General features: G+C 33.0%; 3 protein-coding genes across 4 annotated transcripts in view; 2 read left to right on the forward strand and 1 right to left on the reverse strand.

The window, feature by feature from the left end:
- The window catches only part of igl (IQ calmodulin-binding domain containing protein igloo), a 152,919-nt gene extending 107,686 nt beyond the window's left edge, over window positions 1–45,233 (forward strand). Inside the window, exons 4-6 of the mRNA XM_088271919.1 lie at window positions 9,685–9,791; window positions 43,774–44,991; window positions 45,181–45,233. Coding sequence (XP_088128045.1) covers window positions 9,685–9,791; window positions 43,774–43,881 — 215 coding nt within the window. The 3' untranslated portion in view covers window positions 43,882–44,991; window positions 45,181–45,233. The remainder of the gene's footprint in view (window positions 1–9,684; window positions 9,792–43,773; window positions 44,992–45,180) is intronic.
- A 14,388-nt stretch (window positions 45,234–59,621) lies between these two features.
- Window positions 59,622–63,421, reverse strand: LOC148302249 (zinc finger matrin-type protein 5). Its single transcript, XM_088271918.1, has 3 exons — window positions 63,126–63,421; window positions 61,467–61,604; window positions 59,622–60,166 (listed from the first exon to the last, which is right to left on the reverse strand). The coding sequence occupies exons 1-3, from the start codon at window positions 63,250–63,252 to the stop codon at window positions 59,889–59,891; spliced, it is 543 nt and encodes a 180-aa protein (XP_088128044.1). The 5' UTR covers window positions 63,253–63,421; the 3' UTR covers window positions 59,622–59,888.
- A 1,348-nt stretch (window positions 63,422–64,769) lies between these two features.
- Cbl (E3 ubiquitin-protein ligase CBL) lies at window positions 64,770–121,423 on the forward strand. Of its 2 annotated transcripts, none has more exons than XM_088271926.1 (9): window positions 64,770–65,521; window positions 95,276–95,422; window positions 95,853–95,996; window positions 96,880–97,005; window positions 100,742–100,867; window positions 102,133–102,235; window positions 103,517–103,661; window positions 104,299–104,432; window positions 119,453–121,423. In XM_088271926.1, exons 1-9 carry the CDS (start codon window positions 64,977–64,979, stop codon window positions 121,289–121,291), a joined length of 3,309 nt encoding a protein of 1,102 aa, XP_088128052.1. In that variant the 5' UTR covers window positions 64,770–64,976; the 3' UTR covers window positions 121,292–121,423. The 2 variants fall into 2 exon arrangements, with proteins under 2 accessions (XP_088128052.1, XP_088128053.1); XM_088271927.1 differs by having other exon boundaries at window positions 100,742–100,857; window positions 102,129–102,235.
- Window positions 121,424–121,896: the final 473 nt, after the last annotated feature.

Below are 121,896 nucleotides of genomic sequence, written 5' to 3' on the forward strand. Positions count from 1 at the left end.
AAAGACAAACATTATATGTTGTTTCATTTCGATAAATGTAATATTTTCACCATTAAATTCAACTGAGTACTCTTCAAAGGAAATTTTTACACCCCGATTTATTTTTCAGTAACATAATTTTGACATTTAATTAATGACGTAAAAAGTAATTTTTAAAATATATTGTAATATAAGTAACACATACATTATTTAAAAAAAAAATTTCTTTAAATTTACACATTCAGATATTCAATGGTAAATGACGTTAGGTGACGTTATTCAAGATAGAAGGACATATATATATATATATATATATATATATATATATATATATATATATATATATATATATATATATAGAACATCATAAATAAAAAAAAATTGATTTTTCAGGAGAACGTTTTTAAAGTTTGAAAATGTAACACAATGTATTAAAAATAAATATCAAACCACTTATTAATATTAAAATTTTGACTGTGCAACAGATCTTTTTAGGTAAAGCCAGAAGGTTTTTTCTCCGTTTGAAAAATATTTAATACATTAAAAATATATATATACAATACAATTAATATTAAGTTAGAAATATGCCGCTTTTGCTGAGAAACAGTACATTTTATGGGCATTCCGAAAACATGCACAATTGAAAATTGTCGATTTTTAATTTATGATGTTCTTGAAAGGAGTGAGCGATATAACCTGAGGAAGAGGAGAGCTGACCACAGCAGTCTACAAGGACAATAAGCTGAGATATAGTCAGGAACAAGAAAAATTGAGATATTCATTTTTAATTTATTACTCAATGCAACAATGTATCCTTCTGCATGCATAAAACAAAATAAAGTCATCTTTTCTTATTAAAATTTTATTATAAGACATGTTTCTTTTTCAAGGAATATATCCATTTAATAAAAAATAGAGAAAAATAGTTTTCGGAACGGGATGATGCATTTGCTTCATTTCGATAAATATAATATTCTTCTAACCCTTATCTGCGCCAAATGGTGCTTAGGGCACTGCACCATATAAACGTAGTGTTATCTTGATCTCTAATTCATGAAGGAAAGGTGATCAGTCCTCCGCTTCAGGTACCAGTCCAGTGTAATATTGAATAAATATTATCTTGAAAAAATCCCTTATGCTTATTTGACCCCCCCTCTTGGAATCGAACCCGAGACCTCCAGTACGGTAACATAGCGTGCTAACCGACACATATAATAATTACGATATTAAATGTAACTTAGGATTTACGGTATTAAATGTTCTTCAAAGAAGTATTAAACCTTGAATTAAATTCAGTAACATACATTTTTTTAGGAAAAAATTATGTCTTCAAAATAAATATAATATTTAAAAGTGCCATCCAGTCTCCGATTTCTGAATTATTTTAATTCAAAACCATCCCATATACCGTCCACTTTATACATCTCTCCCCATAAATCTCTACCGATCAAAAAGTACGTTTTTCAGTGGTACTGAAAAGGGCCTAAGCTTCTTTTAAGCTGTTTGTCGTCGTTCAGGGAAAATTTCCATGAAACCTTAATAATTCGTGAAAACCTGAAATTTCTTCTAAATCAGAATTCCTGAAAATCTTTTCAACAAATAGACGCTTTTTGATCCTGGATCTCGCCGGATATGGATAAAAGTGGATTTTTTTCAGAAAATTTCGTCGCACTGCTCAGTTGGAATTTTTGGTATCTAAATTGATATTTAAATTTACCAAAATCTTTTTGTTTAAGGCTAAAACTTTTGAAAATTTAGTGACATTTTAGGGATCTAACAAAAAATGTCTATGATCGAGAAAATTATCGAAAAGGTAAATATTTACATTAAAAAAGTATATATATATATATATATATATATATATATATATATATATATATATATATATATATATATATATATATATATATATATATATATATATATATATATATATATATATATATATATATATATATATATATATATATATATATATATATATATATATATATATATATATATATATATATATATATATATATATATATATATATATATATATATATATATATATATATATATATATATATATATATATATATATATAAATATATATATATATATATATATATATATATATATATATATATATATATATATATATAAATATATATATATATATATATATATATATATATATATATATATATATATATATATATATATATATATATATATATATATATATATATATATATATATATATATATATATATTTATCTTACCACCCCCCGCAGGGGTTTTATATGTCAATCATTCAACAAAATTGTATAGTGTTGACTCTTATAATGTCATTTTTATTACAACAGTGCAGTTTTAAGTGAGTTGGTATAAAAGCTAAAAATATAGGTCCATGAAAAAAGCAGTATTTTTCATGTATTTCATCCAAACGAAGATGCTTGTGTGGGTACAACCCTAAAAATTAATATATCACAAAGCCGCAAAAAAATTCAATCAGTGGTATCATGCAAGTGTTTAATTTTTTATTACATATATGTATGTATGTATATATATATATATATATATATATATATATATATATATATATATATATATATATATAAATATATATATATATAAATTTATATATATATATGTATATATATATATATATATATATGTATATATATATATATAATTGTGACAATTATTGGATAAGTAGCAAATAAATACCTGTGTAAAGTTTATGTTTCCCCATCATTTAATTAGAACAAAACGATCAAACGTGTGAATATTTCGTGACGGCTATGTGTGATTCTTAAGTGCAAGTGTTAGTAAAAGAAAGGAACCTTTATCAACGGTAAAAAACTGTTTTTAAAATACTGTTATTATTACGGACATTAAATTGACAGATAAGTGCTTTCTCTACTTACATACAGAGGTCACTAGTATAAAGTGAAATGTCTATAGTTACGAGGGTTACAGTTAGCTTGGACTAGCCGACTACAGATGGCAGCATTACCGAGTTTGACAGCTAGCATCTTTGTTACTATCTAACCATCACGCCGCTTCACGCAGGAGTAGGCAGAGATAATAGAACGCCGCGCCACTCTGTCTTTGCGAACATTATTCGCCTCTTCTACGTTCATTCATCTCCTCATACATACCCCCCGATTATTTCCACTCTTAACCTAACTGCTTTCAAGTATTTGACATACAATTGTAAATAAGAAATTTAAAAAATATATATATATTCGTAATTAAATAAATAAATACTCGCAAGCAAATTGAAAATTAAAATGCCACCCAAAATTTCTAAATTAAAGATCTCAGAAAAAGGCTCTCCAGCATCCTCAGCTCCCCAGTCTCCGCAGCCATTATCGGCTGAGATAAGCAACGCTATATCTGTCCTCCAATTGGAAGTCCAGAAGATGGCCGAGATGGCGGAGAGAAATAGGGAAGACATTTTAAACAAAATTAATATCTTTCAACAAATGTATATGGATATACTAACGAAGGTAACGGAAGTCAGCGATAGAATCTCAGCCGTCGAGTTTGAAAACCAAGAACTTAAAGCAAGATTGGCCCACGTTGAAGAAAGATGTGACGCCAGATTATCACGTATAGAACGGGATGAGAATCGTCGGGAACAATTTCTGCGTTCTAACAATATAGAAATATCCGGGTTCCCAGAATCAACCAAAGAGGATCCGATGGAAATCGCATTCAAAATATGCGGCGCATTAAATATTGAAGTCAAAGCTTCTGATATTGAGTCTTCACACCGAGTGAGAAAATTCCAACCCTCAAGTAAGCCTAAAAACTTGATCGTTAGAATTAAAGAATCGAAAACGAAATATCAACTGGTCACTTCAAGCCGTAAAAAAAAGGGCCTATCTTACGCCGAACTGGGGCTCCCAGGTTCTGGCAAAATTTATATAAATAATCATCTTACCCTCTTCAATAAACAGTTGTTGAGGAGGTGCAGGGATGCAGCTCAAAAAGCAAATTTTAAGTATATTTGGGAAAAAAATGGTGAAGTATTTGCAAGAAAGAACGACACTTCTCCATTTTTTAAAATATCTTCCGAAGACGAAATTAAAAAAATATTTCGTGATCACTAAATTTCTGTATTTCTTTTTAATAGCTTTTTATTATGTATTACTATTCGCCTCAATTATTGTAATAGCATCGCAAATTCCTATCTATCCTATACACTTCCTTCCCTCTCACACAAGCTTCCCTTTCTTACACCCTGCAACCCATTTACTTTTTATCATTACACTTATTTTAATGTTAATTTGGGTGCTCAGTCTCATTCTTTTCACAACTAAATTTATTTCTGTAAAGTTATTCTGTTTTGATATAGAGTCAAAATGGAATTACTCACCTAATTCATCAATATTTTACATTTCCAGCGTCAAAGATTTCATCGACTTTGCGTATATTATTGTTTTGTATTTACCTTGCTTTTCTTCACAGGCGCGAGTGACCTAAAAATTTACTATCAAAATTCACGCGGGCTTCGAGGGAAAACTCACGAATGCCAACTAAATATTTTGAATAGTGATTATGATGTTATATGTTTCACGGAAACTTGGTTATTGGATGGTATTCATAATAGCGAACTCTTTGATTCAAGATATTGTGTATTTAGAAGAGATCGTGACTACGCTAATCTTAATTGTAAACTTGGTGGTGGTGTTCTAATCGCAACTCACAATAGACTCAACGCAACATCAAACGTTGTCTGGAATTCCGCAGCTGAAGATATTTGGGTTTCATTTGATATTAACTCCAATAAAAAAATCCACATTTGCTGTTCATATCACCCTCAGGGACGTAATTATACCTCAAGTCTTGTAGCGCATCTCAACAGTGTAGAAACTGCACTTTCTGACAAACCTTATGATATTCTTCTTTTGCTAGGTGACTATAACCTACCTAAAATTGACTGGATTTTGGATGAGGGTAGTAATTCACTCTCACCTACAAATTATGATTCGGATACTAGTAGACTACTTGTGGAATTCTTAGCTTTACACGGTTTACTACAATTTAATAATGAACGCAACAGACTTAATAGGATTTTAGATCTCGTTATGACTAATTTTATCCACTGCCTTACATCTCATTGCACGCATCCGATTGTTCCCGAAGACAGCCACCACAAATCTCTAATAATTGACTTTCAACTTTCATTCTTGAATCCCACAAGATGTCTGAAGCCAAACGCAAGAGAAGTCCAGCTATTCCACAAGGCTGATTATTCCAAAATGAAAGAGGACCTCGCTCAAGTAAATTGGGATCTTGAATTCCATGATATGAACGTAAATGATTCTACGGATAAATTCTATAACATTATTTATAATATAATTGAATTACGTGTCCCTAAAAAAATAGTTTTTAGCCCTAATCAATACCCCCCTTGGTACAGCAAAGCCCTAATAAAGATATTGAAAGAAAAATCTAAATTCCATAAAAAATGGAAGAAATTTAAACAAGTTGAAGATTTTCAAACTTTTTCCCTCTTAAGATCTCGTCAAAAAACCGTTCATAAAATATGTTACGAAAAATATATTGAAAGTGTGGAAGAAACCTTGAAAACAAACCCAAAAATTTTGTGGTCATTTTCTAAATACAAAAGATGTAACAACTCTAATCTACCGTCGTCAATGCATTTAAACAATGTATCTTCCTGTGACGGTTTATCCATATCAAATCAATTTAACGATTATTTTAAGTCCGTTTTTGTACCTTCTGGCAGTACATCATGTATGGCGCCTCCTCAAACTAATGATAACGAAACAAGCACTTCATTGAATATAATTGACTTTGATCGACCTACTGTCCTTAAATACCTTAGTAATATTGATGTAAATAAGGGTCCTGGTTCAGACAGTATTCACCCTTTGCTTATTAAACATTGTGCTGTGGAACTTTCCATTCCGCTCTCCAAGTTGTATACACAATCTTTTAGAGAGGGATGTTTTCCCTCCGTGTGGAAGAGAGCACTCATTACTCCTATCCACAAAGGTGGTGACCGATCCGATATCAGTAATTATAGACCGATATCCAAACTTCCACTTTTTGGAAAAACTATGGAAAAAATTGTCACGGATAAAATCAACCCAGTAATAAGAAATGACATTATATTGAACCAACACGGATTCTTAAGAGGCAGATCGATTGAGTCAAATTTGCTTGAGTTCAATCATTTCATACTATCGGCCATGGAAGAGGGCTACCAGGTGGACGCCATATATACTGATTTTGCCAAGGCCTTCGACAAAATAAATCACAATGTCTTGATTCGTAAGATTCGCGAAATGGGTATTCATGGTGATCTTCTTAGATGGCTCATTTCTTATGTTGAAAATAGAAGCCAAGCGGTAGCGGTTCTAGGATTTACTTCTAATTACATTATGATTCCTTCTGGGGTTCCCCAAGGATCCCACCTGGGCCCATTATTATTTTTAATATACACAAACGATATTAACAAATATATCAATCAAAATTTTCTCATGTTTGCTGACGATACCAAGTTATTTATACGAGTCAAGTCTTTAGACGATTGTTCCAGATTGCAAAACGATCTCGATAATCTAGTGTCTTATTGTAATCTTAATCAGCTTTTTCTGAATGTCAATAAATGTTTTAGCATTACGTTCTCAAGAAAAAAAAATAAAATTATATTTGATTATGAAATTAACAATAGTCGGCTGACCAGGAAAACTGAATTAAGAGACCTTGGTGTCATAATGGACGAGAAACTTTTGTTTTCTTCACATATTGAAGCCTGCGTTAATAAGGCCTACAGAAACTTAGGTTTTATTTTTCGAACCACTAAACCATTTAAAAATACATCATCTCTTGTAACTTTATATAACGCTTATGTTCGTAGTCACCTCGAATTCGCCTCAGTCGTTTGGAACCCTCAGTACGCTATATATATAGCTCAACTTGATCGTATTCAAAATAAATTTCTAAAAATGATGGATGGTAAGCTTCATTTAAGTTTCAACTCTTATGAAGAATCTTTAGCCTTCCATAAATTATCTTCACTTAGTAAACGTAGGAATATATCAGATTTATGTTTTTTGTATAAAGTTATAAATAATATGACTGAGAGCCCTTATCTTCTTGCGCAGATACCTTTTCACTGTCCAATTAGAATCAATAGACATAGTCATACCTTTTATAATCCAGCACCAACAAAGAACTATACAAAAAATTCCTTTATTTATCGAAGTTGTGGAAAATTTAATGAATGTTGTACCGACCTTGATATGTTCTACTCCAATCTTTTAAAATTTAAAGCTAAATTGTTCGAAATCTTATAAACCTAAAAAAGTAATTCTATTCCCTGTCCTTTCCTTTTCTTTCCTTCCTATCACTGCCATCTCCTTTTCTCTTTATCCTATCCTTGTCTCATGTCTCTTCCTTTATATAGACCTCTCTTATGTATAGTTGTGAAGAACTATAATTGGTACTCATGATTTTATTTTTTGTATTCTGTATGTATCATATATTGTAACTGTTGTTCTTCCTTCCAATAAAATAAAAAAAAAAAAAAAAAAAAATATATATATATATATATATATATATATATATATATATATGTGTGTATATATATATATATATATATATATATACATATGTATATATATATATATATAAATATATATATATATATATATTTATATATATATATATATATATATATATATATATATATATATATATATATATATATATATATATATATATATATATATATATATATATGTATATATATATATTTATTTTTATATACATATTTATATATATATATATGTATATATATATATATGTATATATATATATATATATATATATATATATATATATATATATATATAAATATATATATATATATAAATTTATATATATATATGTATATATATATATATATACATATATATATATATATATAAATATATATATATATATATATATATATATATATATATATATATATATATATATATATATATATATATATATATATATATGTATATATATATATTTATTTTTATATACATATTTATATATATATATATATGTATATATATATATATGTATATATATATATATGTATATATATATATATATATATATATATATATATATATATATATATATATATATATATATATATATATATATACAATATAAATGTATGTGTATTTATATTCTCATAAATATCATTTGGATTTGAGCATTAATTATGGTTAATAATTCTTCCTGAACTCCGAAGGTAGACTTCCGGTATTGGCAACGAATATTTCCTGTAACCGGAAGCTCTGGAAGGTGGTTGGTGGGGGATTTACGGGGAAGTTCATTAATCTCAGCCTGACTGAAAATATTTCATCCTTAAAAGTGACCAGGTGCGATAGTCACCTAAAAAATGGAGTTGTCGAGAGGTAAAGAAGTATATTATAATGAAAGTAAAAAATTGTAGGTGATTCCAAGACTATTTACTACACAAACACGCTAAAAACCTGACGGAGCACTTTATAAAGATACATTCGTAACGTTGTTAGTAAAAATCTAGACAAATTACAAGCTACTTCTTCTTCTTCTTCTTATAGGCATTGTGGCCTGTTTTTAAGATGGATTAGCCTCCTGCGACGTCGATTCCCAGCTATCGACCCATCTCTTTGGTGGTCTGCCCGGGAGTCGTCTACCATGGGGTTGGCCGTACAGTGCGATGTGGGGGAGTCTGGATGGTTCCATTCTCCTCACATGCGCATACCATAGTCTCCTTCGTTGCCTTCCCCGCCTAACGACATCTTCAATCTCGCATATTTCCCTGATCCTGGCATTTCTGATTCTATCTCGAAGATGCTTGCCTGTTATGCTTCAGAAAATATATTTTAAGAAAATTAAAATCATGTATTTAGGCGTTACCCAGTATGTCAAAATAATTCGGAGTTCGTATCTTGCAACCGAATAAAAGGATCTCTCATACATAAAAGCTTTTCTCAATCCTACATAGATGGTAAACAAAAACTAACATCTACCTCTTTTAGTCAAAAAAACTTTGTGTATATACTGTCATTTATACAACCTGCTTCCATTATCCACAAAGTCATTAAAAATAAACTAAATAAAAAAATTGTTATTCTTTTTCTACAACATTTTGAGTGTGTCCAAATACTTATTCACAAAATCTGGATTATCTCCAATTACAGGAATTAATTTCATATTAGTTTTTGACATCTCATCAAAGATGAAGGAAAATATGGAAGAATCTAATCATCTCACCAATAGATGTCTCTAGTGAAGTTCTAGTGATTCAAGAACAATGTTTCAAAATTGGTTCATGTATATAGAACTTCCAAGAATTTGAATAGTGTGGTTGTCAATAAAAGGTAGAATTGGTGAATGTTACACGTGTGTAAAGTGATCACTTAAACCATAGGCTGGTTGACGGTCGTCAGCCCCGTAAATGCCCAGACTTCCATATTCTTCTTCATCTTTGATGGGATGTTAAAAATAATTTTAAAAAAATACTCCTATAATTGGAGATGATACAGATTTGTGAACAAGTATTTGGACACACTCAATATGTTGTAACTATATTAAGTAAATAAAAATAAAAAATCAAGTTATTTAGTATTACCTTTTCCTCATATTCGGAGTTTTTTATTAATTATTTCTTTCTTTTCTTTTATGCAGAGCTGTGCCATGCTGCGACCAAGATCCAGGCGTCCTTCAGAGGTCACCAGGTCAGAAAGCAAACGGAGAAAGCGGTGGAAAAAGAAGTGGACGAACTGTCGGCAAAGGTAAGAAATATGAAATTTAACGAAATGTTCTCGAAGTTTAAAATATAATCATAAAACACAAGTCGCTCAAAAATCAGAAATCGCAAATTTACTATATACAGCAATGGATGTTTCTAGTGAAATTCTTGTGATTCAAGTACTATGTTTCGAAATCGAACCATGTATATAGAAGCTCCAAGAATTTGAGTAGTATGGTTGTCAATCATGGGTAGGATCGGTGAATGTTACACGTGTGTAAAGTGATCACTTAAACCAGCCTATGACGGTCGTAATCCCCGTAAATGCCCAGATTTCCATATTATTATGCATCTATGTTGAGATGTTAAAAATAATAGGAAAACTTGTTTTGTTAAATTGATTTCAATTGATGAAAAAGTTATTGCTTAAAATATAAATTATACTGTGAAATTTTTAAGTGCAACCAAAACTAAAGTATAAACTGCGAACACATCGCTCACTCCTTTTAACAACGTCATATATCAAAAATCGTCAATTTTCAGTTGTGTATGTGTTCGGAATGCCCAGAAAATGTACTATATCCCAGCAAAAGAGGCATATTTTTAACTTAATATTCACCCGCTACAGGGCAGAAAGAGTGGTTTTTTGCATTTTGAAGAAAAGGTACTGTTTAATTATATTTAAATGTACTAAATATTTTTCAAAAGGACAAAAAACCTTCAGGTTTAACTAAAAAGATATGTTGCACAGTAAAAAGTTCAGTAAGTGGCTTGATATTTATTTTCAATACTGTTTTCACTTGTGACAAATAAATACATGCTCTTGAAATTTTAAGCCTTGTGCCGAAATTTTGAGCAGTAGGTGAATTTCTTAAAAAGATATAAGATTTTGAACAAAGGAACATTTACATGTTTGTATATACAGATTGCTATTGAAGAGTGCGATCTGTAAAAAATATATATAAACAAAACATAACAAAATTGTTTGTTTGTTGTTTCCCAAGTCGTTTTATTTCTCTCTCGACGATATACAGGGTGGCACAAAATTAATACTCTATGAGAAAATGTTATCATTTTTTAATTAGACACTTGTGAACTAAACAACTGCAGTACACAAATTTAGAGTGGCGCAAAATTAATCATACAATTTTATTTTATGTTTGTTTTTTTTTTTAATTAATTAAAAAATTAAAATTATAGTAACGGAAATCTTTATTTGGGCTTTAACAATTTTATTTTGTGGAAAATATGATATGCGTCAAGCGGCTGCCGCCAGTGTTGACACACATATCGCTCACTCCTTTCAACAACGTCATATATTTTTAAAAAAACTGTATTTTTCAGGAGATCGTTTTTAAAGTTTAAAAATATAATAAAATGTATTAAAAATATATATCAAGCACTATTTGAACTTTTTACTGTACAAATTTTTTTACAGGTAAAACCTGAATGTTTTTTCTCCATTTGAAAAATATTTAGTTTATTTTTTAAAAAAATAATTAAACAATACCCTTTCTTCACAATGCAAAAACAACACTTTCTGCCCTGTAGCGGGTAAGTATTAAGTTAAAAATATGCCTCTTTTACTGGGATATAGAACATTTTCTGGACATTACGAAAATATGCACAACTGAAAATTTACGATTTTTGTTTTAGACGTTCTTGAAAGGAGTGAGTGAATATAAATGTGTATTTCAATTTTATAGTTAAAAAGTTTATGTGTTACATGTTAAATCAAACACTGATTTTTTGAGTCTACTAAATTCTATTTTACTTATATTATAAAAAAAAAACACATAAAAATCTATTTTATGACAATTATTCGCCTAGTTATAACATTTTCAAATGAATGTCGATTTAAAATTTTATGGATAAATTAAAATGGAGTTCTACAAATCAAACGCCAAATCTATAAATAGAGTATAAAAAGTTATTTAAAAACAAAGTTGGATGATTAATTTTGGCCAACCAAAATCTGTTTGTAAACTGCAGCTGTCTAATTTACAAATCTCAACGCCGTTTACAAAAAATTAAAACATCTTCCGATAGGGTGAGTCATTTTCTGCCACCCTGTGCAACGTGATATCGGCGAATACATTTATTTATTTATTTATTCGATCTCTCCACACCGTCTAACCCCCTGTAGTTTTTCCGTTTAGACATTTCCGATACATTGTCTAGAAACTAAAGGTTAACTATCAACCCTGTATAAATACGAGGACAGCTGTTATCGCATGATTCCCATTCCCTTTTACTGACTTGTTTTGAATTTTATTGCTACATTCTCAGAAGACAAAGAATACCAGAAAAATCGAAAAATAATTCAATTGTATTCTACAGTATCTCTCAGCACTCGTTGCTGTGGCACAGTCTGGCTAAATAAAAAGAGATAATAGTAAAAGCACAAATTTCTAGCATGTTATTTATTTTTTTATTTAATTTAGTTTCATTTTTAAGTACAACATAATACATTTTCCAAACATATATACATATGGCAAACTTTTAGTTTTAGATTCGATGTGCCTCTCCAAAAAAGAGACTGAGCTCTTGTGCTTGGAGAGGTACTTACACTCATGGTTTAATGTTTTATATAATTAATGCTAAAATAGTCTTTTTATATATTTTTTCAAGATTTATATGTAATGGACATTATTTTTTTTTACTAAGAATTTTTATATCTTCTATTTTTTTAATTTTCTTTAGGAAGTTTATTGAAATATTTAATTCCCAAATATTTGAAGTTTTGTTGAAATTGCCTCGTATTGCATTTTGGAGTTGAAAAATCATTTAAGAATCTCTTTTTTTTAAATTATGTTACTTATTGATTCGGCATTAACATGTTGATTATTTTTTGACAATTTATAAGTTTTATTTATATTTACGACTAGTTTCGAAAACTTGCAGATGTTTTTATCTTCTGGTAAAAATTAAAACTAACGAACAAAAAATATTTAGGGGTATATATAGGTTCATAAATATAGGGAAGGGGGGGTTAAGGAAAATGATTTTTTGTTAAAGGAAACATTGATAATAATGGTGACGTACTTTGAAACAGTATATTATTAATTAACGTTTTATCTGAATTTAAATTTATTTATAAAGAAAACTAATCAACTGGTATTCTCAAGTGTTCGTTTGTTAAAAAATAATGTTTTTTATTGTTTCGTCTTTCGCTTTGTGGTAAGTCAGGATTTAATTACAAATAAAACACTTGCTTTTTTAACAAATTAATTTAATATCACACCGCCTTCCCGCAGGAGTAGGTAGAGAGAATAGAATGCCACACCACTCTGTCTTTGCAAACATTCTTCGTCTGTTCCACGTTCATGCACATATATACCCGCCGATTATTCCAATAATCCTGACTAATTTCAAGCATTTCAAATACTTGATTATACCAAGCTTTCTTCGGTTTTCCTCTGCTTCTGTTGACCACAACGTTCCCCTCATGTGGCACCAGGACTCTTTTGTGTACTGCCAGTTTATTACCAAAAAAACACTTATTGTAAGGTATTGATGATCATTTAATCATCATCGTCACCAGTGCATCAGTATCTTCTTCTTCTTCTGACCTTTATCCGCACTTAATAGTGCATAAGGCACTGCATCGTATTGACGCTGTGTTATCTTGATCGTTACCTAAATGAAGGCAAGGTGATCACTCCTGCGCTTCAGGGACCAGCCCAGGTTAGGTTAGGTTAGGTTAGGTTATTTGATAAATATTTGAGTGTGAAATCACTAATATTTATTTTCACCCCCTCTGGGAATCGAACCCGGAACCTCTAGCACGGTAGCTATACACGCTAACTATTACACCACGAGGTGGACCAGTATCTACCGTTACCTTATACTGAAATTGTTGCACATACAATATACGCTTACGACAGGTTATTTTATTAAAATTTAACACTTGAATAATCCACTTTATCGAGTTTAATTTTTATTTACGACTAGTTTCGAAAACGACAGTTGTTTTCATCTTCTGGTACAAATTAAAACTAACGAATAAAAATATATTTTGCTGTATATATAGGTTAATAAATATAGGGAGGGGGTTAAGGAACAACATTTTTTGTAAAAGGAAACATTGATAATAATGGTGACGTATTTTGAAACAGTATATTATTAAGTATTGTTTTATCTGAATTAAAATTTTTATGTATTTCTAAATTTTCTAAATTATTCATGACTTTACTTTTATTTGTAACAGAGTGTAATAATTTAAGTGTATGAGAGTCAAATGAGTTGTTAGTTTCCATGATATGATTTGCAAATTCCGAAAAATAATTACTTGTTAGTTACTTACGACAGGTATTAAACCTCGGCAAAACCCCGTATAAGTGCTGTAATTTTTTAAGAGCTACTACACTAAGGCTTCTCAGCAGATTACGCAAGACCTCTGACCTTTCAATGCCGCGGAACCAGATTTAATTTACGACATGCAAACTATTGATTGGATTTCTAACTTCTTTTGACCTCTTGTGAATTTTCTTTCAAGACCTTTCCATAGCAATTCCGAGAAGGGTTGGTAAGCCATTAAGGGTGTGTTATGTATGTAAATTTTCATCACTTTTAAATTAAACACGGTTTTCTTTCACGGACTAATTTAAAACCATATAGTAAAAGTTGTTCAAATCGCGAACAAGAAAAACAAACTGTTTTACTGGATAAAAATATTTTTAAAAACATATAATATTGTATTTATAAATTCTTTTTTTCTTAATTTTTTTGTTGTTGAGGGATTATCCTCCTGCTTTGTTGATTCCCAGCTGTCAAACCATCTCTTTGGTGGTCTAAACGGGAGTTGTTTACCTTGGGGATGGTCGTGCAGTGCAATGTGTGGGAGTGTTGATGGTTCCATAAAACCAGTTCCATAAAACCATTCGAGTTCTATAAAAAAGGGATTGAAAAGTTGTCTAATATCTGGAAGAACGTCATAGAAAACAGTGAAAAATATTTTATTCGTAAATGTTTAATACATTTACGGAAATATTATATATTTATATATATATATATATATATATATATATATATATATATATATATATATATATATATATATATATATATATATATATATATATATATTAAAAAAGTTATCTTTAACTAAACACATTGCTTTTAATAACGGATATAAAATTTTATGAATAAAAAATATTTTGAATAGAAAACTTAAAATTGATTTCAATAAAAAATATTTGTATTTTCCAATAACCGCAGACAACAATGAAAGCTGGTGAAGAATTTTGTTTATAAATTCATTTACTTATACCATTTCTCATAATTTACCAAAAAATATTCGTCCAGCTTTTTAAGCAAACAATAATATGGGTAAACTGTTACTAAATTGTTAACATTAAGAAGATAAATTGAATCATCATGCTGTTTATAAATTAAATTGTTCCAATAGTCCAGCCTTTTACATAGGAAAAACATCGTGTAAATTCAATATCACAGTTAAAAACATCTAATGTTCCTTATTAATAATAATTGTTCAGAATTCGCTAATCACCCTATATATGAAGATCATAATTTTAATAAATCAACGGCTACAGAAATTTGACATGTAAATAAAACTGATATTTTATTTATTGATTTATTACAAAAAAGTGGTGTTTATGAAATTTCGTGTGGAGATTGTGATAGAAAATATATTGGCCAAACTGCGAGAAATTTAAAGATTAGAATTAAAGAACATCATAGCGGTCTTGTTAGTAATTATTTTTCGGAATTTGCAAATCATATAATAGAAAATAATCACTCATTTCACTCTCATAAATTAAAATTATTACACCTTGTTCCATATAAAGGCCAAATTATGAATTATCTTGAAAATTTAGAAATACAAAAAAAACTGAATTCTAATAATAATTTATTAAATGATATATTGTTTCAAAATTCTTCGCCATTGCTTTCAATTTTTCCTTTGTTTTCAAACTCCGTTCCTTGACTAACCCCTTCCCCTTACTTTCCCCTCTCCTTATTTATAGTAAAAATTTTATATTTTATATTTTAGTTACTATACAGACTTGAATGATGGAAGTTTAACTTCTGAAACATGTAGTCTATAATAAAACTCAAGTGGTAAAAAACGAAGTGTTTTCTTTAATTATTGTAAATAAAACTGGTCTTTGTTTAGATAATCTAGAAAAATCTAAAAATAAGTAAAGCAATCAATAAAGACTTACCCATAATAAATAACCAACTAAATTTAACTTCGAGTCCTTCTTCTTCTTTTTGATGGCTTTTCACCCATCTTGGGTGTTATAGCCAGTGTCGAGTTATTTTTTATTTACACTTTTTACATTTGACTTATATGTGTTAGTATTCCTGTTAGTGGGGTTAGTTTTATTAGTAATATTAGTTTGTTTAGTGAGTTATAACTTCGAGTCCACTTTTGAAAATATTCCCATTGTGATTCATTTCTCGTCTTTCTCTCTTTCAAAAATTTTATTTTTACACAAATCGCTCATTCCTTTCAAGAACGTCATAAATCAAAAATCGTCAATTTTCACTTGTGCATGTTTTCGAAATGCCCAGAAAATGTACTATATCCCAGCAAAAGCGGCATATTTTTAACTTAATATTTACCCGCTACAGGGCAGAAAGTGTTGTTTTTACATTTTGAAGAAAATGTATTGTTTAATTATTTTTGTAAATATACTAAATATTTTTCAAATGGAGAAAAAACCTTCAGGTTTTACCAAAAAAGATCTGTTGCACAATAAAAAGTTCGATACGTGGATTGATATTTATTTTTGATATATTGTATTATATTTTAAAACTTTAAAAACGTTCTCCTGAGAAATCAAGTTTTTTGATTTATGACGTTCTTGAAAGGAGTGAGCGAAATGTCAAATCGTAATAATTTTATTTTAATAACCTGATGATGGAATAATTTTCCAAAACCGGTAGTCACAAATAAGTGTTTAAAAAGTGGTATTACACAAAGTTAACAATAGATGATAAGGAGAGTGTTTTATTCCATACTACAATCATACTATATCAATGTTTTTTTTAAGAGAATTATTTGTATTTTTATTATTTACACAAATTCTTCAATTTCATACTATTAAGCCTAAGCAACTCATTATTAGAAATAGGTATCAAACTGTGGTAGAGTGGGCTCGAACCGAGAAACTCTGACTCGAGACTCCGCGACACTAACCACGGGACCACAACCTTTTAATAAACATAAAAATTTACAAGTTATTGCACGAAATAAATGTCGGCTAGATTGATACATAAATATCAACTGGGCGTACACTTCAGTTGACACACCTACAGGCTAACTTAAAAACTGTCAAATAAGTAATAATAATAAAATACAGGGTGTCTGATTAATGATTAAAAAAATACAATGATTTCAAATACAGTGTGACGCAAAGGGTATTGACTATTTAAAGGCTATAAAAAATATGTTGATCATTTATTTAAAAAAAACTTGTTCAATACCACGTAATGAGTTTTGTTTCATGAAAAGTAAAACAAACCAGATAAAAAATTACAGGTGAATAGTTTTACTATTCACCTGTAGATGAAAATTTCTGTAATGAAATAAAACTCAACATTTTGGGTGTGTCCAAATACTTGAGATAATCCAAAATTTTGTGAACAAGTATTTGGACACACTCAAATTGTTGTAAATTATCTGGTCAAATTATGAGCTAAAATAATAAACATGAAAATGATATTTTCTGGCGTTTCTCGTGTGTGTGATTATAATCCAGGATTCGGGCGTCACATACTAATAAAAGGTTTTCTGTTCAATAAAAAGCTTCTTTTCATCTCACCAATAGATGTCTCTAGTGAAGTTCTAGTGATTCAAGAACAAGGTTTCTAAATTGGTTCATATATATAGAACTTCCAAGAATTTGAGTAGTGTGGTTGTCAATAATGGGTACAATTGGTGAATGTTACACGTGTGTAAAGTGATCACGTAAACCAGCCTATGACGGTCGTCAGCTCCGTAAACGCCCAGACTTCCATATTCTTCTTCATCTTTGATGAGATGTCAAAAAATAATATGAAATAAAACTTATTATATACATACATAAAAGTGTTTATATTTTTTTTAAATAACCTTTTTTGTGTATAAATCGGTTACATTTACTTATTTTTTATGAAGGTCAAAGTGACAGGAATTTTATTTCTACAACAGATATGTTTGCTGCTCTATTCAGAGTGGATCCAAGCCATCTAATTCTTCCTTGTCATCCTCCTTGGAGCACAGTTCTCTGCATTGACTCTCTGTCACCTTCTTGAGACATTCGTTACACCCAGTGATGGCGTGACGGCTATACCCGTTGAAGCATTCGGTGCAGTGGAGACCATAGATGATGTTTTCCAAAAAGCAGTTTGTGCAGCTAAAATATGATTTGATGGCGTCGTGCGTATTTTGTGATTCCCCATCTCCATCAGTTATTTCTTGACCTAACCTTGTTTTAGGTAATGCGTCAGCCTGTGAAAATAATAATATAATTAAATTACAACATTTTGAGTGTGTACAAATACTTGTTCACAAATCTAGATTATTGTGAACAATGAATTTATGAATTAACCCAAGCTCGTTACTGGTTCAAGCTCGTAACGTAACAAGCTCAAGCTGGTTTAAGTGATCACTCTACACACGTGTAACATTCACAGATTAATTTATTATTAGATTAAAACCAATATTTTTAGCTTTTCCACTTTTTTATTTGACCAGCGACCGGGTTTCGTCGTTACCGACATCATCAGACTGGTCTGACCAGTCTGACCAGTCATCAGACCAGTCTGATGATGTCGGTAACGACGAAACCCGGTCGCTGGTCAAATAAAAAAAGTGGAAAAGCTAAAAATATTGCTTTTAATCTAATAATAAATTAAAAATGCAATTCCATCACGAAGTGTCAGTGGATAATATAAATCTATTCACAGATTATATTTCTAGTGATTCAGCGAAATTAATACCAAATCCATAGCGCATTCTGGATGCTCGGAACTTGATAGAACAAAAATTGTGGTCCTTTCAATAAATAAATAAATTCACTTGGTTTGTGGTTCCGTGGCTAGTGTCGCGGACTCTTGAGTCAGAGCTTCTGGGTTCGAACCCACTCTACCACAATTTCATACCTACATATTTCTAATAATGACCCACTTGATTATTGTGAACAATGAATTTATGTTTTTGATTATTGTGAACAATGATCAATGAATTTATGTTTTTACCCAAGCTCGTAACACGTAGGAACACTGCTGACATTATTTTCCTGTATAAAATTTTAAATAATTATGTAGATTGCCCAGAGCTTTTATCACTCATCAATGTTAGAGTCCGGTAGCACAGACCAGAAACAAAACTTTATTTAAAATCCCTAAAATGCACACCAAGTCCTACCAATTCAATTCATTTTTAAATCGAGTTGAAACCCGGTCGCTGGTCAAATAAAAAAGTGGAAAAGCTAAAAATATTGGTTTTAATCTAATAATAAATTAAAAATGCAATTCCATCACGAAGTGTCAGTGGATAATATAAATCTAATAAAAAATTATAATAATAAAAAATATATATATTAATTTAATCCAGATTTGTGAACAAGTATTTGGACACACTCAAAATGTTGTAAATAAATTCATTCATTCGAACCCTTTTCCGCACCCCAATGGTGCATAGGGCACTGCTTCATATAAACGCAGTGTTATCTTGATCGTTTACACACGAAGGAAAGGTGATCAGGCCTCCGCCTCAGGTACCAGTCCAGGATAATATTGAATAAATATTACAGTGAAAAAATCAGTTATATTTATTTGAATCTGGGAATCAAACCCGGGACCTCCAGAACGGTAGCCAAGCGTGCTGACCATTACACTACGGAGGCGGACAAAAATAATAATTTAATTAAAATACAACATTTTGAGTGTGTCCTAATACTTGTTCACAAATCTGGATTATTGTGAACAAGTATTTGGACACACTCAAAATGTTGTAAATAAATTAATTGGTCAAATTAAAAACTAAAATAATAAAAAGGAAAATTATTTTTTCTGGCGTTTCTCATGTTTGTTATTATAATCCAGGATTCGGACCTCACATACTAATAAAAGAGTTTCAGCTCAATACAACTCAAAACAAAATGAAAATTTGCGGTTTTTGATATATGACGTTGTTGAAATGAGAGAGCGAAATGTCAAGACACCTAGTAGTCGAAACTCTTCTTTAAATATTATTTCAATTCGTTTAATTGTATTCATGTATATATTTTTCATTTGAATTGTATTTAAACTATGAATTACAAAAGGTACCCTTTAGTCAAAATTCATCCCTTAAATATTTGTTATTCCATTAGCTACCTTTTAGGACATTAGGGAGGATCGAGTTTAAATGGAAAAAAATTGTTTAAAATAAACTCGAAAGTGGTGTTTTACGAGTGATTCGTTTTTATATCTTAACCTGTCGAGTATATAATAATGTATATAATAATGAAAAAGTTGTATTTTTATAAATTCATTTTAAATTAAACATAGATTTTGAAAATGCCATACTAGGCAAAACAATTGTCACAGTAGTTTTTAATATTTTTTAATAAAATACAACTTAGTAGAATTTAATTCATAAATTAATAAGGAAGTTTGGACATTTACGGGGCGTACGACCGTCATAAGTTGGTTTAAGTGATCACTTTACACACGTGTAACATTCACAGATTATATTTCTAGTGATTCCGCAAAATTAATACCAAATCCATAGCGCATTCTGGATGCTTGGAACTTGATAGAACAAAAATCGTGGTCCTTTCAATAAATAAATAAGTTCTCTTGGTTTGTGGTTCCGTGGCTAGTGTCGCGGATTCTTGAGTCAGAGTTTCTGGGTTCGAACCCACTCTACCACAATTTCATACCTACATATTTCTAATAATGAGCCACTTAGGCTCACAAAAACAGTACGAAATTTTAAATAAGTAATTTTGTAAATAATAAAAATACTTTTTACTTAATACCAAAACGATAGAAGACAAAACGATCCACTCTAACGCTCATTCTTGATGTTCCGAACTTGATATAAATTCATGAACAAGAACTGTGGTCTCTATATTACATTACACATTTTTTTATTAATATCAAAACGATAGATAACAAAACGATCCACTCTAATGGCCATTCTTGATGCTCCGAACTTGATGTAAATTCATGGACAAGAACTGTGATCTCTATATTACATTATACAAATATTTATCTTTTTTTAATTAATACCAAAACGATATATAACAAAACGATCCACTCTAATAGCCATTCTTGATGCTCCGAACTTGATGTAAATTCATGAACAAGAACTGTGATCTCTATATTACATTATCCAATTTTTTTTTTTTTTTAATTAATACTTAAACGATATATAACAAAACGATCCTCTCTAATGGCCATTCTTGATGCTCCGAACTTGATATAAATTCATGAACAAGAACTGTGGTCCTTTTTGGGGACTCTAAATAAATATTTCGCTATTATGCGGACACGCTGTCATGTGAGGCATCTGAGGAGGGTGTAAAAAGGGTATTATCGGGTGGTTTTTGGCCATTATTTGGCTAGGAAGGGTTGCTTCAACTATACACATGTATTATACATATGTTTGTACCTAGAACACTACCTGTTTGACGGTTTTCCACGTACTATGCACATATAAAGATGAATGTTACATATCGCTCGCTCCTTTCAATAACGTCATAAATCAAAAATACTCCCCAAAGATTTTTTTAAAGGGTGTTGAAAATACGAAAAAAAGTGTTGGTTCAATTAATCTGTTCGATACTCGGCTGTCCAAATTTAAAACACAGTAAGGGACATTTTTTTGTAGAACGTAGAACGTAGAACGTACAAAAAAAATGTCCCTTACTGTGTTTTAAATTTGGACAGCCGTACTGTTTAAACGCCATATGAATTTTGGATATATATATATATATATATAGAATAAGATCCGTAATAATAATGCGAAAGGGAAAACAGAACGTGGACGACCGAAAAAGACTTGACACGATCAGATCAATCAGAACCTAAAATCTGGCGGTGTCAAAAGTCTGCGTAATCGGAGGGCATGTATGACTAAATGTATGGATGTGAAGGAGGCGAGGAGTGTATGTCAGGACAGAAGAGTGTGGCGTTCCATCCTCTCTGCCTACCCCTGCGGGGAAACGGCTTGATGGTAGTATTAGTAGTAGTAGAATAAGATAATAAATGTACATACCAAAACAAATGCATTTAGTACAATTAAAAAACTTAATAAATATATGAAAAATATCTTCATTTTGGTGTTGAATTTTCACATAGACTTTTCAAGCAATGAAATGTTTTAAGTAACAACTTTTATGGTTTGTTTCCCAGTTTTATCGATAACGATTAACAATAGTTTACCAATACCATAAAATATCCATTAATTTTTAATTATGTTTATGGTTTATGTTTATAGTTTATAGTTTATTTTTAATTATGTTTATGTTTATAGCTTTTGTCCGCCTCCGTAATGTAATGGCCAGCACGCTCGGCTACCGTTCTGGAGGCCCCGGGTTCGATTCCCAAGGGGGGTGAAATAAATATAAGTGATTTTTGCACTGTTTTATTTATTTAATATTACCATGGACTGGTACCTGAAGCGGAGGGCTGATCACCTTTCCTTCATGTGTAAAAACGATCAAGATAACACTGCGTTTATATGACGCAGTGCCCTATGCACCATTGGGGTGAAAAAATTACTCATATTTATTCGACCCCCCTGGGAATCGAACCCGGGACCTCCAGAACGGTAGCCGAGCGTGCTGACCATTACACTACGGAGGCGGACAAAAATCCTATAAAGTCCTATAATTGGACAGACTTAAAATCTTGTAAATAAATATGGGAGTCGAACACTGCAATATATCGTTCCAAACATTTTTAACATTTGTAACATGAACCTTAAAAAAACATTTTCACCCCATTTGGGGTAATTTACCCTGAACTCTGCATTAGAGGGTTGAAAATTCAAGGCACAATGACATCAAGTATGTAAAATCCAATTTTCTATTTCGCTTGTAGCTTTTATATTCTGTTTACGCGTATTTTCCTCTTCTTTGGAATGAAAAATTATAAGATGGAAATGATAAATATTGTTCCGTTGGAGAAGAATGGGAAGAAAGAAGGGGGAAGACAGATAATCAAGAAGAGGAAACAAAGGAATGAGGATGGATAAAAAAGTAAACGAAATAACTTAGTTTTTGAGACACTGTTTTCCTTTTATACATTAATTGGAGTGATTTGAAACGGGTAAAGTTTTTTAATAAATTTCCCGAAAACAGTCTCTGCCCTATTGTTCTAACTGTATGACGAATGAGTATATGTTATATTTGAGACATTTCTTCTTCTTCTTCTTCTTCTACTGCTTTTTAAACATTTATTTGTTAACTATAAACATGTATATAAATACATATGCTGTATACATTCATAAAAATAATTATAAACATTTTTATGCAGAGACCCACCAAGCCACTTTGGTGTGTCTTGTCGGTGGAGTTCTTTTTACATACGTTTTTTTATTGTTTTCATCTATTTTAACCTAATATACACACAAAAAATAAAGAAAAAAAGTTAAAAAGTTAAAAATCAACAAAGATACCGCACCTACTTATTAAAATTTTTATTATTTATTGATTCGGCATTAACTTTGATTATTTTTTTTTAATTAAACACTTGAATATACCACTTTAGTTAGTTTGAATTTTTACCAGAAGTTGAAAACATTTCAACTTCTGGTAAAAAGTTTTCGAAACTAGTCGTATATATAAATAAAAGTGGTATATTCAAATGTTTAATTTATAAAAAAATAGTAAAATTTAAATTAAAAATTGAGAGATTTTGCCACAAAGTGACTGCCGAATCAATTTTTTTTTACTCCATATTTTTTGTAATCACCTGTTGTTGAAAACATCTGTAGTTTTAGAAATAAGAAGTGTGAAATGAAATAAAACTCATAAAGTTGTATTATACATGTGTTTAATTTTTAAAATAATCAAGTGTCATTCCACAAAGTTAATGCTGAATCAATAAATAATATATTTAACCGATTTTATAAAGGTATATATCGTTAGCTTTGATTTTCGTATCATTGCTCTGAAAATACTCCTTGTTGATGAAAGGCTTTGATTTCAAATCCTCCTTCAGGGCCTCATTGATGGCGTGAGCCATGACGTAGGTCAGATTGTCGACACTGCACAGTTTAGAGCAGTCTGCAATCGTTCTAGCAACGGGTTGTCTGATACAGCTATCGCATCCTGCATTGCTGGTAGAGTTGATATTGTCATTGTGGAAGGCGACTATGTTCGTATAGGCGTCTATACAATTTCCTTTCGAGTCTCTTTCCTTGAATTGATTTTCCAGGAAGCAGCGACCGGAAATGTAGGCTTCCATGGTCAGATGAAGGGTTGGTCCAGTGACAAAAGGAATTTTCTTTAAAATCATGGCGTCGACAGCTCTGATGTAATTTTCGTCATAATTTAAAATGGGTTGATGCATTCGATGAGTGGCTGGCTATAATAAAAGCATGATTTTTTTTTTTTTTTTAACATCTCATCAAAGATGAAGAAGAATATGGAAGTCTGGGCATTTACGGGGCTGACGTATTTATAATCCAGGATTCGGACCTCACATACTAATATAAGAGTTTCTGCTTAGTAAAAAACTTCTTTACATCCCACCAATAGATGTCTCTAGTGAAGTTCTAGTGATTCAAGAACAAGGTTTCTAAATTGGTTCATATATATAGAACTTCCAAGAATTTGAGTAGTGTGGTTGTCAATAATGGGTAGAATTGGTGAATGTTACACGTGTATAAAGTGATCACTTAAACCAGCCGATGACGATCGTCAGCCCCGTAAATGCCCAGACTTCCATATTCTTCTTCATCTTTGATGAGATGTCAAAAAATAGTACATTTTTGTATTTAAATCAACCTTTTATTCAATAAAGTAAATGCCAAATTAATAAATTATAGGATTTGCTTAAAGTGATCGAATCCAAAAGTCAAATGAAGTTACGTTACGATTTTTTTAAGGGAGCACTTATTTAATTCGGATTTTAATTCGCTCACCCTTGTCAAATATATTGTGATTTTATTCATTCAAGTTATAAATTCATTAAAAAATATATATAATTATTTGGCTATTCATTTGTAGAAATCTATTTAAAAATATATGCTTATTGTTAAATCAAACACAGATTTTGTGAGTCTACTAAGATTTTTTTTGTTTAAAAAACACATAAAAATTAGTATAATGACAATTGTTTCGCCTACTTATGGCATTTTCAAACGAATGTATATCGTTTTAAAATGCCATAACAAGGCGAAACAATTGTCACAATATTAATTTTTATCTGTTTTTTTTTTAACAATGAAATACAACTTAGTAGACTCAAAAAATGTGTGTTTTATTTGACAAATAATACATAAAATAAAAATAATACTAAAAAGATATTTCAAATAATTTAAATTTTATTACCTTTGAAATACCTTGAGATACATGCGAAATAATCAATAATAATTCTGAGAAAAATATTAAATTTTGGACCATATTGGACAAATTAAATAATTTTACAATAATTTTATTAGTTAGTTATATGCCTGCTTATTATTTCTTACTGTTACTGAATTAACTTCGGTTTGAGTTGAGTTTAATAACAATTCTAAACGCGTAGTGTTGTTAATCATTGTATGTCGATAAAACGTAAATGGATCGATTACGTAATGAGTTGAGTTACAAACAGATGTATGTCCAAAAAAAAACAGTTGATTTATTTACAATAAAAATCCCTACAACGTTGAGACAGGTATCGCATTATTAATTAAAGGGTTAATTAATTAAATTTTAATTTTGTGTTTATTACATTTTTTACCAGCGGAAAAGACTGAAATGAGTCATTTCCATCAAAAACAATTTAAACATATTCAGAAGGCAACAGGTTATTGCCGAAACTATTTGGTTTTAGTAAAAATGTGAGTGAATCAAAAAACAAAATCTTTGTATTTCTCAAAAAAATATATTACTATGATCCACAAAGTTAATGGATTCAATATTAAAAATACAATTAACACATTAACCCCCTACAACGTTTATCTTTACCTATGTCAACGTTAAAGGGGGTTTACTGTATTTGATGTTTTGTTATGAAAACAAGTATATCATTAAGCATGGAGTTGGAAAAAGAGGGATGAAAGAAGACTGAATGCAGTTAAAATGCGATCTCTCAGAGCGGCAAAACCATGGATGATAGATAGATGTTTGAATAGTGGTATAAAGAATGAATGCAAGGCTGTGATTCGCATTATGGATAAAACTAAGAGATGTGTGTTGAGATGGTTTGGGCGTGTAAATTGAATAAGTAAAGAAATAACAGTAAAACAAATTTATGAGGTGAATGAAGTTTGAAATAGGAGCAGAAAAAACGATAAAAACTTGGGATGACCAAGTATTTCAAATACTTGGTCATGCCAGAATAACTGTCGGGTATGTATGAGGAAATGCATGAATGTAGAAGTGACAAAGATTGCTTGCAAATACAGATTGGTGTGGCTTTCTATTGTCTCTGCCTACTCTTGTAGTGAAGCGGCGTGATGGTTATAATTATAATTAGTTAATTATAATTTATGCAATAAAGATGGTATAAGTAAAGGAGTTAAAGTTGAAAGACACTTTTTTGTTACTTTAAAAAAAATTGACATATGTAACATTTCACATCAGCCCAATCCAAGAAAAACTTTTAAAGATTTATAAACATTGGCAAAATAGGAAATAGTCGTGTTTTGAAAACTTTGATTAGTAAAATAAATTGTTTATCATAATATATATACATATATTATTTTATGACCTATTGAGTACCTACATACATAGATCGGTATGGAAAGTAAAAAGGGTTTTAATCAGAAGTAACCGTTCTTAAAAATAACCATTTCCTTAAATAACGGTATTCATTTAGTTAAAAACGTTATTTTTATTTTCTTAAAAAAAATGTACTAATACATATAATCATTATCATAAAATTGTTTGATTATTAATGAAATATTTTAAAAAAACAACATAAAGGATTGAAGTACCTTCTGATCTCAGCTCTCCTCGTCCTCAGGTTGTAGGTCCTTCTATCATAGTCAACGTCACCTAGGCCATATCTTCGAATCATGTTTTCTCTCTGCAGCATCTATGAATTCTCTGGTCTTCCTCTAGATGTCATTCGAGAAAGATCACAGCTATTGCCTGGTTTACAATATGATCGGGTTTTCTGCGTCCTATGTGCCCATACCATCTCATTTGCCATTCCTCTACCTTACTATTGATGCCTGTTACAGCCAGGCTTCCTCGAATGCCTGAACTCTTTATTTTGTCTCTAAGGAACACTCCAGCTGAACCATAAAAAGATATGTATATATATATAGATGTGTGTATATATATATATATATATATATATATATATATATATATATATATATATATATATATATATATATATATATATATATATATATATATATATATATATATATATAAATATATATATATTTAAATATATATTTATATATAAAAACTACTAACTAACTAACCATCACGCCGCTTCCCCGCGGAGGTAGGCAGAGAGAATAGAACGCCACACCACTCTGTCTTTGCAAACATTCTTCGCCTCTTCCACGTTCATGCATCTCCTCATACATACCCGCCAATTGGTACGACTCCTAACCTGACCACTTTCAAGTATTTGGCATACCTGATCGTGCCATGTTTATATAAATGTGTGTGAGTGTATACATATATATATATATATATATATATATATATATATATATATATATATATATATATATATATATATATATATATATATATATATATATATATATATATATATATATATATATATATATATATATATATATATATATATATATATATATATATATACATATATATAAATATATATATATATATATATATATATATATATATATATATATATATATATATATATATATATATATATATATATATATATATATATATAAATATATATATATATATATATATATATATATATATATATATATATATATATATATATATATATATATATATATATATATATATATAAATATATATATATATATATATATATATATATATATATATATATATATATATATATAAATATATATATATATATATATATATTTATATATATATAATATATATATATATATATATATATATATATATATATATATATATATATATATATATATATATATATATATATATATATATATATTATATATATATATATATATATATATATATATATATATATATATTTATATATTTATATATGTATATATATATATATATTTATATATATATATATATATATATATATATATATATATATATATATATATATATATATATATATATATATATATATATATATATATAAATATATATAAATATATATATATATATATATATATATATATATATATATATATATATATAAATATATATAAATATATATATATATATATATATATATATATATATATATATATATATATATATATATATATATATATATATATATATATATATATATATATATATATATATTTAACACGTCTAGATTCGAAAACAACAGATGGTCTCATAAATAGGTAAAAATTCAAACCAATTTTTTCAATTTTTGTTTTCATCTGTTTGTAAGAACATTAGTCAAATCAAAAGTGGTCTTGTATTATACAAATGCTTTATTTTTCGTTAAAATTGTTTTTATAATAAAGACATTTTAATAAGACAAGCAAGGTGGCTTGGTGGGTGTCTGAAGAAAAAATGTTCTAAATAAGTATGTAAATTGTGATATAAATAAATGTTTTCAAACAAAAAAATAATATAAATAAATAAAAAATAATAAAAATTCTCTGCGATAGGCCTATAAGAAATGTGCTACAGTGTCTTAAAGGGTTAGATAATATAAACGATCTTCGCGAAATTCCTTTGTGCCATATGCCTGGGGAAAACGTACACAATTAACCCTTTGTTTTCTTTGTTTCAGGTGAGGAAATTGATATCCTAATGCATCGGAATTGGTAAGACCTTTTAAGCTATCAATTAATTTACTCCAACCGGAAACTGCTTCCCGCTAGGTGAGGTACTTCCTGTATTACCGCAATAAATCTTCTAGATACGTGGTCTGACTGCTTTCGTACCCTTAAAATAATAATATCCTCAGAAAATTCGCTAATATACAAATGAAATATTTCAGACACTTATTTTTCACAGCTCCAAAACTGTTACAATGATTAAAGAAATCACTTGTATTTATACCATTTGAGTTTTATTAAAGATTACTAGTTTCGGAAGGTAAGCTTCCATCGTCAGGTTTGAATAATAACTATCACTTATGTCTTACCACAAAGTAAATACCGAAACAATGAATAGAATTCATGAAACGCTTAGATTTGAGAATCGATCTAAATAAAACCACTTTATTTTTAATTAGTATTTTTGTTTTAATTATTTTAAAATGCTTGCTAATTTCTTATCAATGATTTTTAATGAAAAAGAAAACAATCATGAATAATTACAAAGTTTTTTTAAAAATATATAATTGTTTCAGTTTCAACATAAATTTTTGCATTAGCGGTAAAACATGGTTTTAATGGTTTAAAGCCTAAAAAATTACAATTATTATTCCTGAAGTTTTTATGGTATCACTGTTTTCGACACCACCATATATACTCATTTGAAATTATTTCTTGTAATAATAGTCTTTCCTATGGTTGTAGTAGTAGTTAAACCAAAAACAATTTTACACACAATTTTACACTATCAATTTTGAATTTGTCACCTTAATTCCATTCGTCATCTGTATTCAAATTGTCTTCTCTTTTCAATTCGTCGTCTGTATGCAAATCGTCTCCTTTATTCCATTTTTCATATTCATTCCATTTGTCTTATATACCCAAATTGCCTTTTGCATTCAAATTACCACTTCTCTTTAAATAATCTTCTTTATCCATAGTATCATCTCCAAACATGTTATCCATATTCCATTCACCGCCTCTAAGTTTTTTGTTACTCCTTTCTAAGTTTTCACTCTCAATCCATCTTTTATGCCTTTTGTCACGCTTACTCCACGTTTCTGGACCCCAGTTGCCATCACGTCTACCCCAAGGATCATATCCAATATCTCGTATAGCAACAGTGTCAATAGTTTTGCTTTTGTCAATATCAGATCTATTCGGATTGTTTTCAACTTTAGAATCGTCTTGTTTTTTCAAATTGACTTGTCCATTCAATTTATCTTCTTTATTCAAATTAGCTCGTCCATTGAATTCATTTTCTTTATTCAAATTGTCTTGTCCATTAAAATTATCTTCTTTACCCTTCAAATCATCTTCTACATTCGAATTATCATCTCCATTCAATTTGATATCTATATTCCATTCACCACCTCTAATTTTTTTGTCATTCCTTTCTAATTTTTCACTGTTGATCCATCTTTTTTGCCTTTTGTAATGCCTGGTCCACTTTTCTGGACTCCAGTTGCCATCACGACTACCCCAAAGGTCATATCCAACAACTTGTGTAGCAGCAGTGTCAATTGTTTTGCTTTTGTCAGTATCAGATCTATTCGGATTGTTTTCCACTTTAAAATTATCTGGTTTTTTCAAATTGTCTTGTCCATTCAATTTATCTTCTATGTTCAAATTAGCTTTTCCATTAAATTTATATTCTGTATTCAAATTGTCCTGTTTATTCAATTTATCTTCTTTATTCAAATTGCCTTGTCCGTTAAAATTATCTTCTGTACCCCTCAAATCATCTTCTACATTCAATTTATCATCTCCATTCAATTTGTCATCTTTGTTCAAATAAGTTCGTCCATTTAATTTAAATTCTTTATTCAAATTGACTTGTCCATTCAATTTATCTTCTTTTAAATCGTCTTCTCCATTCAAACTATCATCTCTATCCAAGGTGTTGTCTCGATCCCAGTTCTCATCTCCAGTACTTTCACCTTTCCTCTCCAATCGGTCACCTCCGGCCCGTGACATTAGCCATTGGGAGAGCAAATTCCAGCTGTCTGGATTGTCATTTCGACTAGCCCAAGGGTGAAAGTCTGAAACTGGTTTAGCCACAGTTCCGGTACGTTTGCTTTTGTTGTTGCGATACTGAAAAATTTGTTTTTTGTATAAGAACAAAATAATTAGTAAAAATGTTTTAAGTTCGTATATATTATAACTCTTGTCCGCCTCCGTGGTATAATGCATAGCACGCTTGGCAAATAAACATAAGTGATTTTTTCACTTTAATGTTTAATACCCTAGGCTGAACACCTTTGCTTCATGTGTAAACGGTCAAGATAACACTGCATTTATATGATGCAGTGCCCTATGCACCATTAAGTGTGGATTAGGGTTTAAATAATATATATAAATAAATATATTTATATATATATATATATATATATATATATATATATATATATATATATATATATATATATATATATATATATATATATATATATATATATATATATTGCTGATCTCAAAGCACACGTACCTGTTTCGAGTCCATCACGCAAGATGCCATCTGTAAAAACCATTCATATCAGTTAAAACTAGTGTTAAGTTAATGTAAAACAAGTTTATTCATAATATTCTGAGTGAAAATATTGATCTAATGATTCCATGTGTCTGAGTGGGTATACCGAAGCGGGATTCTTCTACATCTTTAACAAGACGCTCAGTCCTTTCGTCAATTTTTAGTTGTGTATGTTTTCGGAATGCCCAGAAAATGTACTATATCCCAGCAAAAGCGGCATATTTTTAACTTATTATTTACCCGCTACAGGACAGAAAGTGTTGTTTTTGCATTTTGAAGAAAAGGTATTGTTTAATTATTTTTTAAATATAGTAAATATTTTCACATGGAGAAATAACATTCAAGTTTTACCTAAAAAGATCTATTGCACAGTAAAAGTTCAATAAGTGGCTTGATATTTATTTTTAATACATTGTATTATATTTTTAAACTTTAAAAACGATCTCCTGAAAAATTAAGTTTTTTATAAATGAAAGGAATAAGTGAAGAGTCTTCATGCTTTCTTTCTGATTTATGTTTTAATTTATTTATTGTAACTGTAGACAGTTAGTGGAATTCCTTATTGAATTGTTGGGTAATATATCCAAAATTAAACACGGTTTTTTTGGTTGAATTCAACATTTGTGTATGTATATTTTAATACGTGACGCATTTCGTCTTATTAGGACATTATCAAACACTCATAGTGACTGATAATGTCCTAAAAAGACGAAACGCGTCACGTATTAAAATACACATAAATAAATGTAGAATTCAATCATATACACCGTGTTTAATTTTGGATATAATATCCAACAATTCATTATGTTTTAATGTATGCGCTTTAATTTTCAGTTTGTAATGTAAATATGAATTATTATTGAATAAATTGAAATTAAAAAATTAAAAATTAAATTGAAAAAGTGTGAGGATTATTTACAAAGACTGATTGGAATGGCGTTCTCTCTGCCTACTCCTGAATTATTAAACCAGCTTTTGACGGTCGTCAGCCCCGTAAAAGCCCAGACTTCCATATCCTTCTTCATCTTTGATGAGATGTCAAAAAATAATATAAAAATAACTCAAATAATTTGAGATAATCCAGATTTGTGGACAAGTATTTAAACACAATCAAAATGCCATAAGTAAATTAACTGGTCAAATTATAAGCTAGAATAATAAAAATGAAAATGATATTTTCTGAGGTTTCTCGGGTATGTGATTATTATTCAGGATCTGGATCTCACATACTGATAAAAGAGTTTCTCCTCAATAAAACGCTTCTTTTCATCTCACCAATAATAGATGTCTCTAGTGAAGTTCAAGTGATTCAAGAACAATGTTTTGAAATTGGTTCAAATATACAGAACTTTTAAAGGTTTTGGTCAAGAATTATCACTCATGAATTACATTACACTCACGAGTAGGCATATGCTATGAAACTTAAAAAAGTTGAAGCCTGAGTAGGGTCATGATAAGCGGTGTTGCATAAACCGTAGCTAGATTTCAGAGTCACTTGAACGTTAGGTAATTCGAAAAAAAAATGAGTAGTGTAGGTGTCAATAATGGGTAGAATTTGTAAATGTTACACGTATGTAAAGTGATCACTCAAACCAGTCTATGACGGTCGTAAGCCCCGTAAATGCCCAGACTTCCATATTCTTCTTCATCTTTGATGAGATGTCAAAAAATAATATGAAAAATTACTCCTTTAATTGGAGATAATCCAGATTTGTGAACAAGTATTTGGACACACTTAAAATGTTGTAAATAAATGTAAACTTAGTTTAATATCTTACCATGAGTCCGACGAAAAGGCAAGTGAGTGATTTCATTACTTTTTATGTAAGGAGTATTCGAAATGTCAAGTAAAATTAATACAATAATTTATTTTTAAACGTCTCGAAGCTTTTATGTAAAATTATTTTTTCATGGTAATTTTCCGGCTGTTAAAATGTAATGTAAACATGTGCGAATGATTAAATTAATATCTGAGATAAAGGCGTTTTATTGCAATCGCATTTATTTAATTATTTCTTTTTTACTAGCTGTATCCGCCATGCGTTGCTATGACTCAGGCTGGTTAAATGAATAAAACAAAGAATAATGGAACGTACACATTTAAAATATGTTTACAACATTTTGAGTGTGTCCAAATACTTGTTCAATAATATAAGAGTTTCTGCTTAGTAAAAAGCTTCTTTACATTTCACCAATAGATGTCTCTAGTGAAGTTCTAGTGATTCAAGAACAAGGTTTCTAAATTGGTTCATACATATAGTAATTCCAAGAATTTGAGAAGTGTGGTTTCAATAATGGGTAGAATTGGTGAATGTTACACGTGTGTAAAGTGACCACTTAAACCAGCCTATGACGGTCGTCAGCCCCGTAAATGCCCAGACTTTCATATTCTTCTTCATCTTTGATGAGATGTCAAAAAATAAGAATTAAAATAAAAAATAAAAATTATAATATAAAATATGTTTAATGTGCTCGCTCGGCTACCGTTCTGGAGGTCCCGGGTTCGATTCCCAGGGGGAGGTCAAATAAATTTAAGTGGTTTTTTCACTCTAATATTTATTTAAAATTACCGATAATGATTTGAATGAAGGAATGAAATGTATACGTACATTTTTTTAAAAAGGAAAAACCTGCAAAGCTTCTATTTTAGATGCTTGTCTGCAGGTAGGATAGTAAGGATAGGGAAGGTAAATGTGAATGTCACAAACAGACCAATTGAAAATAAATAAATGTTTCTTGAATTCACTTTTCGATTGGCGGGAATCGAACCCGAGCGTCTACCCCCGCGGCTGTTAAATAAATATATCGTAGTCATACAGGAGAAAGTGACCAAGTGCATTTTTGATATCTTAATTGCTTAATATTTCCCTGAAAAATTCCTTAAGGATTTTAAACTTGGAAGTATGATATGTTGATTTGTTGAAAATGACTGACCGCATTGATGTTTATTTTCTGGCCAAGCAAAAGTGACTTAAATGGCCCATTATATATATATATATATATATATATATATATATATATATATATATATATATATATATATATATATATATATATATATATATATATATATATATATATATATATATATATATATATATATATATATATATATATATATATATATATATATATATGTATATATATATGTATATATATATATATATATATATATATATATATATATATATATTTATATATATATGTATTTATATATATGTATTTATTTTATATATATATATATATATATATATATATATATATATATATATATATATATATATATATATATATATATATATATATATATATATATATATATTTATATATTTATATGTATTTATATATATGTATATATTATATATATATATATATATATATATATATATATATATATATATATATATATATATATATATATATATACATATATATATATATTTATTTATATATATATATATATATATATATATATATATATATATATATATATATATATATATATATATATATATATATATATATATATGTATTAATACAAATATACCGATTTTTATCAAATTCGGTTAATTTTTTAGGTAAGGACAAAATTTCGCTTCGCGCTCCTTGTAGGTAAGGCTTCCTTGACGTACTACGGGAGGTAGTTCCGTTCATTACGTGATTATATCACGTACAAGACGTGAGGATGTTACAAATAATTCTACGCCGGCCTTGCCTAGCTACTATTCCGGTTTATTACACATAAATGGAAAGCCTGACGTAATTGCAAAATGATGGAAAATGTAATCTAGAAAATGTATGAAATTTGATATAATAATATTTTCAAATACGACATCTTGTGAGGTCATGTTTTGCAATACGACCGACAAGGCGAACCCCGTTTTTTTAACGTGGAGACCTTGAAAAATCATGAATGTTTTTCGCAGATACTTTGTGGAACATTTTATAAACTTTATAAAATAAAACAACTTTGTTTGAAATGCCATAACTAGGCAAAGCAATTGTCACAATATTAATTATTATATGTTTTTGTTTTAATATAATACAACTTAGTAGACTCAAAAAAATCTGTGTTTGATTTAAAAATTAATACATGAATTAAAATGGAGTTCTATAAATTAAACGCCAAATGATGGCAAGGTTCTTGTCGTAACGGGTTGGAGAAAAAATGTAACAGTAAAAAAGTGGTTAAAAACAAAGTTGTTTTATTTATAAAGTTTATAAAATGTGCCGCAAAGTATCTGCGAAAAACATTCAAGAAACTTTTTTATTTTGTATTATATATATATATATATATATATATATATATATATATATATATATATATATATATATATATATATATATATATATATATATATATATATATATATATATATATATATATATATATATATATATATATATATATATATATATATATATTTAAATATATATTACCTTGAAAAAATTGGGTCCATCTTGTCGTATCATATTGTAAACCAGAACCTTACAAGATGTCGTATTTGAAAATGTTATTTCAGTGAAACCTCTATCTTTTGTTCCTAGAATAATCGTTTTCCTGGATGTGTCGTTTATTTCTTCTATCCCGACTTAATTTCGTACTAAACTAAACCGGATCGATCGTTTCTCTATCACCATTTACCGCATTTATCGTTCGAATTAAGCTGCATATTTGATACATTTTGTCTATCTTTTTACATTATTTCCAATTTTCTTACATTTAACGGCAACGTATGGGATAGAAACTATCGAAAGCTTGAGTAACCGATAGCAGGAGATGTCGATATTGATGAAAAGGAGCCGCTGCCTGTACCTGCATTTCCAGAAGCGTGCACACTCTTTAAAAGAAAACTTTATACAACGCACATTCAACAACCGATGCTGAAAAAATATAATTTACAATGCCGAAAATATACTATTGACTTACAAAAATGAAACAGAGTAAAAAACAAAAGTATTTTTTTAAAGTATGCAGATTGGTAGGACGGTATTTTTACTCGGTCGTATCTATTTGCGTATTGAAATCTTAATCCCGCATTCATTGTTTTCCTGCATTCATAGTATTTTTAATAGGTCCCTTTAAAAACGTTAGATAGAGGTTTTACTGTAAATCAAATTTCATGCATTTTACAAAAAATAAAAATGCTTAGGAAGACCCCAAAAGAGATGGTTCAACGACATGCCGCTGTGGGGGGTAGAAACTGGCTGCAAGCAGCAACCGATCGAAGGAAATGTAAAGGGGAAGAAGGCTATATATAGCAGTGGAGAATAGTGGGCTAGAGAAAAAAAAGAAATACGACACACTAGCCAAAAAGAAAGTGAGAGAGAGACTTAGACAAAGCCAAGTGAGATGGTATGGGCACACAGGACGCAGAGAGCCTGGTCATATTGTGAACCAGGCAATCGCCATGTATTTTCCTCGAAAGACGTCTAGAGAGATGTCTTTCGAGGAAAACTCCCTCTGAAGACCAAATAATTCATGGATGCTGCAGAAATATTACACGATTCAAAGGCATCTTTAGAATGTGCCAACTGAGAATATTACAACAAAATCATTAAAACCATACGTCCTATTTGATTGTAAGGTGTCCATTTTGGTTTGTAAAACATTCAATTTGAAATTAATATTGTAGCTATGTGTATAAATAAAAACGTTTTACACAAATACTAGGAAAACATATTTAAATTCTTGTTAACCAATTGATTAAAATGAAAATTTACAGTGGAGAAGAATATTATGGATTGATAAAAAATTATCTAAAAATAATTCAGACACATTCTCCAAAAATTTAAACCTGCCTTTTATACAATGATTTAAGAAAACACTTCGTTTTTTACCACTTGAGTTTTATTATAGACTACATGTTTCAGAAGTTAAACTTCCATCATTCAGGTCTGTATGTTATTATACAGACCTGAATGATGGAAGTTTAACTTCTGAAACATGTAGTCTATAATAAAACTCAAGTGGTAAAAAACGAAGTGTTTTCTTTAATCATTGTAACATGTCTTACCACAAAGTTAATGCCGAAACAATAAACTGCCTTTTATACTAATAATAGTTGGAATAAGTCATTAAGAAATAATATAGATAAAGTCATATAAAAAAATGAAGTGTTTTCTTTAATCATTGTAACATGTCTTACCACAAAGTTAATGCCGAAACAATAAACTGCCTTTTATACTAATAATAGTTGGAATAAATCATTAAGAAATAATATAGATAAAGTCGATAAATATAATAAATCGGGAATTTATTCCTTACAGTGCTCATCGTGTCCCAGCCTATATATAGGAAAAACAACTAGAAATTATAACATCCGATGTAAAGAGCATACAAGATACCTTTATAATAATAATTATTCTGAATTTACTTATCACTTAATAGAAAATAATCACTCATTCGATAAAAATAAAGGTCTTTATATATTACACACATGCAAAAGAGGACTTTAATTAGATTACTTAGAAATATTAGAAATTAAAAAGGCAATTAAAAATAATTTACAGCTTATAAATACACAAGTAAATGATTTTGCTAAAAGTCCGTTATTAAATATGTTTCCAATCCCTCAGCATCCCTGATCCCTTTTAACTGTGACTGCCAATCAACACAAAAAATAAAGCCACTTTAGATCTACCTGAGCTTCTTTCCCTAACCGTCAAAATATTTTGAATATTGTTGGTAGATAGTATTTTAGTATTAATCAGTCTTGATAAAGAAGCGGTTAGCTTCGAAACCGGTAGACATTATAATTAAGTTATAATAAAATATTTATAGTGATTTTAAAACAAATTAATATTTTAATTATAAAATGGAAAATCACAATGCTAGTGCTTGAAATATAAATTATAAATAAATAAGTGATCAGGGAATCATAAATGTTGTTTTCCGAACCCTTTTTATACGTCATTTCATATCGTATTCCGTATTGCCGACGTTATGGAAATAGTAACTTCACGCTTCGCGGATTTTCTTAAGGCAGAAAGTTTTCAACTGGAAAAATGATTAAATATTAATATCTGGCTCGAAGGACCAGCTGAAAGATAAATGACTAGAGGGGCCTTAATATTTAAGCTTATGCGGCACCTTTCACCTGTTTTTTCTTCCTTTATCACATCCCAGGGAGAGGAATTAGTTGCATTTTATAGCAGAGACGTGTATGGGTAGAAGAAGTTTGAATGGATAGAATCAACGAGAGACAATTTTAAATTTTATCATAAAAATATGAGGATTATGAGATATTTTACAATTATTTTAGGTGAATTTCTTGAATGTTTTTCGCAGATACTTTGTGGCACATTTCATTAACTTTATAAAATAAAATAACTTTGTTTTAATAATAATAAATAATAAAACCCTTATCCGCACCCATATAAACGCAGTGTTATCTTGATCGTTTACACATGAAGGAAGGGTGATCAGCCATCCGCTTCAGGTACCAGTCCAGGGTAATATTGAATAAATATGACAGTGAAAAAATCACTTATATTTATTTTACCCCCTTGGGAATCGAACCCGGGACCTCCAGAATGGTAGCCGAACGTGCTGACCTATTACACTATGGAGGCTACCAACTATAATTTAGTAAGTTTTTTATTTCAAATTGTCAAATATATCAGGAGCTAAGCTATAAGCAATGTGCAACCAAATTTATGTACTGATTGCTGTGAATAGCTTCAAATAATCGAATCCAATAACCGATTTACGCAACGACTTTTTAAAGAAATCATTACTTTATTCGATTGCCCATGTCTACTGCAAAATACGGTCTAACAATACATAATATAAAATTCACCCATAATTCAATACAGAGCAAACACAAATGTTTGCTTTGAAAGAATAACATGAAAATTTGGAAAAATAAAAAGCATTCCTTAGTTCGAAATACAGAAAATATCATGCAAACGGAATATTTTTGGGATAAATTCATATTTATTCATGTACCGTGTAAATATTCAAGTTACAAAATACATCTTGTAGATCAGGCATGGGCAACCTTTTCTTAGTCTGGACCAAATTGTCATTCTGTTTCAAAGGTCATTCGGAGTCAAAGGTTGGACCAAATTATTAAACATAGTGAAGCAAAGACACTATGCTTTATTAAACCTACTAAAGCATGGTGTTCTCTCGGATCCTGGTGGGATGTAGCGTGACTGTGGAAAGCATCTTAGTAGAACAGGTTGAAAAGTTAAAAATTTCTGGGTTGTGGCCCCGCGGTTACTGTCGCAAGCTCTCGAGTCAGAATTTCTGGCTTCGAACCCACTCTACCACAATCTGATACCTATTTTTAATAATTCGTCATGAAATCGACCACATATCGCTCACTCCTTTCAAGAACGTCATAAATAAAAAAACTTGATTTTTCAGGAGAACGTTTTTAAAGTTTAAAAATATAATACAATGTATTAAAAATAAATATCAAGCCACTTATTTAACTTTTTACTGTGCAACAGATCTTTTCAGGTAAAATCTGAATTTTTTTACTCCATTTGAAAAATATTTTGTATGTTTAAAAAAATACTTAAGCAATACCTTTTCTTCAAAATGCAAAAACAACACTTTCTGCCCTGTAGCGGGTAAATATTAAGTTAAAAATACGCCGCTTTTGCTGGGATATAGTACATTTTCTGGGCATTTCGAAAACATGCAGAACTGAAAATTGATGATTTTCGAATTATGACGTTCTTGAAAGGAGTGAGCGATATGTATTAAGTAGTGTGGTTATCGATGATGGGTAGAGATGTCAATACAAATAACTTCTAAGCGGATAAACCAAAATTTGTGAACAAAATACTCAAAAAATTGTGATTAAAATAACTGATCTTATTAAATGTTTTATGAAAATTGATTATCATGTTTTCAGGCGTCTCTTAGTATGTAATAATAATAAGAAATCGTATGAAATTGAAATATTTGTGTAAATAATAAGAACACAAATATTTCTCTTTTTTGTGTCGGGTTGTGGTCCGTGATTAGTGTCGCAAACTCTCGAGTCAGTGTTTCTGGGTTTTGAACCCACTCTACCACAATTTGATACCTATTTCTAATAATGAGCCGTTTAGGCTCACAGAAAAAGTATGAAATCGAAATATTTGTGTAAATAATTAAAACACAAATATTTCTCTTTTTTGTATCGGGTTGTGGTCCCGTGGTTAGTGTCGCAAACTCTCGAGTCAGAGTTTATGGGTTTGTACCCACTCTACCAAAATCTGATAACTATTTCTGATAATCAGGCTCACAGAAATAGTATGAAATTGGAGTATTTTTGTAAATAATAAAACGCAAATATTTCTCATTTTATAAAATAAAAAAGGGTCTGTGTGGTCAAACGGATCTGCGCGCGATGTGTAGGTACTGAAGATTCCAGACAAGATTTTCAATACTACTTTGAATATATTTTAACAAATTCAACTTTAAAAAAATAACTATATAACGTCCAATTTGTTTTGTAAAACGTCCAATTTGAAGTGAAAAATTGTTCGTTCGGCGGGCCGATGGTTGTCAATTTATGTTGTAGACCCTTCGGGCACAATTCCAACGTTCCAATGTATTTATTTGCTTTGAAATATGTATTTGCCATCTCATCCTTTCGTAGTTTTCAGACGCGAAACAAAAATTTCTACGAAACTACTAAATTTGGAGTAAGGTCCTTAAAATATGTTGCCTGTACCCAAATTAACCAGCTGCCTGACATATCGCTCACTCCTTTCAAGAACGTCATAAATCAAAAAACTTGATTTTTCAGGAGAACGTTTTTAATGTTTAAAAATATAACACAATGTATTAAAAATAAATATCAAGCCACTTATTGAACTTTTTACTGTGCAACAGATCTTTTTAGGTAAAACCTGAAGATTTTTTCTCCATTTGAAAAATATTCAATATATTCAACAAAATAATTAAACAATACCTTTTCTTCAAAATGCAAAAACAACATTTTCTGCCCTGTAGCTGGTAAATATTAAATTTAAAATATGCCTCTTTTGCTGGAATAAAGTACATTTTCTGAGCATTTCGAAAACATGCACAACTGAAAATTGACGATTTGTGATTTATGACGTTCTTGAAAGGAGTGAGCGATATATAAAATATAACCCATTCGGGGATCCAAAATAACTGATCTGAAAAAATACTTTATGGAAAGATATATATATAGTGATTAGTCATATTTTCTTATTTTGTTTTTACCTTATGTTTTTTTATATTTTCTCATTTGTTTATTTTAAATATGCTTCTAACATTATTTTTTCTCATTTATTTCTTTTAATTATGCTTACTATGCCTATTTATTATACCTGTTTATTGTTTTTTTACATTTTGCAATGAATTAGTTTTGGTTATTTAAAAAAATCTTTTTTGTAACTTTATTATTTGTGTTCCAGTCTTGTTAACCTTAATCCCGTGTCCCAAAATGAGAATTAGAGATTACTTATCGAGAATATTATATATATCGTAGTTGTACAGGAGAAAGTGACCAACTAACAAAACGTTAAATGGAGGGCCATTTAAGTCACTTGTGCTTGGCAAGAAAATAAACATCAATGCAGTTAGACATTTATAACAAGTCAATATATTATACTTCCAACTTTAGAATCCTTTGGGGTTTTTTAGGGCAATATTAAGCTAGCAAGATGTCAAATAGTCAATGCTGACGTTTTTGTAAAAAAATGCGCTTGGTCACTTTCTCCTGTATGACTACGATATGACTTATGTATATAATAATATGTTTTTTTTACAACATTTTGAGTGTGTCCAAATACTTGTTCACAAAATCTGGATTATCTCAAATTACAGGAGTTATTTTCAAATAATTTTTTGACATCTCATCAAAGATGAAGAAGAATATGGAAGTCTGGGCATTTACGGGGCTGACGACCGTCATAGGCTGGTTTAAGTGATCACTTTACACACGTGTAACATTCACCAATTCTACCTACGGAGTTCTATATATATATATGAACCAATTTAGAAACCTTGTTCTTGAATCACTAGAACTTCACTAGAGACATCTATTGGTGAGATGTATAAAAAAATATATATACTTATATGTTTTTAAAAATAAATAAATAAACCTGTCATATACAGTGATGTCTCGCATAACGTGTTTGATTCGTTCCAGAAAAAGGTTTGTTTTGGGAAAATTTCGTTTAAGTGAAAGGAATTTTCTCATAACAAGGGAATATAAGGAAAACAACGGATCAGAATGGAGTTGATGGGGAGAGGAAAATCGATTCCGACCTTACAATCTGAATAACCTATTATTACTTATTAATTTTTTTACAAAAATGTTAATAATATTAGTATATAACCACTCACCGAGATTTTTATGTCCACCAGTTTCGAGACGTACCCGTTTCTTCGTCAGGACAATCACTACTACAGCATGCAAACAATACCACCCTTCACCACCATAGCACCATTTACACACTTAAAACTACACAAAATGTTTAACACATGCGATTTTTGGTCGACCCGAAGACCAACATGCACTAAAGTTTTCACCACAGACATGCGTTACGAGCCGAGGTTAAACATGCAATAAGGTTAAACGTATTGCTCATATTATTAACATTTTTGTAAAAAAAATAAGTAAAAATGACTAACCACAAAGTAAATGCTTTAAATATTTACAACATTATGAAAATGGTATTTTCTGGCTTTTCTCATGTGTGTGATTGTAATCCAGGATTCGGACCTCACATACTAATATAAGAGTTTCTGCTTAGTAAAAAGCTTCTTTACATCTCACCAAAAGATGTCTCTAGTGAAGTTCTAGTGATTCAAGAACAAGGTTTCTAAATTGGTTCATATATATAGAACTTCCAAGAATTTGAGTAGTGTGGTTGTCAATAATGGGTAGAATTGGTGAATGTTACACGTGTGTAAAGTGATCACTTAAACCAGCCTATGACGGTCGTCAGCCCCGTAAATGCCCAGCTTCCATATTCTTCTTCATCTTTGATGAGATGTCAAAAAATAATACTTTTTAATATTCCTTTCTATATTCCTTTCTATTATTTTAATTAGTAATATTGTCATATAACGATATTCCACACATTTGTTTGAAGGAACACATTCAAATAGCGTTCACTCTGCTTTCATCTTTCCTTTACATTATAGCTATTATTTTAGTAAACAATTTATAATATATAAATAAAAATAATCTGATATATTTTATGGTCTGACCGAATTTGTTCGGATATTTTTTCAGAAGATCCTAGTGATATTGAGAGAAGTAACAGTGAAGTCCGAAATAATTAGAGAATTTTCAAGAGGTCCTTATTCTTCTTCATCTTTGATGAGATGTCAAAAAATAATAGCTTTAATAGTAATAATATTGAGAATAACCTATTACTCTCTGCTTTCAGGCCGAAGAACTGGATATAGATCTGACTGATCCCGAGCTGAACAAGGCTGCCACCAAGATCCAAGCCTCCTTCAGAGGCCACAAGGTTCGCAAGGACACAGACAACTAGACGCCATCGCAACACCATCGGCCGCACAGCCAAAACTATTACCCTTCCCCTACACCGCAAGGCTTCGTCCAGACACAAAACCGCGCTCGTTTGCTGTTAGTTTTCAAATCGTCTCCGGGTCTCGAGATCATAGGCGTCTTCTTCTTCTTGCTTTTGGCCCTAACCTGCATCAAATGGTGCATAGGGCACTGTATCATATGGACGCAGTATTGGATGATCAGTCTGTACCTTCAGACACCAGCCCAGGGTGATATGATCGTTTGGTGTTAGTTTTCAAATCGTCTCCGGTTTTGAGGGTCTAAAGATCATAAGCATCTTCTTCTTCTTCTTGCTTATGGCTCTGACCCGCACCAAATGGTGCATAGGGCACTGTATCACATCGACGCAGTGTTGAATGATCACTCTGTACCTTCAGACGTGCGTTTGGTGTTAGTTTTCAAATTGTCTCGAGGTCATAGGCGTCTTCTTCTTCTTGCTTCTCACCTTGATCTGCACCAAATGGTGCAAAAGGCACTGTATCGCATATGAGCAGTGTTATCTCGATCGTTAAATATATTAAGAAGCACAGCCCTGCGCATCAGGTACCAGTCCAGGGTAATATTAAATGAATATCGGAGTAAAAAATCAAACGTTTATTTGACCCCTCTGGAAATCGAACCCGGGACCTGCTGCGCGGTGTCCAAACGCGCTAATCACGTCTGAAATCCATTTGGTAATAATGATCGAAAATGAACGGCAAACGAGCGACGGTTGAACAGCAGTCTTGGTTGGTAAGAACGCACGTCTAGAACTATCCAGTACTCAGGAAGGATAGCAATTTCAAGAGGTGTATTACGTGATCGATCACCCTCCTGAGACGAATTCTACTTCAAATGGTCCCATATGTTACCTATTTGTAAATTGATTGCAAATTTTATTGATTATTACTTTAAAATAAAATCATTTGCTGGTGTATAAAACAATGTAGTAACTTGGATGTGTTCGAATTTTCCAATGACGTAGCGTGATGAATTCATTAATATTAACTCTTACCACTCTGTTGGCCCGACATTCTGGCCCATATGATTCTGGTAGACAGCTCCGTGGGCCACAACGTTTGGCCCGGCGCCGGTATAACTTTAATCACTGATCTCTATCACCCAAGTATATTCTACCGAAAAATATTTCAGATAAATACAGTTGATCTTAATTAACATGGTCATTCGAATTGCCAGACAGAGTGTTTTAAAATTAGGGAAACAAAATATTTGTTTTAATGGTAGAAAAACGTCTGACGCCACAATGTCTGGTCCGGCGCAGGTATAACTTTAATCACTGATTTCTCTATCACCCAAGTATATTCTACCGAAAAATATTTCAGATAAATACAGTTAATCTTAATTAACATGGTCATACGAATTGCCAGACAGTGTCCCAAAATAAGAGAACCAAAATATTTATTTTAATGGTAGAAAAACGTCGCATTTTTTTTTATCAGAGTAGCTGATCAGTTATGAGAAAAAATGTTGAGAATGGAAAGGGTTAAAAGGTATTTTTCTTCTTCTTGATGTAGGCCTTGTGGCCTGTTTTAAGATTTAAGAGGGATTAAATCTTAAAACAGTCTCCTCTGATGTCGATTCCCAGCTGTCAATCCATCTCTTTGGTTGTCGTCATCCTTGGAGTTGATGCTATGCAATGTGGGGTAGTCTGAATGGTTACATTCTCCTACACGCGCATACCATTGTCTCCTTCGTTGCCTTCCCCACCTAACGACATCTTCCATCTCGCATATTATTTCCCTTATCCTGGTGTTCCTTATTCTATCTCGTAGACTCTTGCCAGATATTATTTGCTATGCGGATGAAGCTGTAGCATTTGCTGAGATTGAAGAAGACCTGCGACTGCTCTTGCACGCATTCCATCTTGCTAGTAAAAAAATACAACAAAACTCGAATACTAAATAATGCATTGTTACATCAATTTAAATCTCTTGTAAAATTAATTTTACAATTCATCAGAGATTGTTGTAGTTCTACTTTTTTTATTAAATAATTATTACGCTACGACACTGGAAAAGCTACAACACAACCAAGTCCTAATATTATTATCCATTGAATGAAAAAATTCAAGTAATTTTTGAGTTTAAAATTGCTTGTATCTTATCTAAGGGACTCTGTCAAAATGCTAAGATAAAAAAGTAGAAAACTCGTAGAGAATATTGTAAACATATATATGTTGTTATTTATGTATGCTTATATGATAGATATGTATGTAATAATATATTATGTAAAAACTATTCAATTTGCTGGACCATACCTTCACTTTATTTTATAATTCGTCGATTAATCTGCGCAAAGAATTATTTTTGCGGTAAAAACTACTAAAATGTATGTCTAAAAATGTAAGAAATGACATTATTTCATATTGTTTAGGAGCAAAAATAATCGTTCATTTTACTGTAATATGCAGAAAGTTTAAACATGAAACGTGTATATTAAGAATTCAATCTGTGCAAATAATTATTTTCGCGGTAAAAACTACTAAAATGTATGTCTTAAAAATGTAAGAAATGACATTATTTCATACTGTTTAGGAGCAAAAATAATCGTTCATTTTACTGTAATATGCAGAAAGTTTAAATATGAATCATGTATATTAAGAATTCAATCTGTGCAAATAATTATTTTCGCGGTAAAAACTACTAAAATGGATGTCTAAAAATGTAATAAATTACATTATTTCATATTGTTTAGGAGCAATAAAAAATCGTTAATTTTACTGTAATATGCAAAAAGTTTATTAAGAATCCAAACACCCAGTAGTTTATTTATAAAGATAAATAATCGTTTATTTATTTATTTATTAATTGAAAAAGTTCAAAGCTGTCTGAATATATCGCAAACCTGACAAATACACTCAGACCTCGCTTTGCGTCGTTTCACTTTGCGTTTTTGCGTCGTTACTGAATTAAGACTCATTTTCGCCGTGCGTAGTTGTTTTTTTTTAATTGTGTTGTTTTTTATCATTATTCAGATAATCATTTTTAAATTTTCTAAAAGGTAATTTCCCGTTTTGTAAATTTCAATTTGCGTCGCGATATTTTGGAACGTATATGAGGTCTTAGTGTACGTCACGCGTGTACGATGAATATTAATTGTAAAAAAATTACATATACAAAATCAGAAGTAATTTTTTACCATCCATATGTTTTAAATGAATCTTTTTAGGTGGGGATTCAATAAGCGATAGCTGGACGAGAATTGAGAATGAAATTTCGGGGACGCGTCACGTTTATTAGACACATTTCGTTACATGAGAGAGAAGAGAGATATAACGTAGAGAGAAGGAAAAAGAGAGGTATATATTTCGATGTCACAGGAGTGGCAGCAAGAGAGCGATGTATACATAACGTTACAAAGCGATGGATTAAGATGCTATATATATGAACAGCTGATATGTTGTGAGAGTGATATTAATTCTCTTCACACCCACATTCTTATCTAATGGTGCATAGGGCACTGCATCCTATCAACATTGAGCTATCTCGACCTTTAATTACACGATGGCAAGGTGATCAGTATTACGCTTCAGGTACCAGTCCAGAGTAATGAAATCAATATCGGAGTGAAAAATAACTGATATTTATTATGACCCCCCTAGAAATCGAACCAAGGACCAAACGCCTTAGCCACTACGCCACGTAAGCGGATTAAATAAAATTTTAGGCAGCATTGAACTTTGTCATTCTGTACCATCGTAAAAGTGGTGTTTCTTGGCAAAAATTCGTAAAACGTTCCTCCATAGTAATATCACTCAAAATACGTCGTAAACGAAAATTCTTTGAATATTGAAGTGACTTGCCGAAACGAAACTTTGATAAAGTTGTTGAATTATCTAATAAATTAACGACCCTGTCGACTCAACTTTAAGCTGTTGTGACGGGATACAAAGACATGTTTGGAAATCTTTGAAAGTTATTAATTTTTCAGACAATATCAAAGTTACAATAAATATTTGAAGCGCCAACGCGATAATCCATTTCGTAACTTACAAAATAACGTCGTTATATGATCGCAACGTATCTTATTAAAACTGTATTATAACGTCGACCAAATTCGAAGCGAACAGCCACTTCTTTAATATTTGAGCAATCAATATATGAAGCACCATCTTTGCAATATTCCATTTTGTAACTTACAAAATATCTTATTAAAACTGTATTATAACGTCGACCAGAATCGAAGCGAAAAGCTCCTTCTTTAATATTTGAGCAATCAATATATGAAGCACCATCTTTGCAATATTCCATTTTGTAACTTACAAAATATCTTATTAAAACTGTATTATAACGTCGACCCCAAATTCGAAGCGAACAGCCACTTCTTTAATATTTGAGCAATCAATGTATGAAGCATCATCTTTGCAATATTCCATTTTGTAACTTACAAATTATCTTATTAAAACTGTATTATAACGTCGACCAAATTCGAAGCGAACAGCCACTTCTTTAATATTTGAGCAATCAATATATGAAGCATCATCTTTGCAATATTCCATTTTGTAACTTACAAAATATCTTATTAAAACTATTATAACGGACCGGATTCGAAGCAAACAGCTTAATCTCTAACATTTTGTATTTGCGATATTCCATTTTGTAACTTACAAAATATCCTTGTTGTAAAATTGCAATGTATCATATTAAAACTGTATTACAACGTCGAACGGATTCGAAGCGGACAGCTTCTTCTTCAATATTTGATAATTTAAAATTTGGACCACCAATTTTGAGATTTTCTATTTTGTAGCTTACAATTTGTAATGAAATCTTATTATAACTTCATTATAACATCGACTGGATTCCTATTTAATATTTGAAACATCATTGTTAATTATTTTATTAATTGTTTGTTATTTCAAAATGGTATTTAAGATTAAAACCTGAAAATGTCAAATTAAATTATTCTATTTTTTCCATTTTATTTCCAAAGTGTCAGCTTTTCAATGTTGTTTTTTATTAATAATATTATTTTATTTATGACCCATTTATTTATTGTGGTAAAAAAAGTATTTCATTATTATGACTAAAAAAAAATACAAAAATAACGCATTGGTAAAAATTTTAATGAAAACATGTGAAAGGTTTAAAATGTAATATTATGCAATCAAATGGGCCTATTCTCAAAGTCTTTTGTCAATGTTAAAAGCATAAAAAAGCTATTAAGCTAGTGATCACTTTCACCATCCTACCCATGATTGACAAACGCACTGCTGAACATTTTGGAACACCTACATATATGTATTATATCATAAATCTCATGTTACTGTGAGTTTACTGGAGTCAATCTCTGGTTGGATCGGGAAAGCTTTTATTTAGCAGAGACCCTTTTATTTGGATGTATGCAATATCCTAACCGAATTATTATACATACTGGGAGACGCCTGAAAATATGATTTTTCAATTTTATGAAGTTTATAATTTGACCAGTTCTTTTATTCGTAACTTATGACAAATTCACTTAACCAGCCTGTGACAGGTCATAAGCCCGGTAAATACCCAGACTTCCATATTCTTCTCCATCCTATATTGAGATGTCAAAGTATAAAATAACTCATAAGTGAAGAAAACCCAGATTTGTGAACAAGTATTAGGACACACTCAAAATGTTGTTAATGAAATAATCTGGTCGGCGCTTGACGGCTAGTTGGTACGGACGTGTCACCTATGACTCAGTTGGCGGCGAATGGTACTTGCTGCTAGCTGCGTAATACGATTTCCATACAAATATGAGCTGGGGTCTTTTGGTACTCCCATTCGAATCACATGTGTAATTTTTAGACGGTTATGCTTTTAACATTAATAGAAAGGTTTCTGAATACGTCTTATAATCGGCACGGGGTCAATTTTTTATCGCTATGAAATCGCCAGAAGGCGTTTCAATTTAGAAAGTCAATATTTTCCTATCTTTAAAATTCATAAACTCTGTAGAATTACCATTTATAATACATTTAACATAATATATATTATATTTATGAATAATTATTTAGGCATTCCCTGTATTATTATTATTATGTAACTTATATTACTACCCTGTTATTATTTGTAATGATAATATTTTACATGAGGGTGTTAGAAGCAATTGCAAATGAATGTGTATTCGCTTTCTCTTACAAGTATCTTCCAGTGCCATCTGTCCTCAAAGGAATCCATCTAGCCTATTTTGAGAGCATCTCTCATGCATTATCAATGTCTTTTGGATCTCCGTTGTGGCCTGGTACATAGAAACGTTTGATTCAGTGCCATTTGTGGGCTACTTTTGAATACTGTATTATACAGACTATAATGATTAAGACTGACCGGAGCATTTGGTAATAACGTTACACGTTACGATGCGAGCATTCAGGCAGTTAGTATAGCGAGCCGAGAACTCTATCCATAGTTTCGGATGCTCGCTGATGCCCCCCCGCAAGCGATGTTACGACGTTATGTTACGACGAAATGCTCCGGTCAGTCTCTACCTTAAGAGATATTTTTTTCTTTAAAACATTACCTATTATAAGTGTCTTTTACTCTTAATTAATATTAAAGTATTTGGTTTATTAAAAGTATCGTAAACTTTGTGGAATGGTAATATAACACTCTCCTTTCATTCATTGTTCACTTTGTGCAAACCACTTTGTAATAATACTTTTTAAAGTGGTACTACACAAAGTGATCGATGAATGATAAGGAGAGTGTTAATGTAAAGATGTCCAGTGTTTGAATAAAAATTCCCGCTAAACTTAAATATGCCCACGGAAAACCTATCTCTATTTGGCAACATTGTAGTGATGGGAATCATATGATAAAAAGTATAGTCCATCACACTACACGTGTATTTATAGTACACAAAAACACACTACAATTGTGTAACGACATGTTTTCTTAAGCGAACACCCTCATTTTAACAAGGATTCCACAAGAGCTCCAAAATTCCGGAGTAACAACATTTTGGAATGAAGATGGGTCTCATAGTTCATAGCGTCTTAGTCTGTAAAATACGGTATGCATTCCATTGGATATGTCCAACACATTGTAGTCTGATGTTCCACCATATATGGTTCCACCTGATTCCACCGTTATTCTCTGAACTTAATACTTTCCTCTCCCAAACACAGGAGGTGCTTTTTTTCTACCAAGGTTAGGATTTAACATACAATTCACTGCCATACAGCATGATCTGTAATTTTGCAACTAACGCCCTCATTTATGTATTAAATTTTACTCTTTTTTTGTATCTGGCTCCTCCAAGTAAGACACAGTAATCACAGGATATTGCAACATTTAACAATAATTTACTATTATTATGACATAAGACATTATTAAATTTGATTATAAATATGCATTTTTCAACTGCAAATCCACCAGCACATAACTCATCCAAAAAAACAAGTGAACAGAAATAAATCAACAAATATTAGATGTTTTAAAAGTAGGTACTCAAACACTTAAACAGTTATATTGTATCACAAATAAAGCTGCCTTATTAACACATTGTTTTCGGGAAACGCTTAAGAGCGTATTTAACATAATGTTGGTAGAGAGTGGGAGACGCTTATAAGCATTATATTTGCTTACTTTTGATACAGCGCGAAACGTCAAAAACCATTGTACAGATTGGAATTGGGTTTGCAGTTACTTGCGATCAGTATACGACGCTAATAAGTATACTAATTAAGGTCGGAGATGATGAAAAAATTGCCCGACAACAATGTGTTAAGAGTAGTAATTTTAATACAATTTATACCCAAGGCGAAAGTGTTAATGATTGAATATCATTTTCATAAAAAAAAGTTTTTGTTGGTAATGCCATTTTAAAAAGTTGGTAAGTTATTTCACTCAAATCAGCAAATTTTGAGACATTCGGGTTGAATGCATTCTTTTAATCATATAAATGACATTATGAAATTAAATATAAATATTTTGTATACTTAAAGCATTGTTAATTTGGTGGTGGTAATAAAACACTCTCCTTATCATTCATCATTAACTTTTTTTAATACCACTTAAAAACACTACTTTATGACTACCGCTTATGGAATAATCATTCCGTCATCAGCTCAACTGTAGACTACAATTAGTGTAGACTTGAAGTAGTGTTACAATAATTAAAGAAAACACTTTGTTTTTTACCACTTGAGTTTTTATTAAAGACTACATGTTTCAGAAGTTAAACTTCCATCATTCAGGTCTGTATAATAACTATTATTATACAGACCTGAATGATGGAAGTTTAACTTCTGAAACATGTAGTCTTTAATAAAAACTCAAGTGGTAAAAAACAAAGTGTTTTCTTTAATTATTGTAACATGTCTTACCACAAAGTTAATGCCGAAACAATAAATAAAAATGAAGTAGTGTTTTTAAGTGGTATTACACAAAGTGAACGATGAATGATAAGGAGACTTAAAATTACATCACAAATTGCAAAATAATTTTGATTTGTGATGTGTTTTTAGAATTGACATCATGCTACACTAATTTCGAAGCCGATCAACTATCAAATTAAACTAAATAATCTGCTGAAATTGAATTTGATAAGAAATATGTAATAAAACCAAGTTTAATGAGTTATTACTGTGTCTTACTTAAGAGTGGCTATATCTATCCTTAATACTAACAAAATTATGTCCATACTATGTAAGCTCTAATTATACAATATTCAAAACGTACTAAATTAAAAGTAATCTACATACCTACCTAAATTTTTCAAATTTCATTCCTCGTAATATGTGTAAAATAAAACATTGTTACATTTATTTGTCCCATTGTTTCTATATATTTCAAATTGAAATACAGTAAGATGTAGAGACACTGAGATCAGTTGAAGCAAACAAAAGCCTAACAATGAAAACTATACTGGCAGTATACAACGGAGTCTTGGTATCAGCTATTATATATGGAAGTGAAATAAAATAATAATAAAACCCTTATCCGTACCCAATGATGCATAGGGCACTGCGTCATATAAACGCAGTGTTATTTTGATCGTTTACACATGAAGGAAAGGTGATCAGCCCTCCGCTTCAGGTACCAGTCCAGGGTAATAATATTGAATAAATATTACAGTGAAAAAATCACTTATATTTATTTTACCCCCCTAGGGAATCGAACCCGGGACCTCCAGAACGGTAGCCGAGCGTGCTGACCATTACACTATGGAGGCGGACAAAAATAAGTGAAATATGGAGTTGGTAAAAGAAGGATTAAAGTAGACTGAATGCACTCAAATTGCAATCTTTCAGTGCAGCAAAATGATATATGAAAGATGTTCCAATGGTGATATAAGGAAAGAATGCAAGGCTGAGATAAGCATTATCCATCAAATTAAGAAAACTGTGTGGAGATGGTTTGGACATGCGGAACGAATGAGTAAAGAAAGAATGTAAAAACAAATACATGAGCCGAATGTAGTTAGAAATAAAAGCAGAAGAAAACGTGGTATGATCGAGTATTTCAAATACTTGGGTGTGGTCAGATCAGGAGTCGGAATAATCAGCGGGTATTTATCCCCATAAATACCCGCTGATTATTCCGACTCCTGATCTGACCAGATGCATGTATTTGCAAGAGGCGAAGAGTGGTGTGGGGTTCTATTCTCTCTGCCTACCCCTGTGTAGAAGCGGCACGATGGTAAATTAGTTAGATACACAAAAACAAGCTTAAATATAGTTTTTGTTATCGCTAAAGTGAGGCACTACTGTGTTTAATCGATTTAACTTGCATCTGTATTTTAAAGTGATGACTTTAAAATATATAAACTATGGGACAAATAAATGTTACAACATACATATATAGAAGTTTTAAAGAATTGACCATTAACTCATATTATTGTAATTTTAGAAATTAATAACTTTTACGAAGCTATTTGTCCAATTTAATGATTGATACAAATTTTCAAATCTATTATAATAGTACTTATTCAATATTTACCAAACAGATTATACATTTAAAGTATCATTTAATACCGCGTCGGCATTTTTTCTAGTTGTAAGTAACAATGGAACATTATATTAGAAATAAGATATGAATATCCTGTCAAATTACACTGTGCTTATATCCGATGTATGAATTCATCCTGTGCGCGGCTTTCGGGCTATATTAAACATAATTATTATTCATAGAAATTAGTGTAAATAAAGTCTAATATGTAATACATGGAGAGTCTCACTGCAAAATTTTATATAATTTATGATTTTAATGTTATTCAATTGAAATATCTGTGAGTTTGTCCTTGTCGCAAATTGTTGAGAACTGGTTTTAAGTTAACATAGGCAATTGAATTAAATAACGATTTCTTTGACGAGTTCTTAGTTAACACATTGTCGGCAGGACACGGCATTTGCCGTTTTTTGCGAACTGTCTGTCAACTGCAGGACACGGCAAATGCCGTTTTTGTCGACTGTCGGTTATCGGCGAAAAATGGCAATATACGGGTTTGTTATCAGCGTGAAATAAAACGCGTTGAAGGGTAATCTGCTACCTGAGTGTTAGGCGATAGTCTGTTGACGTTATTTGAGATGTCTTGTCCAGATTGGCTAGTGTGTCGCTTGTAAAGGCATCCCCAGAAATCTAGAGTTTTTATGCGATCTCAATCTCAATCTCAATCTCAAGTTTAGTTTGAGCCATTTCACGTATTGGACTATTTTTCATACCGCTCGCACTGTTTTGTTTACTGTTTGGTATGTTATTATTTGAATATATTAGCATTGTATAGGGAATGATACCTCAGAGGGGAAGACTATTTTTTATAGTTTACAATGCTTCTAAAATTGTGAAATACGGAATACTTAATTAAAAATTATGATTATAATTTATTTTTGATGATCAAATGTCATATATGATTTCTTTGAAAGTTTCAATCGAAAATATTATTTGGTTTAGAAATTGTGTCAATTTTAAGAAAGCGATATATTTTTGCGCTAATCGCGAAAACACCCGCTATAGGCTAGAGTCTATTGTTCGAAGCGCCCGACTACAATGTGTTAAGCCCGAGCGTAATCCGGGAAAAGAGTTTGTATTACATTGAGGAGTTTGAATATCAAATGGCATTCCAACTAATCTGTTTTTTTCCTTGTTCTTCATGTATCATGTCAGATCCCCCATAGTTAATTATCCCTTGAGAGTATGTGTTCTTGTCTCAGGTAGCTCTAAACAACGCCTAAACAATTCTGATCCCTGTCCAATCTCATATATTCTGGACCAAGAAGATTTGCCTTTTGCCCACACCTCTTCGACCCTCTATTAGGTGCAATACGTTATATATGTCTCCTCTAAGCACGTGCCCCAGATAGGACACCTTCCGGACTTTGATATCAGTCAGCAACTGTCTTTCTACTCATGCTCTTTAGAGTACACTTGCATTGCTGACCATATCGGTCTATGGAATGCATAGCATTCTACGATGCAACTACATTTTTAATGCCTCGAACCGGTTCATGGCGCTGATCTTGAGGGTCTATGATTCAACTCTGAATAAAAGCATTGGCCAATCTTTGGTATTGATTAGCACAAGGAAAATATATTGATATATTTCTTTTCAATGACTAACCCGAGCGGTGTAGTCTTCAGGAAGTCTAGTTTCTACTTGTTGGTGACCATTTCAGAAACAAATTTTCTCACCAAAATTCAATTATTAAGTGGTTAAAAGAACTAGTTACTTAATTCAATTTTAGGAGTCAATCATTCAAAGCTAATCACCACAATCAGTGCACATTGCGTTGCGTATTGCATATTTCCAACTCCTAATATATATCTGATAATTTGACATCAAAAACATGAGCTAGAAAGAAATATAAACCTTTAAAAAGGAAAACATCATGTCTATATGTTGTATACATGTCAGAAAGAGTGAAATATTGCTACATAATTATGTTGACATTTCAAAAATCTAATCTAATACCTTATACGAATATTATTTACTCATTCGACATTAACTTTGTGGAATGACATGTTGATTATTTTATTAAAAATTAAACACTTGAACAAACCATTTAATGAGTTTTATTTATATATACGACTAGTTTTGAAAACTTACAGATGTTTTCATCTTCTGGTAAAAATTATTATTATCTACGTTTCCTTTTACAAAAAAATCTTGTTCCTTAACCCCCCCTTCCCTATATTTATTAACCTATATATACCCCTAAATATATTTTTTGTTTGTTAGTTTTAATTTTTACCAGCAGATGAAAAGATCAAAGTTTTCAAAACTAGTCGTATATATAAATAAAACTCATTAAATGGTATATTGTTTAATTTTTAAAAAAATAACCTTATACAAAGGTACCAAATGCATCTACTGCTACATACTTTACGAATGAAGATATCATTTAAATGATTAAACTAACATCCCAGTCTCAACAATTATGCAACAACAACAAAAAACATAAAGTGTTGAATACTCAAAAGATATATTAGTTTAATTCCTGATCTGTTTACTAACTTTAATGATTTGATTATGGTTTATCCTCTAAAAACATGTATGTAATCTAACATTGAATATATAATACTTAATTTAGTATAGGATTATGATAGTTAACCACCACAAAACTTATGAATAAAGTCAAATACACATTGAAAATCTGTTTTTATTTCATTTATTTTATATACCTTACTTACTCTAGCCTTTTCCTGTGTTTGTTCGCCTCCGTAGGGTAATGGTCAGAACGCTCGGCTACCGTTCTGGAGGTTCCGAGTTCGATACCCAGGGGGGAGGTCAAATAAATATAAGTGATTTTTTCACTTTAATGTTTATTCAATATTACCCTGGACTGGTACCTGAAGCGGAGGGCTATCACCTTTTTTTCATGTGTTAGAGATGATAACACTATCTTTATATGTGACAGTGCCCTATGCAACATCAAGTGCAGATGAGAATTGTTTTAATTCATTTTTTATTTTTCATCAGTGGGAACATAGTCAATAGGGGGGGGGGGGCTTTAATCAATGTCATATTGTTAATTATGGGTTTATTATAACATTTATTTTTACGAATTTCTATTGTTTAAAAATGTTGTCCATTTTATATCTTACATAAATTCATTCTTACGTAAATTCACAGTAAAATTGGGATACAATTTTATGTTGTTTCACATTTTCAATCAATTTCGTAACTTAGTTGATAAAAAAAATTGCTTTGCAAGAGCAGATCTGTCAGGAAGCCTAGATGCTTCTGTATCCGATCCAGGAATGCGGTGGGACAGCTTTCAATATATCTTACATACCTATTATTTCTACTAAAACAATAAGTAATAAAACAAAAATGTTTTTTTTATAATATATATTAATATTTCAATTAAAATGATTTATTTTTCTTATAAAATTCTTCAAATCGGCAACATGCATATAACAAAAATCTCTTGAGTATAAAGGCTAACACACAAATCGCTCACTCCTTTCAAGAACGTCATAAATCAAAAATCGACAATTTTCAGTTGTGCATGTTTTCGAAATGCCCAGAAAATGTATTATATCCCGGTGAAAGCGCATATTTTTAACTTAATATTTACCCGCTATAGGGCAGAAAGCGTTGTTTTTGCATTTTGAAGAAAATGTTTTGTTTAATTTTTATTTTAAATATAGTAAATATTTTTCAAATGGAGAAAGAACCTTCAGGTTTTACCTAAAAAGATCTGTTGCACAGTAAAAATTTCAGAAAGTGGCTTGATATTTATTTTTAATACATTGTGTTATATTTTTTAAGTTTAAAAACGTTCTACCGCAAAATCAAGTTTTTTGATTTATGACGTTCTTGAAAGGAGTGAGCGAAATGTGATACTCCTTTAGAATCAGTCTTACAACATCTTTAACCTTGAGATACATCTATCTATCTACCTTTAGGTCGTCAGATTCCTGATGCACCACGACGGTTAACACATTGACAGCCACGGCAATAATCAGAATTCCGGTCTAAAAACCCAATGCTATAAAAATATTTTTTTACTTCTTGATTTTGAATATTTTTTTTACAATTTCATCAATTGATTCGGCAGTCACTTTGTGGTAAAAGCTATCCATTTTTAATTAATGTTTTACTTAGTAAATACCACTATTTCTCTAAATCTACTGAGACACGTGTTTCGATGCATTCCGCATCATTTTCAAACATGGTGCATTGAAACACGTGTCACAGTAGATTTTAAGAAATAGTGGTATTTACTAAGTAAAACATCAATGATAAATTTAATTTTAATCTCCGTTTGACCTGATTATTGAATGATTATTCCGAAGTCACAATGTAATGTTTTTTAAAGTGATATTACATATAGTGAACAATGAATGATAAGGAGAGTGTTATATTACTAGACGATAAACATAACAATCCTTTTACAACATTTTGAGTGTGTCCAAATACTTGTTCACAAAATCTGGATTATCTCCAATTACAGGAGTTATTTTCATATTATTTTTTGATATCTCATCAAAGATGAAGAAGAATATGGAAGTCTGAGCATTTACGGGGCTTACGACCGTCATAGGCTGGTTTAAGTGATCACTTTACACACGTGTAACATGATCTCATGTGTGTGATTATAATCCAGGATTCGGAGCTCTCATACTAATATAAGAGTTTCTGCTTAGTAAAAAGCTTCTTTACATCTCACTAATAGATGTCTCTAGTGAAGTTCTAGTGATTCATGAACAAGGTTTCTAAATTGGTTCATATATATAGAACTTCCAAGAATTTGAGTAGTGTGGTTGTCAATAATGGGTAGAATTGGTGAATGTTACACGTGTGTAAAGTGATCACTTAAACCAGCCTATGACGGTCGTAAGCCCCGTAAATGCCCAGACTTCCATATTCTTCTTCATCTTTGATGAGATATCAAAAAATAATATAACAATCCTTTTAATATACAAAATATAAGAATATGGGTCTATGGGTATTTACAGGGCTTATGACATTGTTGGCTGGTTAAGTCATCACTTTACGCATGCATGTTTTCCTCTCCATGCATGATTGACAACCACACAACGAAGAATGTTGGAACTCCTAGATATTTTTGATCATATTTTCTGTTCATTTATTAGAAAATTTTCTATTATTTATTGATTCGGCATTAACATTGTGGAATGACATGATTATTTTATTAAAATTAAACACTTGAATATACCACTTTAATGAGTTTTATTTTTATTTACGACTAGTTTCGAAAACGACAGATGTTTTCAACTTCTGGTACAAATTAAAACTAACGAACAAAAATATATTTAGATAAAATATATTAAACATATTAGATAGAAGCGGTATTTATGAAATTTCTTGCGATGACTGCGATAAAAAATATACTGGCCAAACTGCGAGAAGTCTAAGAATTAGAATAAGAGAACATCGCCGTAGACTAACAAGTAATTATTTTTCGGATTTTTCATATCATTTCATGGAAACTAACCACTCATTTGACTCTCATACACTTAAATTATTACACTCTGTTACAAATAAAGGTCAAGTCATGAATAATTTAGAAAATTTTGAAATACATAAAAATTTAAATTCAGATAAAACAATAATTAATAATATACTGTTTCAAAATACGTCACCATTATTATCAATGTTTCCTTTTACAAAAAATCTTGTTCCTTAACCCCCCTCCCTATATTTATTAACCTATATATACACCTAAATGTATTTTTATTCGTTAGTTTTAATTTGTACAAGAAGGTGAAAACATCTGTCATTTTCGAAACTAGTCGTAATTAAAAATAAAACTCATTAAAGTGGTATATTCAAGCGTTTAATTTTAATAAAATAATAAATTTTCTGTTCATGCAAGCCAGCAATGATTTTTTGTTCTCTTCCCATGAGCCACCTATCCATATTGGCACCGATATACTAGGAATTTTATCGTAGCTGCAGGAATATGGCAAGTAAACACAGTACGAGATAACTCCTAGGCAGCGTCTAGGCAAAGAACGCAATCTACAAGTTATCTCGTAGTTGAGAGACAACGTGTTAAAAAGTTCAAACAAGTATCAGTCAAGCGTCTCAACCCCATTTAGCAAAGTCGCCGTCTTTGAAGTCACCAAATTTGAAGCGCTTTAGACTCGGGGGAAGATCATGGACGGTGTCCAGAATCTCTGGATAGTTCCAGGACATCATGCTGGAGACGTCGGAATCATGGGAGCACATGGTCTCCACAAATGCTTGCTCCAGTGCGGGGCTGTCTGCGAGGCCACGCTTCCGCCTGTTGACCAGCCAGTTCTGAAGAGTGGGCGGCTCTTGAGTGGATGTCGAAGCCGCGGCCTCCACCTTCGGACTCTCGGCTGAAAGTGAAATATGCTCAGCGTTAGACGCTATATTTTTGAATTGAGATTCTAATCACAACATTTTGATTGTGACCAAATACTTGTTCACAAATCTGGATTATATCCAATTATAGGAATTATTTTTCATATTATTTTTTGACAGAATAATATGAAAAATAACTGCTCAATAAAAAAAACTAATTTTTTCTATTATTTTTAGGAGTTATTTTTGTATTTAATATTTATTTTTATTTGGACTCACTCAAAATGTTGTAAATTAATTAACTGGTCAAATCATAAGTTTAAATAGTAAAATGAAAAGGATATTTTCTAGCGTTTCTCATGTATGTGATTATAATCCAGGGTTCAGTCCTCACCGAAAGAGTTTCTATTCAATAAAAAGCTTCTTTCATCTCAGCAATAGATGTCTCTAGTGAAATTCTAGTGATTCAAGCACTTTTTTTCGAAATTGAACCATATATATAAAAGTTCTAAGAATTTGAGTAGTGTGGTTGTCAATCATGGGTAGAATCGGTGAATGTTTCATGGGTGTAGAGTGATAGCCTATGACGGCCGTAAGCCTCATAAACGCCCAGACTTCCAAATTCTTCATCATCTATGTTGAGATGTCAAAAAAATTAATTTAATTGAAATTCACAGTGTTTAACTTTTTTTTATATTGAATAAATTGCATTTACTGTAACAATGTAACAAAATATCAAAAAACATAAAATGAAACTTTGAGCAAAATCTATTTTATTTAATTGATTTCAATTGATGAAAAACACAGAGCTATTGCTTCAAATATAAATTATACTGTGAATTTTTTAAGTGCAACCAAAACCAAAGTGTAAAGTGCGAACACATCGCTCAGTCCTTTAAACAACGTCATAAATCAAAAATCGACAATTTTCAGTTGTGCATGTTTGCGGAATGCCCAGAAAATGTACTATATCCCAGCAAAAGCGGGATATTTTTAACTTAATACTTACCCGCTACAGGGCAGAAAGTGTTGTTTTTGCATTTTGAAGAAAAGGCATTGTTTAAATATTTTCTTAAATATACTAAATATTTTTCGAATGGAGAAAAAACATTCAGGTTTTACCTAAAAAGATCTGTTGCACAGTAGTTCAAGTTCAAGTTCAATAAGTGGCTTGATATTCATTTTCAATACATTTCATTATATTTTTAAGCTTTACAAACAATCTCCTGAAAAATCAAGTTTTTTAATATATGACGTTGTTGAAAGGAGTGAGCGACATGACTGCATGTGTAGATTCCGCAGCACTTATGGTCGGAACGCGCCTGGGATACGTACCGTCCCGTCGAAGCTGATCCAGTCTCTCCCGGGAGTAGTGAGAGTATCGGCACATGCCGCCGAATGCGCAGTGTCCAGTACTCAAAAACCTGTGACAGGGATTCTTGCCACTCTCTTCAGCAAGGATCAGAGACGCCTCTGTAAGATTAATGATTTATTTAACAATAAAAAAAAACCCTTTAAAAATAACCCTTTATTTAATTCATCCCATAAAGACTATAGGGCAGGGGTTCCCAATCTTTTTTGGCCCGCGGCGCACTTACAAACTTAGTATTTTGTTACGGCGCCCTACATTAGTAAGCTATTTGGAATAGATATAGGGTCTTTCAATAAAGACTTTCAATCTTTCACAGTTAATAGCGACCATATTTATGTATTTATTTATCTGGGATTTTTACAGCCATAACAATACAAAGAATTCAGAATTGAAACAGAGAAAAAAAAATATATTTGTGGTTTCGGATAATGATAGAGGATCGACTCACGGCGCCCCTCTTTACTTTCTACGGCGCACCAGGGCGGCGCGGTGCACACTTTGGGAACCCCTGCTATAGGGTATTTGTGCACTACACGGAATCACATGGAATTTTACCATCCGGCATGTCAGTTAGCATATAAAACGGATGATTGGCTTGGATTGGCTTGTGCTTTTGTCCATCTTTCTTCTGATCGGTGCTCTTGATCGGTGTGTGAACACGATGCGCGTAAATTCGATCAAGCTAAACTGTTCTAGTCACTTTAATTTTTCAAAACCGTACTGCCGGACTGTAAAATTCCGTGTAGTACACAAGCGGCTATATGATTAAACAATTAGTGTGTACTAATTATTTAAATTTACATTAATTGAAGATTTTGCTGAAATTATTTATTTAAAAAAAAAAAAACTGATTTTAATAGCTTCTCCATTCAATTTATAACTCATTTAGTATATTGTGGGTATACAGGCAAAAAACGTTAACTTTAAAATCCCTGTTTGAATAATCCCTGTAATTTAAAGCTTTCAGCCTGAATAAAATATCAACTATTAAACTTAAAGTTGAATTTACTTTTAAAATCACATTAATATGACATTTCAAACTACTAAGTGTATTTTGCATTCAAAATTGCATATTTTCGAGTAAATTTTTTTTCTCAGTACACCCATGATATACTCATTTTTAACTTTTTTCACTTATTTTTTAGTTTTTTATTTCTATTGAAATCAATTATTTGTGGTTTATATTAGCACTTTTAATCTATTTATACTTTTAACATCTATTGTATTCTTTCCAGTGCCTTTTATAATTTTTCTTTTACCTAAAATAAAATGTATACCCACACACAGGCTATGCCTTTGTGGGATCTTTTTTTTTGTATTAATATGATAGAATATTTTTGTAAATGTAATTATATTAATTACATTGTGAAATGCAAAATAAAAGATACAAATAATAAATTCAATTGACTGGAAAACTATAGAACCTGTGTGACAAATTGAAATATAAATAATTAAACCTCAACACATTGTTGTCGGACGGTTTTTTCATCAACACCGACCCTATATTATACTCTGACAGTCTGCCGCCCGACCCTATGGATACTAAAACTCTTTCATCATCTTCTGATGAACTAACGAGCCAAAATAAAAGCAATGAGTCAAGTTTCTCTGAAAACGCTTACCCATATATTGATGGTAGTAGTCTTTCATTGTCCTCTGGTGAATAAGTGAGTAGCGATGCTTCTTGACAGACTCAGTCGTTTCCACAAATGACTTGTCGCAATATTCGCAAAAATATCTGCGCCCCATCGTAACTTCATACACAGACTAACTAATTTTATATAACTTCGTATAATAATGCAAAATACTTGTCGGGCTTTAAGACTATTATTAACTATACAAACGTTTTTAAAACTCGGCACAACTGGAACAAGCTTACCCCAAAACAAACACCAGCTCCAAAAGTCAAAATATTTATGACATTTCATAATAGCCTTATTGCATACGTCAATTTTATGAATTCGTTTTTTTATTTCTGAATTTTTATTCCATCTTTGGAATTCAATCGAGAGCAATATTTTGACTTTAAGAAACATATACAACAAATTAAACAAATAAATGTTGTGATTTTTTAAAACACGTTAAATCTAATGTTTCTTTAGACTGAGGATTATCCTTCTCCGGTTTCGGAAAACTATATAAGCTAAGGCTAAATAATTTTTTCCATATAGTTTATTGACGGAAGCGTTTAAAAGTGAAATATAAGTCCGAACTGATCAAAAAGCTGAACATGTAAAAAGTGAGATGTTTTCGATTTTTTTTAAAACCCAATAAAGGCAAAATATAAAACAAAACTCTAAAAAAATGGAAATCACGGTTTGAAGCTTTGCTTGTTTCATATTGTCATCAGCTTTAAGGTCGAAATTGGTCATTGTCTATAGATTGAGAACGGTAAAAAAATAACAAGTTTATTTTATCGCTGGTTCTGTATATTCACATCTACTAGATATTTCATATTTAATAAAAAAATAGATATTAAATAGCGATAACAATGATTCAAGAAATACTGATTCGATAAAAAGTAATAAATTTTATACCTGTTCATTTTGAATAGTTTAGTGGTGTTTAATTTTTTTATCAGAGGCATAAGAAAGTTTAGATAAAGAAACAACTCGAGTAAATATTTGAAAATATTTGGTAAAATTCTTAAATCAGATAAAAAATATCAAATCTTGAATCGGTGTTTGTAAGCCGTAGCCGTGTTGTCGATTTATTTGTGATTTAAAACAAATAATTTTAAGCCGATCATATCTGTGATTAAACAAGATTAAATGAACGCTACTTGATAAACATATGTAACTAAGTTGCCTGTCGTAAAAATGTTGTCATCCTAGAAATACGGCTACAAATAAGCTATATTGTATATTAGTACCTACGTTAAAAAAAATACAACCAAAATATATCTAACAAATATATTCTAAAATGTTCATTATGTTTAAAAAAGGGTTATGCCAATATTTGTAAGTGTCGTAAGTTCAAAACTGTCAGGACGATATGGCAAATTTTTAAGATTTTAAATCGTTTTTTAGGTGATACGGTTTTTCTAGGTTACTTAGTCCCATATTTAAAATTTACAACACCTTAACCCTGGACAATGACATCTGCTTCTAAACGGCCATAAAAATATGTGTAGAACAATTTCGACTGCGCAAATTTTTGGCCTAGTCTTTTCTAAATCTTATATTTTAGTTTCCGTGTTTTTTTTGTATGTCGATTTATGAATGGAAAAGAGAATTAAGAACGTTTCTAGTACCTCGTTACGCCATGCATTTGTCAAGCAGTCGCGCGCCCGCGATGTGTCACTCCGCGATTGTTTATCGTCCGTACACGCTAACGTAAATGTTATTGCGCGGCAAAATAATGAGAAAACGCACTGTGAGATGTATTATAATTAAGTGATTAATTTAAGGTGTACACTCGTGTCTAGTTAGTGCATAAATCCGTGTGTTTTTGTAACAGTGTAATCTGGCAAGATGGCGGCCTCCCGAAGCCGTGTCCAGCAAACCAAAAACATATCCTCGATTTTTTCGAAACTGCACGGAGCGTTCTCGGACGCGGTCTGCCCGCCGAAAATGGCCACGGATAAAAGGACGCTGGATAAGACATGGAAGTTGATGGATAAAGTCGTGAAATTGTGCCAGCATCAGAAGATGAACTTGAAAAACAGCCCTCCCTTCATCCTGGATATTCTGCCTGACACCTATCAGAGACTTCGAGTCATCTACTCCAAATACGAGGACAACATGTCCGCGCTGAATTCCAACGAGCATTTCAACATATTCATCATCAATTTGATGAGGAAATGCAAGCAGACCATCAAACTGTTCAAGGAGGGTAAAGAGAAAATGTTCGACGAGAACAGCCACTACAGGCGGAATCTAACGAAACTCAGTCTCGTCTTCAGTCATATGTTGAGTGAATTGAAAGCCATTTTTCCTAACGGGACATTTGCCGGTGATCAGTTCCGCATAACTAAGAGTGATGCAGCAGAATTTTGGAAAAGCAACTTCGGTAACAGGTAAGAGAAACGAATGTTACCCGACCATTTTCGACACGATTTTTTCATTGAACCCACAATCATTCTAAATTTGTACTAAATAAGTGTGTATTTTTAACATTCTGATGCTATTTTTACATTCCGTAAATAATTTTTGACCGATTTAACGTTTCATAAAAATAAACAAGATTGTTATCGGAAGAAATAAGTCTAAAATAATAACTTAAAATAACCCTGCCTGGAAACAATTTGATTTTTAAAAAATTGTTTTTCTTGTGTAACTTTTAATCAAAATTCTTCTTCTGGCCTCTATCCCGAATGGTGCATAGGGCACCGCATTAAATCGACGCGATATTTACTCGATCGTGATTGTACGAATTGATTGAAGATTATATTGTATGGAATGGAGGTCTAGTACCGACACAAATATACGGAAGCGAAACATTGAATTGGCAAAAGAAGGATGACAGCAGAGTGAGCACAGTTAAAATGCGTTCCCTCGGACGAATGTGTGGAAAAGACGAATGTGTGGAAAAATCGTCGTATGATATAATTAAAAACAAAGATTTTTAAAATTATTTTTATTTCATCATATACATGATTGCAAATTAGAGTAATGCGCCCTCACATGTGCCGAAGGCACATTTTACAATGTGTCTTGTGTTTGTGCAATCAAATACGCATGGCCGAATGATGCGATCTATTTCAGATCTACCCACCTGCATTATCCATTTATGAATAGCTCTTTTATATTTTGTGTCTATTTTTAATGACTTTATAGATAATGGAATATATTAGAAAGCAATCTAAGCATATAATCAAGGGATAATTGAAAAGTTTATAAAATAAAACAAAATTTTCTTTTAATTTTTTTTTGTTGGTACTTTTTTCCAATTGGTTTCGACAAGAACCTTACCATCTTCAGGGATGGACATGTACTCATAGTAATTAAGTACATATTTAGTACACGTCCATCCCTGAAGATGACGAGATTCTTATCGAAACCCGTTGGAGAGAAGTTCCTAAAATAAAATTGGTTAAAAATTAAGTTATTGTTTTTATAAAGTTTTATAAAATGTGACAAAATATTTGCAACAAAATATTCAAGAAAAATAAATTTAAAAAGTTAATTTTTTAAAGAGAAATATTTGTGTTTTTATTATTTATACAAATATTTCTATTTCATACTATTTCTGTGAGCCTAAGCGGCTAATTAATAGAAATAGGTATCAAATTGTGGTAGGGTGGGTTCGAACCGTGAAACTCTGACTCAAGAGTCCGCGACACTAACCACGGGACCACAACCCGACACTCAAATATGAAAGGGTTATAAAAATAATTTGTGACAGTTTCCTTATCATTCACATATATTTATATTACCATACCACACAATGATTAAAGAAAACACTTAGGTTTTTACCATTTGAATTTTATTATAGACTACATGTTTCAGAAGTTATACTTCCATCATTCAGGTCTGTATAATAACTATTATTATACAGACCTGAATGATGGAAGTTTAACTTCTGAAACATGTAGTCTATAATGAAACTCAAGTGGTAAAAAACTAAGTGTTTTCTTTAATCATTGTAACATGTCTTACCACAAAGTTAATGCCGAAACAATAAATAAAATACCATACCACACAGTTAACAGTGCTTTTGAAATACAAAATAATTTGAAGTTAAAATTTTCATGAACCTTTATTTCATGTTTATAAAAATTATTTATAGGATAATCAGAATTTTTGTGGTAATGCGGTCAGTTGCTGGAATTCAATGATTAAAATATGAATTTCCCCTTTTCCCGCATCGAGAAGTACACATCGCTCACTCCTTTCAACAACGTCATATATAAAAAAACTTGATTTTTCAGGAGATCGTTTTTAAAGTTTAAAAATATAATAAAATGTATTAAAAATAAATATCAAGCCACTTATTGAACTTTTTACTGTGCAACAGATCTTTTTAGGTAAAACCTGAATGTTTTTTCTTTATATGAAAAATGTTTAGTAAATTTAAAAAAATAATGAAACAATACCTTTTCTTCAAAATGCAAAAACAACACTTTCTGCCCTGTAGCGGGTAAATATTAAGTAAAAAATATGCCGCTTTTGCTGGGATATAGTACATTTTCTGGGCATTCCGAAAACATGCAAAACATGAAAATTGGCGATATTTGATATATGAAGTTGTTGAAAGGAGTGAGCGATATAATGTAAACCGGAAATGAATGTTTAATTCGTAACATTTTGTGTGTCCAAATTCTTGGTCACAAATCTGGATTTCCCACTTAGTAGTTTTTTTTAATTTAAAAAAATAAAATTTTGGGTACATAGATACATTTGTTTTTACATTTTATTAATTAAATGTACTACGGCTCTTTAGGCATGGCCTGTGTTGAGCCGAAATACTTACATGTTAATACAATAAAGAATTTTTTTTATATATTTTTTTTAAATTACTAGTTTTTATACAATACAAGATAAAATAATAATTTGCTCAAGAATATTTATTTATATCGAAATATAAACATAGCCAGTGACAGGTCGTAAGCCTTGAAAATACCCAGACTGCCATATAAGTATTCATCTGTGTTGCGATTTCAATATAAATATCTCCTAATTGGAGAAACCCAGATTTGTGAACAAGAATTTGGACACACTCGAAATGTTTTGAATAAAATCACTGGCCTATTTATCAGCTTAATAAAAAAATAATATTTTCAGGCGTCTCCTAGTATGTAAAATAATTCGGGAAGAATCCTTACATACTTGTATATAAATTATTGAAAAAAAAAAACATTTTTTTTACTTGATTATTATTTTGTTACGACTAGTTTCGGAAGCTACATATGCTCCCATCTACGGGTTAAACCACCCTACCTTCGGGTTATCTTCAGGCATATTTTTTTATAAACAAGAAAACTAATCACAGCGTTTGTTGTCACAAAATATTGTCAGGGATGAAACCTGACAAAAATTTCTCAGTGTATCCGGTACGTATTAAATATTTTTGGAACATATATCGCTCATTCCTTTCAAGAACGTCATAAATCAAAAATCGTCAATTTTCAGTTATGCATGTTTTCGGAATGCCCAGAATATGTACTATATTCCAGCAAAAGCGGCATATTTTTAACTTAATATTTACCCGCTACAGGGCAGAAAGTGTTGTTTTTGCATTTTGAAGAAGAAGTATCGTTTAATTATTTTTTTAAATAAATTACATATTTTTCAAATGGAAAAAAAACCTTCAGGTTTTACCTAAAGAGATCTGTTGCACAGTAAAAAGTTCAATAAGTGGCTTGATATTTATTTTTAATACATTGTACTATATCTTTAATCTTTAAAAACGTTCTCCTGAGACATCAAGTTTTTTGATTTATGACGTTCTTGAAAGGAGTGAGCGATATCTTTTCTCGTGCGCGTAGGACACACGGGTTAGCGCGGAATAGTGAAGAAAAACCGCGCGTATCACGTACGTTCGCATGTGTAGGTCGGTTAAATATAAACGTAAAGTTGTCTAAGATTTCGGCCTTAACTCTTCTTAAGAGTTATCACCGGAAACAGAATTCCATTCACCCTTATCTGTCCACACCGGATGGTGTGTTATAATAACTTAAACAATATTTACGATATTGTAACATGTCGTAAAAAAAAACAATAATACTATCTAATATACATACACACATAAATATATATAATGTTAATTTTTTTTTGGTGCATATATATCATATATGACAAATCATACATCGATTTGTCGCACATTCTTCTGAGAGATCGCATTTCGACTGCATTCAGTCTACTTTCATCCTTCTTTTGCCAACTCCATGTTTCACTTCCATACATTAGAGTTGGAACCAGGCCTCCGTTGTGCACTGCCAGTTTAGCTTCCGCTGATAGGTTTTTATTTGCCATAACTGATTTCAGTGCACCATTAACTTTGTTCCCAGCGTTCACTCTCCTTTCTAAGTCTTTATCAATCTTTCCATCCCTAGAAAACATACTACCCAAATACACGAAATCATCTACCTGTTCTAAAATCTCTCCGTTTACCAATATTTCACTTCATTTTCCTTGTGACTTTCATTTTCCTTGTGAAATAAGATAACGTTTTATTATTTTAAATCCTTAAAAATACACCGTTACCCTTAGATTCACCTTCGTTAGTGTATAAAATTACTTCCAAGTCTACAATATAATTAGCGTAAGAAAACGCTACAGTGCTCTGTTAACGCGAACCGAGTATAATGAGATGTACTTTAATTAACATCAAATTTTAATATTAATTTATACCATTCATTTTCTTTCATCTTACTTTTATTTTTATTCAAATTTACATACTTTCTAAAGTCTAAATTTATTCCAAAAATTAGATTATTCTAAATTTCTAGTAAGATTTGTTTTTAATTTGCGTACATTTTCGTTGGTAATATATTATTAGATTAAAACCAATATTTTTAGCTTTTCCACTTTATTTTTTTAAATGTTCAAGTACTATCTGCCCACTGATTGCAAACGGCTATATATGGTATCAAACGTTTTGATCAATATCACTAGTCCGTCTTTGGTCGGTTGGAAGATATTGCTTTTTAGCAATAAGCCCGCCAATGTACTTTTTATTTTCTGTACATGAAGTTTAAATAAATAAATAAATAAATAATTTTTTATTTGACCAGCGACCGGGTTTCGTCGTTACTGACATCACCAGTCTGATGATGTCGGTAACGACGAAACCCGGTTGCTGGTCAAATAAAAATAAAGTAGAAAAGCTAAAAATATTGGTTTTAATCTAATAATATATTAAAAATGCAATTCCATCACGAAGTGTCAGTGGATAATATAAATCTATTTTCGTTGGTTATAAATTGCAAATATCTTTTGTAGCGTCCCTATAATCCCGCGATCCCTTAAACGAATGTGCGGAAAAATGGACGTATTACAGAGTTACGAATGAAGATACTAGAAGAGAATTTAAAGCTGAATTAAAAAATCACTCCTTACCTTTCAATAACTCTTTTCTTTTCAAAACCATATATTTATTCCAAAAAGAAAACATTTTTTTTCAATACAAAAACGGTGTTTCAATAAAAAATATCCATTACGTCAAATGTTACCTGGGTTTAAGGCCCAGTATTCCATAAGTCACAACCTAATTTTTTCTAAACCTAGGTAACATGTTACGTGTGTAATTGATTTTTTCTTAAAAAACACCGTTTTGGTACATAGGTAGTAATTGGAAATAGGAGCAGGGGAACACCGAGGTTAACTTGACATGATCGAGTATTTCAAATACTTGGGTGTGGTCAAGTCAGGAGTCGGAATAATTGGCGTTTATGCACGATGAGATGCATATATTGCATGATATATCGTAGTCATACAGGAGAAAGGAACCAAGTGCATTTTTTACTATTTGATATCTTACTAGCTTAATATTGCCCTGAAAAAATCCCAAGGGATTTTAAACTTGGAAGTATAACATATTGACTTGTCAAAAATGACTAACTGCATGAATTTACAACATTTTGAGTGTGTCCAAATACTTGTTCACAAAATCTGGATTATCTCCAATTACAGGAGTTATTTTCATATTATTATTATTTTTTTTTGACATCTCATCAAAGATGAAGAAGAATATGGAAGTCTGGGCATTTACGGGGCTTACGACCGTCATAGGCTGGTTTAAGTGATCACTTTACACACGTGTAACATTCACCAATTCTACCCATTATTGACAACCACACTACTCAAATTCTTGGAAGTTCTAAATATATTAATCAATTTAGAAACCTTGTTCATGAATCACTAGAACTTCACTAGAGACATCTATTGGTGAGATGTAAAGAAGTAAATGCCCAGACTTCCATATTCTTCTTCATCTTTGATGAGATGTCAAAAAAAAAAAAATTAAAACTGCATGAATGTTTATTTTCTTGCCAAGCAATAGTGACTTAAATGGCCCTCCTGAACATTTTACGTTTTGGCAGTTGGTCACTTTCTCCTGTACCACTACGATGTACTCAATAGTGAAAGAAGTTAAAAAATATATATAAAAATATTTTTTCAACATATAAGTATTCTAAATAATGAAAAACATATCCAATATATATTCTTTTAAAAAATCTGGCGTGGAAAGACGTGTCACCTCTTCGGCGGTTAGGTTAGGTTAGCAAATATTTCCTTAATAATGTTGTCTGGTTTAATTAGGAATAAGACTATACTAAGGATTGGAGAGTTACCATGAGTCCATATGTGGAAGTCCTCACCAAAACGTTACATTTCCATTATAAATGATTTTAAGTAATCAGGAATTAAAGCTTTTAAAATTGTTTTGTTTTATTTTTTGTTTCAGCATTATGAACATTATTTCATTCCACTCTCATAAATTAGAATTATTACACCTTGTTCCACTTAAAGGCCAAATTATGAATTATTTAGAAAATTTAGAAATCCAAAAAAAACTAAACTCTAATAATAATTTATTAAATAATATATTGTTTCAAAATTCTTCACCTTTGCTTTACATTTTTCCTTTGTTTTCAAACTCCGCCCCTTGACTAACCCCCTCCCCCTAACTTTCACCTCTCCTTATTTATAGAACAATTTCATATTTTTTATATTTTAGTTATTATACAGACCTGAATGATGGAATTTTAACTTCTGAAACATGTAGTCTTTAATAAAACTCAAGTGGTATGAAACAAGTGTTTTCTTTAATCATTTTTATGTTTTGGTGCGATTAAATTATTTCATATTGGTTTAACACAGGATTGGTCGCGTTTGGTCGCGACTTTAATTAAGATTTCGATAGAATACAGTAAACAGAACAGATTTGCATTCAAAGGATTTTTTGTGCAACATTGGAAGTGTAACTTTTTGGTGAGGACCTCCACATATAGGCCTGAAGGGGTTCACATGGACTTAAAATGACGTCAAGGAGCCTGGCATGGTGTTGAACGCCAGCTAGTATAATAATGAAGGGTCATCGCGATACTATAATGGGTCGTCGAATTGCGTAATGCATTGTCGATTGTCATATGTAAAATAAAGTAAAAATGACTTGTCCCATTGTGTCAATGCGCCTGGACGAATTTAGACGCACAATGGGTATTGTTTTGTTCGCGTGTGGATATTCACGTACGCGTAGTCGTCCCAGTTTAGCGATGCACGTGACCGGACGTGATGGAATATAGTTTTTTATTCACCTAATTTTCGCTTGAACATTTACAAAATTTTATGCCTTTTTTCTCTTCAAAATCTTCTTTAAAACGTAATGAAAAATATTTTGTAGATTAAAAGAATTGTTCACTTTGTGGTATGGTAATATAACACACTCATTATCATTCATCGTTCACTTTGTGTAATACCACTTTTAAAAAACACGTGTAATACACGTTTTGGCCAACATTCTTTTCAGAGATCGCATTTCTACTGCATTCAGTCTGTTTTTTTTTTCACATGTTATTTCGATGCAGCGCTTATTTCATGTGCAAGTTTAAACTGGGAGGACTTTGTTACGATGATAAGATTTTATATTCGTGTGTTGATTGTATTGAATGGATTAAAAAAATAAATCTCACAGTATACACAAAATGGACATATTATCATCTAGGGACTGTTTCACCAGCGATTGTTCGTGTTTTTAAATTATCTTTATGTGATTTGTGTTACTCAGTAAGCCAGTGCCCTTTACACCATTACACTTGCGATATTTTAGACTGAAGTAATGGTAAAATTTTGAAAACGTTATATTAGGGAGGTTCTTCGAAATAGCCTCGTTGAATTAGCTCGACTTTTTTATGATGTCAAGGGATCTTGCATCCCTTATGTCACTGTGACCTTATTAGGTCTATTGTGACCTCCCTCTGTGACATATATCACTCTCAAGACATACGTGAGTCATGTAGCTCACCACCTGTCTTGGTGGTAGGAGCTTCACCTTCTCGGAGTCCAGTAGTGGTCCTCCCAAGGATGTGACTTCTATTGCGAGCGAGTGCGTCACAGTTATAGAGAATGTGGAAGGGTGTTTCGTTATCAGCTTGGCTTACGTCTGCATATTTTTATTTTATTTACTCTTATCTGCACTCAATAGTGCATAAGCCACTGCATTAGATCGACTAATGTTAGGTTGTCCGTTACTATGTTAAGGCAAGGTGATCAGTCTTATACTACAGGTACCAGTCTAGGGTAATATTGAATAAAAATTAGGGCTGAAAATCTCTTGTATTTGTTTTAAAGCCCTTGGAATCGTACAAGGGATTCTAGTAAAACGCGCTAAGAGTGTCAGAAATGAAGACTGTAAGGAGCATATCTGGCAAGAGTCTACGAGACAGAATAAGGAACTGTCGTAGTCGCTTTTCAAAACCGGACTGTCGGACGGTAAAATTCCGCGTAGTGCACAAACGCTTTAAGAGTGGTCCTTAATATATTCCTTGATTGAAGTCTGTCCGAAAGTTGAATGTCTTCATGCCCATGAAAATGCAAACTGTTCTCTTTTTTTGGATGTGTGATTCGCATGCAAAGTACAATGGAGCACAGCTCGGCTGTCCAAACTTAAAACACAGTAAGGGACATTTTTTTGTAGTACGTTTTTTTGCATTTTTGGACTAAGTAGAATCTACTCGGATGTCCAAACTCAAAACACAGTATGTCCCTTACTGTGTTTTGAGTTTGGACATCCGAGCTCTCATTCAGCTACAGGAAGTCGTACGAATATGTAATTATTTTTGTCATATGATTCGATCAATATATATTCAAAAAATCTCATCTCATCAAATATATTCAAAAAATCTCATTACTACATACATGAAGAAGAATATGAAAGTCTGGGCATTTACGGGGCTTACGACCGTCATAGGCTGGTTTAAGTGTCGCTTTACACACGTGTAACATTCACCAATTCTACCCATTATTGACAACCACACTACTCAAATTCTTGGAAGTTCTATATATATGAACCAATTTAGAAACCTTGTTCTTGAATCACTAGAACTTCACTAGAGACATCTATTGGTGAGATGTAAAGAAGCTTTTTATTAAGCAGAAACTCTTATATTAGTATGTGAGGTCCGAGTCCTGGATTATAATCACACACATGAGAAAATCTTCCCCAGACTTCCATATTCTTCTTCATCTTTGATGAGATGTTAAAAAATAATATGAAAATAACTTCTGTAATTGGAGATAATCCAGATTTTGTGAACAAGTATTTGGACACACTCAAAATGTTGTAAGTTAAACATTAATTAAATATTTACGTTTTATCTGATTTTAAATTATTATGTATTTGTTAATTTTCTCAACTATTCATGATTTGACCTTTATTTGTAACAGAGTACTTATATTACTTATATTCCTGTATAAAACATTAGTATAAATGGCGCCCGTAACAGTTTATCGATTTACCGTGTAGGTACTTGGGAAGAGCTTAAAGTGGACGTTGTTCGTGCGGTTACTGTAATCTCACCACAATTCCCTATAGCGTCTTGAAAAAAGTATATTCTCCCGTTTTGCGGATTAACGGGAGCCGGCTCTGGAGAACGGTGGACGCATTTGCTTTACCTTTTCAGGTATACGACGTACTAATCATCGTGCTATCTTCTTTATACTACATGCAAGCGCCAGACGGGCATCTTTCTCTTTGTCTCGTATAATGTTTTATGTTCGTCACTCTAGCGGACGATGACGATGACGATACCGAGTCAGTGCTGACTTAGTATTGTTATCGTAAAAATTAATTTCACATCAGTACAGTCGCGTCAGTGCTGACTTCAATATATATATTGATTATTTTCAAAGTCAGTCCGCCTCCCCCACCAGCGGTACTGACATCTAAACACCAAAATCAGTAGATCAGTCGCCGAATCAGCGTTGTAGGGTGTCCAAGGCTGTCATTTGAGGTCGTATCATACAAGATGAACATAGTGAAGGACATTGATCCCAAAAATTAAGCTAGGACACAAAATGCCTAAGCCTCATCTAGCGGAATGAAAGGGTTGTTGACAGTCAGCAGTCCGGCTTCTCCTGAGGAGTGCAACGTGGTTTCCTCCCAGCAATGAGCAAATGCTGACAAGTTCCCGATTGGCCCGCACTAGATTATCCCTCCTGTTAATAGAGAAAGATATCTCTTCTAACATATCCGCACTACATCGCAATCGCGTTGTATTAAGTAATTAGGACGACGTCTTAGTATCATCAAGACTTCGCTTCACTACAGACGTTCGCATTTGATCTACCGAAACATCATAGGAATATGGTGAATGCGACAATTTGCGACATGAATCCAGTGGTTCAGCGCATGGTTCCGTGGATGGATTCGAGTTTGGCAGCGAGTCGAGTAGCAGTGTGTGTATGTTATGTCGTCCGACGTCCGTTGCACATGCTGTTACTGAAATACCGGAGGGATCCGGTTCGCGGCGGTGCTGTCATCGCGCATCACATCCGGTCGGCGGTACCCCGACCTACGCGACTCGAGTTGCGTACAGCCGTTCGGCCCGTGTCGCAAAGCGAGGCGCAAGATTCGGATATCTACATGATTTTTTAAAATATATACAAGTATTACAAAATATATATTTGTATAAATACCTGGAAGGAGGAAGGGAGGGAGGAAAAGGGGAAAAAGGAAAGATGAAAGGTGAAAACTGAAGTCAAAGACAAATTCTACGAAACGAGGGACACACCACAATATAAATGTCGACTGATGATGTTGAATGATCTCAGCGCTGACAGTGTCGAGTTGAACAATTTTATACCCATATTCATCGTTAAACAATTTTGATGAATGATAAATATAAGAACTTTGTTTAGAGTTGGTTCTACTCGTGGGAACCGCTAAGGTGTCAGTTGCCCTGGTGATTCGACTGGGAACTCTAAGACATATGCTTTCCAGCAATTTATATACACTGTTGGGGTCAGCTCTCCTCGTTCTTCGGGTTGTAGGTCCTTGGACAACGTCATCTAGGCCATGCCTTCGTATCATGTTACCTTTCTGTAGCATCCATGTATTCTTTGGTCTTCCTCTACATGCCTTTTGAGGAAGATCCATGTCAATTGCCTTGTTCACAATGTGAATAGACTCTCTACGTCCTATGTGTCCATACCATCTCAATCGCCTTTCCTCTACCTTACTATTGATGCCTGTTACAGCCAGGCTTCTACGAATGCGTGAACTCTTTATTTCATCTCTAAGGAACATTCCAGCTGATCATCTAAGCGTTCGCATTTCAGCAGTTTCCAGTTGCCTAGAGTAGGTGTTTTACATTGTCCAGCATTCGGAGCCATAGAGGAGTGCGGGCCTTACAATCGTTTGAAAGACTTTTCCCTTAAGTTTGGCTTATAAACTTGTGACAAGGTTTTACATACATGATCTTTCTACTGCGAAAAAGCAAAGATAACCACGCAATCCTTCAGTTCTTAGGTCGTCAACCGAATCCCAACAATCGCGCCTCAAAGTTTGACTATAAACGTGCAAAAATCCCGAACAATTTATGCAGAAAATCCACTCGTTATAATCTGAGCCGGGTTCGACAAACGGCGACCGTAGTGTGGGAACGTTTTTTGCCTTCATTCCTCGCGGAATGTTCTCAATTCTCACATATCAAATGCGTTTTTTATACACCGCATATATGACATTTTGATTCCAGTTTGCCGCGTAATGTCTCTATCAAATTGATATGCACATAACATTATGATGCTGTTTTTTTTAATGTGACATTTGAAGTAAATATATAGCTTGGGAGCGTTGCAAACAAGCTTTGAAAAATCGTAAAAATGAGAAATGAAAATCGAGAAATGGATAGCGCGCTATAGGACATTTTCGCAACTCAAAAATTTTATGTTGAAATTTTCGAAAACGCCCCAAAGCGCGCGATACGTTTAGAGGGTCCATTAGGATATTTATATGTTTACATGGAAATCTTAACATAGATGAAGAAGACTATGGAATAAAAAAATTTAAAACACCTCCTACCCCCTCTTCAGAGAACGCTAAAATTTGATTACAATCAATAAATTTATGTAATAATTTTTAAATCAAACAGATTTTTTGAGTCTACTAAGTTGTATTTTCTTTAAAAAAACACACAAAAATTAATATTGTTGCAATTGTTTCGCCTAGTTATGGCATTTTCAAACAAATTTGGCGAAACGATTGTCACAATATTCTTTTTAATAAAAATACAACTTTTTAGGCTCAAAAAATCTGTGTTTGATTTAAAAAGTACTAATGATCAAAGAAAACACTTGTTTTTTTACCACTTGAGTTTTCATATTATTTTTTAACATCTCATCAAAGATGAAGAAGAATATGGAAGTCTGGGCATTTACGGGGCTGACGACCGTCATCGGCTGGTTTAAGTGGCCACTTTACACACTGTAACATTCACCAATTCTACCCATTATTGACAACCACACTACTCAAATTCTTGGAAGTTCTATATATATATGAACCAATTTAGAAACCTTGTTCTTGAATCACTAGAACTTCACTAGAGACATCTATTGGTGAGATGTAAAGAAGCTTTTTTACTAAGCAGAAACTCTTATATTAGTATGTGAGGTCCGAATCCTGGATTATAATCACACACATGAGTTTTATTATAGACTACATGTTTCAGAAGTTAAACTTCCATCATTCAGGTCTGTATAATAACTATACTTTGTTATTATACAGACCTGAATGATGGAAGTTTAACTTCTGAAACATGTAGTCTATAATAAAACTCAAGTGGTAAAAAACAAGTGTTTTCTTTAATCATTGTAACATGTCTTACCACAAAGTTAATGCCGAAACAATAAATAAAAAGTACTACATTATATAAAATGGAGTTCTACAAATTAAACCCCAAATCAATAATTATACAATCAATAAACATTGAGTGTAAGTCCCTCTCCAAGCACAAGAGCTAAGTCTCTTTTTTGGTCAGGCATAGCATAACTAAAGAAGAAAACGCCTTAAGGTGGAGACTGACCTCCACATTTCGTCGTAACGTAACACGTTACGATGCGAGCATTCAGGCAGTCAGTACAGCGAGCCGAGCGCTCCATCCATAGTTTCGGATGCTCGCCGCGAGCGATGTTACGACGTTATGTTACGACGAAATGCTCCGGTCAGTCTCCATCTTTAGAATCAGATGTTTTATGAGAAGAAATCTTAAGTATATAATTTTTTAATTTTTTATTATAATATTAAACCAATAAAATAATGAAATTTCTCTACTTCGATGGGATACTAGTTTGGCCATTGCGACGAGCAGTTGTCCGTTCCAGGCGACAAACCGTGGGAAATGCGGTCAGCGTTCTTCGAAGGTGATCGCAATCGCGTTACCGTGACGCAACTTGGCGTTACGCAAACTGCACTCTATAATCCTTTATGTGGATGCATTTCACTGCATCTGAAAGGTCGTTAATCGTTTATGTGTATATATATATATGTATATATATATATGTATATATATATATGTATATATATATATATATATATATATATATATATATATATATATATATATATATATATATATATATATATATATATATATATAACTAACCAACTAACTAACCATCACGCCGCTTCCCCGCAGGGGTAGGCAGAGAGAATCGAACGCCACACTACTCTGTCTTTGCAAACATTCTTCGCCTCTCTACATTCATGCATCTCCTCATACATGCCCGACGATTATTACGACTCTTGTCCCGTCCGCTTTCAAGTATTTGATATACCTGATTGTGCCAGGTCTTCCTCGGTCTTCCTCAGTGTTGTTGTTGTGTTGCTGCCAACAAACATTAACAATAAACAATATGTGTAAGTCCCTCTCCAAGCACAAGAGCTCAGTCTCTTCATTGGAGAGAGCTGCGTTATTAATTTTAAGATTGTAAAAGTAGAAATGTCTAGAAAATTTATTATATATATTTTTTTTTAATTGTAACCACATTAAATAAATAAATAAAATATTGGCTGGTTTATAAATAGCGTGTGCACAAACCATGGTTTTATATCATGGCAAAGCGTAGTTAGGCAATGGCGAACTGACATTATGTGTACGTGTGTGTACGTACGAACAATGGATGAAATAATCCCATAGTGCAATCTAGTTTGTTACGCCATGTATTCATGGTATGTTAACGCAGGGGCGAGCATTTCATACGGGCAGAAAAGCAGTGCCTATCCTAACTCGTGACATATAAAAACTTAACAAGTACCTTCCCTACCTTACTAAGTAGTACCAGCTTACCTTACTACCTATTTCTACTGCCTACCCTACTAAATAGTACCTATTATTTTTGACATCTCAAAAAAGATCAAGAAGAACACGGAAGTCTGTGCATTTACGGGGCTTACGACCGTCATAGGCTGGTTTAAGTGATCACTTTAAACACGTGTAACATTCACCCATTCCACCCACGATTGACAACCACACTACTAAGTAGTTCCCAGCTCACCTTACTACCTACCTCCACTATCTATTTCAGATCTACCCACCTTTTTTGTAAAGAGAAATATTTGTGTTTTTATTGTTAACACAAACATTTCAATTTCATACTATTTCTACGAGCCTAAGCGGCTCATTATTAGAAATCGGTATCAAATTGTGGTAGAGTTGGTTCGAACCGAGAATCTCTGACTTAAGAGTCCGCGACACTAACCACGGGACCACAATCCGACAACTTCATTTATGAATAGCTCTTTTATACTTAGTTTCTATTTTTAATGACTTTATGGATTGTGGTAACAGGTTGTATAATTTGTTGTATTGTAATCAAATTTCTTGTCACCAAAAGATGTATTAGATTAAGCAAATTATTTAGCAGGTGCCCTTTTAAATGTTGCAAAATCCTTGTTTACACACTGGGAGACGCAGGGTAAGCAAGGATTTTAACACACCCAAAATGTGAGCTAAAAAATCTCTTGCAGCGATCTCGAACCCAGAACGTCTGACTCAGAGACCGCGCACGACTCCATTAACTCTTGGGTCGCTTCCGCGTCGCAATACTTACCGCATTCGAGCGGCGGCCTATTCCGCCGGCACTTCTCGTGAAAGGTCAATGCCGAGCCGCTTGTAGCATGCACACTGCGGAGAGTGGCCATTTGGGCCATTCACTGTGCTGCGAGCCGCGGCCCTTGTGCTAGCTAGCTCGGTCCATGCCGATCCAACCTGGCTTTGGTGGTTAGTTCATTACACCACCGTGCTGGAGGTCCCGGGTTCAAATCCAGGAGGTACTTAATGAAAATAAGCATTTTATTACTATATACTTTTTTTATATGTAAAGCTGTACAATTCCCGAACAAATAAAATAAATATTGATATCACAACTTAAATGATGAATATAATATGGAAGTCTGGGTATTTACAGGACCCATGACCCGTCATAGACTGGTTAAGGTGATCACTTTATAAACGCGTAGCATTTGTCATTCTACAACACTACTCAAATTAATTATATTTGATTTTTTTTTCGTTAGTTTTAATTTTTACCAGAAGATGAAAACATCTGTAAGTTTTCGAAACTAGTCGTATAAATAAATAAAACCCATTAAAGTGGTATATATATATATATATATATATATATATATATATATATATATATATATATATATATATATATATATATATATATATATATATATATAAATATATATTTATATATTTATATATAAATATATATATACATACATACGCTCGGCTACCGTTCTGGAGATCCCAGCGGGGGTCAAAAAAATTTAATATATTTTACACCAATATTTATTCGATATTACCCTGGTACCTTGAACTGAGTGCTGATCACCTTTTCTACATGTGTTAATGATCAAGATAACACTGCGTTTATATAATGCAGTTCCCTATGCACCATCGGAGTGCATCAGAATGTCAGTCACGACGAGACCCGGTTGCTGCTCAAATAAAACTAATGTGAAAAAAAAATACACAAATAGTTGCTATTTTATTCTATTAAATGCAGTTCCACCAAGAAATGTCAGTACAAAATTTTTTATATTAGTTTCTTTACCCTTCGTGCGATGCATACAAGCATGTGTCTGCCGCGAACGCCCGTTCGCACACACACGATCCTGTCACGTGCGCGTTATGTGCGCAGATGCAAGCGCAGGATGTGACTTTCGACGTAATCGGCATCATCCACATCAGGGCCGGACCAATTATCTTAGAGCGACTAGTCCCACTATGGGGTCAGTGGGTCGGCAGAGCGCGGAGACCTCGCGGGCATAGCGAGGAATGTCGAAGAGGAGAGATTATTAAATTTCTGGATGAAATTGAAATTGGATGCTGGGAACAGTGTGAATGGTGCACTGAAATATTCTTCTTATCCGCACCTAATGATGCATAGGGCACCGCGTCGTATAGAAGTAGTGTTATCTTGATCGTTAAATACACGAAAGGTGATCAACGCTTCAGGTACCAGTGCGGGGTGATATTTAATAAATATTGGACTGAAAAATCGTTAACGTCTTTTCTGACACTCTTCAATCGAGGAGTCGAACTCGGGATCTCCAGTATGGTCGCCAGCGCGCTAACCACTATAATGAAAATATATAGAAAACCCTATCAGCGAAAGCTAAATTGGCATTACACAACTCTACTAATGTATGGAAGTGAAGCATGGAGTTGGCAAAAGAAGGACGAAAGTAGACTGGATGCAGTTGGCATGCGATTCCTCCGACGAATGTGCGGTAAAATGATGCATGATAGATGTTCGAATGGTGAATTAAAGAAATAATGCAAGGCTGAGATGAGCATTATCGATACAATTAAAAGTGTGTTAGGATGGTTGGGACACGTGGAACAAATAAGTGAGGGATGAACGGTAAAACGAATTTAAGAGCCGAATGTAGTTGGAAAAAGGAGCGAAAGAAGACCGAGGAGAATTTGACATGATCAAGTATGTCAAATACTTGAAAGCGGTCAGGTCAAAAGTCGTAGTAATCGGCGGGTATGTAACCACTAACAGGTACTAACCATCGCGGGGGTAGGTATAGAGAATAGAACGCCACACCAATCTGTCTTCGCGCACTATCTTCGCCTCTCTCACATTTATATATCTTCTCAAGGATGTTTGCAAAGACATAATGGTGTGGCGTTCTGTTCTCTCTGCCTACCCCTGCGGTGAAGCAGCATGACGGTTAGCCACTACCTCTATTCGTTTGCTCGAGTGCTGTTATTGCGCTTTATATCGGAGTGTCGGGCGACGGATTTCCAAACACCGGATGTTGTATAGTACGTGTTCCGGGTAGCGGAAAAGCTCGCGTCAGAAATATATGTAATACATCGTCACTGTAGCGACTAAACGTCCCAAGTCATATTTCTGGCGAATTAAAATATGCGCGTCTGAATTGGAGTGTTTCATATTCGCGGAAATGTGCCTTGCGGATAACAAGAAAAATACGTCATTCTGGGTTCGAACCCACTACCACAATTTGGTACCTATTTTTAATAATGATCCGCTTACGCTCACAGAAATAGTATAAAATTTAAGTATTTTTGTAAATGATGAAAAAGCATATATTTACAATATGATTAAGAATATGGAAGTTTGGGTATTTACTGGGCTTACTACATGTCGCAGGCCTATTTGAGTGATCACTTTATACGCGTGTGACATTCACCATTCTACCCACGATTGACAAATACACTCTTCAAACTACAGAAATTGTATAAATCCTTTAATTGACTCCTTTTTGCGCATGTGAATTCTCGGCACCGTCTTTAGTTGAATTTAGTATGTTTTTATTTCAGCAGAGTCCTTCAATTAAATTATTTTACATACTAGGAAATGCCTGCAAACGTGATTTTAACTTTTAATTTGAACAGTTATTTTATTCAAAATATGTTGAGTTCTTTTCGTGCGCTTTACTTGTGCGGCAAAGCTCGTACGTGTGAAGGCAGCTGTTCTCTAGAGCGAGCAGCATTTTCAAATCGAGAGGAAAAGGAAATGTCGAAGAAAATTTGAAAAAAAATCCGCGTAGGTACCTACCAAATAGTTAAACATAAGATCCTTCTGTTTTCAAATAAAAGTGCTTTTAAAGGCTGATAGGGGATATGTCGAAGAAAATTTGAAAAAAGAATCCGCGCAGGTACCTACCAAATAGTTAAACATCAGATCCTTCTGTTTTCAAATAAAAGTGCTTTTAAAGGCTGATAGGGGATATGTCGAAGAAAATTTGAAAAAAGAATCGCGCAGGTACCTACCAAATAGTTCCCTTGGTATTAAAACAAACAAAAGATCCTTCTATTTTTAAATATAAGTGGTTTTGGAAGCTCTCCACCTTGGCGCCATGCCGCAAACAAACGGTCGCAACTGGGAAACCGCCTCGCCTCGCTGATCCGTGCTCTCCGTACGGCCCGAGGCGGCGGCTCGATCCCGGGGGCGCGGAGCCGAGGCCCGCGGAAGGTGCCGCGGTTGGAATTATTTACCTACGTCACTTCCTCTCATTTCCTGGTCTTTGATTCGCCTTTCGCCCGCTATTTTCTTGTTTATCGAACAATTTGAAATTTACGCAGTTGGTTGGAAAATTTGCATCTCTACGCTTGATAATAAATGTCTGACGAGATGGTAAGGGAAGATCGAGATGAATTTTGAGGCGACGTTAATATATTTTTTTGTTATTTTTTTATGTATTCTTGGGGCGTTCGTTACATTAGTTTTAAGTCATTATTTTTTTACAACATTTTGAGTGTGTCCAAATACTTGTTCACAAAATCTGGATTATCTCCAATTACAGGAGTTATTTTCATATTATTTTTTAACATCTCATCAAAGATGAAGAAGAAATAAATTATCTGGTCAAATTATAAGCTTAATAATAAAAATGAAAATGGTATTTTCTGGCGTTTCTCATGTGTGTGATTATAATCCAGGATTCGGACCTCACATACTAATATAAGAGTTTCTGCTTAATAAAAAGCTTCTTTACATCTCACCAATAGATGTCTCAAGTGAAGTTCTAGTGATTTCTAAGAAACAGGTTTCTAAATTGGTTCATATATATATAGAACTTCCAAGAATTTGAGTAGTGTGGTTGTCAATAATGGGTAGAATTGGTGAATGTTACACGTGTGTAAAGTAATCACTTAAACCAGCCTATGACGGTCGTCAGCCCCGTAAATGCCCAGACTTCCATATTCTTCTTCATCTTTGATGAGATGTTAAAAAATAATGTCATTATTTTTGTTTTTTAAGTTTTGTGTCCTTCGTTGCCTTCCCCACTTAACGACATCTTCCGTCACGCATTTTTCCCTTATCCTGGTGTTCCTTATTCTATCTTGTAGACCATTGTCAGATATGCTCCTTAGAGTCTTCATTTCAGACTTCAGAAATAGTACATTTTCTGGGCATTCCGAAAACATGCACAACTGAGAGTTGACGATTTTTGATATATGACGTTGTTGAAAGGACTGATCATCATATCAGCCCGTTGAGGTCCACTGCTGGACAAAGGCCTCCCCCTTCCGCCTCCACTCCTCCCGATCCTGCGCCGTCCCCATCCACTGTCTTCCAGCAAACTTCCTGATGTCATCCACCCATCTCATAGGTGGACGTCCTTGAGGCCTCTGGTTCCTCGGTCTCCACACCAGAGCGCGTTTCGTCCATCTGTCGTCGGTCATTCTGGCTATGTGACCGGCCCATTTCCACTTCAGCCAAGCAATTCGCTCTACCACGTCACAGACCTGTGTCTGGCGTCGGATCCAATCGTTCCTTTTTTTGTCTCTTAATGTTATTCCAAGCATTATTCGCTCCATGCTCCTCTGTGCAACTTGCAACTTATGGGAGGATTGCTTGGTCAGAGTCTTTGTTTCCGCGCCATAGGTAAGTACGGGTAGAATGCATTGGTTAAACACTCGAGTCTTGAGTGAAAGGACTGAGCATCCAAAATATTGCGGGTAAATTTTGAGCATTTCTTTTATTTATTTTTTGCGTAGCGGGTAAAAACACAGGCAGATAAAACAGCTCCAGTCATATTTTCGCCGTGATTCCAACCCCCAACGGCTTACATGTATTTGTATTAAATTATGGCACTGAAGGGAAGGTATATCAGACCTTATTAACCCTTAGAGTCCCGGAGTTTGCTTTGAAATAGCGTGTTTTTTGGGAATTTATGCCTTCGCAACTTTTTGCTTATGCGATACGATTCTATGCCGGGTGGAATGTCTGTTATTCACCCAAATCGGACACATCTACGACTCCCTAAGTGACTAACCAACTAGCCATGACGCCGTTACTCCGCAGGGGTAGGCAGAGAGATTGTTTTCCTGTTACGTAATGGCTTGCACAGAGTTTTTAATCCGCAACCGATGGTGCATAGGGCACTGCAGCATATGAACGTAGTGTTATCTTGATCGTTAACAAATTAAGGAAATGTCTCCGCTTCAGGTAATATTTAAATAAATATCAGAGTGAAACGATCACCTTTATTCATTTGACTTCCTCATTCTACCTGCTTTTATATAAAACCAATGTATCAATGGCCACTGCGAGATTTGAGTTTCTTGTAATTACAGAAACATTTTATGAAATTACAGCATCTTTATTGGTTTTAATAACTTAAATATGATTAAGTATATTCTCGATGACCTGATATTCAAAAATAAAATATTCGTCGTACATGACCGCAGGTCGCGGGTTGGCCACCCTTGCTGTAGATGAAAACATCTGTTAGTTTTTTAAACTAAGTGTAACTAATGAAATAAAACTCATTAAAAACCATAATACAAGCGTAAAATAATAAAAAAATCAACATGTCATTCCACAAAGTTAATGCCGAATCAATAAATAATATACTTATGTATGTATTATACTTCTCAATTAGCTTCGTTGTAATGTTTTGTCCGCCTCCGTAGTGTAATGGTCAGCACGCTCGGCTACCGATCTGGAGGTCCCGGGTGCGATTCCCAGGGGGGGGGGGTCAAATAAATATAAGTGATTTTTTCGCTGTAATATTTATTCAATATTACCCTGGACTGGTATCTGAAGCGGAGGGCTGATCACCTTTCCTTCATGTGTAAACGATAAAGATAACACTGCGTTTATATGAAGCAGTGCCCTATGCACCATTGGAGTGCGGATAAGGGTTTTATTATTATATTTTTATGTATTATACTTCACAATTAGCTTCGTTGTAACGTTAATTTAAATTAGAAATAAATATAAATAAACAAATAATTTAGATTTTCCACCAATGGCGCTGTTGTTTGCGCGCAGTCAGCAGTCGTCACTTCCGATAGCGCCGTATTATAATATGGCGCGGGGCCGTTGATAACGCAATTTCATTCATGGCTCGCTTTATCGGTCGTTCCGCAACTGTGCTGATAAGATCGGCGTATTTTTTACTACACATTTCTTGGAACGAACCGAGTGACTCGATGTCAAGGTTCGAACGCTATAGATAGACTGTGAGATGTGTAGCGTGAGATGAATTCATTGAATATAGTGAGGTGCTATATATTCCAAGTATGGTGTCATGTATGAATATCTGTCTGTCTTGACTGTTATGTATGAATATCGAACTCTCTTCACTGATTTCTTTGAATATCGAACTCTCTTGACTGTTATTTATGAATATCTAGATCTATTGGCTGTTTTGTTTGAATATCGAACTCTCTTGAGTGTTATGAATGAATATCTAGATATCTTGACTGTTTTGTTTGAATATCGAACTCTCTTGACTGTTATGTATGAATATCTAGATCTATTGACTGTTATGTTTGAATATCTGGTTCTCTTGGCTGTTATTTTTATTTTATTTTATTTTATTTGTTCGGGAATTGTACAGCTTTACACACAAAAATATAATAAAAAAAATCAAATCACTCAAAATGTTGTAAATATATTAACTGGTCAAATTATAAGCTAAAATGATAACAATGAAAATGATCTTTTCTGGCGTTTCTCATGTGTATGATTATAATCCAGGATTCGGACCTCACATACTAATAAAAGAGTTTCTGCTTAATATAAAGCTTCTTTTCATCTCACCAATAGATGAAGTCTCAATGAAGTTCTAGGCGATTAAAATTTGGAGCAACTGTTGATAAGGCTGCTCTCATCTCTTCTTTGACTCCACAGGCGTTCTCTTTCCTTTTTTTAATAGCAGCTAGAGTCGAAAATCCCAATTAGCACATGTAAGTTGTGGCAAATGGTAAAAAAAATTGCAATAGCACGCTTTGGAAGCAGTGAATATTATTTTTTTATATGCAGCCAAAAATGTGCTAGCTGTGTTTCGGAAAATTTCAGTTTTTACGTCCGATCAGTTTTTAGCTCCATGAATTCTTCTTGTGAAATGTGATCCCTCTGACGAATGTGTGGCAAAACGATGTTCGAATGATGAAATGAGGAAAGAATGCAAGGCTGAGATAAGCATTATCGATAAAATTAAGAAAGGTGTGTTGATATGGTTTGGACATGTGGAACGTATGAGTGAGAAAAGAACGGTTAAACAAATTTGTGAGGCTTCCAACTACAACAAGGTTGTAGTTGGAAAAAGAAGCAGAGGAAGACCGAGGAAAACTTGGCACAATCTAGTGTGTCAAATACTTAAAAGCGGCCGGGTCAGGAGTCGTAATAATCGTGGGGTATGTATGAGGAGATGCATGAATGCAGAAGAGGCGAAGAATGTTTGCAAGGACAGAGTGGTGTGGCGTTCGATTCTCTCTGCCTACCCCCACGGGAAGCGGCGTGATGGTTAGTTAGTTAGTTAATTATTCTTGCTCGTTTAATCGGTAATTTAATTATATAAAACATTAAACCATGAGTGTAAGTCCCTCTCCAAGCACAAGAGCTCAGTCTTTTTTTTTGGAGAGGCACAGCGAATCTAAAATTAAAAGTTTGCCATATGTATAAATGATTAGAAAATATATTATATTGTATTTAAAAATGTAACTATATTTAATAAATAAAAAATAAACATATTTTTTTTTGTTCGTTAGTTTTTACCAGAAGATGAAAACATCTGTAGGTTTTCGAAACTAGTCGTATATATAAATAAAACTCATTAAGTGGTATATAGATTAGAAAATGTAGTACTTAAAATGTAACTATATTAAATAAAAAAATAATAAAAAAGTGACTTTTATCCGCGGCACACCGACCAATCACCACGGTACACTAGTGTGCCGCGGCACAGACGGAACGCTGTACTAGCAGACTGCCAGATACTGCGTTTAGCACTCGGCGTACATAGTTACGCACTAGTGGACCAAGTGTCCGACCTTCCGGCCGGGTTCTATTTCGGACCGGCCGTCATTTCCATTCATTCAGCGGCTGCCAAGATATACCCGTATACCGGCGCGCGCCTTTCATCAAATCGGCATGAATCAAATCTCAACGGATGAATTGGAAATAGTTCAATACTGAAGCTGTGCCGAACTAATTCATATTGGGGTAGCATATATCGCTCACTCCTTTCAAGAACGTCAAATCTAAAATCGTCAATTTTCAGCTGTGCGTGTTTTCGGAATGCCCAGAAAATGTACTATATCCCAGCAAAAGCGGCATATTTTTAACTTAATAACTGTGCCGATCTAATTCATATTGGGGTAGCATATATCGCTCACTCCTTTCAAGAACGTCATAAATCAAAAATCGTCAATTTTCAGCTGTGCATGTTTTCGTAATGCCCAGAAAATGTACTATATCACAGCAAAAGCGGCATATTTTAAACTTAATATTTACCCGCTACAGGGCAGAAAGTGTTGTTTTTGCATTTTAAAGAAAATTATTGTTTAATTATTTTTTTTAAATATACTAAACATTTTTCAAATGGAGAAAAAAACCTTCAGGTTTTACCTAAAAAGATCTGTTGCACAGTAAAAAATTCAGTAAGTGGCCTGATATTTATTTTTCATACATTGTTTAATATTTTTAAACTTTGAAAACGTTCTCCTGAAAAAATCTTTTTTTTTTTATTTATGACGTTCTAGAAAGGAGTGAGCGATATAGTAGGTTATATGTAGGTATTAATTTATTGATTTGGCGTTTTATTTGTAGAACGCCATGTTAATTTATGTATTAATTTTTATATTATTTTTTGACATCTCATAAAAGATGAAGAAGAATATGGAAGTCTAGGCATTTACGGGGCTGACGACCGTCATAGGCTGGTTAAGTGATTGGACACACTTAAAATGTTGTATAGTAATTTTTAAATCAAACACAGATTTTATGATGATTTTATTTTAATTTACTTTGTTTTTAAAAAAAATATAAAACGAAATCGGTCTCTCAACACAAGTATCTATGAAGCCTATGACGGTCGTCAGCCCCGTAAATGCCCAGACTTCCATATTCTTCTTCATCTTTGATGAGATGTCAAAAAATAATATGAAAATAACTCCTATAATTGGAGATAATCCAGATTTTGTGAACAAGTATTTGGACACACTCAAAATGTTGTAAGTAAAAGGAAACTTGAAAAAAAAACATGAATTTTCATTTGATCCAATTTGAGAATTTTATTGTCATTTTATTATTACATACTTATTTTCATGTTACAACTTTTTTTTCATTTTCGTGTAAATTAATTAAATAAATAAATTTTATTTAAAATATACATTGATTGTCTTCTTTTCGAAATGGGGGGGAGGGGGTGATATCGACTAACGCAAAAATATTTTGGGGTAACGTTGAAAAAAGTTCCCCGACCGCTGGTATATGCGAATATTAATTACAAGTATAAAAATCAATATTAATAAAATAGCATTAAGGATGATTCACTAAGTATGTAAGTCAAACACTCTGAGACATGTTTCTTCATCAGTATGACATTGTTTCGTTCGGGTGTCGGCCGAATTTAAAAGCCATTAGCGCCAAGTCTCGAGTGAGTAGACTAATAAATTAAATTGTTCGTAAATTCATATCAACCCTGTAAATTGGAAGTCTGACTCGACTACCGAGAAGCGTCATAGCGTACACTCGCTAAAACATGTACCCCGTAGCGCTTCTTCGAACTGTGTCTCATGATAGTAAAAAGAAATGTAAGATTAGATTAAAACTCGGCATAATCTAGTGTTTCAAATACTCGATAGTGGTCACGTCAGGAGTCGTGTGTGTATGATATAATATATGAAGGTCCTCGCCAAACGTTACATTTCCATTCTAAATGATTTTAAGTAATCAGGAATTCTAGCTTGTGAATTTTTTACGTTTTGGTGCGATTTAATGATTTCATACAGCAACATTTTGAGTGTGTCCAAATACTTGTTCACTAAGTCACAGATTTTGTGAACAAGTATTTGGACACACTCAAAATGTTGTATAAGCTTAAATAATAAAAATAAAAATGGTATTTTCTGGGAGAATTGATAATCAAAGAAAAATATTTTTCAAAGAATCAAAGAAGTTTTTTTGGCGTTTCTCATGTGTGTGATTATAATTCAGGATTCGGACCTCACTATATACTAATATAAGAGTTTCTGCTTAATAAAAAAGCTTCTTTGCATCTCACCAATAGATGTCTCTAGTGAAGTTCTAGTGATTCAAGAATAAGGTTTCTAAATTGGTTCATATATATAGAACTTCCAAGAATTTGAGTAGTGTGATTGACAATAATCGGTAGAATTGGTGAATGTTACACGTGTGTAAAGTGATCACTTAAACCAGCCTATGACGGTTGTCTGCCCCGTAAATGCCCAGACTTCCATATTCTTCTTCATCTGTGATGAGATGTCAAAAAATAATATTCCATATTGGTTTAACACAGGATTTTTTCACGAGGTCACGTTTTTGTCGCGACTTTAATTCATATTTCGATAGAATACAGTAAACAGAACAGATTTGCATTTTAAGGATTTTTGTGCAATATTGGAAATGTAACATTTTGGTGAGGACCTCTACATATATTCTTTTCCGTCTTAGTCCTCATTACTGAGGGTTGTGACCCTTGTGGAAGCAATGACCCTTCTCCAGTTATCCCTTGACTGCGCTGCACGTAGCGCTCCGACCACCGAGGTGCCTGCTGCTGCCTTGACTCCATCGGTCCATTGTGTGGGGATCTTCCTCTCCCTCTCTTCACATCCAGGCTACTGATCACAACCAGTCGTTCCAGGCTATCCGCATTGCCACGCGCAACGTGTCCAAAGAACTGGAGAATCCGTCGTGTACGGACATTGGCCAGAGTCAAGCCATCCAAGTGTAGTTCCTGGCGAATGGACTTGATGGTGCGTCTAGCTGTCCATGAAATATATATCGTGGGTGTACTGGCAAAAAACGTTAACTCTAAAAAATGCAATTTTGAATTAATGCTGCATATTATAAAGTCTTCAACGTTCTATAAACTGGCAAAATACACTAAGTACTTTGAAATGACAAATTTATGTGGTTTTAAAAGAAAATTAAACTTTATGTTCAATAGCGGGTATTCTATTCAGGCTAATAACAGGGATTATTCATATTATTTTTTGACATCTCATCAAAGATGAAGAAGAATATGGAAGTCTGGGCATTTACGGGGCTGACGACCGTCATAGGCTGGTTTAAGTGATCACTTTACACACGTGTAACATTCACCAATTCTACCCATTATTGACTACCACACTACTCAAATTCTTGGAAGTTCTATATATATATATGAACCAATTTAGAAACCTTGTTCTTGAATCACTAGAACTTCACTAGAGACATCTATTGGTGAGATGTAAAGAAGCTTTTTTTTTATTGCAGGGATTATTGATGATTCTAACAGGAATTTAAATGTTAAGGTTTTTTTTTGCCAGTATACCGACGATTTAATGTCCATAGTACATAAACTTATATATAGATTTGGCGTTTAATTTGTAGAACTCCATTTTAATTTATGTATTAATCGTTAAATCAAACGCATATTTTTTGAGTGTACTAAGTTATATTTTATTGTTTGAAAATGCCATAACTAGGCGAAACAGACTTAGGAGACTCAAAAAATCTATTCGATTTAACAATTAGTACATAAAGTTGATAAAAACTTGTTTAAATATAAAAAATGTCCATATTTACTGTTCACTCTTAGATCAACCCTTGGTTGCGTGTGAAGCGGCTATCATAGTCGTGCACTAGGGGATTTTTATACTTTTTTTTTTACATGATCGCCAGTATTCGTCCATCTCGCATTCTCGGCATCACTTCCACATATAAACAACGCTATTCGCTCATCGCGTATGTGACAAGTACGGTCTCTCGAGGGACTGTCTCCATATTTGGTCACCAAGACTATAAACATCTGTTGTCTCCGAGCAGGTGACATCTGGTTTCGCCTAATAAAACGGACAGCATTGTCAACTCGTTTACTTGTAGTACGCACCATACCTTATCTTGGTCAATCTGTCTTTATCTTTGCAAACAATCTTCGCCTCTTCCACATTAATACGTCTCCTCATAATTTTTTTTATTTTATTTTGTCCGCCTCGGTAGTGTAATGGTCAGCACGCTGGGCTACAGTACTGGAGGTCCCGGGTTCGATTCCCAGGGGGGTCAAATAAATAAAAGTGATTTTTTAAAATATAATATTTATTCTATTTTACCCTGGACTGGTACCTGAAGCGGAGAGCTGAAAACGTTGCGTTTTCATGATGCAGTGCCCTATGCACCATCGGGTGCGGATATATTTCTCTACATATTTCAATAAAAATGCTACCGATAGTCTTGTGATTTTTCATATTGATTCATTAGCCAATAAACCAACATCGCGACAAAAGCCTATTGCGCAGTTCGGCTGTCCAAATTTAAAACACAGTAAGTGACATTTTTTTGAAGAACGTTTTTTTTGCTTTTTTGTAATAAGTAGAATCTACTTAGTCCAAAAATGCAAAAAATAAGTACTACAAAAAAATGTCCCTTACTGTGTTTCGAGTTTGGACAGCCGAGTTATGTCGCTCTCTTACTGTGTTTCGAGTTTGGACAGCCGAGTTATGTCGCTTATTTTGCAAGGGACAATCCTTATCCCGGTCGCGCGCAGTGCGTGTCGGGTCATTGACCTTTTCCTCGCTCTCGTGTCGGTCACCTGTCGGCGATTCCGCGACTTGTCGCATCGTTGCAGCGTTGCACATTTCGGCCGCCGGCCACCTGCGCCATCGGACCCGCAACCGGAAGGCATTATGCACTTTTCAGCGACTATTGTTATCCGGTCGGTTAGTATCAAAGTCGACCATGTCCGTGTCTCATAAACTATTCGCACGTGTTGTGAGCGCACAATTTTTTCTAGAAAGTATTGAAAAAAAAAAATTATATTTTTTTCAAACCCTTATCCGCACCCCAATGGTGCATAGGGCACTGCATTTATTTATTTATATAACACAGTGTTATCTTGATCGTTAACACACGAAGGAAAGGTGATCAGCCCTCCGCTTCAGGTACCAGTCCAGGCTAATATTGAATAATTATAAGAGTGAAAAAATCGAACCCGGGACCTCCAGGACGGTAGCCTAGCGTGCTGACCATTACACTACGGAGGCGGACATTTTTTATTTATACTTTTTAAACTCCTTACCTTTCAATAACTCTTCTTTTCAATTTATTTTTTGACATCTCATCAAAAATGAAGAAGAATATGGAAGTCTGGGCGTTTGCGGGGCTGACGACTGTCATAGGCTGGTTTAAGTGTCATCACTTTACACACGTGTAACATTCACCAATTCTACCCACTATTGACAACCACACTACTCAAATTCTATAAATAAGTTCTTCTTTTTAATCTCAAATATTTATCATGAAGAAAAGCTTATCTTTTCAATACAAAAACGGCGTTTAAAGGAAAAATAAATCAATTTCGTCGAACGTTACCCGGGTTCAAAGAAAATCACGTTGCGGGCTATCGATTATCCCGACTTACGGCCCGATATACGTTAAATCAGGGTATGTGTCAGTTTGAGAGTTTCCAAACGGTTGCTTGAGCGGCGGTGACGCGCGCGGGGCAGGATGCGAACGTCATACGCAGCGCGCGCGTAACGATTGCGCGTGCACTTTCTGCGCGCGCGCCTGTCGCGACGTCACGCGACCGGCCGGCCGTCGGATGTGCCATTTCGCTTCGCGCCTCTCGTGCTTGTAGCTAACGGGGCATCGGGGATTGCGTCGCGTCGATGCGGTGTCATCTTGGTCGGTAATTGCTTTAAAGTAAAATGTCCGTATTGAGCTTCAGATGTTTGAGGGTGATATTGAGGTGTTTGAGATTGGGAATGAGTTATTTGAGAGTTAGATTGAGGTGTTTGAGAGTGATATTGAGGTGTGATTGCGGTGTTTGAGAGTGGGATTGATGGTCTGAGAGTGGGACTGAGGAGTTTGAGAGTGATATTGAGGTGTGATTGCGGTATTTGAGAGTGGGATTGAGGTATTTGAGAGTCAGTTTGAAGTTTTTTATTATTAGATTAAAACCAATATTTTTAGCTTTTCCACTTTTTTATTTGACCAGCGACCGGGTTTCGTCGTTACCGACATCATCAGTTTGAAGTATTTGAGAGTGATATTGGAATGATTTACAGTGAGATTGAGGTGTTTGAGAGTGATCAAAATTATAAGGTGTCTCTCAACATGAATTAAAACATTTTTTTTTTTTAAATAAGTTTTTTGCATTCAATGAAAAAAATAATGTCCATATTTTAATATTGTTTAATTAATGTAGATTAAATCATTTATTGTGTATTTTCGTTAATTTTAGTTTCAGTTTTTCTCTTCTATCTCCCTTTTGTATTATTATAACAATGTATTTTGTTTGTAAGAGCCAAAATCACCAGTAAACGTGTTTAGGCTTAAAAAAATGTTGTTTTAGCGATTCTTAATTTTGACTCTTTTTTTTTTTCTAGTACCCTGGTGGCGTGGAAGACATTCCGTCAAGGGCTGAACAACGTGCACCCCATCTCTACGGGACTGGAAACCATGGCCCTCAAGACCACCATAGACCTCACCTGCAACGACTTCATCTCCAATTTCGAATTTGACGTATTCACAAGGTAAGGCTTGCGCACCAATCACTAACATTAACGCTTGCTGCAAAGGTTGGTGAGGGAATAACCTCCTCCCTTAGTTTTTCCCTCTACCTCCATCCCTAAACTCCCTTTATCCTTTGCCTTCTTTATTATCATCAATTTTTAATTTCTTTTTTTTTTTTATGTTCAAGTACTATCTACCCGCTGATTGCAAACAGCTATATATATAGTATCAAATATTTTGATCAATATTATTAGTCTGTTTTTGGTTGGTTGGAAGATATTGCTTTTTAGCAATAAGCCCGCCAATGTACTTATTTATTTTCTATACTTGAAGTTTAAATAAATAAATAATGTAAAATTGAAATCATTTGTGAAAAAAATTGCCAACTTGATTTGGGTCACGAGAATTGTATTGAAATGGATCGATGACTGATTGACTTTTGATTTGCAGACTGTTCCAGCCTTGGGGGACGTTACTAAGGAATTGGCAAATCCTGGCGGTCACGCATCCCGGATACGTGGCCTTCCTCACGTATGACGAAGTCAAGGCCCGGCTGCACAAGTACATCGGCAAGGCCGGGAGCTACGTATTCAGGTAATCTTGATAATTTCATTTTTATTGCTCTGGAACAGCTCCATACAGTGCTGTGAATCGTATACACGTAGTTTTCAACATGTTGCGTGTGTCCAAATACTAACCTCCACTTAGGAGTTCTTTTTTTAAATTTTGACTTCTCAACATAGATGAAGAAAAATATGGAAGTCTGCGCATTTATAGAGCGACCTGTCATAGGCTTGGTCAAGCGTTCACTTTACTGAGGTCATCCATAAAGTCATTTAATAAAAAACCTTTTTTTAATAAATGATCAACTAATAATTAGAAAATAGTAAATAGAAATTTTGATCTGTTGACTAAGCAAATGCTTCCATTTCATACAGAAATAGTGTGAAATTTCAGTATTTTTGTAAATTATCAAAACACAAATACTTCTCTTTTATAGTTTTTTTTTTAAAGTGGTAAATATTACACAAAGTGAATGTTGAATGATAAGAAGACTGTTAAAAGTATAATTTATTTTTGAAGCACTAACTTTGTGATTTTCCATTTTTTAATTAAAATGTAACTTTGTTTTTTCAAATCACTATAAAATAGTGATTTTAAAACAAAGTTACATTTGAATTTTTAATAAAAAATTAGAATGACTCTTTTTATGTTTTGAAGAATTTATTTATTTATTTTATTTACGGAATTACCGCCTTTAACAAAAACTAACATAGAATTTAAGATAGATTACATAGAAAATAACAATTAATGATATAAAATAAAAATAACAAAAATGAAAAACGAAAAGATAAGTATAAGTAATAAAACAAATGAAAAACTTGGTGAAAAAAAAGGTTAAAAAAATTGGTACAAATAATTGAAATAAAATTCGTACCAAGAGATCCAAAGAATGTATGTTTCTTCTTTCTTCCAGGCTATCTTGCACCAGACTAGGGCAATGGGCGATAGGATACGTCACGGCTGACGGCGAAATTCTGCAAACGATACCGCAGAACAAGAGCTTGTGCCAGGCGCTGCTTGACGGCTACCGGGAGGGATTGTGAGTTACTTCAATATTTATTAATTCTTTTTTGCTTACTCTTCACTTCTCATCGTTCCCTTGTACATATGTTCATTTACATATTATAATATGAAAATAAAATAGCCAGAATAATCTAGTTGTCTTATGTTAGACTTAAGTTTTGTACTGACATTTCTTGGTGGAACTGCATTTTATAGAATAAAATAATTTTAATTTTATTTTATTTTATTTGACCAGTGACCGTATTTTGTCATAACCGACATCATCAGACTGGTCTCTGGTCAAATAGAATAAAAGTGGAAAAGACTATATAGTTTTCTTTTCTTTATGATTTAATTATTTTTTGACATCGTGAAATAGATGAGGAAGAATATGCAAGTCTGAATCATTGGCTGGTTCAAGTGATCATTTTATATACATGTAACATTCATTGGTTTACCCATGACTGACAACAACACTACTAAAATTTTTGGAAATCATACATATATATATCGCTCACTCCTTTCAAGAACGTCATAAATCAAAAAACTTGATTTTTCAGGAGAACGTTTTTAAAGTTTAAAAATATAACGCAATGTATTAAAAATAAATATCAAGCCACTCATTAAACTTTTTACTGTGCAACAGATCTTTTTAGGTAAAACCTGAATGTTTTTTCTACATTTGAAAAATATTTAGTTTATTTAAAAAAATAATTAAACAATACTTTTTCTTCAAAATGCAAAATCAACATTTTGTGCCCTGTACAGGTAAATATTAAGCTAAAAATATGCCGCGTTTGCTGGGATATAGTACATTTTCTGGGCATTCCGAAAACATGCACAACTGAAAATTGTCGATTTTTGATTTATGAGGTTCTTGAAAGGAGTGAGCGATATATGTATGTTTGCGGCAGTATCTATGTTTGATTTGAGTAAGCTTTTATTTAGCAGAGACCCTTTCATATTAAATGTATGCAAGATCCTCGAATCTGGGACCTCTGGCACGACAGTCAAACGTGCTAATCATTACACTATGGAGACGGATATAATAATAGACGAAGAAGAATTTGGAAGTCATAGGCTGGTTAAGTGATCACTTTACACACTGTAACATTCATTATTCTATCCATGATTGACAACCACACTGCTGTAGAAAAAAAATCCTAAGTAGAGAAAACCCTGATCTGTATTTGCAGACGTATCGCTCACTCCTTTCAAGTACGTCATAAATAAAAAAACTTGATTTTTCAGGAGAATGTTTTGAAAGTTTAAAAATATAATGCAATCTATTGAAAAATAAATATCAAGCCACTTATTGAACTTTTTACTGTGCAACAGATCTTTTTAGGTTAAACCTGAAGGTTTTTTCTCCATTTGAAAAATAACTAGTGTATTTAAAAATAATAAAAAAATCAATACCTTTTCTTCAAAATGCAAAAACACTTTCTGCCCTGTTACTTACGTACTTATAACCCTTATCCACACCTAATGGTGCATAGGGCACTGCATCAAATTGACGCAGTGTTATCATGATCGTTACTTACATGAAGGCAAGGTGATCACTCTTGCGCTTCAGGAACCAGTCCAGGGTAATATTAAATAAATATTAGTGCCAAATCACTAATATTTATTTTCACCCCCCCCTGGGAATCGAACCCGGGACCTCCAGCACGGTAGCTAAACACGCTGACCATTACACCACGGAGGCGGACAAGTTAAAAATATGCCTCTTTTGCTGGGATATAGTACATTGTCTTGGCATTCTGAAAACATACACAGCTGAAATTTGCCGCTTTTTGATTTATGACGTTCCTGAAAGGAGTGAGCGATATATTTGGACACACTCAAAATGTTGTGAACTAATAAAAGGGTTAAATTCTTCAAATTGTCATCTCCATACATATCGTGTGTACGTTGTTGTTTACGCAAGTGGTCTAGCTGTTTGCACTCGGCATTCCTGTCTTTGTACGGGCGACCTTGTCGCTTGAAATACAATATCTGTGTATTTTACAACCTGGCCTATTTGTTGTGCTGGAGTAACATTACACAAACGTGGATCCTCGTGGCTCTTGCATGAGCTACCGTGTTTATTATTGACACTACGCAGTGTTTATTTTTTCCTTTTATAAGTTTTTTTTCTTTATTTTAAATTCTTTTGCATTACATGACATAAATTCAAATACAAAAAACATATAAATATAAATACACAAAAATATCCCACAGAGGGATGGCCTGTGTGTGGGTATACAATATAATTTAGTCATAGTTAAGGGTATAAAGTTCTTCTTGCCATGTGAGCGATGTCTGAAGCGAGTGTTTTTGCCTAGAATTTTCACTCATAAATTAGATGAAATTATAGTAACTTTAAAGATAAAGAGTAAATCCACTCACAAGTAGGCGTAGGCTATGAAACTTATAAAGTTGAAGCCTGAGTAGGGACATGATAAACGGTGTTGCATAAGCCGCAGCTAGATTTCAGAGTCACATGGACGTTAGGTAATTTAAAAAAAAAAGGATGTATGAATTAGTATACAGAGCTAAAAAATAAATATTAATGTTTTGTTTTTGACCCCATCACTGCTTTTCAATCACTATACACCATAATACACCACCCTACTCAATTTTTTTTTTAAGTAATTATTTTTATTCAAGTAATTGGCTAATAACTTGTCCGCCTCCGTAGTGTAATGGTCAGCAAGCTCGGCTACCGTTCTGGAGGTCCCGGGTTCGATTCCCAGGGGGGGTCAAATAAATATAAGTGATGTTTTCACTCTAATATTTATTCAATATTACCCTGGACTGGTACCTGAAGCGGAGGGCTGATCACCTTTCCTTCATGTGTAAACGATCAAGATAACACTGCGTTTATATGAAGCAGTGCCCTATGCACCATTGGGGTGTGGATAAGGGTTTCATTATTTATTATTTTATTACAAAATAAACAACTTTGTTTTTAACCATTTTTTTATTGGTACACTTTTTCTCCAACCGATTTCGACTAGAACCATGTCATCATCAGGGTTTAGTGTGCCAATAAAAAAGTGGTTAAAAACAAAGTTGTTTATTTTATAAAGTTTATAAAATGTGCCACAAAGTATCTGCGAAAAACATTCAAGAAAAAATATTAGTGATTTATCAGTCTAATATTTATTTGATATATCCCTGGACTGGTAACTGAAGCGGAAGGCTTATCACTTTTCCTTCATGTGTTAACACAATCAAAATAACACTGCGTTTATATGATGCAGCGCCCTATGCACCATTGGGGTGTGTATAAGGGTTTGAAGATGAAAAAGTGTTCATATATCGCTCACTCCTTTCTAGAACTTCATAGATCAAAAAACTTAATTTTTCAGGAGAACGTTTTTGAATATAACACAATGTATTAAAAATAAATATCAAGCCACTTATTGAACTTTTTACTGTGCAATAAATATTTTTAGGTAAAACCTGAAGGTTTTTTCTCCATTTGATAAATATTTAGTGTATTTAGAACAATAATTAAACAATACCTTTTCTTCAAAATGCAAAAACAACATTTTCTGCCCTGTAGCGGGTAAATATTAATTTAAAAATATGTCTCTTTTGCTGGGATATAGTACATTTTCTGGGCATTCTGAAAATATGTACAACTGAAAATTGACAATTTTTGATTTATGACGTTCTTCGAAGGAGTGAGCGATATATATGACCAACAAGCTGGAAGTGTCCACACCTAAAAAACGGTGTGCAGAGTAGAATTACAGTCTTGAACGTGGAGTTATCTCTTCCAGCTACCTGTATCCTGACGGGCGGGACGTGAACCCGGACCTCAGCTGGGCGGTGCAGTCGCCGAGCGAGGACCACATCGCGGTGACACAGGAGCAATACGAGCTGTACTGCGAAATGGGTGAGGGAAAGTTACATTTTTATCTTTTATCATTTTTTATTATTTTATTATTTTTAATACATTATACAACAGGGATGTGCCAACCTATGGCACGCGAGAGGTTTTTGCATGGCACGGAATGCGTGGAATGACGAGAAAAAATGAAAGTGATTATATAAAAAAATTCAAGAAAGTAAGAGATTAAAAAATAATGACAAAAGAACTAGACTTACAGCCGAAAGTATAACTGCTTGTATTCTATTAAAAGCTACCAACTATGAACGCGGTATAAAAAATAAATTGCCATATAGCATCCTACAACAAAAATTTCACTAATAATGTTTTAAGTGTTCTACATTTTTTTTAAATTTACTAAATTTTTTATTAACTTCTTTTATTTTGCCATTAATAAGTACTTAATTATTTTTTTCAATGTATTAATGCTTTACTTATATTTTGAATCTCAAGTTACATTTGATGCATTTTTATTTCCATGGCATGTGATATGTGACATATTATTATTATGAATATGGAAGTCTGGGCATTTACGAGACTTACGACCGTCATAGGCTAGTTTAAGCGATCATTTTACACATGTGTAACATTCACCAATTCTACCCTTGATTGACAACCACACTACTCAAATTTTTGGAACATCTATATACACTGTTCAAATTCGAATCGAAGTGCTTGAATCACTAGAATTTCACTATACATCTATGGTGTGATGAAATAAGCTTTTTTTATTTAGCAGAAATTCTTTCATTTGTATGTGATGTCCCAATCCTGGATTATAATCACATGCATGAGAAACACTAGAAAATATTTTTTTTATATTAGCGCGTATTTTGAGCAGTTAATTTATTTACTACTTTTTGAGTGTGTCCAAATACTTGTTCACAAATTTGGATCATCTCCAGTTATGAATCATTTTTTATTTATTTTTTTTTACAAAAAATAATATGAAAAATAACTCCTAATTGGAGATAATCCAGATTTTTTATATTTTTTTTATAATAAGAGAAATATTATTGTTTTTATTATTTACAAAAATACTTCAATTTCCTACTATTTCTGTGAGCCTAAGCGACTCATTGTTAGAAATAGGTATCAAATTGTGGTAGAGTGGATTTGAACCGAGAAACTCTGACCCAAGAGTCTGCGACGCTAACCTCGGGACCACAGCCCGACACAACATGTGTCGACAATTTGTATTTGGACACACTCAAAATGTTATATTATAATTTGAAGATGTGACTCTGTAAAATGACTTGGTATGTTTCTCCTTCCAGGCAGCACCTTCCAGCTGTGCAAGATATGCGCCGAGAACGACAAGGACATCCGGATAGAGCCCTGCGGACATCTCCTCTGCACCCCGTGTCTGACCTCCTGGCAAATTGTGAGACATTGTCCGTCATACACCTTCCCACCATAGGCGTGCATTCTATATGGGCAGAAAGGCAGTGCTTACACTGGATTACCCGCATTCCATGTAGAAACATGGCCTTTTATGCATTTCCTTACCCAACCAGACTGCCAACCCTGATTAATAACTCTGTGCACGCCACTGCTTCCTACCAATCCTCTCCGGACATTGAAATGAAATCGTGTCGGGTTGTGGTTCCAGGGTCAGTGTCGCAGACTCTTAAGTCAGAGTTTCTCGGTTCGAACCCCTCTACCGCAATTTGATACCTATTTCTAATAATGAGCCGCTTTGGCTTACAGAAATAGTATGAAATTGAAATATTTTTGTAAATAATAAAAACACAAATATTTCTCTATTTGTATTTAAAAAAAAAAATAATATTCCCTATACAGATGCTTCAGGCTTGCTGTTTCAAAAATTCACATTTTATTTTATTTATTTATTTCACATTTTATAACACATTTACTGCGGTCGATGTACACTGACCTCCACATTTCGTCGTAACGCAACATTTGCGGCCAGTATCCGACTTCGTATGGAGCACTCGGAACGCTGTACCGACTATACGAATGCTCGCATCGTAACGTGTTACGTTACGACAAAATGACTCCAGTCAGTCCCCACATTAATGCAAACAATCGCAAGATGCTGACAAAATATAAATTTTTAAAACTATATAAAAAATATGAAAGGGTAAATGATTTCCGTTAAGAATGTGCACCAAAACAACATGCCAGGGGTGTATACAATTCTGCATCCGTGGTGTAATGGTTAGTGCGTTTAGTTACCGTGCTATAGATCCCGGGTTCGATTCCCTGCCAACTTGACGACTATCGCACTTGCTAATCTTAAGAATAAAAGATTTGGGCAGGTATTCACACTGACAGTATATGTAAAACAAATATAAATATATTTTTGAAAATTCAATTTTTTTTTATAAAATACAATGTGACATCCAATTTGTTTTGTACTATTCCTAAATGTTGCTTTTATTGACCATAGTTGAAGTTCAAATGTAATAATTTTGTAATGTTAGCTCTGATAATCACCTGAAAACGAGAAAAAAAGACATCATAAGTGGTCGTTATAGAAGGCGTATTATTTGGTTTGTAAAACGTCCAATTTGAAATGAAAAACCTGTATAACTTACTTTTTTATCAATCCAAAGTTTTGCTAGTTTTCCTGTTGAACGCATATTTTTTTTTGTAATTCTTATAGTATGTGATTACAATATTGATGACGTGTGATTGGCAGGACTCGGAGGGCCAGGGCTGTCCATTCTGCCGGGCGGAGATCAAGGGCACTGAGCAGATAGTGGTGGACGCGTTCGACCCCAAGCACTCGCGCTCCCACCAAGCCAAGGTCAAGATGCACTCCTCCAACAACAGTCACGACGGAGGTAAGACACTCACCCTTTAAGGGATTATATCGTTAACTCCTTTCAACAACATCATATATCAAAAATCGACAATTTTCAGTTGTGCATGTTTTCAGAATGCCCAGAAAATGTACTATATCCCAGCAAAAGTGGCACATTTTAAACTTAATATTTACCCGCCTACAGGGCAGAAAGTGTTGTTTTTGCATTATGAAGAAAAGGTATTGTTTACTTATTTTTTTAAATATACTAAATATTTTTCAAATGGAGAAAAAAGCATTCAGGTTTTACCTAAAAAGATCTGTTGCACTGTAAAAAGTTCAATAAGTGGCTTGATATTTATTTTTAATATATTTTACTAAATTTTTAAACTTTAAAACGATCTCCTGAAAAATCAAGTTTTTTGATGACGTTGTTGAAAGGAGTGAGCGATATGTCGTTAAATATAAATACCCGGAAGAGGGCCGGTAAAATCATTTACTATATGTATTACGGCTCCTTAGGCCATGCCTAAGGAACCGTAATACATATAGTAAAAAAAAATGTATACTTAGTAAAAAAAAAAAAAAAAAATTCCTATGTATAACTGAATGAATACTTTGAACCAATCTAGATGTAAACAATTTTCCTATTGTTATATTGATGATCATCTCCCCAGGGTCCCAAGAAACTCCGACGTCCCCCCCTTCCAAGGAATCCGGAGCTTCTTCGTCATCGGCCACGGCGGCTTCCGCCAAGCCGAACTCCCTCGCCAACTTCAACGGGCTGTCGGACGACTTTGACGATATAGAGGTAAACCACGACCCCAGCTTGCCATAGCAAAATTTGATCTGAAATTCTACATACTACTAGGCCTGTTCAATCAATACTTGGACTTAAGTCATGGAACAAAATGTGCTTAATAATATTAATTTTTACAACATTTTGAGTGTGTCCAAATACTTGCTTACAAATCTGGATTATTTCCAATTATAGGAGTTATTTTTCCTATTATTTTTTGATATAATAAATAAAAAAGATTGTTGTCACCAATGTGTCACCAACATAGCCACATTATTTTTTTTAAAACCCTTATCCGCATCCCAATGGTGCATAGGGAACTGCATTATAAAGGCAGTGTATCTTGATCGTTAACACACGAAGGAAAGGTGATCAGCCCTCCGCTTCAGGTATCAGTCCAGGGTAATATTGAATATGTATTAGAGTGAAAAAATCACTTATATTTATTTGACCCCCCCTGGGAATCGAACCCGGGACCTCCGAAATGGTAGCCGAGCGTGCTGACCATTACACTACGAAGGCAGAATGAACATTAATTACAACATCAAAATAATACAAAGAATATGACGAATAATTTTTTGACATCTCATAAAAGATGAAGAAGAATATAGAAGTCTGGGCATTTACGGGGCTGACGACCGTCATAGGCTGGTTTGAGTGATCACTTTACACACGTGTAAAATTCACCAATTCTACCTATTATTGACAACCACACTGCTCAAATTCTTGGAAGCTTTTTATTTTATTTAAAAAATAAATGTTATGTATAGATGAAAGGGTCAAGTAATTGAAACATTGTAACTGCAATGTAAAGAAATTGTTCCATGCTTTTAAAATGATACTATCAATATTTTGAAGAGCGAATTTGTAAAATGTATGTAGAATTTCAGATAGTGTTTGATTTCGGCACTTTCAATAATGAACTTTTGTTTCAAAATGCATCTTTTTAACTATAATTATTAATTTTACAAAAAGCTTTCTTTTTAAATAAATTTAAAAATTGTATGAGTTTTATATGTATATGTGTAGCTTGAATGTGTGTGTATTATAGTTATAGATTTTTTTCAAATACACCAGTTTATTTGTTTTTTATTTTTATAATTGTATATGTGCCACAATTTTAGCATATTTTTATTTATTTATTATAATTTTTACATCTTCTTTCATATATGTTTGCTTCTTTTTATACAGTGAAACTCGGTTATAATGACGTTGTACCCATAGAAAAGATATCAGATATTATTTTTATGTTTAAAATACTAAATATTTTTATGTTTGGTTTATTATTTATTAAATTACCTTTTTGTGGTATGTCAGTTTCTGGAGGTCATTTTCGCAAATTAAAATTTCCGAAAATCACATCAAAAATTTTAATATAATGTACATATATTTTTTTAAAGGAATAACCCGCAAAGCCTCTACTTTTAGAGGCTTGTCTGTAGGTAGGATAGTAAGGATAGGGAAGGTAAATGTGAAAAATACATCACAAATACCCAGAGCAATCAAAAATAAATCTTTCTTGAATTCATTTGATTATAATAATAATTATTTATGTATATTTCATACACATAATTACGAATTACAATAATGTGCCCTCACTGAGTTTTCTGGTGCCGAAGGCACATATTACAATACTAACATATAAAACTATATGAAATAAAATTGTCCATGACATTCAATCAAATATGACATGGCTGAATTAAACTATCTATTTCAGATCTACCCACCTCCATTATCCATTTATGAATAGCCCTTTTTTACTTAGCTTCATTATTAAATGATTTTATGGATTTTTAATTTAAGTTTTATTTTGTAAACACAACTATTTCTTAATATCTATTGTGACTCGTGTTTCAACGCACTCCGCTTTATTTTCAAACACCGTACAGATTTTTTTAAATAGTGGTATTTGTGAAGTAAAACTTGAATTAAAAATATATAGATTTTACCATAAAGCCACTGTTGAATCAATTAATGAAAAGATTTTATGGATAGTGAAAGCAGCTTGTACAACTTAATTGCATGATAATATCGCCCCGTTTATAAAGCACAGGACTGTTTTCATTGCTTTTTACATAATCAAAGATCAAGATAACGCTGCGTCGATGAGATTGGTCATGGACCAATCACCATTCACCCAAGGCACCATTGGGTGTGGATGAGGGTAAGAAGAAATTCGCTTTATCGAGGTTTTGCTTGTATGAAATAGAACCCCAAAAAAAATTATTAAACTGTGGATGTTTTGAAAAAACGACTAACTTTACTTAGATGACCCATTATAACCGTGTTTCACCGTATATGTAAGAATAAACATACAAAAAAATAATAAATAAATAAGGATATTTTTGGATTTTTAAATGTTTTTTTATTGCAACACACGCATGGTTTGTTTGTATCGGCTGCAGAATGACAAAAGGGTAAATGTAACATTTATTTTTTTGCTAATTGAACAAAAATATAATATTTTTCAAGTGAGAGTTTTCTCACTTAGCACATTGTTGTCGGGCGGTTTTTTCATTAACCCTGACCATAATTAGTATACTAATTAGGGTCGTATACTAATCACAAGTAACCGCTAACCCAAAACCGATCTGTGCAATGTTTTCTGGCGTCTCTCGCGCTCTACCAAAAGTAAGCAAATATAACACTTATAAGCGTCTCCCGCTCTCTACCAACAGTATGTAAAAGACGCTTTAAAGTGTTTCCCATAACAAAATGTGTTTAAAAGGATATAGAAGAGAATTACGTGACAACCATATATATATATATATATATATATATGAAGAGATATATGTATTTTTGTCTTCTGTCTTTTTACAAACATTTGTACGGAGCGAGATATGGTCATTGTATACCCTTTTGTCTTTTTGTGGTCTTAATGTTGTTAAAATATATTTGAAAAAAATTACCAAATATTTTAAAAATATATATTGTTGTTTTCATGTAATATCTTGAATATTTTTTCCTCAAACCGTGGTATTGGCATCTTTCTCTGCACTTTTTGGTGCATAGGGCACCGCAAAGCATTGACACAGGTGATCCATTGCCACCAGCATGCTAGTAATTTCTAATTCACAAGTTAACAGGCGTCGTAGCGTAGTTGGGTAGATGCTCGACTGCGAATCTGTCGTCCTGGGCTCAATTCCCGCCGATTGCAAAATGAATTCAAGCAAGATTTATTTTCAATTGGTCTTGGTGTTGTATTTTAAACATTTCCATTCACTATCCTACCTACAGACAAGCCTCTGAAAAGTAGAGGCTTTGCGGGTTATTCCTTTAAAATTAAAATAAGTACCAACAAAATATAAAATTTCCAATGCCACTCTGACAGCTTTGTAATTTGATGAGTGAAACCTATGACTGGTCATATTAAAACTGTCGGTATTAAATCTATTAAAGTTTGAATTGAGAATTTTTTTGCTTTAGAAAAAATGTTGCCATATTACTCACTCCTTTCAACAACGTCATATATCAAAAAACGTCAATTTTAAGTTGTGCATGTTTTCGGAATGCCCAGAAAATGTACTATATCCCAGCAAAAGCGGCATATTTTTAACTTAATATTTACCCGCTACAGGGCATAAAGTGTTGTTTTTGCATTTTGAAGAAAAGGTATTGTTTAATTATTTTTTTAAATATATTAAATATTTTTCAAATGGAGATAAAACATTCAGGTTTAACCTAAAAAGATCTGTTGCACAGTAAAAAGTACAATAAGTGGCTTGATATTTATTTTTAATACATTTCATTATATTTTTAAACTTTAAAAACGATCTCCTGAAAAATCGAGTTTTTTCATATATGACGTTCTTGAAAGGAGTTAGAGTTATGATGGATTGAATATTCAAAATATTGCTTGGGGACCTACTCATAGTGTTTTTTACTATATATATATTATTGTTTTTAAATGTGTTCATTTAGCTTTTTGCACTTTTTAAAATGTAGAACTCATTATTTTTTCAACTGCGCAAGTCGACAAGGTATAATGGGGAAAATATGCGGTCATCATTATGAAGGAAAATTATTTAAAATATTCCTTCTTTAATTGATTCGGCAGTCACTTTGCGGTAATATGTATTCATTTTTTATTTAACATATCGTCCTGACGATAAATAACGAGGTTGATGAACAAAACTGCCTGCAGTTTTGTTCATCAACCTCGACCCGAATTATACTCTTTCAGTCTGCCGCCCGACCCTCAGTATACTAATCACAAGTAGCCGCAATACCCAATTCCCATCTGTACAATGTTTGCAGGCGTCTCTCGCGCTCTACCTAAAGTAAGCAAATAGAACGCTTGTAAGCGTCTCCCGCTCTCTACCAACAGTATGGAAAAGGACCCTAATTATACTCTGGCAGTCTGCCGCCCGACCCTCAGTATACTAATCGCAAGTAGCCGCAACACCCGATTCCCATCTGTACAATGTTTGCAGGCGTCTCTCGCGCTCTACCTAAAGTAAGCAAATAGAACGCTTGTAAGCGTCTCCCGCTCTCTACCAACAGTATGGAAAAGGACCCTAATTATACTCTGGCAGTCTGCCGCCCGACCCTCAGTATACTAATCGCAAGTAGCCGCAACACCCGATTCCCATCTGTACAATGTTTGCAGGCGTCTCTCGCGCTCTACCTAAAGTAAGCAAATAGAACGCTTGTAAGCGTCTCCCGCTCTCTACCAACAGTATGGAAAAGACGCTTTTAAGCATTTCCCGCAAACAATGTGTTCATTTTCACTTGGCAAATACCACTGTTCACCGTTTATTAAAATATATATTTAAACATTTTGACTTCTCAACCAAGATGAAGAAGAATATGTAAATCTGGGTATTTACAGGGCTTATTACCCGTCATAGGCTGGTTTAAGTGATCAATTTATAAATTCAATCATAGATGGTGTCGAAGAAGTAGCATGCACAAGATTTTTTCGATTGAAGCATATATATATCGTAGTCATACAGGAAAAAGTGACCAAGTGCATTGTTTTACAAAAACGTGATCATTGACTATTTGATATCTTACTAGCTTAATATTGCCCTGAAAAAATCCCAAAGGATTTTAAACTTGGAAGTATAATATATATTGTCTTGGTAAAAATGACTAACTGCATTGATTTTTATTTTCTTGCCAAGCAAAAGTGACTCAAATGGCTCTCCTGAACATTTTACGTTTTGGTAGTTAGTCACTTTCTCCTGTACGACTACGATATATACATATATACCTTCCTTAATTTGAGTAGTGTGTTCCTCAATCGTAGGTAGAATGATGAATGTTACACGTGTTTAAAGTGATCACTTAAACCACTTCCATATTCTTCTTCATCTATGTTGAGATATCGATAAAACAAATCTTGATATACATCAAATCAAATCTTAACAATTCATGGCTCAGCTCAACCCAGAATTTGTATACAAAGGTTTGGACACACGATATTGTGAATACAAAGAGACGTCCGTAACATTTTCCCATGTTATCAATTGTGCCGACTTGCGTAAAAAATGCATCATCAAATTTTAAAATCCATTTTTGTTTTTGTCTTGTACAGTAGAAACCCTCTAAACCGTCACGTTTGAACCTCGGGCTATGGTCGAAACGCGAAAAATGGTCAGATTATCTTAAAAATCCAGAAAAATATAGATTTACAGTCAAATAAACATTCCCTAAACTTAAAAATGACTTTATGAGTTAGCACGAGTATGCTCGTACGTTTTGAATTATTATTTTTTTAATTACCTAACGCCCAAGTGACTGAAATCTAGCTACAGCTTACGCAACACCGTTTATCATGACTACTCAGGCTTCAACTTTTAAAGTTTCATAGCCTATGCCGACTTGTGAGTGGATTTACTTACTTTTATGTTCAAAGTTACTGTAATTTCATGTAATTCATGAGTGAAAATTCTAGGCAAAAACACTCGCTATCTCGCTAGAGGCATGAGTATGCTCGTACCTCGAGTGCTCTAGCTTCTCATATTATTCCCAGTTTCTTCTCTCATAGTTTTATTTTTTCTTTTCTTTTACCAAAAAGTAATAATGTCCTTTACCTAGAACTCCTTCAAGAATATCATCTGTAGTCAATTATACATATTTCAATATATATACTCTCAACTACCAATTACCTTGCTTTTATCTGATTCCGTGCAGGTCCACGAAAAGAAAAAAAATCATCTATTGATGACACAACGCAATAAAATCATTATCGGCTAGTTACCTGTTTTACCGACTGAAAAAAACATGTTTTTAAATGTCACTAATGTCTTACTGCTCGAGAATATAAGAGCATTTTCACCAGAGCTTATTTTTTAAACAAAAAAGGTAAACGTCCCGGAACTCACTGAAAAAAAAATCATTGAAGTATTTATTACAATACAATATTTTATCATTTTGACGAATTCTATAAACATAGGTTGTAGTTACGTAAGCACAAACATTGTTTCGTCTAATTGATTTTGAAAATTGAAAAAAATATATCCAGGAAAAAAAGTGCCTAAATGCCTTCCACCGCGTTACATGTATAAAAAAAGCCCTGGTTTTCGCCATTTGCCGTCACCGTATATGATTCGATGTCATTCCGGTTTGGGTCGGATCACTTTTGGATCACCCGGAGTGACATCGGCTGACGACGGACGAGGGGGTTTCTACTGTTGTCCTGTTTTTGTCACCTGTGCCCGCCGAGATATTTGCATATCTTATTTTTTTATTGCAGCATCAATCACCGCATGGCTGAATGGTCCCAATTCACAATCTATAGACAATTTAATAAAAAAATATGTAAAACACACATTCGCAAAGTGCTTTAATTTAAGGTTGTTTTCTAATTTTTCCGTGGTCGTGTCAAATCGACTGTGCATCGGACGGAGTGTCCCAATCTCGAAACTGGATCGTTACACGTTAAAAACAAACTTAGCTGTCGTGTTAGCTTTACAACTCTGTTGGACTTTGTTTATTTTTATATTAATTTTTAATTATTCGATTTTAATGATATTTTAATATTTATATGTCTGTATGTACAAGTGTGTGTGCGCAAGTCTTGGGTGTGTTTTTAACAGTGCCTCCTGTATCGAATGCTTGCCGTGCGGCGAGTTTGGCGCCGTTGCGACGGGTGCTGTCTGTAAACCAGTTTTGGATAGCAAATTTAGTGCGGAAAAGTGTAATATAAAATCTCTGACAATATTTGCTGTGAGTAATATTCATAGTTATCATATTGTAGGAGATGGTATGAATGCTCTTAGAAATTATCACAGTGCTAAAAGGGATTTTTTGAGAATCCAAGAAAGCATCATGATATTGAAGGGAATTGTATAATAATCCATAGAAATCACCAGTGTTTTGGATTAAATGAAAATCCAAAATAATTATAATGATATACAAGAGTATTATGTGATAATCCATAGAAACAGTCACAGTATTATAAGGGTTCGTTATGAAATCCAAAAAATCATCACTTTGTTAAGAGATTTGTATGACAATCCATAGAAAATTATCACATAAAAAGGATTATAAGAAAATCCAAAAAATCCTTATTATATTGAAGAGATTTGTATGATAATCTGTAGAAATCATCACAGTGTTAAAAATTATTTCATTAATTCATTCAACAGTAACTTTGTTGCAAAAATCTATCCATTTTTTATTAATTTTTTACTTAGTAAATACCACTATTTCTTTAAGTCTACTGTGATACGTGTTTCAATGCATATTCCGCATCATTTTCAAACACGTGTCACAGTAGATTTTAAGAAATAGTGGTATTTACTAAGTGAAATATTAATTAATAATTAAAAATTATTGTATGAGAATCCAAAAAAAACATTGAATTGAAGTGATTTCTATGATAATCCACAGATATAGTCACATTGTTAAAAAAGATTTTATGAAAATTCAAAAATCATCTTGGTATATTCTATGGCTGCCCGCCTCCGTAGTGTAATGGTCAGCATGCTCGCCTACCGTTCTGGAGGTCCCGGGTTCGATTCCCAGGGGGGTTTAGTAAATATAAGTGATTTTTTCACTCTAATATTTATTCAATATTACACTGGACTGGTACCTGAACTGGAGGGCTGATCACCTTTCCTTCATGTGTAATCGATCGAGATAACACTGCCTTTATATGAAGCAGTGCCCTATGCACCATTGGGGTGCGGAAAGGGATTATTATATATTCTATATTCTGAGAATTGTATGAAAATCCACAGAAATCTTTCCTTTATGTTGTTCAGGTTTGAACTAATTACAAATTACTCTTATGCGTTGTAAAATTATTGTTGATATTTTTTTCACTTTTTTTAGACTGTTATTTCAACATTGTGTAAAAGGGAGTTCAGTTCATACAATATTCGCAATTGATCATTCGATTGGTTTACAAACACAGCAATTAACCCTATCTCGCAGCACGGCATTGTATTTACTGTCTAGGAGGCACTGTTTAGCTACGAAAGACTGAAAAATAGAAAAATAATTTTCTACGATACGTATTCTTAAGATGGCTTTTTTCAACGCTGCATGTATTTTTTTTCTATCGCTCAAGTATCATGTCACCTAACCAAGCAAAAGATCTGAAATATTTTAAAAAAAAAACTAACCCGCTATGAAATTTTATAGCCAAATAAAGGAAGAGAAAAAAATGTTAAATATATTTATTGTTTTTTTTTTATTAATTAAGATAAGTAGGTACTTAATCCAAGAATTTAAAAAAATATTTTGGAAACAAATTCAGGAGTGTCCACTTTAGGGACAAGTGTAATAATAGAGCTCTTCTAAGTACATAAGAGGTAACTGCCATTTTTAGGTGTTTAGTTGGCATTTAAAAATTTAATTAAAAGGTAAATATTCAGCCGTTTTCTTGTGTCCAGTATTGAACAAAGGCCTCCCTCTTAGACACAAAATTTCAAAGCAATTGTGCTCTTATTATATACGCAAATATTTCAATTTCATTATTTTTTGCGAACCTAAGCGGTCCGTCATTAAAAATAGGTGTCAAGTTATGATAGGGCGGGTTCAAACCCAGAAACTCTTGATAAATGAGTCACTAATGACACTAACACATTGTTGTCGTGTGGTTTTGTACATCACCGACCCTAATTATAGTCTGCAGTCTGCCGCCCGACCCTCAGTATACTAATCACAAGTAGCCGCAACACCCAATTCCCATCTGTACAATGTTTGCAGGCATCTCTCGCGCTCTACCTAAAGTAAGCAAATGGAACGCTTATAAGCGTCTCCTGCTCTCTACCAACAGTATGTTGAAGACGCTTTTTATGCGTTTCCCACAAACAATGTGTTTAACCAGCCTATGACAGGTTTTATGCCCTGTATATACCCAGACTTACATATTCTTCTTCATCTTTGTTGAGATGTCAATATTAATAACTTCCAAGTGGACATTGGTAGCATAAACCAAAGTAGGACACAAAATGCAGAACCCTCTTCTAGTGGCACGGATGGTCTGCTGATGACAGTCAACAGTCCGGCTTCTCCTGAGGAGTGCAACGTGGTTTCCTCCCAGTAATGAGCAAATGCTGACAAGTTCCTGATTGGCCCACACTAGATTATTCCTCCTGTTCTCAAGACAGATTCAAATAAAAACATATTTAATTAGCTAGAAGAAACAAAAATCCACTAAATGAACTATAAACCTTATTTTTTGACATCTCATCAAAGATGAAGAAGAATATGGAAGCCTGGGCATTTACGGGGCTGACGACCGTCATAGGCTGGTTTAAGTGATCACTTTACACACGTGTAACATTCACCAATTCTACCCATTATTGACAACCACACTACTCAAATTCTTGGAAAAAATAAAAAAATAAAAAATAAAAAAAATAATATGAAGATAACTTCTGTAATTACAGATAATCCAGATTTTGTGAACAAGTATTTGGACACACTCAAAATGTTGTAACTATAAACCTTGTACATAATAAGCAAGGTAAATAATAATTGCAATTCCCATCTAAAAACAAAACAACAAAAAAACTTCTAAGTGGAGAAACCCAGATTTGTGAACACGCTTAAAGTGTTGTGAAGTAAATGTAGCCATTCAATCATGATCATATCTTCATTATCTCTGTCAAGATTTCTATAATATCTTGATTAATATTGAAGGCTTATAATGTGCTCAAATTAAGTGCCGAAATGGTTATTTCTCCGCCTTTCTTTACATGCAGTTACCCCTTTTGTACTTAGGACAGCGGCATGAATGTGCTATTTTCAGATTGGGATGTTGTAGGTGCCGTTTTTTTTTTAATTTTGTGATTATAAGAATTACCGTATTTTACAGACTATGAGATGCATCTTAATTTTTAAGCAATTTGTTTAAATACAACATTTTTACCATTCATTATATCTGAAGTTCGTGAAATACAGGTCTGTTATATTGAGGTTTTACTGTATTAGATTGATTGCAAAGCCAGAATAAAATAATTCTTAGTTTATAAAACCAATGTGACATTTGAAATCTCTGAAAATTCTACCTCTGTTCTCTGTTCACCTCAGAAAACATAGCATTACATATATTATTGTAATATGACGTCATAAAACGTTTGATGACGGAGAATGCACGTTTTTCGTTTTATTAAAATATCTAAAGTTTGAACCTTCATATATCCCTTAGTTCTTTACATATTTCAATAAGAATGTTACCGATAGTCTTGTGATTTTTCATATTAATTTATCAGCCAATAAACCAACATCGTGACACAAATCTATTCATAAAAGACAATTTTTTTGTGTTTATTTATATATTTAAAGTAATTTTAAAACTAGGTTACATTTTAATTCTATTTTTGTGTCTCCCGACAACATTGTGGACTGGCGAGAATTTTAAATCAAACACTGTACATTTTTATATAAATTTCAAGTTAAAGACGTTTCTGAAATTTTTAAGACAATTTTTTAAAGAAAAAATTGTGTCTTATACTTTGTAAAATACGGTAAATATTAATAATATTTTTTGAATGTGTATGTATGTTGCATGTGTTCGCTTGGAGTTTTGTGACCAATAGTATTGTATGGATATATTTTTAATTGTTTAAATTATAGTTTAAACAAATTTTTATTACTTGTTTCAAAGGTCCTGTAACTTCATTAAAGGTTGAATGGCAAATCTCAGTAATGAATCTCAATTAAAAAGTTAGATAAGGTAATCTATCAAGGTACATATTTGTGCCCGTTTTATCGATCTGTATACTGCTGCTGTCTAGTTCACAAATGTTAAATATGATTGACGTACGATCAGCGTTTGCCAATGCCAATTTTCAGAATTCCCCAAAAATCTAGGTCAATTTCCCCAAATTGGGGGAAAAAAAGTCCCGATTCCCTACACATTCCCCACCCACATAATTATCCCATGGAAATAAACAAGTTTTCATATAAAAACGACTACTTATTTTTTTTTTTCATTTTAAATATTAACGCCCTAATAGGGCTTTTACATACAATACATTCTAACCCTTAGCTGCACCCAATGGTGCATAGGGCACTGCATCATATTGAAGCAACGTTATCTTGATCATTAATTATATGAAGGCAAGGTAATCACTCCTGCGCTTCAGGGACCAGTCCAGAGTAATTTTAAATAAATATTAGAGTGTAAAATCACTAATATTTATTCTCACCCCCTCTGGGAATCGAACCTGGGACCTCCAGCACGGTAGCTAAACACGCACACATCACACCACAGAGGCGGACATAAAATGCATAGTAATTAAAAATACATTTGATACGTCACAAAATATGTAAGAAAGTACAGCCTAAAAAACAGGTAACATGTATATTTAGTTAGATACATAGTACACAAACAGGATAATTAATACATTTTACTTATTATTTTGTAGCATAAACAATTATGTAGAACACATAAAAAATAATAATAAAAGGAGAACACACAAAAAATATACTTTCAAAACATTACATTAATAAATATATAATATGTTTAAATCCCTGCATTTTGCCCACATAGTGCCTATCCCCACAAATTCCCCAATGGATTTGAGATTCCTTGCAGTTTGGGGAATTCCCCACAGATTGGCAACCCTGCGTACGATGCGATTTGCAAAAATCACAACATTTTCCGATAGGGTGATAAATTTGGTGCCATGCTGTATATCACACTTGCCTATTTTTTTGCTGAACTCCTGCTGTACAAAGGTGGAGACTGACCGGAGCATTTGGTCGTAACGTAACACGTTACGATGCGAGCATTCAGGCAGTCAGTACAGCGAGCCGAGCGCTCCATCCATAGTTTCGGATGATCGCTGATGCTCGCCGCGAGCGATGTTACGACGTTACGTTACGACGAAATACTCCGGTCAGTCTCCACCTTAATGTATGATAGATATGACGGTTGTATGCTATGTTAGTTTTTAATTTAATTCTAGAATGAGATGATTATAGGCATTCCAAAGTTGAAAAAAGTACATGAAAATATATTTTTTTTAATATATTGTTTTTGTATAATCTTATTTATTTTGTATTACGGATTTATTATAAAAAATTTCGATGAAGATAAATACTCTGAAAACATCAAATTTGTTTGTTTTTTTTTATTGTATTACGGTGGAACCTCTTATAACGAGCACCTCTTATAACAAGTAATTGACATAATAAAATAAATAAAACCCTTATCCGCACCCCAATGGTGCATAGGGCACTGCGTCATATAAACGCAGTGTTATCTTGATCATTTACACATGAAGGAAAGGTGATCAGTCCTCCGCTTCAGGTACCAGTCCAGGGTAATATTGAATAAATATGACAGTGAAAAAATCACTTATATTTATTTTACCCCCCTTGGGAATCGAACCCGGGACCTCCAAAACGGTAGCCGAGCGTGCTGACCATTACACTACGGAGGCGGACGTAACGGACAATTGACATAACGGACAAGAAAATGTTACTCCCTTAACGAGTGACATTTCGCATAATGAGTTACAAAGAAAGAGCAAATCCCTTTTTCATGACATTCGCTAGTCAAAACAAAACATGTTTCACTTAACAAGTAAGATTCTGGAACATATTATCCTCGTTATAAGAGGTTCCACTGTATTATTAATTTTTTTGTTATTTTTTTTAATTATTTAAAAATATACCTCCCAACGCTTAAAAAAATACATTGCATCAAAATGGTCGATAGTCTGTATAAGACGAATAAGAATTTATATGAAAAATATTATACAATATATTTTTGTTGGTAATAATGACCATTACGTTGCCATTTTGAAATTTCTTCTAAGCCTATGGTGCATAGGGCACTGCATAATACAAAAGCATCATTATCTTGATCGTCAAACACATGAAGGAAATGTGATCAGCCCTGCGCTTCAGGTAGCATTAAATAAAATAATTATAAGAGTGAAAAATCACTTGATTTTAACTTCGTTGGGAATCAAACCCGGGACCTCCAGTACGGTAGCTGAGAGTGATGACAAATCGCTCACTCCTTTCAAGAACGTCATAAATCAAAAATCGACAATTTTTAGTTGTGCATGTTTTCGGAATGTCCAGAAAATGTACTATATCCCAGCAAAAGAGGCATATTTTTAACTTAATATTTACCCGATACAGGGCAGAAAGTGTTGTTTTTGCATTTTGAAGAAAAGGTATTATTTAATATTTTTTTTAAATATACTAAATATTTTTTGAATGTACAAAAAACCTTCAGGTTTTACCTAAAAAGATCTGTTGCATATGAAAAAGTTTAATAAGTGGCTTGATATTTATTTTTAATACATTGTATTATATTTTTTAACTTTAAAAACGTTCTCCTGAAAAATCAAGTATTTTGATTTATGACGTTCTTGAAAGGAGTGGGCGAAATATAAAAATATGATTTGTTACATTGTATTAATAATTAGAAATTCATAGCACAGTACACATTACTTTAGTACCCGCACTCTGCATCCTAATTTTAAACTTTAAATTAAAAACGGTGCTTAACCCTTTGAGGACAAAGAATAAAAAAAATTTACTGAACACATTTTTATTTCTAAAAAATTATTTACAAATAAGTGTAAACAAAATTTTACTGAAAATTGTGCACACAGATTGATACAATATTTAACCCTCCACAAAATTAAAAATACACATTGCGTGCCTGGTAGTTAGCAACAAAGACCATGTTTTACAAAGTATAAATAAAAGCATTTATTCTTGAAAATATGAGGTAATATATAACACTACTTATTTTTAGTATTATTATGACTATGACTCACCTGTCATTTTGTTTATTTCGTTCAATAACCTCACAAAATTGATAAACTAAGATACAGATAACCTATAAATATCCCGACATGTGCACATCGCCACAATAAATAGTCTGAAATAAGCTCCAAGACAATGATACCAACATGAAATCTATACAAGCACTATTTCTGTAACATAGGCAACACATATTGCACTGTGGTTTTAACTAGAAACCTGTAGGCACTTAGACAATTTATTTTGAATTTGTGGTTAGCAGCAGTAACCAGTTGTCCTGAAAAGGGTTAAAAAAGAAAATAGTTCCTCAAACTTCATGTAATATAATAATGCAGTGTTGGCAAATTTAAATAAAACTGAGCCATGCTCATTTCAAGACGTAGTGGAAATCCATCAAAACTTCTTCGTATTTCCTACACACCCAATACTGCTAAATCAATATCAAGTTGGAACAAAATTTACGATTCTACTGATTTCTTTTGTGACGGCTGTTTCAAATTGAGTGACAATGTCATCAAAAGCTGTAGAACTTGTCTCAAAAAGGATTCGGTTCGATTATAAATTGTGTTGCGATTTGTATGATTAAAAATTGACTGTTGAATTCAATTGAAAGTTATCGCCAATCCAATGCATACTTGTCACGCCTGTTCGAAGCTTGCCTTTTGTCGTCTTGTCGTTTGGTAAGTTGGCTTTTATTATTACGTACGCATGTTGTGTTAACTTTTGCATGTCGCTTTTTACGAATGAATATTTTCGCTTTTCGCGTATGCGATTTGAATTCTTACGAGTGCAATTGACAGTGTTCGATGAATGTATTTGTGTGTTTGCTTTATTTTTAGGATTCTTTGGAGTTCAACGCCGCTACCAGCAGCATCCAAGCTTTGATCAAGCACCAGCGGTCGGAAGAGATTCCCCACAGTCCTCTGGCGTCGCCGCGTCCGATTCGAAAATCTAGTCAGCCGCGTTCAGTAACCCCTACCCAATCGAACCACATCCCTCATTCGAATCACGGCAATCCTCCAGCAATACCGGCGCATAAAACCTCAACGCCAAATTTGAATTCAGCTGCGCCCGTTGTTCCGGCGCATAAAACTAGTCTCTCGAGCCAGGCTCTACCGTCTCTTCGGCATTCTACGGGAAGTACGAGCGGCGTGCCTGCGGTTCCCGCGCATAAGAATATTCCCTCGACCAGCCAGAGTTCCATGTTGCCGACTGCACCTTCAACGAGCGTGCGGAATTTGAGCGTCGTAGCACAGTCTGCCGAGAACACGTACGGAGAGTTGCTAGGCTCGCACACTCTGGCCAAGAGCAGCGTGGAGCTAGACGGAGAAAGGACGTACCAGAATTTTCAGTCGCGGTCGGGCGTCGCGCCCAAAAGGATACAAGACTTAACGGCGCCCCCTTTGCCCCCCAGAAAGTCCGTTTCTCCGAGTTCCGACGCCAAATTGACGGATCCAATCGGTTCTAACCCGAGCCTGCCGAAGAGAAACCTGCCGAACCCGCTGCCGCAGATCAAACAACTCCGGGAACTGCCGCTCTCCTCCGAGATGGACGTCTTGCGAGTCGGGAGCCACGAGTCCGAGTTGATTCAAAACTCGGGGAATAGAAGTCCACTCGGAAATGCGACGAGCATGATTAATCTTAGCATACAGAACGCTACTCCTAACCTGCAAAACGGGTCTGACCTTCTTGACGTTACGCGGCCTAGCATATCAGGCAGTCGGAGCTCCGAAGACTTAACGAAGTTCCCTCTCGGCCAGTGCGTGATTTCAGGAACCGTGTTCGACTTCCGGAACCTCTCGGACAACAGCGCTTCGGAGACTCTGCGACCAAACGGGCGGAAACAGAGTCTCGAAATCCCCGTCTGCGGAAACAATCTGAGCTCCGTCATTTCCGGTTCGACGGAAACTATATCCGGGCTGATCGACACGCGATACGAGGTCCTGCCCGCGCATAAAAACGCCAATCTAGTACAAGACCCGAGGATATTCAGCAAGCCGATTTTGGGGAATAAATACGTTCAGCAGACGCCGCACGGTCAACCGCCTCCGCGGCCGCCCCCTTGCGTACCGCCACACGAAAATAAAACCGTCAAAAATGTTAATATAAAACCGGCATCGCAAGTTGTAACGCCTGTTGAAAGTCACCCGAAACCCGCCATCTCGCAGGCTAGTGAAATATCCCAGACGAAACCAGCTGCGGTCGTCCCGACGCCGCATATGAAACCAGAATCGGAAGTCAGACAGTTCACTAGCTGGCAGGAGCTGCAGAACCAATCGGAGGCAGCCAGAAACAAAGATGCGAATTGCCCATCGCAGTATGAGAATGTCACGGTTGACAGCAGAGGCGTCGTGGTGTCGATCAAGCGCCAGAAGGCCGCTCTGGAAACGCAGTCTTCCGCGGTGCAATCGCCGGTTACGCCCGATTCGAAATCCCGGATAAACCCCCTCACACACAACCACATGGGCCAGAGACTGGACGAAAACACTCCGACAAACGTACCGTACGAGAACATCAACTTAGACTACATTTCCCGGCTCGTCAGCGAGGGCTATCCCAAAGACAGCGTCGTGAGGGCGTTGGGAATCACGAGAAACGACATCGACATGGCGTTTGACATCCTCCACGAATTTGGCACCAAATCCGTCAAATGCCAAAACAATAACGTGTCGGACTGACTATTTTCTTATATGTAAAAAAAAAATTAGTATCCGAAATATTTGCTAGTCAAAGTTCATTGTGAAGGATTCATCATAATTTATTAATAGTGTTACGAAGTATTACAAACTAATTAAAGTATTTATTCCACTGTTTAATTTTTTTCCAATTATTAAAAAAAAAAAAAAAAAAAACATACAAATTCGAGGTATGTTCTGTTTTGAAATTTAAAATACATAACCGTGCAATCTTTTTACTTATTTTTAAAAAAAATTGTTATTTTTGACGCACATATTTTCTTATATTTAGCACAGTAAATGGATAAGCATAAAATTTTAGCGCGTATAATAGTCAAAATTTGATTACGATAATATTTTCGACTGTTGCGCTTCCGCGATATGAATATTTTTTAAGTAAGTACTTGTTATTTTTAATTTGAATGAATGCATATCAAGCAAAGTGCTTACTCTCGAATATTTCAAAAGAAAGTACCTAACCTGTATTTAAAGATTTTTTTTTAAATGTAACATTGCTATTTGAAGTCAATCTTTTTTATCTATGGAATTGACAGTTGGCAAATGATTTTGAATCGAGAATGGGCATTTTTGTGTTTTTGTTAAGTTTT

The sequence above is a fragment of the Brachycentrus maculatus genome, unplaced genomic scaffold (genome assembly GCF_059751285.1).
Source record: "Brachycentrus maculatus isolate JH-2025_06_01 unplaced genomic scaffold, ASM5975128v1 h1tg000470l, whole genome shotgun sequence".
In the NCBI taxonomy this organism is placed as follows: Eukaryota; Metazoa; Arthropoda; class Insecta; order Trichoptera; family Brachycentridae; genus Brachycentrus; species Brachycentrus maculatus.

Excerpts from the sequence above, each read along its gene's own strand:
- LOC148302249 (XM_088271918.1), bottom strand. The coding sequence starts at position 63,252 with ATGGGGCGCAGATATTTTTGCGAATATTGCGACAAGTCATTTGTGGAA. Across the intron at positions 61,605-63,125 it reads CTACTACCATCAATATATGG|AGGCGTCTCTGATCCTTGCT; the intron begins GTAAGCGTTTTC and ends TTAATCTTACAG. Across the intron at positions 60,167-61,466 it reads GGATCAGCTTCGACGGGACG|CCGAGAGTCCGAAGGTGGAG; the intron begins GTACGTATCCCA and ends TTTCACTTTCAG.
- Cbl (XM_088271926.1), top strand. The coding sequence starts at position 64,977 with ATGGCGGCCTCCCGAAGCCGTGTCCAGCAAACCAAAAACATATCCTCG. Across the intron at positions 100,868-102,132 it reads TGCGAAATGGGTGAGGGAAA|CACCTTCCAGCTGTGCAAGA; the intron begins GTTACATTTTTA and ends CCTTCCAGGCAG. Across the intron at positions 104,433-119,452 it reads ACGACTTTGACGATATAGAG|GATTCTTTGGAGTTCAACGC; the intron begins GTAAACCACGAC and ends CTTTATTTTTAG.